Consider the following 144,179-nt stretch of genomic DNA (forward strand, 5'->3'; position numbering starts at 1 on the left):
CTTACAAGTTTCAAATAATCTGCAAACTTTGAAATAGTCCTCTGTATATCAAGGTCTAGGTCCTCAATATATATCAGCAAAAGTATGAACATTGACTCCTGGGGAAGTCCTTTTTCCAGTTTGAAAAACAACCATTAACCTAATAACTGCTTGGCTTCCTATCACTTGGCCAATCTTGTATCCATGTTGTTATTGACCTTTTTATTTCAAGATTTTTAATGTTGCTCTCATGTCTTTGGTTTTGCACTGTATCAAGTGACTTTTGGATGTTCATGTACACCTTAACAGCCCTCTCAGTTAGCTCTTCAAAGAACTCCAGGAAGATAGCTAAACATGATTTTCCCTTAAGTAATCACGCTGGCTTTCCTTAATTAACCCACATTTGTCCAACTGACAATAAATTTTGTTCCAGATTATTGTTTCTGGATATTGCCCATCACCAAAGCTAAACTGACAGGCTCATGGTTGCCAGATTTATCCTTACACCTTTTCTTTTGAACAAGAGTGTAATGTTTGCAATTTTCCAGTCACCTGAGTATAAAGACTGAAAAATTGTGGTCATTGCTTCCTAGTTTCTACCCTCTCCCCTCAGTATCCTTGGACACATCTCATCGGTCCTAGTGCCTTATGAACTTGAAGACAGCAGATCATTCAGCTCTGCCTCTGTGAAGCAGCAACTTATTCATCACTGCTCCCCAGAAGATTGCACATTCTTCCTCTCAAACACCTCAGTAGAACCTGCCTCCATCACACTCTCAGGTAGTGCATTCCAGATCCCAACCCTTTTTTTCCTGTCTTCATTGTTTCTTTTGCCAATTACCTTAAACTGTGCCCCCTTCTTCTCAATCCTTCCACCAATGGGAACATTTTCATAGAATCCCTACAGTGCAGAATGTGGTCATTCAGTCAATCGAGTCTGCACCAACCACAATCCCACCCAGGTCCTGTAACGCACATATTTACCCTATTATTCCTTTGACATTAGGGTCAATTTAGCATGGCCAATTATCCTAACCTGCACATCTTTAGACTGAGAGGAACCCAGAGCAAACCCATGTAGACATTAGGAGAATGTGCAAACTCCACATAGACGGTAACCCAAAGCTGAAATTGAACCCGTGTCCCTGGCGCTGTGAGGCAGCAGCGCTAACCACTGTGCTACTGTACCGCCCCTGTTTGTTACGGCTTTGCGGAAAGTTTCTGTCCAACTCTTCAATATATGGTAGATCTCATTGTCAACCTCTCCTGAATAGGCATGAGTTTTGGTCAGTGGCTTAAATTGGGATGTGCCATTATTTTCTCACTCCCACATAGGAATATCCTCAATGTTGAGATGCACATGAATGCTTGAACAAGATCTTGGAAGGTACACAAGGAACAGCATCCTAACTCAGTCTTGACTTCTAAGTTTTTCACTACAATAGTTTCTGAAAAATATATATAGTACCTTTTAGTGTCGTAACACCTCCCAAAAGTATAAAACAGATTATGGCATTGAGCCACATGAGAAGAAATTAGGCCAGATAACCAAAAGAGGCAGTTTTATGGAGTGCCTTAAAGAAGGAAAGCAGAGACGCAAAAAGATAGTGGAGAAATTCTAGAACTTAAGACTGCGGCAACGGTGGAATGGCTTTTGATTTGATTTATTATTGCCATATGTATTAGTATACAGTGAAAAGTATTATTTCATGCACATCATAGGAAGTATTCTTTCTGGTGAAATTACAGCTCGGTATGGCTCCTGCTCTGCCAAGACCGCAAGGAACGACAAAAGATCATGAATGTAGCCCAATCCATCACGCAAACCAGCCTCCCATCCTCTGACTCTGTCTACACTGCCCACCTTGGCAAACAGCCAGTATAATTAAGGACTGCACACACCCCAGACATTCTCTCTTCAACCTTCTTCCTTTAGGGAAAAAGGTATGAAAGTCTGAGGTCACCTACTAACTGACTCAAGAACAGCTTCTTCCCTGCTGCTGTCAGACTTTTGAATGGATTTATCTTGCATTAAGTTGACTTTTCTTTACACCCCAGCTACGACTGTAACACTACAAGCTGCACTCTCAATTCCTTCTCTATGAATGCTATGTTTTGTGTGTATAGCGTGCAGGAAACAATACTTTTCACTAAGTTAATACATGACAATAAATCAAATCAAACACAAAGCATACTGCTCATAAAGGAAAGGAGGGACAGAACGTAGTGTTACAATCATAGTGTTAGGGTAAAGTTTTAAAAAGAATTAGAGAATATGCTGGGCACAGCGTGCAAGTAGTCCCCACGTTCCAGTGACAGCTTGATGAAAATTTCAGCACAGGAACAGGCCCTTCAGCCTCCAAGCCTGCACCAACTGTGCTGCCCAATAGAACTAAAATTATGGCATGAATATTTAGGTTGGAAGCTTATCTTCCATGCAATATATATGCTTTTTTCCACAGCTTTGGCTTTTAGCCATAAAATGCCTCAAATGTGGATCTAACTAAGTTATTTTAAATTTACAGAAAGCTTTATGTGAGAGTGAGAAGAGGAGGTTAGAAGAACAACAGCGGCACCATCCAGTCTGGGAGATGAGGAATAATCCACCAGCTGAATGGCATCTACCCTTAAGTGACGGAAAAGAGAAATAGTCAGAATTGATCATACCCTGTGGCACAAGCTGCTGGATGTTGGGATATGGTGCAATTGAGCCTGTGTAAACACTTCCCTGCTGTGCACCCAATAATATTTGGATTTAGAAGGACCCAAGTGGAAGCAGCTTTCTCAGATGCTGAGGACTATCAGTTAATCTGGATTCACTTTGAGAGGAACTATACACCTTCTGTCTTGCATCTGGTAATCAGAAAGTTGATACGTAACTGTGTCCATGGCACAGCCTGTTGCAGTAAAGTTCTGCGTTCAATAAATAAACTTAACATTTTACAAATGCTTATTTTACACCTGTGATTGTTGATGCACTTTAACAGCTGCCTGTTGGAAAGCTGGCCAACACTGAGTTGTAATGGAGATGGACCATCGAGATTATTAGACACTAGTTTGGTTGAGGAACTGGTGCAAAGAAAGACACAGGCAAAGATTTACACTTAAACCAGTTTGACAGAAAAGGTTAAATACATCAACCCTGAATTTCTGTAGGTATCCTCTCAATTTCATGCTGCAACTTTACAGATCAGCTGTGCTTAGGAGAAACTGTGAATAGGTATTAATGTAGAAATTCAGGGCACTTAAGCAGAGAAATGCTCTGTGTCAAAGCTGAAGAGGAACTTGGAACCACATTCTTTTTCCTTTAGAGAAGGATAGTGAGAAACAAGTTTGTGGAATTTTTGCAGGCTCATAAAAGATATTGCTAAATAAATTCTTAAAAGCATTTTAAGTGTAGCTACACCACAGACTGCAGAGGTGGCTGCTTCATCCCCACCTGTTTGATGGTAAAGCCAACATTTATTGCCCATGATGACACATCCCACAAATGAATAGCAACACAATAAATGGTGCAATACAAGGCACGATTACACCATCAACAGGAAACAGCTACAAGTGAGGGAGCTTACATCCTGATGAAAAGTTGAAAGTCTACTGCAGTGAGCCCTAGAAAGGGAGAAAAATTGTGTGCAAAGTAAATTTGCATAAAGTGACTAGTACAGCACAATGCAGGCCCTGGAAAACATGTTTCTGCCAGTGAATCCTACGCTACTTGTATAATCAATTTAATTATGGAGGAATTCACATTTTTGATGACTACTGAAGTCACCTGACAACATATTGGTGTTAAAACTATATCCAAAATGTAATATGGATAAAGGCACTTGGTCACAAGAAAGGATATTGCCACAATGCAACAAAGATGAACACTTAAGGAAAAATTAACAAAGCTAATTTAATAAAACCCAGCAACCTTTCTGGAAATCTGTATATGCACAATAATGCTGCAGCAGTGTGGTATATTTACATGTCAATATTCACTTTTTAGAAAAATTAAAAAAACTTAAGACAATCCAAAAGCAGCAAGGATGTCAGACATGTCACTGTGTATACACTTTTGTGATATCTCTGTATTTCCCATCAGGTGCTTCATAGTTAGGTACGGGAGGAGTAAAACTACATCCCTGTAACTCTAATGGAAACAGTTCTTTGTCCCGTTTAATGGCAGCCTGGTACAAGTCTTCCGATTCCAGCCGCAGTTCCTGCAGGGCCTGTTCCTGTGCCTTAATCATGGACTGGATCATTTCAGCTTCCTTTTCATGTTCTTTTTGCTTGTAACGTGACCATTCCTTCATCAGAAGTGCTCGCCTCTCGCTCTCTTCCACTGACAGCTGCGGAAGATCTCTGACTCTGTAGGCAAAACGTATAAAACTTTACTGCAGGCTGTGTGCTTTGTTATTTAACATGTCGTTCATGTTGCAGTCTGACCTGAACCAATACAATCTGTTAACATCTACCATTTATAAATACTGATCCAGATCTTCCAGTCAGTGTCCATGCCTGAGAATTCCTGAAAACTGACCTTTTTGCATTTTTCTTGATCCCAGCTAAAGCATCAATGGGTGAGCACAGACATCCAAATACGAGAAATGACGGACAAAGCCAGCACCTTCCCCCTGTTTACAATAGCTACCACATTCACGTTAATTTTTTTAAAATTTCAAGTCTTCCAGTAGGTGAATGGGATAATGAATGGATGAGGGTAGTAGAGTGGGGGGGCTGGGTGATGGGTTTGGGGAGGTAATTTTGGGGTTGGATGTGGCAGGGTCAGTTACAGCGCTCAGCTGTCCAATAATGGAGTCAGACCAGGCATTAACCAGTGTAACATTTTTAGGGCAAGTATGCAGCTAAGTCTTCGTCATCTGGCACTCAGCTCAGTGTCAGAGACTTTCAGAGGGTCGAGGGCAGCACAAATCAGCCCATTGAAAGTTTACACTTCCAGGTCAGTTTCAGTGCATGTCTGCATGTTGGGACTTCCTCAGGATCCTGACATGAACCTTCCAGCTTAGATCCAATCTCCCATCAACTGGACAGAGATATTTCTGAGAAATATTGGCCCAATTCTTTCACAGTGATACATACATTTAATTACTTGAAAGATTACAAACAAAAACAGCAAACATTTTGTGTACAAGATTCAATGAACAATAATGAGATGAATGACCTGCTAATCTGTCATTGGTGATGTTGATTAAGAGAGGTCAGCAAAACTCACCGTTCTTCTTCAACTAAAAGAAAATGGGATTTGGAAACTTTTGGACAGATAATGTCTCAGTTCAATGTCTTAACTCAGGAAAGAAATAAAGCCTTACATTTATATAATTCCATGAGCCCAGGCATCCCTAAGCATTTTACAGCCAACCAAGTACTTTTGAAGTGTAGTCACTATTCCAATGTAGGAAATGCAGTAGCCAATGTGTGCACAGCAAGCTTCCACAAACAGGAACATGACAATGATTGGAATCTTTGTGAAATTAATTGAAGATTAATGATATTAATTGGTCAGGGCAGCAGTAAGAGTCCCATTTGTATTAGATAGAGAACAGCAGCAAGTCCTTGGCCTTCTCTTAATAAGATAACAAAGAATAAATTGGCAGGCCATTCATCTAATTTATTGTTTGTGGAATCATGCTGTGTACAAAATGGGCATTGAGTTTGATTACAAGCATCACTACATTTTCAGCTAATTAATTGGTTGAGTGATAAATATTGGCTGGGGCACCAGAGAGAATTCCTATTTTTCAAAATTGATTTGATTTATTGTCACATGTACAATGAAAAGTATTGTTTCTTGTGCACTACACAGGCAAAGCATACCGTTCATAGAGAAGGAAGCACAAGAGTGCAGAATGTAGTCTTACAGTTATAGCTAGGGTGTAGAGAAAGATCAACTTAATGCGAGGAAGGTCCATTAAAAAGTCTGATGGCAGCAGGGAAGAAGCTGTTCTTAGGTCAGTTGATTCGTGGTCTGAGACTTTTGTATCTTTTTCTGAGGTCACGTACTTTTACGCCAAAGAAGAAGGTGGAAGAGAGAATGTCTGGGGTGCTTTGCCGAGGCAGCGGGAAGTGTAGACTGAGTCAATGGATGGGAGGTTGGGCTACATTCACGACCTTTTGTAGTTTCTTGCAATGTTGGGCAGAGCAGGAGCCATACCAAGTTATGATACAACCAGAAAGAATGCTTTCAATGGTATATCTGCAAAAGTTGGTGAGAATCATAGCTGACATGCCAAATTTCCTTAGTCTTGAGAAAATAGTGATGTTAATGGGCTTTCTTAACTATAGTGTTGGCATGAGGGGACCAGGAAAGATTTTTTAGATATCCTAATCACAAACACTTAAGCTTTCGACCATTTCCCTCCAACACTGGAAATGTAGAAAGGGGCATGTTCTCCACTACGCTTCCTGTCATGGGTATTTTGAAGCAGAGTTTCAAATTTAATAGATCATGTAAAGGACAATATCTGAACAGAGTGTTTTGAATTACGAGTTCAGAGGGTCATCAGTTGAGCTAAAGCTGGGATTTCAGATACACCTTTGACCGGTGGATGGCTGAATGATAAATTTCTTGCGCCAAATAAATTAGTCATCCTGGATTCACTGTTCTGTCTTCATTTGCGCTCACTCCCTCTGCCTCTCTCATCTAAATCTCATATCGCCATCCCCTCTTACTTCATATTTAGTTTTGTTCATTTATTCCTATGCCTCTCTCCCCTGCCCAGATGTGAGATCCACTGACATTTTCTTGCTGGGGCTATATATATGGCGATGACAACAATAATCTAATTAAACAAAATGAAAATCTAGGTCTGAAAATAAACTCTTACTAGCAATATTAAGAAAAAAATCACAATGAAATAACTGTTCAGATTGAGTGGTTGCAACTAATTACATTAAAAAAAAATCAAATCTCAACCCAGGCTTTAATAAATGGGCATCCTGCTCCCAGCACTGGAACTGGATTTAACCAAGTTTTGGATTAGTCCATTTCTGTGCAAATTGTATCAACAAGATCTCTGCACATACAATTCAACTTCTCATCCTTAATTATGACAAGTATAAACTTCAGTTACTAATATGGATTTCACAAGATATTCATAAGTATATTGGTAGGTTCCTGCATTTATCAGATATCCACTCACTGAAAAAGCCTCTTGAGAAGCAGCATTGTGAAGCCAAATGGCTGGATTAAACAGGTGTTTAAATGCACTGGTAATACTTAAACTTTGTTACATCACCAAGCTTAAACAACACCACAAAGGACTTCAGCAGTTCTACAAGGTGGCTCAACATCGTATTCTGAAGGGCAAGAATGAATGGGTAATATACTGCCCTGGAAAGTGATGCCCACATCCCATGAGTGAATAAAAGGAACTGTTGCCTTTGAGAGGCTATAATATGTCTTGAATATTGGCTCAAATTTGGGATATTTAAATCTGGGAAAATTGGATGCCTTACTGCCATTGCAATAATTTTTAAAACATGACAAACAGCAAAGAACACAACACAACCATGAAGGAACCTAACTCCCCACCAACTAGACAACAAGAATAGGTCATCTTTCTCTTTGTGAACAATGAATCTTTTGGATTTATGCCTTAGTTCACACAGACCTGGATTCATCGAGGAACTTGTTTGGAGTGATGAAATCTTCGATTGGGATCAGCTCTGGAGGAACACGTTCCAATTTTTTCAGTCTTTTTCTCAGACGGTCTCTTGCTGCCTGTTCTCTCTTGGGATCCACTTTCTTCTTTTTCTTTGGTTCAGCTCTGGAAAACAAATCCACACAAAATAGGGAGGAAATAGTTTTGGCTACACTTTTACCTCCCAGGCATCCCTCCCTGGCAATGGGATGGTGGAGGGACTTCTTTCCAGTATTTGCTGAGGCTATTTTAATCCAGCCCAAGAAGTACAGGGATGGGGCAGCAATACTTCTAACTTTCCTTCTGTTTTTCCCCAGTAAAAGCAATGAAAGCTGGGATTACATCAGGTGAAAATCACAGGCCCAAGCTCGTTCAGTACAACACAACAACCCATTTGATACAAGAATTTCAGGCAGAGGCATCATAGAATCCCTACAGTGCAGAAAGAGGTCATTTGGCCCATTGACTCTGCACCAACCATAATCCCACCCAAGCCCCATTCCTGTAACCCCACATATTTACCCCACCAATCCCCCTGATACTAGGGGCAATTTAGTATGGCTAAGCAACCGAATCTGTAGATCTTTGGACTCAGGGGAAACCTGAGTACCCAGAAGAAACCCACACAGACACGAGGCGAATGTGCAAACTCCACACCAACAGTCACTTGAGGCAGGAATTGAACCCAGGTCCCTGGCATTGTGAGGCAGCAGTGCTAACCACTGTGTCACCTTCCTGCCCCTTAAAAAGAAAGAACTTTCATGTCACATTTTCTTTTAAACACTTGTTACTTTGACATCTCCTGTTCCCTAAATGTGATGGATTAATTCAGAGCACCCATACTTTCTGCTTCCCGACCTTTGCCAGTAAATGAATTTGCCTCAAAGTGGTTGAGAGCAGCCTGGATGATATTCTCTAACCCATCCCTTGAAATGCATTTTGCTTCTGAAGGGCAAAATCAGAAATTGGTACTTAAAAGAAATCGATATGCACCACTAAGTACTGCAATTTCCCTTTTAGATTTTCAGCATCCACAGTATTTTGCTTTCCCTTTACTGCTGTATTACTTCCCAAAAGTATCATGAGACAATATTAATTCAACCATTCTTTGATCGGTGTACAAATCAAGTTTTTTTTTGCATGATTTATCTTTTCAAACACTAATGTATTCAAATGATGATTCAGGCAATTTAATGACTTCAAATTTAACATACAAAAACTGATACAGAAGTTGTTCCTCAAGAACACATTGAAAATTTCAGCTGCTGTAGGTTTTTATTCTATTTTGTTTCTATTACAAAGACATCCGAGATGGCTACACAAGAGGGTAGTCGGACAAAAATTGACATTGATCCAAAGAAGAAGTGAAAGGTGGGGAGGTGAAGAGACTTTTGGAAGGAATTCCAAATCTTAAGACTCAGATGGCTGAAGCCACAGCTTCAATGATGGCAAAGGAACTGGGGATGCACAAGAGACCAGATTTGGAGGAATGCAAGAGTTCTTAGAGTGGGCTGCAGAGCTTCAAGATGATATTGAGATATGGGAGGGCAAGCGTATAGAGGGAATTGAACAAGAGGATAAGATTTTTAAAACATGAAGTGTCTATATACAGCCATGCCATCTGCCAGTACCTCTCTCTAGTGGGCATTATACATGAGTCTTAATAATGAGTGTTGGCTGACAATTTAATTCTATGAGGAAGAATAACCTCACAAGGGTCTTGCCCTTTCAGCAAGGCTTTGATAAGCTTCTGTTAAACCACAAAATGCCAGAATAACATAATGGGTAGAGTACTGTTCCATATGAACCCAGGCAAGAAGAACTGCAGCCTGTCCTAACATAGACTGTACCTCATTGGTAAGGATTCTCTGAGTCCAAGCAGGGTCGTCCGCCAGTGACTATATCGAGCAGAAGCATTCCACACTGAACGAGGACTGGAAGAGAAGGAAAGACAATGTTCCAGATGAATTATGAGATCCATACATATGTCCCGGAGATTAACAGTTGCTGCTTTATTAAAGTTAATCCCTCCTCCTAGCAGCTGGTCTCACTCATAACAAAAGTGGAAGAAGTCAAAAGCTAACTTCTAAGAAATCAGGGATAAAAAGTCTGCTTTCCGTCCTATGCTGAGTCTGTCCTGAAGAACGCAATTCAAAAGCTTTGACAGCACATCTTTTTTGTCAATACTCAAGTCTGCTTTAAGCAACTGTATCTCCACAACTCTTGATCAACACATAGACACTGGGTTGTGCCCATTTTCTGCCAGCGTGAACTTCACATGCGCTAATACGTTGTTAAGACTGCTTGCCCGAATAAAGTAGAAAAATTCTCCAAATTAGCAGTGGAAAAAGTTATTCAGCCCCAGTCAGAAGCCTGTACCCTTGCCCCAAAGCCTTGTCTTGCTCTCTGGCTGAACAACGCAGTCTCCCAATTGGTCTGGAACTGAGATTTATTCCTTACCAACAACTACTTATTCTCCTCTGCAATATTGTCCAGCTCAGCCTTTGCCTCAGCCTCACTGATGATGAAATATTCGCTCATTCTCTACTGAACTCCGTGACTTGTTCATAGCCAGCCTCTTATGTTCCACTCTACATAAATTCATCACCTTCCTATCCTCCACAGATCATTTGTCAATTCACTGCAGCATTTTTGTTCTCGTTTACACAGCTTCCACTCCAGACTCTCTCCGAAATCTCTAAGTTACTTCCACTCAACTTCCCATCAGTGATGAGGCCCTGTCCTTAAATTCCCTCTCCTGTAACTTACTTTCCTCCCTTCAAAACATACCTAGAAGCTACCTTTAAGGCAATACATTCAGTCGACTCCAACAATCCTTCTACCAAACCTCACCAATGGCTCAATGGTAGGACTCTCACCTGAGTTGGCAGTTCAAACTCAGTTCAAGAGACACAAGACCACAATGTAGGCTGTCACTGTAGTAATGCAGTACTGAAGGAATGTCGTACTGCCGGCAGGAGATGTTGCTGTTCAGGTGAAACGTACAGCTCAGATGCAGCCCACTTTCTCAGAATGATACAGGAAATGGAAGTATTCCAAAAGCAGGGACTTTCTGCTGTACCATATTTATTCTCAACCAACATCGCTAAGGACAGAAAATACTGAAAAATCTCAGCAGCAACTGTGGAGAGAGAGTAGAGCCTTCAGTTTTCACAGATACTATCAGACCCTGTTGTTTTCTCCAGCTCTTTTTGCTTTGATTCAAATTTCAGCATTTGCAGTATTTTGCCTTTTGCTGAGAACAGATTAGGCTGGTTGCTGTTTGTGGGATCTTACTGTGCACCAATTGGGAGCCACACATGGTTAGCACTGCTGCGTCAAAGCACCAGGGACCCAAGTTTGATTCCCGGCTTGGATCAATGTGCAGAGTCTGCAGATTCTCCCCGTGTCTGCGTGGGTTTCCTCCCACAGTCCAAAGGACGTGCTGGTTAGCTGCACTGGCCATGCCAAATTCTCCCTCAGTGTACCCGAACAGGCACCAGAGTGTGGCGACTAGGGGATTTTCACAGTAACTTCATTGCAGTGTTAATGTAAGCCTAGTTGTGACTAATAAATAAACTTATTTCCTACGTTACAACAATGGGACAGCAGAAGTTGTGGAATATGCTACATAAATGCAAATTCTTTCATTTACTGTGGGGGTTTCTCGCCCCTACATGGGATTGACGCTTGTGACCGGTGAAACACACTCCCAACAGGGACAAGCACCGAATCCGAGGCCTCTCCCCTCCCAAACTCACATCAGGGCTGGCCGCATTATCCAGGACATGTCCACCTTGCAGAGTCGGCGCCTCCCCGTCCACACCTTTTCCGCTCTCTCCCTCCTCCTTTCGCCAATAGCTCTCCAAAACCGGTCCCCACGCTACCCGAGTCACCTTCAGCGGCGCACCAGTAGCAGCAACCCGTTGTCACAGAAAATACAGTCCGACTCGGGTGCAAAGTGCGCGATTGATGTTCCCACAGTCAAGCTCACTCACAACCAGTGGTTTGTTTCCAGGTCTTTCCTAAGTTTAGAAAATAAGATTTTGTTCTTATAAAATAAATGTACAGCAAGCACACCTATTTTTAACATCCAAAGTCTTCAAAAATGGGAATTAGTAGCTTAATTTATAATGTGAAACAATAACACGTCTGATAAAAAAAGCATAAATCATGGACTTAGGAAATGTGGAATTTTCTCAAGTGAACTTGCATTTTTATAGCGCCCTTCACAATGGAATGAATTGTGATATTTTTGTAATTTCAACACGATTTTGATCAAATTTCTCACTGGCAATTAACAACAAGGGCATAGAGTTACTGAATACGCTGTGATTGATTAAAATTGATAATCCATATAGCAAGAGGAAACTGATTGTTGCCTTTTAAATTTGAAAAGGGTTTTCAATTGGATTATCATAAGAGTTGGTCTTAGAAGCCTTGTTTCTTCAATAGATGGTCCTGACTTTGACAGTGGGAGGAACATTTTCAAAATGTAGAATATAAATATGCATGAAGACAAATAATGTGCTGCCATGTTTCTTACAACAGTGACTGATATCAGAAGTATTTAATTGGCTGTACCGTGCTTTGGTGATTGTGTAAGGTGATGTATAAATACAAGTCTTCCTTTTAATCAACTGGTTACCGGCAAACAGATACAGTGCTTGAATCTGGAGAATGAGACTGGGGCACTATTTGTTCTGGATTATTGTGTGCACATCTGTTCTTTTAATGATTTGAAGTAGATTAATGTCTGTGTGTGAACATTGGAATAATTAATAAAAATTAAGGAATACAAGAAATTGTTGGAATAGGGTATGGTTAATATTACCAACAAGTCCATTCTTTTTCTTATTGCCACCTTTCCTCTTGCCATATCTCTCAATTGCAACAATAATATGATTCCTAAGCCCATTTACTAATACAATCTACTAATAATCTGAATTCTTTGTCATATTGAATAACTGACCTGAGCCAGTTTATCAGTTTCCCCACACAAGAATCTAGAAAACTTCAAACTGTACTTGCTCCAAAATATATAAAATACAATTTCCTTAACAGTTTTTTCATAAGTTAGTTGAGCACTAAATCTAGGCTGGCGTTTGACTGTAGTGGTGAGAACAAATTTTTTAATGATGAGATGTGAATTACTATTAATGTCAAGACTCTGTTTGTCCTCCCAGGCGAGCATAAAGCATCTAAAGGGATAACTTGAAGAAAAGCAAGGGTGCCCTGGTACCCAATAGTTATCAAACAACATCACTAAAACAAAACCAAAAGAGAAAATGCTGGAAAATCTCAACAGGTCTGGTAGCATCTGTAAGGAGAGGAAAGAGATAACCCTTATCATCTGGATTCGAAACATCAATTATTTTCTCTCCTTACAATTGCTACTAGACCTGCTGAGGTTTTCCAGCATTATCTGTTGATTGCTGTTTGACGGATCTCACTGCACACCAATTGGTTTGACTTCTATATTGTATCGATTACAACTTTCCAAAATCAATTATTTGGCTGTAAATGCCCTGAGGTTATGAATCACAACATCATTGAATGGTTACAACACAGAAGAATGTAATTCAAGCTGTCAAGTCCAATGGTTCTGTGCAGGAGCAATTTAGCTAGTCCCATACCCCAGCACTTTGCCTGCAATATTTTCTCTTAATGTGTTTCTACACATTAGGGAGTAACTGGGTTTCACTTCCCTGCAGTAACTGGGATAACATTCTCTCCAGCAGGGAGGTGAAGGATGTGCCAGTTGCTGAACACACAAGTCTCAGCCAAATAGGCCGAGTGTTCGGTTTGCTGATGCTTGAGGTCATCACACAGACCCTTCACGATAAAAAACACATTAAGAAATTAGATTAATATGTGTTCCAGTGAATAACAACAGATGTATTTCAAAGTGAAAGCTCCTGGTCTCAGCACAGCTGCCCAATGGGTCATATCCTGGGGGCTTTGCACTGCACAGGAACGTTTGTCCTGACCTTGACTTTTCCTCGGAGCGCTGCGGCCGCGGCGCCTGGCTTTCCGGGGAGTGCTGAGCGTGTGGCTCCCTTCCGGCGGGAGCGGAGTGAGAGGCCGGGGGCAGCCCGGGACACTGACACCAGGAGCCAGTGAGGCGCAGCTCGAGTCCCAGGTCTCAGGGCCCAGCATGAAGCTGCTCAAACCTGCCTGGGTCCATCACAATGGTGAGCGGCGGCCGGGGCCGCGATCTGGGGCTGGGGGCTGGGGGGCGGGGAGCTGCTGGAGGCAGGAAGGTTTTGCGGGGCAGTTGCAGGAGGGTCGAGGTGACTGCATCTGTCAGAGAGGCTGAATGGGAATGGTGGCGCAGACCCCAGCCTGGGTTGGGATCGGGGTGAGTGGAGGGAGGGGAGCTGGAGATCGCGGAGACCCAAGAGCCTGACTGGGTGACAGATTCCTCAGGAGGAGTTGGTGGAGGTGGCGATGGGTCACAGAGGTCTCTACCTGGCGGTCCAGATGGACAACAGCGGGGTGGGCTGAGAGGGATTGGAGTCGGGTAACTGTGCACAGTACATGTACTGGTGGACCTCGAGGAATGGCTATGGAGTAGGATATGGTGACTGAACCAGTCACCACAGTGAACAGGTACTTGGGACAACTAACTATAAGACTACAGGAACCTTGAGATTTAAAAACAAAAGTAGGCCACACAGTTCCTGGAGCCTGCTCCACATTCAATGTTCATAACTGATCTTCAACCTCAGCTCCCTTTCTGCACAATCCCCATATCCCCTGATTTCTGCAGTGTCCAAAAATCTGTTGATCCTTGATTATAATCAACCCCTAAGCGACTACAGCATTTCAGGTAGAGAATCCCAAAGGCTCTCAACTTTCCTCATCTTTGTCTGAACTATCTATCCTCTCTTCCTGGGATTCCCACTTGTTCTAAAGACTCTCCACCCATCCTCTCAGCATCTATCCCGCAAAGCTTGCACAGAATCTTTTGCCTTTCAATGAGATCACCCCTCATCCTCCTAAATTCCAGAGTTCTACTCCGTCTTCCTTTATAGGACAACGCTTTTAACTCAGGAATCAACCTGTTGAACTTTGGAATTACTTTCTTTAAGGCAAGTATACCCTTCCTTAGATACAGAATCCTAAACTGTCTATAGCACTTGAGGAGTGATCTCATCAAAGCCTTGCACATTTGCAGTTCTTTCTCGTGAATTCCATTGTATTGTAACAAAGGCCTTTTTAATTGTTTGTTGTAGCTGCATGTTAGCCTTCTTGATTTCTCGTACAATGGCACCCAAATGCCCTGAACAAATATTTAATAGATTTTCATCATTTAAAAATAAATCTGTTTTTCTACTCAACGAATCAAAGTGAATAACTTCATGTTTCTCACTGTTATACCTCATCTGCCACCTTGCTGACTCACTTAACTTATACTACTTTTCTACTTTTTGCGTTGTCCTCACATTTTACTTCATTTAACTTTTTTCAATTTTTATTCATTCATGGTATCTGAGAATCTCTGGCAAGAACAGTGTTTGTTGCTGATCCCTAATTTGTCTTGAGAAGATGGTGGTGAGCCACGTTCTTGTATTGCTGCAGTTCATCTGGTGTATGTACACCCAGCGTGCTGTTAATATGGCAGCTCCAAGATTTTGACCTAGCAGTAGTAAAGCAACAGCAATATAGTTCCAAGCCAGGATGGTGTGTGGCTTGGAGGAGAACTTGCAGATGATGGTGTTCCCATGCACCTGCTGCCCTTGTCCTTTCAGACGGTAGAGGTGGCAGATTTGGAAGTGCTGTGGAAATAAACTTAGCTAGTTGTAGCAGTGTTGCTTATATATGATACACGTTGTTGCCAATATGTGCTGGTGGCAGAGGGAGAGAATGTCTAACGTGGTGGGTAGAGTGCTGAGTAGAGGGGTAGAGGGTTGGTTTGTAGGCCGAATAGTGTTGAGCTTTTTGAATGTTGTTGGAGCTGTACTTATCCAAGCAAGTGGACTGTATTCCATCACACTCTTAACTTTGCACTGTGCATAGGTTTGGGAAATCAGGAGAGCGGTCACTTGCCAGTTATCAGCCCAAACCTGAATATTGTGCAGATCTTGTGCATATGAGCATGGACTGCTTCAGTATTTGAGGAGTTGTGGTTGGTATTGAACTCTGCAATCATCAGGGAAATCCTCATTTCTGACATTATGATGGATGTAAGGTCATTGCCAAAGCAGTTGAACTTAGTTGTGCATAAGACTCTACCCTGAGGAAATCCTGCAGGGATTTTCTGGGGCTGGGATAATAATTGTCCAAGAACGACAATCACTTTTCTTTGTACAAGGTGTGACTGCAACCCAGTTTTCCCCAACTTTCATTGGCTTCAATTTTACTGCGACCCTTGATGCTATACTTTGTCAGATTTTGCCTTGGTGTCAAGGGCAGTTATTCTCACCTCATCTCTTGAATCCTGCTCTTTTGTCCGTATTTGGATCAATTCTGTACTGAGGTCTGGAGCTGAATAGCTTTGGCAGAGCCCAAAATGAACATCAGTGAGCAAGTTATTGCCATGTAAATGCTGTTTGACAGCACTGTTGACAACGTTTTTCATCACTTTGCTGATGATCAAGAGTAGATTGGACAGGTAATTGACTGGATTGGTCCTACTTTTTGTGGACAGGATGTACAGGCTGCCAGTGTTATATTGTATTGGGATAACTGGGCTGAGACTAGTTCTGGAGCACAGATCTTCAGTCCTGTTCCTGGAATGATGTTAGGGCCCATTGCCTTTGCTGTATCCAGAACTTCAACCATTTATTGGAGTGAATCAAATTGGATGAAGACTGGCATCTGTGGTGTTGGGAATTCAGGAGGAGGCTGAGTTGAATCATCCATCTGATGTGGTGGGCCCTCGCATCATCGAGGACGGGGATATTTGTGGAGGCTCCTTCATTGTTTAAAAGTCCACCACCATTCACACCTAGATGTGGCAGGAGTGCAGAACTTTGATCTGATCTGTTGGTTGTGGGATCGCTTGCTCTGAGCATCACATGTTGCTTGCAGCTGCAACATATATACATTGCATTTAGTCCCTTCATCTAAGTTATTAACGTAACTTATAAATAGCTGAGCCCTAGCACTGATTCTTTTGGCACCTCATTTGCTACAGCTCACAAACTGAAAATTACTTGTTTATTCCTGTTCTCTTTTCTGTTCTTTAGTCAATTCTCTACCCATGCTAATATATTACTTGCAACCCCTTACACCCTTACGTTGTACAAGAACTTTTTGTGTAATATTTTATTGAATGTCTTTCAAAAATTCAAATATACTATACTCACCTGGGGCCCATCAATTTACCCTGCCAGTTGCATCCTCAAAATCTCTAGATTTGTCAAGCAAGATTCCCCTTTCACAATGTACTTCAATTGAGTTGGTGAATATAAGCATCAAACGAAAGAAATGGATTGAGATGAGAGATTAGAAGAAATCCAGCAGATGACCAAGTGCTGGCAAGTGGGATTAGGTGGGCAGGTCAGGGCCTTTCATGCTTCGATGCAGACTCGATCGGCTGAAGGGCTTATTCTGCGCTGTTGTATTCTGTCATTCTGTGACCCGTGAATTTTGAAAATTTCTGTTACTGTTGTGACGTAGATTTTTGTTGTGTGACTTGCATGATTTCATTTGCTCCATGGAATCACTCTGGTCAGTTAGTAAGCCACTTAATTCTGCAAAGAGATACCTCCGCAATTGTAATACTTAGCAATGACACTATTTTTGGACCAGCACAGACAAGTAATCCATTAGTACTGAGACTTCAATACTCGGAGCATAATACCACAGAAATGTTAGAAGACACGTCCTTCAAATAGGACACTTTGACGGGCGTGTGTTACTTTCCTCCATAAATCTCTTCTTTCTTTCAACATGCTCCTGAAAACCTACATCTTTGGTCAAATATTTGGTCATCTTTGGCTCTGTGTCAGTTGCTGCAATGATCTTGTGAAATGTCTTGGGAAATTTCACTGTTAAAGGTGTTGTATGAATGCAATTCTATCCTGATATTCCTAAAATAGTCCAGTATTTACCACTAGTAAGTGCTTGCAATTGCTACATTGATATTTTTGCTGCTTATCTAATGGTGGATCTACAGGCATCTGAAACCATTTGACTTACATGAAGTAGTTTGTGTAGCTTTGATTTAATTTTAAATGTCATGAATACTGCTTGTAAATTTACTTAGTCTATTTCAATTTGCAGCTGTTCATTTTATTGACCTATTAATTTAATTTCAGCACAAGGAAAATAAGTACTGTTTCACTTAAGTTTTTGTGCAAATAAAAAATTGTGCCAAGAAAAAAAGACCAGAAGTGAACTTTAAAAAACAGAGGAAGACCAAGGAAGTTCTGGATAGACAAAGTCAATAGTCACTTATTGTCGAAAGGACTACAGATGACTGAAGCAGCTGTCAAGTTCAGACCACCAACAATGAGTGAATTCATGTTGTTGTTGAGCTGATGGATAGAAATCTATTGGACAGTTGTCTGCAGTGTTGGAATATTGTTGGAATAGTTTAAATCATAAAATCCCAATAGTACAGAAGTGGGTCTGCACCTACTCAGCATCTTACCCAGGACCGGCCCCCGCCCTATTCCCATAACCCCTAATCCATCTTGCCTACACAACGTGGGACACTAAGGGGCAATTTATCATGGCCAGTTCACCTAACCAGCAGGTCTTTTAGACTGTGGGAGTAAACCGGAGCACCCGGAGGAACCCCATGCAGACACGGTGAGAACGTACAGACTCCCGCAGACAGTCACCCAAGGCTGGAATTGAACTTGGGCCCCCGGCACTGTGAACCAGCAGCGCTAACCACTGTGCCACTGTGTCGCCCACTGTCGAGTAGTTTAATTTAAGCAGTTAGTGTAACTCAAGTATGTTATGAGAGAAAGTTAAGAGGATGTTTGATAGAGGTGACCAAGATCATGAGGGGCCTAAGTAGAGTAGTAGGGAAGAAACTGTTCTCACTGCCAAAGGTCAAGAGTCAGAGAGGACTGATTAAAGTGAATGGGAAAAGAACCAAAGACAGCAAGAGGAACCATTTCTACGCAGCAAGTGGTTAGGATCTGGAATGCACTGTACATTCCAGAATGTGGTGGAAGTAGATTTAATTTTGGCTTTAAAAAGAAATTCGACAATCATCAGAAGGGAAAATAATTTGCATGTTTATAGAGAGAAAGGCATTGGAGTGGAGCCAGGTGAGTTGTAGAGAGTCAGCACTGGCATGATGGCCAAATGGCCTTCTCCTGTGCTGTAATCATTCTATGCTGCAATAAAGGAAGGTGAGTTTCCATTTGTCTTATCACCTGAAAGAGCCTGGCAAATCCCCTGACATTTTGTATCAAAGCCTAACAATGCAAACAAAAATCCATGTAGAATTGCACTCAATGACTGGTAGAAGATAGCAGGGTTAATGAGCAAGCTTGCGTCTGTGATTTATGTTGAAGACCTTGATGAGATTGGTTCTTTACAATTTATTTACGCCCACGCTCTATTTATTTTACTCAGTCTGTTGGCTCTATATTGATGCATGGTTAGTCTCAGAGGTTACAGAAATTGATTCCATTGTATATATTTTCTTGGGACTTGCTGTTGTGCTGCAGATGTCAAACATCAATGGGAAGAAGGAAAGAGGCTTTAATATAACTCCAGTATGAAGTTTTGGTAGGATGAGTGAGGTTGGTAACTAGAGGACCCAGCTTTAAGGTGATTGATAAAAGAACCAATGCCAATATGAGAAAATAATTTTTTACAAAGTGAATTGCTTCAATGTGGTGTTCACTGCCTGAGTGGGTGGGAAAGTATATTCAGTAAAGGAATTTGATAAATATTTGAATTTAATTTATTATTGTCTCATGTGTTGGGATGCGGTGAAAAGTATTATTTCTTGCACGCTATCCAGACAAAATGTACTGTTCATAGAGGAGAAGGATAGGATAGAGTGCAGAATCTTGTGTTGCAGGTACAGGTGGGAAAGATCAGCTTAATATGTGATAGGACCATTCAAAAGTCTGATGACAGCAGGGAAGAAACTGTTCTTGAGTCAGTTGGTCTGCGTTTTCAGACATTTGTATCTTTTTCCTGACGGAAGAAGGGACAAGGTTTGCAGAATGGGGAAAGAGCAGGGTAAGTGGGACTAATTGGATAGAGTTGGGACAAGCCTGGTGGGCTGAATTACTTCCTCCTGTGTAGTGTCATGTGAAGTTACTTAAATGTCAAAGTTCTGGAATTAAACACAGAAAATGCTGGAATGATGCAGTAGATCTGTTGGCGTAGGTCAAGTGCAAAAGTCTCTTTTCCCAACATGTTATAACTTGTCTTTTCTCCTTGAAGTTGCTTGGCTACAGTGTGTTTTCAAGCTCATGTTGGAACTTCGAATCCACTTGTGGTGGTCCATTTGTATGATTTGGTGAAAGTACCATATTTTCTAGATTGGAAGGCAGTGTCCCCATTAACATCACCAGCCCTTACACATGTGGAGTTTTGTGTACAGCACTGGTCTTATCTAAGGAAAGATGTTAACATATTAGAAGTAGCTCAGAGAAGGTTTACTGGACTAATACCAGGAATGAGTGTGTTGTCTTTTCAGGAAAGGTTGGAGGGGTTAGGTTTATATCCATTAGCGTTTAGAAGAGTAAGAGGTTACCTGATCGAAACCTTTAAGATCCTGAGGGATTGTGACAATGTGGATGTGGAGTGGATGTTTCCTCTTGCCGGAGAATCCAAAAACTAGGAGTTCCTGTTAAAAGTAATGGGTCAGTCATTTAAGATGGAGATGAGGAGAATTTATTTCTCTTGAGAGGATGGTGGAACTCTCTTCCTCAAAAGACAGAGGAGGCAGAATCTTTGAAAATGTTTAAGGCAGAGATAAGTGGATTCTTGATTAACAAGGGGTGAAAGGTTATTGGGTGTAGGCAGGAATGTGGTTGACATTAGAATGCAATCAGTCATGATCTTATTGAATGCTGGAGCAGGCTCAAGGGGCTGAGTGGCCTACTTCTGCTCCTAAGTTGTATGTCCATATATAATGAATCTGTATGTACCTTTAATATTCTGAAGCTGTGGCTTTACATTGCAATTTAAATATTTCATAGCTGTTGGGGAGAACGTAGATGAGGCAGATGAAAGGTGTGCTAGAACAGTTTATTGCAAAGTGACTTGGTGAGTTGGGAGGAGCAGAGGATTCTACACTTCTTATTATCCCTTCTGTGAAAGAAAAGTTTCCTTTTTTTCCCCCACCTAAATGGCCTGGTTCTAATTTTAAGACCATTTCCCATTGGTATTGATCTTTCTGCCAGTGGAAATGGTTTTTCTATTGATTCCTTTTATTATTTCAAATACTTCAACCTGATCACCCCTGAGTCTTCTACAGAGATGGGAGTACAAGCTACATTTTCTGCCCTAATTTATCCCTCTAAGTCAGCGCACTATCCTGGTGAATCTGCTCAACCCTATCTAATCTGCAATGCAAGTATGAAAATAGTACTAAAGATGGGGTCTGTTCAAGGCCCTGTACAACTGAAATATTACTTCCATTCCTTTGTAACCTAGTCCCCTTGAGATAAAGGGCATCATTTCAGTGGGTCTTCTAACTGCTTTTCGTACATCTACTAGATTTTAATGATTTGTGCATTTGGACGCCCATTCTCTTTCCTGCTCTAAAGTTGCTAGTTTCTCAACATTTACAAATTACTTCTATTTATCTTTTTTAGATACAAAGCGTAAAACCTCACATTTACCCATTGCATCGAAGACCATCTCATGCAGTTTTGCCCATTCGTTTAATCCGTTTATGTCCCTTTGGGACTTCCTCATCCCCTCTACTCTATTTACTGTCCCTCTTGATTTGGTGTCATCTGCAAACTTGGGAAAACACTGTAACTAGCTATTCCTTCATTCAAGCCATTCATAACTTCTTTTAAAGTTTATTTATTAGAGTCATAATTAGGCTTACACTAATACTGCAATGAAGTTACTGTAAAACTCCCCTAGTCGCCACACTCCTGTGCCTGTTTGGGTACACTGAGGGAGAATTTAGCATGGCCAGTGCACCTAAACAGCACATCTTTGGGACTGTGGGAGGAAACCAAAGCACCCAGAGGAAACCCATAGAGATACAGAAGATAGAGAAGGTGCCTACGCCGTACTTATAGTCACACAAGCTGGGAATCGAACAGGGCCCCTGGTCCTGTGAGGCATCAGTGCTAACCACTGTGCCACCTGTGGTGACAAGTAGAGGCTGCAGAACAGATCCCTGGGGACCATCACTTGTCACATCTGAGTAAATACCCTTTATCCCCATTTTCTATCTCCCAATCAATTTTCAATCTATGTTAAAAGGTGACCTATTTTATGCACACACAATTGTTCAGCGATCCTTTGTGTGGAACCAAATAGAATGCCTGTGAGATGTGCACGTGGGTAATATCCATAGACACTCTTCTGACTATCTTTTATTAGTGATCACCTCAAAGAATTTAACTGACTTGGTCAAACGTGGTTACCCTTAATAAAATCATGCTAACATTTCCTGATCAGCTCATGTTTGTCCAATTGACGAATCAGTATATTTCTATAGTGCCGATTTAAGTAGCTTGCCATAACTAATGTTAAACCGACAGCCCTTTAATTATGATGTAGAGATGCCGGCGTTGGACTGGGGAAAACACAGTAAGTAGTCTCAAGAAACCTGGTGTTGTGAGACTTCTTACTGTGTTAACCCTTTAATTAACTAGTTTCTGTCTCCTATCTTCTTACATGGAGTGACATCAGCAATTTTCCAGTTTAATAGCACAATTCCCATGTCAAGAGAGCTTGAAGTTCCTTCAATCTCTTCATCTTTTAGTACTTGGGTGGAAACCACAAGGCCTTGGAGATGAATCAGTTCTATATCCATTATATTTCTTTGTTGGCGTTTTTAAAAACTAGTATTGAAATAAGTTCCTTCTTTGAATTTATTTTTAAGTTTCTTTCATTCATTGCTATTTCACCCTTTTCTTCTCCTGTGAAAACGGATCCAAAGTGCTTGTGTAATAAATCTGTATCGCCTTGTTCCTTGTTACCTAATACCTTATCATACAATTTATTCTTTCTTCTTCCAAACCTGGGTTGCAATTAAAGAGAACAGTTGGAATGGTTTAACACTCGGGTTAAATACTGACATTCAGGTCTGTTACTAGTGTAGTATTAATGAGAGTGACGAGATAATAAAGAATATGCCTCAGGAGCAAATTGAACATTAAGGTTTGTTGGCAAATATGTAATTTTTTAATAGATTTTTGACATGACTACACCAGAGGGATGATGTGGCTTGATCGTTCTTCTTCTTGGACTATATCCTTTAAAGTGCCCACATCTTCCTCAACCACTATTTTAATATATTATATATTTTACCTTTTACGTTGCATGCCAGTTTATTGGTTTCTTTTTAAAGCTCATCAGATCTTCTTTGCGTTTCCTTTGTGGTTTTCCACAATTCCCCCAAGGCCACTGCATTATCACTTTCCTTGACATTTGTGTTAGTAACTCCATTTAGCTTTATACTGCATCTTGCCTTACATATTGACTATGGTTACTTAACTGTACAAACAGAACTTTTAATTTTGTTGTAATAAGAACTCTTTGAATGCTTCCCATGGTTTTTCTGTAGATTTACTTGTTAACAAGTCAGTCCTATTTAATATGTTTACCACGCGCCTCATTTCTTCAAGAAAACTGTACTTAAGTTAAAACTTAGTGTGTGATCTTTCTTCGCAAATTGAATATTAAACTTGATTATGCTTTGCCCTGTTTGCAAGATGCACCCTTAATTTAAAACTTTAGTTTATTCTAACTTGTTACTAATTTTGCAAATAATGACTGTCATATAGTTTGACTCTAAGTTTGAAAAGGATAAAGATCAGGTTGTATCATTTATTTAATGTGTTAATACCAAAAAGCTACATCAAAAATGAGACTTGTGTTGATATATCTCAGTGCCCCAGTTTAAAACATCTTTTGAGGTGGGCCTTTTGTTACCTCAGTGCACTCATTAATGCCATCGGGAGGAACAGACTTGTAACTACCAACACTTCTCCCTTGTGCTAAATCATTCAAACTGTTCTCTAGTTCCAGGTTTAGAAGAAGAAAAAGTAGGATTGTACTGCAGAATGTTTTCACATTTTAGATCTACGCCATTTGGAAAGTTTGATATTCCCAAGATAAGACTTTACAGAAATCTTAGTAGTGGTGCATTGTAAGGTTTGAATACACTGTTCTCTGAAGTCTTGGGCCACTATCTTGAATTTATTTGAAGTGACAGGTTTTCATAGGAACAAAGAAAGTGCTGTCACTCACTAGTAAATGAAAAAAGAAAGCGAATTTAGCTGTTTGACCAGGACACTTTTTTTGTTTGGATGTAAGCTGTCCACCTGTCAGTAATCTGATCAGCTTACTGTGGATTTCTAGCCTTTTCTGTTTTTATTTTAGATCTCCTACATTCAGTTTTTCCTTGTGTGGTGTGGGTGAAGACTCCTGGCTAAATCTACTATGTAGGCAAGAGGGCTGAATTGATGCATGTATCATTTGAACAGAACAATAATATATTAGAGAAAGGCAAGGTGATCATGAATGAAAAATTTAATTTGCCCTAAATTCAGCCAGGATCTAGTGAATTATCTTCAGCTCCAATCTTTTGCAACACTGGTCCTTTACCTTGGATATTGACAGAGCTGGAAAGAGATGTCCTAACTTGGAATAACAAGTGACCTTGAGACTGAAATATAGACCATAATGTCACTAGTGTTGAGACTGGCTGGGACACAGTTCAGCAAAAGTCAACGGATTGAATGCACTGAACTGGTGAAAAGAATGGGTGGAAATCATGTTGAAATATATGTTAAGATCTCAGTAAGTTTTAGGAAATAAGTTTTAGGAATTTAGCTTCAATAGCTAAAAACAGAGCTATTGAAAATTATGTTAAATCCAAGAAGAAAAGCATGTTGAAATAATAAGGTAATATAAATAGTAAGACTGAAAATGATCTGGGGAATCGATAACTCTTCTTTGGGGCAAGTATCTTTGGAAGGTTTTACCTGTTACGTGGAAGCTGTCAGGACCTCTGTTGGACAAGATATAAACTATTGAGGACAGATACTGCCCTTCCCTTCATTGTGAAGCAGCACTGAGGTTTGTGTCTGAGTTGTAATGCTTCTGTTCAATACACTTAATTATTTTTCTCCAGGTAAGCCAATATTTTCTGTGGACATTCATCCTGATGGAACCAAGTTTGCAACAGGTGGACAAGGTAAGAGACTACTTTTTAATTTAGAGATGGCGTGATCCAGAAAGCCGCTGTCCCCTTTCATACTTTGCCTTGTGACCATTAGAAATATGCTGTAAAGATTCAACAAATGAATCTGTTGCTCTCAACGGCAGAATGATTTGTTTACTTGGCCCTTTATATCGGAGATTTCAAACTATGGACTCAGTGGTCCTCTCATTACCATGTGGCAGTTGGGTGCCACCCTGCTGTGGAAACAATAACCTTTGCTTTGCAATGGCCTATTCAAGTTCCCACTTGTTCTGATGCTATGAGTAATGTACCATAGTAATCCATAGTTCATTCCCATTATGGCACTTTCATCCTTCCTGGGGAGATTAATTTCTGCTGCGTTACTAATGCCAATTCGTAATAATTTAATTAATTGTGAACTTTCTGTTTTGGAGATGTACAGAGATTTCCTCCACCTACTTGTGTCCAAGCTATTCCCTAAATAGAAGAAATCTTCGAATTGTAAGGAGAGTTGCTTTCTAAAACAATCAATTTCTTTCAAAGCAAAGTTAAAATGGCTCAATATTTACTTTTCCCCTACAGGAGAGGATTCGGGGAAGGTTGTCATATGGAACATGCCACCAGTTGTTCGAGAGGAGGATGAGAAGAATGAGGCTATCCCCAAAATGCTTTGCCAAATGGATAACCACCTAGGTACATGTGATTATATATGCAGAAGTTACCTTTTATATGTCACTCAGGAACTTTGCCCAATGATTCAGTGATCTTTCATATAATTTGCTATTTACAAGCCTCAGAATCCTTATTCCATTTGGAGGTTACAATAATGTTCGAGTTTGCTTTTTCATGTACTGTGTCTATCTTTGTGACGTATTGGGTGGGATTCTACAGTCTCGCTTTTCCCAAAACCTTAAATCCCACCCGAGGTCAAAGGGCCTTTGTCTGCCCCTCCATCGCTCCAATTCCCATGGCAGCTGGGATGGTAAAATTCTGGCCATTGAGTTTAAAATGTTTCTTCTGTTAATCCTCGACGTCAGTGCCTTTTTAAAGGCAGCTTTAGTCAACCCATACAGTCAGAGTTATTAATTAGGCACATTTGAACAGAAAATCAAGATGTAGATTCAGTCTGGGTGGAACTAAAACAACAGGGGAGGAAAACATTGGTGAGCGTTGTCCATAGGCCTCCAAACAGTAGAGGACAGCATTAAAGAGGAAAAGAAGAGATGCATATAATGATGGAACATATAGACTATAATGATGGAACATATAGACTATAATGATGGAACATATAGACTATAATGATGGAACATATAGACTATAATGATGGAACATATAAGGTAGATAAACCAAATCAGCAATAATACTATGGTTGATGAATTTCTGGAGTATGCATGAGATGTTTTTTAGACCACTATGTCAAGGAATGAACTAGAGAACAGGCTATCAATTGGTTTTGTGTAATAAGAAGGGGTTAATTAATAATCTTGTTCTGTGGGGTACTTTAGGGAAGAGTGGTCATAACATGGTAAAATTCTTCATTAGAATGGAAAGCGAATAGTCCAGTCTGGAGTTAGGATCTTAAATCTGCAAAAGCATGAGAGATGAGTTGGCTATGATAGGTTGGAGGACTTCATGAAAAGACATGACAGAGGAAAGGCAATGGCTATTTAAGAAACAAATGCATGCATTGCAACAGTTATATATTCCTTTGTGACATAACAACAGGTAGAGCAGCCCCACTATGACTAACAAATGAAATTTAGGATAGTGTTAGACCCACAGAGGAATCATATAAAGTTGATTGAAAAAGTAGCAAGGTCAAGGGTTGGGAGCAGTTTAGAATTCAGCAAAGGAGGACCAAGAGATTGATTGAGAGAAAAAAATAGAGTGTGAAAGTAAAATTGTAAGTAACATAAAAGCAGAGTGTAAAAGCTTCCATTAGTATATAAAAAGAAAAAGATCAGTGAGAATAAATGTAGGTTCCTTACAGTCCGAAATGGGAAAATTTATAATGAAGTGTAAGGAAATGGCAGAGCAATTAAACAACTACTTTAGTTCTGTCTTTGCTGAAGGCACAAATAACTTCCCAGAAATGCTAGGGCAACAAAGTCTGGTGAGGAGAACAGGCTAATGGAAGTTATTAGTGAAAATATAGTGCTGAAGAAATGAATGAGCCTGATAATCTTTGTCTGTAACCTGTATCCTAGCAGATATAGGAGGTGGCCGTAAAAACGTTAGTTGTCATCTTCCAAATTCCTGCAAATGTTGGAACAGTCTGGGCAGATTGGACGCTGGTGAATGTAACTCCACTATTATAAAAAAAAGGTGGGAGAAAATGGGGCATTACAGACTTGTTAGCCTAACATCTAGTATGGAAAATGCTAGAGCCTATCGTAAAGGATGTAATTACCGGACACTTTGAAAGTATCAACAGGACTGGACGTAGTTAACATAGATTAATGAAAGAGAAATCATGTTTGACAAACCTCCTGGAGTTTCTGAGGATGTAACTGAGAAGCAGTGAATTTGATGTGTTAGGGCTTTCAGAACACCTTTGATAAAGTGGAGCGCCAAATTCTCCGTTCTCGCAGGCAGCGGTAGCGGGGTGTGCGAGACCAGAGAATTCTGGCCAAGAGTTGGATTAAATGGTCTTTTTGGTGTGGCAAGTGGTGACAAGCGGGGCACTGCAAGGGCCAGTGCTTAGGTGCCAGCTATTCACAATATACATCAATGGGAACCAAATGCAATTTTGCCAAAGTTTACTGACAACACAAAACTATGTGGGAATGTGAGTGGTGAGGAGGATCTAAGGAGATTTCAATTTGATCTGGAATAGTTGAGTGCATGGGCAAATACATGGCCGATGCACTGTAATGTGGATAAGTGTGAAGTTATCCACTTCAGTAAGAAAACAGTGTGGCAAAGTATTATTTATATAGTGATAAATTGGAAAATGTTGATGTCCTTGTACACCAGTCATTGAAAGCAAGAATGCAAGTGCAGGAGGCAGTTACGATAACAAATGGCATGTTGGCTTTCATTGCAAGAGGACTTGAGTACGGGAGCAAGGATGTCTTACTGCAGCTGTACAGGGCCATGGTGAGACCATACCTGTGTGCAGTTTGGTCTCCTATCCAAGAAAGGATATACTTGCCATCAAGAGTGCAGTAAAGGTTCTCTAGATTGATTTCTAGGATGGCAGGATTGTCGTAAGAAGAGAAATTGGGTTGACCAGCCCTGTATTCACTGGAGTTTAGAAGAATAAGAGGGCATCTAATTGAAACAAATCAAATTCTGACAGGGCTGGACAGCATGGAAGCAGGGAAGTTGTTTCCGCTGGTATGGGTGTCTAGAACAAGTGGTTGCGCTCTCAAGATATAGAGTAGGCCATTTAGGGATGAGATGAGGAAAAATTTATGAGTGGGAATTGTTTTCCTTACCTACTTTGTCCAGCCCACATGATTTTGAACACTTCTATCAACACCTGTTGGCTGCCTTCTTTTCAAGGGGAACATTTCCAATTTCTCCAATCTATCCTCATAAGTGAAGTTTTCCTGCTCCCATTTTCTGTGTCTATGTTTTCGTTTTTCTTCTTTAAGTATTGGTGTATTTTTCACACTGCAAAGATATTAGAAATTCCACTCCTTAAAATAAATGTTGAACTGGCTTACCTCCCAGACTGCTCTTTCCCACAACCAGTTATTTACATCTACCAAAACCACTGGGAGAAACGGAGACTGTGTTATCTCCTGTTTGTGATATCTAGTTTATCGATTAATTCCGATGAGCCAAGACGAAAGGTTTATTTTGATTTTATTTCACATTCTAATTTCTGCACCAATTTTCTATCACTTTCTGTTGAGAAAATTGAGTCAGTATTGGACTATAGTCCTCTTGAGTGCTGACCAGCCTCTGATACTTTGCTTGTTCACCATTATTTATGTGGCCATTGAAACCTATTTGACTGCTGGGAAGGTGGCCCCAACCACGCCTTCTGTTCCCACATGTTGCTTACAACAGCACACTTCCAGCTGATGTCCCCATATAGCAATTGGAAATGAATGACCTGGTCCAATTCTCTTTTCCTAATTTGGATGCAGAGGCTCAACTTCTACCACATATAATTCAGCACAGACTCGCGATCGAACTTTGGAGCTCTTGGTCTACTTGGCTGAGCCACTTGCTGGGTAAACCCACTGAACTCTCCTGGTTTTTGTATTTAATTCAAAGTTTATTTTGCTGCTTCTGCACTCTTGCAGATAAATGTGACGTTACTAATGTTTGCCTATGTTTCTTTGCAGCCTGTGTAAATTGTGTGCGCTGGTCTAATAATGGATTGTACCTAGCATCAGGTGGAGATGACAAGTTGATCATGTTGTGGAAGAGAGCTGCGTAAGTATCTGAAGACTGCAAGCTTTACAAGTGTGTATACTCAGTCACTGATTTTCTTGAGTTTAAAACATATAATTATATCCAGGAATGATGCAAAGACAACCACACAGATAACCAGTAGATCAATGTTACATTATAATGCTGTACCTAGAGTGGACTTGCATTGTGATTTAATACATTATAAATGGGTGTACCCAGTGCACCCCCATTGAATGGTAGTCGACAGCCACTTTCTGAATGAATGTTGGCAACATGTAAACCGTTCAAAGTTGCTAAGTATAGTGAGACATACTGGGCAGCTGTTAATCTGTAGAATATTGTTATGAATCTTGAAGTGACCAATTACATTTCAAAGGAGTTGATTTTCCCAAACAACGAACAGAAATAACTGAAGGACAAGATTTCATGTTTTACGATTTTTACTGTAACAAATTATCTAAAATCAGCATAAATCAAACATTCCTCAATAGATAATCGAACCAAAGAAATGGTATTTTTGCATTAACTAATGTAGTCAAGATGCCTTTTATAAGCCTTCTTGATGTGCATCATGCTTCTGGCTGACATGCAACATTACAAGAACGAAAGTAATGCCTGGATGTCCAGTAGACTCACTTTGCCCTGTCACAAGGTTATAGCTCCCACTGACCTCAGAAAATTGTCCTACTAAACGTGAGTCTTCCAGATCTAATTTCTACCAGTGAAGCTTACCTCAGCAACACTCTGTTCTTTAAATCTCCTAAAGTTTAATCTGCTCTGTTCCCTTCCTATTGAACAGAAAATGAACTTTTGCAAGTATTCTGCTACCCCACAGCAATAGCTGCTTTATTTCTCAACACAGCTGTAGTTGCTATATCTCTTTCTCTCTCTCCTGTGTCTCACAAGGTAGCTGTTTATTTACTGTGAATTACTATGGACTTGGTTTCTGCTTCATCTCCTTGGCAACCAGGCCACCTAGGCATATCTCCCAGTAAGGTGCTTACTGAATTCCCAACTTCTCCTCAAGTTAAATGAGACATTTTAAAACAGGACTGAGTGGTAAAGTTCAGTCCATGACAACACAATGAATGAATATATCCACGCTTGTTTGATACCTTGCAGCTACATTGTTGGTGTCTAGAATCTAAGTATGATATGATATGTGGTAATTGTGTGATTGCTTTTTAAAGGTATATCGGACCAAGCAATGTCTTTGGTTCCAGTAGCAAGCTAGCTAATGTGGAACAGTGGAGGTGCGTTTCTATCCTCAGAAGTCATACAGGAGGTATGAGTTGCAGATCATGTTCTATCATGTTCCCACGAAGTGGGCAATGAAAGACTTTTTTTTAACACAGCTTTGGATAATGAAATGAAATGTGACTGAGCGCACTGATCTTCAGTGAATTTATTTAGTGAGTACCTGCACTATGTAAACTGAAAAGATCTCCTGGGCATGTTTCCTAGTAAAGTGGCCATCGATCTGTGCCAAATTAGCTGATCTGTGTCAAAGCTGATCTGGTTAGTGTAACAGGCCACACATTTGGGATTTGGGCCACTGGCCTTTTAGTAGATATCCAAGTACTTATGGTGAGAGTTTCTGAATTTATCACCCTGGGTGGATAACTTGTTTCCTCATCTCTCCTCTAATCCTCTTCCAATTACGTGAAATCTATGATCTCTGGTTTTTGACCCTTCTGCAAACATAAATAGGTTGTTCCTATTTATCCTATCTAGGGCCAATATTTTATGCACCTCAATTAAGTTATCCCTCATCTCCCTCTGTTTCAAGAAAAGCAACCTCAGCATATCCAATCTTTCCTTGTAGTTCAAACTTTCCAGTCCAGGTCAAATAGTCATAAATCACCCCTGCATTCTCTTAGTGCAATCATATCTTCCTGTAATGTAGTGACCAGAACTGTATGCAGTACTCAAGTACTTATCTAGCTATTTTAAGAACATAAGAACATATTTTGTATCCAGTTCTAGCATAACCTTGCTAATCTTGTATATTATTTTCCACGGCTGATAAAGGAAAGCATGCCCAATGCCTTCTTGATATATCCTTGAAATAGATATCCACTGTTTCCATTTCTGACCCCAATCTAGAGACCTCCACTGGAGGTGAACATGCATGGATGTTAGCTGAGGCCAGGTTTGGCGTTGAAAGTGGCTGCTTCATATGATTGAGTGGTCCATCAATACTCATTGTTTAGGTGCTCAAATAGTGGCCACTTGGGAAAGGTACCAGGGTGTCCAGCTGTATCTCAGCAGTGTGTCAGTGAAGAGAGGAGAGGAATTTGGTGAATGAAGAATAAAATTAATTTGACAATGGAACGAGGTAAGAGTTTGTCCATGGCTATATCTGGTTTCACTGTGCGTTTCACTGTGCTATCAGGGAAGGTGTTGAGCAAAGGCAAGTGTTCCTTCACAGGAGGAAATTACCAGGTTAATGGCTAAACTTCCAAAACATTTTTGAAGCCAGCTGTTGTAGATCTTTATTGGCATCTTGCCTTGTGGGTAAAGGTCTGTAATCTGCCACTGTTGTTTCATGGCGTAACACTTACCCAGAGGCAATTGGCGAAGCATTGTTACATGAAAATAACCTAAATCGTGACTGGGAGCTAAAAGACTTTGAATTGTCTGTGATTCCTGGTGAACTCTGAATCCACTTAGATTTGGCTGGTGTAAGAAATAGAAAAATTCTGTTTGATTATTAACACTCGGGATGAAGGCACAAGGATGAAAAAAATTGGATCATTGGAATTACATTGATCAAAAGAAAATGCTTTGCCCATTACTTATCATGTGCTCACTCTTATACGGGGGTTATCTACTTCCAGACCTTGTCCTTTTCCTGTTTTTTAAAACGTATTTTCAAATATTTGTCTAATTCCATTTTAAATGTTGAAGTCTAGACCTAATTAGCCACTTGTGGCTAAATTATTCTGATTGGATTGTGCATGAAACAAATTCTGGTAACATCGTTCTTTTTATTGTGCTGATATATAATCCATGTCCTTTTGTTAATATTGTCGCTATTTACCAGTGAATTATGCACCCACTCATTCTGAACTTTGTATACTTTTATATTTCCAAAAATCTTGCTGTTATTCACGCTGGTGGGATCTTATGGTCCTGCTGATGGCACACCCCTGGGTGGATATCCTGGCGGGGAAGGATGCATTCAATGGAAAAATCAGCGAGGGGCGTGCCACCTCCCACTGCGAAACACATCACGGAGAAGGAGAAAAATCCTATCCATTGCCTTTGATCTCTCAAAAGGGCCTTATGACGTTTCTGCATATATGCCCCTACACACTCCTGATTAAGTCTCTTGATGTATACATCAAGAGACTTCCCAAATGAGCCTTCTCCATTTTGCTTGGTCATAAACCAAGTTTCCCATGAGTTGGTGTAAATGTTTGACCTCTTCAGAGATGCTTTGGGGACAAATGGGAGTATGTCCATACTGAAGACCCTTGAAAAATCTTTTTTATCTTCTTTGCTTCTTGCTAACCCCTCTTGCAATCTCTCACTACTTTTCTTCTCAATATTTGTCCATGAGTGTACCATTACTTCTCCCTCTCACACTCCACACACGCATTGTACCATTTTTGATTGCCCTGCCTCCTCACCATACTGACAGGAAATCAACATACTGGAACATCCTGTTAGATTTGCCCCAACGTTACCATATAGTATAAATTTCCTGTGTGAAGATATTGATACTGTTTCATTGAAACCCATCCTGCCATGTTTCCCCTGCTCCAGAGCTCCTCTCAATGGCCTAAATATCTGAAATGGTCCCTTTCTAACCATTTGTCATGACAAGCGTTGCCCTGCCCTAGTTTCTGACATTGAGAGTCATCCTGAGCTTAATACCCTGGGCAATGTTCCTCCTACAGTGGCTTCCATTTACATAGGAGCTTCAACATGATCAAATATCCTAAGGTGCATTGCAGAGGCACAATTACCAAAATATGACACCACACCACACAAGATATTAGGACAAATAATGAAAAGCTTGGGTAGAAAGATTTTAAGGAGCTTCTTAAAGAGGCAGAGAGGTTTTTTTGGGGATTGGAGAGGGAATAATTCTAGAGCCTAGAGCCTAAACAGCTGCAGGTGTGACCACCATTTGTGAAGCAATTAAAATAGGGTCGCTTGAATTAAGGTGCAAATATCCTGGAGGGATGTGAATTTAGAGGAGATTAAAAGTTAGCAAGTGGCCAGGCCATGCAAAGATTTGAAAACAAGGATCTGAATGTTAAAATCATGATGTTGTGTAGGTAGCAAACACCGGGATGGGTGATCGGCTTCAAGTTAGGACAGGAGTAGCAGAGTTTTGGATGTCCTCAGGTTTACAGAGGATGGAAAGTGGGAGACTGGCCAGTGCATTGGAATAGTCAATGCATATGTGATGAGAGATTGAACAGTTTTGGTTTATACTCTTCCCTCAATCTTCCCCAATAGGTGTAGAGAAAGGTCATGGGTAGAGGAGGGCACTCATAATGTTAAAATGGTGGCGCGGGCTCGTTGGGCCTAAGGGCCTGTTTCCCATGCTGTGTTGTTCTTTGTTCTTTGTATATTAGAACGATGAGAGGGGATCTGATCAAGTATTAAAAACAACTAAAGGAATTGATAGAGTGAACATAGACCAAATGTTTTCCCGTGTGGGACAATCTAGAACAAGAGGTCACAGATATAGGTTGAGCGGCAGTAGATGTGGAGGAACTACTTCTCGCAGAGGGTGGTGAATTTGTGGAACTCACTGTCCCATAGTGCGATAAGAGTCTGAGTCGTTGACTGATTTCAAGAAGGAGATAGATACGTTTCTGTTAAAAAAATGTGTTAAAGGGATATGGGGAACAAGTGAGGAAATGGACTTGAGACCAGGGAGAGATCAGCTATGATTTGATTGAATAGCAGAGTAGGCTCGAAGGCTGAATTGCCTACTTCTCCAAATTCCTATGTTTCTATTTCAAGATTAGAAGCGATGTGGGTGTGTAGCCAGGCAGCAAGCATAGTGCAGTGCAGCGAGTGGGCCTTGCACAAAAGACTTTGGGTGGAATTTTTTGGCCGTGCTTGCCCAGAAACCAGAAAATCCTGCCTGAGGTTAACGGACTTTTGCGTGGTCCACCCCGTGCCTGCTACGATTCCCGTGGCGGTCGGGCTGGAAAATTCAACTCTTTGCTTCCCAGCATTGGCATCCCTCAGCTGAAAAATTGCTAACTTACGCATTGTTTTAAAATAGTAGCAACATATATATTTTTTAATTTGTTCCTGCCCTTGAGAAGTTGGTGGTGAGCCACTGCCTTGAGCAATTGCACTCCGTGTGATGTAGGTGCACCCATAATGCTGTTAGGGAGGGAGTTTCAGGATTTTGACCCAGGGACAGTGAAAGAATGGTGATCAGGATGGAATGTGATTTGGCGGGGAACTTTCAGGTAGTGATGTTACCATGTGTCTGATGCACTTATTCTTTTGGATGCTAGAGATCCCGGGTTTGGAAGATGCAACCAGTTGGCAGGGTGTCCTGTAGAGTGCCGTGGTGGAAGAAGCGAATGCTTAAGGTGGTTGATGGTGTGCAAATCAAGTGGACTGCTTTGTGCTGGATGGTGTCAAAATTCTTTTGTGTTGTTGAAACTGCACTCATCCAGGCAATTAGAAGTATTCCATCACACATCTGACTTGTGCTTTGCAGATAGTGGACAGGCTTTGGGGAGCTAGATGTGTTACTTGTTGCAGCGTTCCCATCTTCTGATTTGGTTTTCATGGGGTAAGATCATAAGAAATAGGACCAGGAGTAGGCCATTCAGCTCACTGAGCCTGCTCTGCCATTCAATTAGATCATGATTATGTGCCTAACTGCACTTTCCTGCCAATCCTCCATAGCCATTAGCTCCCAGGTAGCTCGAAAGTCAAAAATGGAATTTATTCAATGGTCCAGCCTCCACTGTTCTGTGGGGAAGAGAATTCCAAAATGCACAATCCGCTGAGAGAAAAGAATTCCTCCTCATCTTAACCTTAAATACAAGGTTCCTTTTTTTGACACTGTGCCCCCTTATTGTAGGTTTTCCCACAAAGGGAAGTATTTTTGCAGTATCTATTGTCAGGTCCACTCAGACGCCGAATATTTCAATAAGGTCACCTCCCAGATAGTATAGCCCCAATGTGCTCAGCCTATCCTCAAAAGACAACCTCTTTGTAGCCACTGGCTGGTCTAGTTAAGTTTTTAGACAATGGTAACTGCAGGATGTTAATTGTTGGGGATTCAGTGATGGTAATGCCATTGAATGACACGAGGAGATAGTTAGACTCTTCCTTGAAAATGGTGGTTACCTGGCCCATGTGTGACTGAGGTTTCCTTTCTTGGCTTTACATTGTACAATGCACTACAATACACTTACTGAGGATTCTTGTCTATGTTCTAGATGTAATGGACCTGGCCTGGTCACCCCACGATGCTTGGCTCTCCTCCTGCAGTATAGATAACACCGTTGTTATTTGGAATGCTCTGAAGTTTCCAGGTGAGATTGGAAGTTAGTTTTAAATTGATCAATAAGTTCGATATGGACAGGACTGGATCCAGTATGAATTGGAATTCCTCATGAATCAGTGTTGAAAGTTAAATTTTAGCTTATACATTCTTCAGCATAGATACTCTGCCTCAAACCCATGCGGGAATTGTTTCTTTTGAATCCATTGCAATCGTAAGGTTTGAACACTGTGTAAAAAATAACTTGCTGTTAGTCACAAAGGGTCTCATTCATTAGAAAAAGTTGTAAGCTTCAAAGACCGTGAATACATTTCAACTCTCTTCCTTGTAGAGATCATTGCAACGTTACGGGGTCACTCGGGTCTGGTGAAGGGCCTCACCTGGGATCCTGTTGGGAAGTACATTGCATCCCAAGCTGACGACCGGAGCTTAAAAGTATGGAGGACCATGGATTGGCAGTTGGAGACGAATATCACTAAACCCTTTGACGAAGTATGTGTTTTACAGTAAATGTCTTGAGTTATCAATGTCTGAGTTATCACCCTAAGGTGATGCAGTTTCATGCTACCCTGTCTCATTTGTGGGAAGCCTGTTCATAAGATTTCTCATGTAGCAAACTAGAATGAGGGCCTTCCAGCAGTCATAATGCCAGCTTCTATTCTGTCCTTTTTTTTGTCTACTGTCGTCTTCATGACGAAGGTAGGGGCAATTTGAAGAATGCATTCTGTTTTTTTAAAAATCAATGTCTCGAAAGTCTAGTTTGAATTAAACCTAACAAATAAATGGCTGGTACCCCCAGCTGAAATCTTATTTCTGTATTACACCAAAATCTGTTGTCCATGGTTCTCCACGGCATTGAGTGGTCGAACGAGTGGAGCTTAATAAATATGTTTTTGGATTTTAAAGGTGACTCCTGTGGGTCAGGGAGGGATCAATTCTTCCGATAGCTCTCACAAATCAAACTTCTGCTGCGTTCTTGACTCCCAGATTCTATCCCCTTTCACGCTAGATGCTCAAAATATGCAAAAAGCGTGCAGCCGTTTGGAACTGACACCAAACCTTGGGCATTGTTGTGCCTTGGATCAATCATATTGGGTGGATGATGAGCTGAGACAACTTGGTGGAATTGACTACCTGAAAATTCTTCAGGTGAAACCATTTGAATGTATTGTGAGAAAAAGTTTCTTTGAGGTTACCCACCTGGTCAATTCAGTTTTAGAAATATGTTAATCAAATGTTAAACAAATTGATGCCATCTTGAAAACATTACAGAAATATAATCTGGTATGCAAGTCATTCATAGAATCATTAGAATCCTTAGAATCCTTACAGTGCAGAAGGAGGCCATTCTGCCCATTAAATCTGCTCCAAAACCTGTCCAGACTAACCACATAACACCACACATTTACCTTGCTAATCCCCCTAAACTATATATCATGGGACACTAATGGGCAATTTAGCATGGCCAATCCACCCAATCTGCACATCTTTGGTCTGCGGAAGGAAACCAGAGAACCTGGAGGAAGCGCATACATGGCGAGAACATCCAAACTCCACACAGCCAAGGCCAGAATTAAACCTGGATCTTTGGTGCTGTCAGGCAACAGTGCTAAGTACTGCGCCACCATGCCACCCAGTGGAGTTAGCAACATTTGTGTTGGTTCCGTTATTGCCATGCAAATTGTAAACATCTTATTAACATGGTTTGTGTAGTCATGAGGTGCTACGGTTATATAATTGCTTTATTTTGCTGCAGTGTGCAGGCACGACACATGTACTGAGGTTAAGCTGGTCCCCGGATGGTCATTACCTTGTATCTGCTCATGCAATGAACAACTCAGGTCCCACTGCACAGATCATTGAGCGGGATGGCTGGAAAACGAACATGGACTTTGTTGGCCACCGGAAGGCAGTGACTGTAGTGGTAAGTGTACTGATCTTTTGAATCTTGCAGAAAATCATTTAGAAGAATGTAATTTGTAAGCTTGTTTTGCATTGTACTTTGGGTAGAAGGAGAAAAGAATTGGAAATACGAGGGTGTTGGATCGGAATTTACTGTCAAAATTATGGAGAGGCTAGCCAGAGTTATCCTGTTGTTTCTGCACAAATTACGCAGCAACTTCAGCCAAGGGCAAAGTAGTGGTTAAAGGAAAAGTACAATTTACTTATGGTGTGCACTGCTTTGCTGTTTGCTTACTGACATTGGCATCTTTGCAGTTTAATTCACCATTACAATGCATTGAAAGGTGTGAAGCTCCTGTGCTTGGATATAAATGTGTATTAGTGAAATTCCCATGTCTAATAGTGAAGAAGACACACGGGTGAGAATGCTTTGGTGGAGATTGTTTTTGCTAGCCACAGTACTTCTGGCCTAACACTCATCATCAATGTTGGCTGACTCTTTATATATAGACCTGCGTATAATTAACTAATCTATACCCAACCCCTGTTCAGAATATTACTGTAAACTATTAGACATTTGTGACACAGTGGTAGCATCCCTATTGCTGGACCAGAAGCTCCGTGTTCGAGTCCATAAGAACATAAGAACATAAGAACATAAGAACATAAGAAATAGGAGCAGGAGTAGGCCATCTAGCCCTTCGAGCCTGCCCCGCCATTCAATAAGGTCATGGCTGATCTGTCGCTGCTCAGTTCCACTTTCCCGCCCTCTCCCCATAACCCTTAATCCCCTCTCTTATCAAAAACCCATCAACCCGCGTCTTAAAAATATTTAGCGAGGCAGCCTCCACCACTTCAACGGGCAGAGAATTCCAGAGATTCACCACCCTTTGAGTGAAGAAGTTCCTCCTCAACTCCGTTCCAAACCGCCCCCCTTTTATCTTGAGGCTGTGCCCCCTAGTCCTACTGTCTTTTTTGAGCGGGAAGAGCCTTTCCACCTCTATCCTATCCATCCCATTCATCATCTTATACGTCTCAATGAGATCTCCCCTCATTCTTCTAAACTCCAACGAGTACAAGCCCAGTTTATTCAGCCTCTCCTCATAGCTCAACCCCCTCAACTCCGGCATCAGCCTAGTAAACCTCCTCTGCACTCCCTCCAAGGCCAAAATATCTTTGCGCAGGTGCGGCGCCCAAAACTGCACACAGTACTCCAGCTGCGGCCTCACCAATGCCCTATACAGCTGCAGCAAGACCTCCCTACTTTTATATTCAATCCCCCTTGCTATGAAGGCCAGCATCCCATTCGCCTTCCTGACCACCTGCTGCACCTGCAAGCTGGGTTTTTGCGACTCATGCACAAGGACCCCGAGGTCTCTCTGCACCGTCGCCTGCTGCAGTTTTTCGCCCCGTAAGTAATAGTCCTTCCTACCATTCTTCCTACCAAAGTGGACCACCTCGCACTTGCCAACATTAAATTCCATTTGCCATTTCCTGGCCCATTCGCCCAGCCTATCTAGATCCTTCTGTAGACTCTCCACACCCTCCGCACAATTTGCCGTTCCCCCAATCTTGGTGTCATCAGCAAATTTCGACACCCTACACTCGGTTCCCTCCTCCAGATCATCTATATAAATGGTAAAAAGCTGAGGCCCCAGCACCGACCCCTGGGGCACTCCACTAGTCACCATCCGCCAATCCGAATAGCACCCGTTGACCCCCACTCTCTGCCTCCTATTTGACAACCAATCCTCTATCCACGCTAACACCCTACCCCCAACTCCATGTCCCTCGACCTTCTGCAATAACCTCTTGTGAGGTACTTTGTCAAACGCCTTCTGAAAATCTAGAAAGACCACATCCACCGGCTCTCCTCTATCCACCGCCCTAGACACATCCTCATAGAACTCCAGTAAATTTGTCAGACACGACTTCCCTTTAATGAAACCGTGCTGCGTCTGCTCTATCAAGCAATTCCCTTCAAGATGCCTCGCAATTTCCTCCTTAATGACAGATTCTAACATTTTACCTACCACAGACGTTAAACTAACCGGCCTATAATTCCCCGCCTTTTGCCTGGCACCCTTCTTAAACAACGGCGTAACATTAGCCATTTTCCAATCGTCCGGCACTTCCCCGGAATCCAGCGACGTCTGGAAAATAACCACCAAATAACCAACAGTAGGACTTGTTGTCTAAGAAGGAGAACTCAAAGCAGTTCACCTGGCTAATAGTCAGTACTGGAATCCTTCCCACACGATTCCCCAAAAGGGAGTGTGGGTGTGAAGCTATGCTAACAACATTCATTTCTTCAATGATAATACAAAATACACACATCAACTGAATCTGTTAGACACCAATAGATTCCCCTCTTTAAATTAAATTGATATGCAGTCAAAAAACTATTCATAAGGAAAGGTACAAAATGGTAATAAGATAATGTATATGATCTTTAACATACTTCATATTCCCTCCACCCATCTTGAAAATGAAAAAAAATTACAATAATGAAAATTTTCATGTTCTCATAATCCACTACAAATGCAAAGCGTCCCTCCTCAAGAATATTCAGTAATTTCTTTGGACAAGTACTTTTTTTTTTGGTGAAACAATTAGATATCTGGTGAATTGTGTCAACCTAATTTATTTCTGAAATTTCCTTCTGACCATTTATACTCATGAGATCTTCAATTTCCATCCTTTGTCCAGGTTCTGTCAATGTGGTAATCAGTGTCAGTAAGGCATTTGGAATGTACTCTAAGGTTTGGTTCCCATGTTGCAAGATTATTCCTGGGCCTCTCCTTTATAATATGCTCTGTCCCCAGCCTTAAATCTCATTTCTGACATCATGATTTGACACCTCAAAGCACTCCTGATTTTTCTCCTGGAATGTCCACTCCCATAAATGCTCCCCATCCTCTTTACATGGTATTCGAATGTTCTGCAAAAACTGAACTAGTGGTAGTCCCCTCTACAAGCAGTGGATGGTCCAATGTTATTCAAGGCAACTTTGGATCCCTGCGACAAACTAAGTGATAGAGGCTGTAGCCCCCAGCCATCCAAAGCGTCTTTTTTTTACATGTATTGCCCACGCTAAAGCAACTGTCTGTTTACAATTCAGTTGTAAAATCTTGAGTATTGCATCATTAACGGCATGATTTCTCTCATATCCCGTTGCTCAAAGGACTTTCTGCTGCTGTGTGCATTGCTACAATATTCAGATTTTTGCACCAAAATACCCCTGAATTCACCATTGACAAATTCTTCCCCACTATCCATTTAAAAATGGACTGGTGCTCTCAGTCCAGTTCTTATCCTTCTTTCCATTATTTTGATAATATTTTATCTTTACTAAAAATTACCATTGATGGAGTAAATCTAGCCGCTATGTCTACAGTAGAGGAAAAATATTATTTCCTATCCCATACTTTGAGGTCCATCACTGCTGCAGTTTCATTGAAGTCTTACCAATGGAGGACTTATAACTGGTTGCATGACATTCTCCTCGACTTATTACAAATATCATTTTTTTCACTAATGTATCAACAAATGTTGTATATTCCTCATCCAGTATTTTTGCATCCTTTAACAATCTTCAATCTACAGCCAAAGCGATGTGCAAATTGTCAATATAGATGGGTAATAATTTGGTTCCTCCCTTAAATCCCTATCCCCAGCAGTCATTAATGCTCCTGTAACATTCTGTCAGGAGATGTATGTCCTAAAGGTATACAAGAAATGACACGAGTCTGTTAATTGCAAATCTACATATTTACCAAAAACAAATAACTTATGCTCCATGTCCAACTTTATTTGTCCTATTTTCATTGAAGGTTTATTTAACAGTATTTTACTTGATACCATATCAGCACTGATAAGTGATTTATCCTTGCCATATTACACGGAATTACTATTCCTTGTAGTGATTTCAACATGTTACCATTGCCACACTTGAAGTAAGTAGAACTGTCACATTCTTTAATGTTACTTTGGTCTTCCATAAAGATGATGTTTTGACCAGTCTGCTTCATGTATCCTGGATGCACACCCACTATCTCAATCTGTGCAGTTGAGCAAATCTGTCACAAGGGTACTCAGAATCAAATTCATACAGTGCAAAAGAGGCCCTGTACTGACACGTGAGAACTACCTGACCTGTCTACCTAATCCCATTTACCAGCACTTGGCCCATGATCTTGAAAGTTATGATGGGCCCAATGCTCATCCAGATATTTTTTAAAGGATGTAATGTAACCTGCTTCCATTACCCTCACAGGCAGCGCATTCCAGATTGTCACCACCCTCTGGGTAAAAAGCTTTTTTGTCACGTCCCTCCTAAACTTCCTGCCCGTCATCTTGGACTTGTGTCCCTCTGTGACTGACCCTTCAACTAAGAGGAACACCTGCTCTTATCCACTCTGTCCATGCCCCTCATAATCTTGTACATCTCAATCAGATTGCCCCTCAGTCTTCTCCGCTCCAATGGAAACAACTCAAGTCTATTCAACCTCTCTTCATAAGTTAAATGTTCCATCCCAGGTAACATCCTGGTAAATCTCCTCTGCACCCCGTACAGTGCAATCACATCCTTCTGATAATATGGCGACCAGAACTGCACACAGTACTCTAGCTGTGGCCTCACTAAAATTCTATACAGCTCCAACATGACCTTCTTGCTTTTGTAATCTGTGCTTCGATTGCTAAAGGCAAGTGTCTCATGTGCCTTTTTCACCAACCTACTAACATGCCCTTTTGCCTTTACGGATCTAAGGAGAAACACGCCAAGGTCCCTTTGTTCCTCAGAACGTCTTGAATGATATAGCGTTCATTGAATATTTTCTTATCAAATTACTTCTTCCGAAGTGTAGCATCTCGCACTTTCCAGTGTTACATTCCATCTGCCACTTATCTGCCCATTTGATCATCCTGTCTATATCTTCCTATTGTCTGAGACATTCAACCTCACTATTAACCACCCGGCCAATCTTTGTGTCATCCGCAAACTTACTAATCCTACCCCGCCACATACTCATTTGTGTTGTTTATACAAATGACACATGATTTAGTGGCTTCCAGTCACTAAAGTGACTGTCATCACTCTTTGTCCCCTAAAAGTGAGCCAATCTTAAAGCCACCTCATCAAATTACCCTGTATCCCAGTGCATTTGCCGCCTTAATGTTTCCAGTCGCAGAAAGGGAAGTAACTGGAAGACACAGAATTAAAGTAATGGGCAAAAGGAAGAGCTGACATGAGAGAACACACTACTTGTGCAGTGAGTTTTGATGTGGAATGGCTCTGTCTGAAAAAGTCGTATGTCACAATCCCATCATGGCCTGTGTTAATGTTCAAAGAATAAATCTAAATACCCAGCAATTAACCAACAGAGCTATCTATACCACATGATTTCACATTCATAAATGTTATTGTATACCAAAAGAAATGAAACAAAGTAAGCAGAGTTAACACTATATTGTTACTGTCCAATTAGGCACCTTTAACATTTAAAAAGAAACCCAATGCCTTGTTTTAACCAATAGAACTACACTACAAGATTTCACTTTTTTGAAAAACATATTTTATTGCATGTAAAATACTGAAAGAAAACAAAGTCTGTTAACAATATGGTTTATAACTATATATGTGACACACTCAGATTTACTTCCTACTTCTCCCACAAATTCTCTCAACAAATGTCAATCTTAAAGTTATTTACTAATGTAGGGACTATCTATAAGTATCCACAGTCTCTCCTCCAGACCCCTGGCTCTATTAGAAGCTTAGAGGTGGATCATTCATTGTTCAAGTTTTTTCACTATCAACTCTTTCTTGCAAGATAAACACAGGCTACCTAAAGTGCAGTAAACCAGGCTTGTTTGAGTTGCATTTATTAGAGCGGTTTTAGAATAAAGAACAGTACAGTACAGGAGCAGGTTCTTCAACTTTCTAAGCCTGTGTCCATTATGATACCTGCCTAAACTAAAACCATATGCACTTAGAGTCCATGTCTTTCCATTCCCATCCTATTCAAGTATTCATCTAGATGCCCCTAAATTCTGCCAATGCACCTGCTCCCACCAACTCCACGGGCAGCGTCTTCCAGAGATTCACCACCCTCTTTGTAAAACACATGGCTCGCACATCTCCCCTAAACTTTCCCCACGCACCTTAAATTGATGTCCCATAGTACTTGACTTTTCTACCCGAGGAAAGCGCTTCTGACTATCCACTCTGTCCATGCCACTCATAATCTTGTAGCCCTCTATCAGGTCGCCTCCTCAACCTCCGTCAGTCCATTGAGAACAAACCAAACTTTTCCAACCTCCCCATATTGCTAATACCCTCCAGACCAGGCAGCATTCTGGTAAACCTCTTTGGTACCCTCTCCAAAGCATCCACATCCCTCTAGTAGTGTGGTGACCAGAATTGAACACATGGTATTCCAAATGAGGTCTAACAAAGGTTCTGTAGTTTTTTTTATTATTATTTTATTAATTATTAATTATTTAAATTATTAATTTATAAAAATACTATTTTACCAGTTTCTCAACCAGATGTCCACTTACCTTGTATTTAACACTTCAACCTCTGACCAAAAAATATATTTCTAATACTGAAAGTTATATTCCAAAACAGATAAACCATGAACTAGATTTTTACAATAGGTGTAATGCTCAAAAGGCAATTGAATAGAGAATTGAAGTATTCTTGGAAAAGAGCAAGGTAATTGGAGTAATTGGATAATTCTTTCAAAGAGTTGACAGGGACACAATGGGTTGAATGATCTCCTTTTTTATTATCATGCTATGATTAGCCAAGCAGATCACGTAGTAATTTAATAAATTCGCCTTGACCTTTAAAAAAGATTTGGAGCAGACTTGGATTGTTCGGATATCTTTCGTTTCAAAAAGCCTTCACTATCCTTCCCAGCTTCCACTTCATTCCAGGGAACATCTGCTCTGACTTTGCTTTCATGAATGCCAGCTGCATATAACAGCACTGAGATCAGCAGTAAGATGCCTACATTTGATTCGGGGTGTTTATAAATGATGCTGAAGTTAGACAGGAGGTTAGAGCACGGTGTTTGTGGAGACTGCAGAATTCTATATTTGAGCTTCTCCTTTGTCTGTCATTTCAATTTGCAGTATGATACACAATTGGATATTGATTAATTTTATTTGCCCACTTAGCCACTGGCCAAACAATCCGTCCTCAAAATGATTCTTTAATCATTCCATTTATACATTGTTTAACCATTTCATTGTTAGTTCCAAGAAAACCTGTTTCCCGAATGGTGCAATGAATCAGTTTCTCCACCAGCATGATTGAAATCTGTTTTACTAAACACTTTTGTGAAAGAAGGTCCCTCTGAACACTTTTTCTCGTTAATTAGATTGCCTTCCTTTGTGTGTGTCTTTTGCAATGAGATGTGGTTACATATTAGTAACCAATTTTACCAGCATCCCTAATATCAATTCAGTCATTAGAAATACCCCCATTGTCATGCAAACATCAGATAACTGTGTTATTGGTGGTTAATTTAAACCACCAACTGATCAATCTGCAGTCAAAAAAAATGAAATGGGGATCGATTTTGCTAATGAATGCCACACAACTGAATTGTACAGAATTGTGACTGGCATTTGGGGATTGTTGTGGGTGTGGGATTGGTGATGGGAAGATAAGGTAAAGCTGTCTTGTGTCAAAGCAAAAGGAATCAATGATCTGGATGATAATGTGGTAAATTGGATCAGCAGATTTGCTGATGATACAAAGATTGGAGGACAGTGAGGAATGTTTTCAAAGTTTGCAGAGGGATTTGGACCAACTAGAAAAATGGGCTGAAAAATGGCAAATGGAATTTATTGCAGACAAATGTGAGGTATTGCACTTTGGAAGGACAAACCAAAGTAGAACATACAGGGTAAATGGTAGGACTCTGAAGAGTGCAGTTGAATAGAGGGATCTGGGAATACAGATACAAAATTCTCTAAAAGTGACGTCACAAGTGGATACGGTCGTAAAGAGTGCTTTTGGTACATTGGCCTTTATAAATCGGAGAATCGAGTATAAAAGTTGGAGTGTTATGGTAAGGTTATATAAGGCATTGCTGAGGCCGAATTTAGAGTATTGTGTACAGTTTTGATCACCTAGTTACAGGAAGGATGTAAATAAGGTTGAAAGAGTGCAGAGAAGGTTCACGAGGATGTTGCCGGGACTTGAGAAGCTGAGTTACAGAGAGAGATTGAATAGATTAGGACTTTATTCCCTGGAGCGTAGAAGAATGAGGGGAGATTTGATAGAGGTGTATAAGATTTTGATGGGTATAGATAGAGTGAATGCAAGCAGGCTTTTTCCACTGAGGCTAGAGGAGAAAAACCCAGAGGGCATGGGTTAAGGGTGAAAAGAGAAAAGTTTAAAGGGGATATAAGGGGGGGCTTCTTCGCGCAGAGAGTGATGGGAGTGTGGAATGAGCTGCTGGATAAAGTGGTAAATGCGGGGTCACTTTTAAGAAAAATTTGGACGGGTTCATGGCTGAGAGGGGTGTGGAGGGATATGGCCCAAGTGCAGGTCAGTGGGACTAGACTAAAAATGGTTCGGCACAGACAAGAAGAACCAAAAGGCCTGTTTCTGAGCTGTACTTTTCTATGGTTGTATGGAAAGCTTAGACTTATGTAACATCTTTCATAGCCACAGGAAGCTCCCAAAGCATTTTACAGTCAATTAAATACCTTTAAAGCACAGTCCTAAAGGCAGAAATATTGGGAACTGAATCTGCAGTGAGACGCTAAACAATAAACTTGAGCTTTGCTTTCTGTACCTTAATAAAATCAATGAAGTGAGAGGAATAGTTCTTGTTAACTGCAGACTGCCTGTAATCGCAAATAGGGAGAAGGTCATCTGGGAATAAATACAGCCTATCCAATTTTTATTTATTATATATGAATATAGGAATTAGGAATCGGTAACTTGGCTCCTGTAGCCTACTCCAGGAGCAGTTGTTAAAATTATGGCTGATTTGATTGTGGCCTCAACTCTACTTTTCTGTCCACCTCCAAAGCACTAAATTATTGAATGAGCTTGCTGCCACTACTTCCTGGGGAAGAGAATTCCACAACAAGCCTTGAGAAAAAAATTCTCCTCATCCCTATCTTATATGGGAGGCCCTTTATATATAAACAGGGTCCCCTAGTTTTAGTCGCTCCCACAAGAAGAAACAACTTCTCAGCATCCAGCTTACAATTTAGTTATTGCAGTTAATAGTGAAATTTCAATCAACATATATAGTCTGCTGTGGTTTGTTGTACTGTCAAACATAATACATAACTTGCTGATGGGAGGCCATTAAATTGCACACGCTCCCTTGTATGACCAAGGCTTCCTTCTTGTTTGTAGTGGGAGCACTGAATTAATTATGAAATATAAAGTCATCTTTTCATATTGGTACCACAATAGTGAAGTGTAATAGTTGCTGAGCTGTATCTGGGCTTTCTGCCAGTCAGAAGTCTTTACAGTTGACATCCAAAGATGATGTGAGAATTTAACAGCTTCATAATACTTTGAATGTGCAGTTGCCTGATGTTGATCTGACAATGATAGTTTTCCTCTTCTATTCCTATCTTCAGAAATTTAATCCCAAAATCTTTAAGAAGAAGCCACGGAATGGAAGCTCCAATAAGCCAAGTTGTCCTTATTGTTGTTGTGCAGTTGGGAGCAAGGATCGGTCGCTGTCTGTATGGGTAAGTTTTAAGCCCCTGATGCCTTATTACTTAAATAACATTTCAAGAAAAAGGAAGTGCATTTGTTTTACGTTGAAATTGTGTATACCTTTCCCCGTTGAGCTACTGATTTCATAGGTTGTGAAACTGGTGAAGTTGAAGGGTCAGCTCCATGGTCATCTGTTAGAATCATAGAGTCATAATAGTACACATTGCCCTGGAAGTCATTGAGTCTATGTCAGCTCTCTGTGGAGCAATTCAGCTATTTCTATCTATTCCTGTATATCTCCATAACTTCCAAGTTCCCTCACGTACCCATCCAATTTCCTCATGAAATTGTTTATTGTTCCTGCTTCCACCATCCTGTTGGGCAGTGAGTTCCAGGTCATTACCACTTGCCATGTAAGAAAAGTTCTTCCTGATGTACCCCTGCTTTTCCCACCTTGAATCTATGTCATCTCATGCTTATACCATCAGCTAATGAAACAACTTTTCTCTGTTTACCCATTGATACTATCCAACTTCTGTTTTCCATCACCTCTCATTCTTTTTCACCAGTTCTGTGTTCTCAGTCTGCTGGTCCACTTTTCAGTCCTGCAATAGCTGAAATTTTATCCAATTAAGCTTTAGTCTGCATCCCCATTGCAAATTCTGTACCCTAACTCTTGATTCCAACCCTTCAAGTTAAATCAGAGTGTTTGCAGCTTTGGTGCCCTATTTGATCTTGAGCTGAGCTTCCACGACTGCTTTCTCCCTATCACAAAAAATGCCTGTTTTCAACCACTGTAACATTTCCTGTAGCCACCCTTCCCTCAGCCCGTCTGCTGCTGAAAACCCTCAACTTGCCTTCACCTTCAAACTCCCCTCTTCTAATGTTGTCTTTCTCCACCCTCCATTATCTTCAACCCATCAAAAACGTTGCTGCTGATTTCTTAATCCCCACAAAGTCCTTCTCACCTTTATGCTCACTGACTTATATTGATTTAATGCCTAATTCCTAACATTCCCTAATACTCAATTTTCCAATCTTACCTGCCATCAATCTTCACTGTCTCTGTAACCTTCTCCAACCCTACGAACTTCCAAATTTGACCAACTCTCCAACTCAGTCCTCCCTAACTTCCTTCGCCCTATCTATTGGCCTATTACTTTCAGCCGTCTAGATCCTAAACTCTGGAATTTGGTCCTTACACCTCACTTCATTTCTTTCTTTTCCTTTAAGATCCTATTTAAAATCTTCCTCTTTGAGCAGGATTTCACTCAGCCTGCATCTATGCCTCTGTCAGTTTTGTGTCTGATTACAGTCCTGTACAGTGCCTTAACATTAATGTTACTGCGTAAATGCAAATTGTTGTCTGACGTTAATTAGTTTTCCTGATAGTTTCTATTCCTCTGAATTATGAAACCTTTTACAGTAAACCGAGTGGACAAGCAGCTGCTTTGATGAGCCAATATTAGTGGATTTAACTTAGTTCCTGAGAAAAGTAGCACAGAACACTTTTAAGTGATGTAGAGAGAAACTGTGCAGATCACTGAACTTGAGTTAACGTTTGTTTGGACAGAACCTCCAATGTATGGGAATCGCAGTACAATACCAACTTGTGTTATATACAGTTATAATTTGACAAAATGTCCCAAGCTATTTCACAGGAGCTTCATGAAGCAAGTTTTAGCTTATTTTTGCATGCTGCAAATCTAACTTTGAGTACCGTTCTGCCGTAGGCTATTTATAACACAAGCTTGTTCATTCATAACAATCCTGAAGAAAGTAAGAAGGGATTGACAGCCAACTCGTGTCAATTTCCACCAGTCCCTTTGCTCTGCAATAATCTGTCCCTTTTTTTAGCCCTTTTTGCAAATCACCTAATCCAATAAACCTGTTTGCCATTAGTTGATCATAAAAGTTTTATTAAATGTTTTGTGAAAAATCCAAGTAAATCCCATCCATTAAATAGTAATAATCTAATTAATTATCTCTTCAAAGAATTCCAGTCAGTGACTTGTCACACATATGTATGATCCTCCTAGTTAACCTTTGTTGCCACAGTGCTCAATTATTGAAACCTTTCAGACCCTCCCAAATTTTGCTGATTTTAATTAATTTTGCCTAATTGCACCCAGTTTAATTTCCTTTTAAGTTTATTATCTGCCAACTGATGGTGCATCTTTCATGAAGTTTCTCACAATGGGAATTTGTTGCTTTTACCACATAAAAGCGCAAGGATTTGTGGTTAGACAGCATCTTGATTGGCTTTGGTTTGGTGTGCTACGCCATAATTTTCAATGGTCTAATAATTCAAAAGAGCACCTCCTGGCAGTCAGCCATAAGCTTGTGGTTTTGCAGTGTTTGATTTAATGGTTATTTTGTATTTCCACAGCTGACCTGCCTGAAGCGCCCACTAGTGGTAATTCATGAATTATTTGACAAGTCAATTATGGACATTTCCTGGTAAGGGCTGTGTCATATTAGTCTATAATGTTGCTTCACTGCATAGTATTTACTGTACAGAGTGAAATGGATAGCATTGTATTTAAAGTGTTGGTTTTATCTAAGTGAATTGAAATAAGTCAACGTTTATGTGAAGAATTGTACTGCAATATTTCAAAGTTGTGTATTAGAATAGATTTTTCTTGTGCAAAATAAATTTAATTGCTGCTTCCCTTAATAGGATGTGTGAAGAGCACTGGTCATGATGTTCAGAATCGTTCTGACATAAACTAGAAAGTGGCTCTGTGCCTGTATCTTCTCAATGATAGCTTAGTTTTGGTGTAGGTGGTTTAATTTGATAGTTTGTGTATTATTTGTGACCTCCAATCTAAACTTGTTGCATAAGGCATGTTGTATGGAATGCAGTTTTAACTTAGCTACAGCATTAAGCTCCATTCAACTGCTTTAGTTATCATTATGGCAAAAAAACTTGCAGTTATATAGTGCCTTTTACAATCTTGGGATATCCCAATCCGTTTTACAGTTAATGAAGTACTTCCAAAGTGTGGTCACTGTTGTAATATAGGCAGCCAGTGTGTGCAAGCAAGCTCCCACAAAAAGCAATGTGATCAGAAGCAAGTGATCTGCTTGTGATGCTGGGGGGCCAGTACACTGAGGATAACTCCCATGCTCTTCCAAATTAATATTATGGGATCTTTTATGTCTACCTGAGGGTACAGGCAGGGCTCTGGTTTAAGGCTTCATCTGAAGGATGATGCCTCCAACAATGCAACACTCCTTCAGCCAGCACTTGATTGGAAACCTTGATTTTGAACTCAGGTCTCTTGGACATGACTTGAACACGAACACACACACACACACACACACACACACACACACACACACACACACACCCATCCATCCCCGTCCCCCCTTTCTTTTGACTTAGAGGTGAGAGTACTACTCACAGCAGGGTCCAAATGGAGAGCTGAGTGGAGAGATATGATAAAGGTATTAAAAATAATGAGTGGTTCAGATAGAGTAGATGGAGAGCTGCTGTTCCCTGGCCGAAAGAGGGACAGTAAGGCTGTGAAGGAAAATGGCATAATTTTCCAAAAATGAGGAGGGAAGAATACTTGTTGAGAGAATGAAGTGAGCAAGCCAGTTGCTTCATGTAGAGTAACACACCGGCAGCAGCATGGATACTGGAGTTGCTGGACTCTGATGTGAAGCATTCTGTCCCTGATTCTACTCCTTTTCCCCTTCTTTGCTGCTCCGAGTGCCTCCCCCAATTGAAACTGACCCCCATCTAATGATAGGATGTAATTTGCAGCATCATCAAATGAACATAGACAACTTAGTGGAATGGGTAGACAAGTGGCAGAGACGTTCAGTGCAGAGAAATGTGGAGTGATTCATTTTGGTTGGAAAAACTTAGAGAGACAATATAAAGAGTACAATTATAAAGGGGGTCCAGGAGTAGAGGGAACTGGATGTATATAAGCATAAGAAATTTATGGTGACAGGAGAGGTTGAGAGTGTGGTTAATAAAGCATGCAGTATCCCAGGCTTTATTAATTAAGGGCATAAAGTACACAAGCGACAAAGTTGTGTTGAACTTTATATAAGACAATAGATTATCCTCAACTGGAGTATTATGTCTGCTCTGGGCACCACATTTTAAGAAGAATGTGAAGGCACTGGAGAGAATGTGGGAAGATCCGTGATGATGTTTCCAGGGATGAGAAACTTCAGTTTGGAAGATAGATTGGAAAAGTTTGGAATGCTTTTCTTGGAGAAAAGATGCTGAGCGGAGAGATATGATAAAGGTATTAAAAATAATGAGTGGTTCAGATAGAGTAGATGGAGAGAAACTGTTCCCATTTGTGAAAGGATCGAGAATGAGAGGGCACCGATTTCACGTAATTGGCAAAAGAAGCAAAAGTGACATGATCATGCAGTGAGTGGATTCACTGCCTGAGGGTGTGATGGAGCCTGGCTCAATTGAGCCATTCAAAAGAGGACTAGACTATTATTTGAAAAGTAAGAGGGTGCAGGGTTATGGGGAGAAGACAGGAGAATGGCAAAAGGTGAATTGCTCCTTTGGAGAGCCAGTGCAGATGTGATGGGCCAAATGGCCTCCTTCTGCGCTGTGACAATTCTGTGAATCCGTGAAGATGTTAAATGTACATTTGTTTTTGTGATTTCTGTACCCAGGACTTTGACTGGATTAGGATTGCTTGTGTGCTCCATGGATGGGACAGTGGCATTTTTGGATTTCTCACAGGAAGAGCTGGGTGACCCACTAACCGAGGAGGAGAAGGTAATGCAGAGTTGTGCCTGGCTTATTGGTTCTTTGACTATGGTGAACGTATACCTTCCATGCACGTTCCCAGGTTGCTTGTAAATTTATCTGTTAATAACACACCCAAATAATTTTGTCCATCCAGTGGGTGGTGTGGCACCCGTATCCTAGAGCCTGAATCCCTTGGGCACAGGGACTTGTCATGAAGGAGGTGAAACAGACTTGAAGTATCAATCCCACCCTTTTGCCAGATTGTGCACAACTTGCAGTGAAATTAAACCCCTGATTTACCCTCCTTGAAAATATGCACAGGGAGAACGTCCAAGAAAAGATAGCTCTGAAATTCCTCTAAAAAAATAATGAATGCTAACTACCACGATGCATTGAATTGCCGGATGAAACATCATGTAATGGTGGCTCACTGAAAATCCGGAGGAAGTAGGTTATGTTGGGTGGTGGGCCTCCAGAGGTGCAGCGCACCATTTTAATGGAGCAATCTTTCCTCAGAGATCAAAAGAATATCATTTTCCATCACCCTACATAGTGTTTTTCTGAGTGACTCACAGCAGCCTGGAGATTCCACGGCCTTTGATGTCTTGCTCAATCGTGTTCCAAGGAGAGGAAGGCAGCAAGTGTGGATACACCCTGTATAGGAACACTGTTAATGTGTTCCGTGACATTATACAGATGAGAGATCTATGTCTTAATCACTAATCAATTCCATTTAAGTTTTTTTTAAGCATCAAAATATCTACTCTGTCTGTTCTGTACTTCATTGGGCATCAATCCAAGCTAGTCTCCTCTTCTATCTTTAACATTTCTATGGTTTATTTGGGCATAATAATTACCATAAATAATTGTTTTAAGATGCATATTAGATGACACTATCTCTAGAGATATGGATATTTTCATTGCTGAATTCAGGTAAAAAATTTCAATGTGTCGATTTCCTGCCTTCTGTACCGATGGCCTGAATTGCATTAGTAGATTTGTTAACCACAAGGATCTATTATTTTCAATATTATTCAGCAAATGTCTTGATATACTGCTGTTTCACCTCACTGCATCTGCATTTGACTTCAGCTTGGACAGAGAAAACTACTTGGTGGTTTTTAAGAGTTGTTTGGTTTTAGTTCATTTTAATCCAGGAGGAAGAGTCAATTAAACTGCTGTTTAGCTTCTAATTGGAAATTCTTGCTGCAAGAGTTGCCAAACATTGCATAAAATCTAAAAATTTCTTAACATGTGCAAACAGTGCACTATCATATGATGTGTTGTCGAGACAGCATTCTCACTGGGAGCAGAGGCAAATCTGATTATGAGCTGATGTTTAATGAGCTTCCCTTAAAGGCAATGTATGACTCTTCTCTTAGCTTTACCATGCAAAGTGTTAACTATTAGCTGGTGATACAAATTTCCCATTGTTTTACCTGTCTTGTAGAATATGATTCATCAGAAGACCTACGGCAAAAGCCTCGCCATTACAACAGAACAACAACTGTCTACCACCATTATTGAGAATCCAGAGATGCTGAAGTACCAACAGCAACAGAAAGAATTGCAGGAACAGAAGAATGCTTTAGGTTCCAGGGAGCTGATGGCTCCCAAGGTTGCAAATATGTTGAATGGAGAGAGCCTCGAGGACATTCGAAAGGTAACAAATTTTAACCACAACATTAACGTTAAGATTAAGCTAAGCAAAATACTGTGGATAGTAGAATCTGAAACAAGAACAGGGAATGCTGGAAAAACTCCTTAGGTCAGGCAGCACCTGTGGAGAGGGAAACAGAGTTAATGTTTCGAACACTTATGTCCCTTCTTCAGAGCTAAAGAGGAGTAGAAATGTGATGGATTGTATAGTTGGAGCAGAAAGTGGGGCAGACTGGAAAGTGAGAGATAGGTGGCAGCTCAGGAAAGATTGGCAAAGATATCAAGAACACAAGACAAAGGGAATGTTATTCAGAATGTTAAAGACTAAAAACAGTGCTGTTAATAACTGAACAAGGGTCAGCACTGGAGTATTTTACTTGTACTCTTTTATAAATATTGTTCAAGGCTTGTAAATCCTAGTGCATTCATAGTGTCCAGGCGGGATTTTCCTCCCCCTCTGTGGTGTGTTTCACGGTGGCAGGAGGTGGCGTGCCACTCACTAGCAGAGGGATTTTATGATCCCACTGTTATCAATGAGGTTTCCTGTCAACTATACCCCTCACCACCAGGAAACTGTCTGTGGGACCATAAGATGCTGCCAGTATAAACGGTCGTAAGATTTTGATGTGGACTTGAAGATCTTGCCATTATCTCTTACCTAATGTGTAGCCACTGCAGTAGTCTTTCTTGGAAATGTGTAACTCCACACACATACACACACACACCAGTCCTTCTCCCCCACTTGGTAAGGATCCGTACAATAGGCCGATAGGAGCAGAAACACAGCAAAGTTTTCATCAATGATCTTCCCAATTTGGCCGGATGATCATTGTTTCTTGAACTCCGCGTGCATCACTGAGTGACACTTGCTGGTGATTTGTTGTGGCGCTTGCGAGTGGTGAGCCTATGAATTACAGGGCTGGCTGAAAACATTCCGGACATCTGGTGTTTCCAGATTTTGGAGCGCTGGACTTGTGGTTACAGTTGTATGTGTTTTATTAACCACTATTTAATGGGATTCATTGCAATACTCAACTATTTCATGGTTCAACTGGTACTCCCTTGGACCCCTTTGAGTGCATGATGATGGGCTTAGAAATAGTTTTTATCTTTTTTCTAAGAATCTTTTGGTTATGCTCAGTTCCATGCTTCCCTGATACTCAAATGTTCAAACTCGGCCGAGTGAGAGATACTTTGTGCCTTTACTATAATACTTCCACAACAATTAACTTAATTAGCTAGGGTCATCTGGCTACCTCAATACAACATTTGCTTTGAATATATTGGGAAAATTAAATCCAAGCAACTTGTACCTCTTTTCCGAGGTGTCAAGGGGTATGAGAAGAGCACGGACATATAGTGTTGAGGTAGAAGATCAGCCATGATCATATTAAATGTTGGAGCAGCTTCGAAGTGCCTTATGGCCCACTCTTGCTTCTACTTGCTATATTTCTATTCCCCTTGCAGCAAGCTGCAGCGTTCCATTTTCCTTCCTAATCTCTTATTGCACCTTCTTGTGATTCATGTACCACGACATTCAGATCTCTTTGTATCACCGAGTTCTGCAGTCTCTCTTCATTGAAGTAGTATACTGCTTTCCTATTCTTATTGCCAAAGTGAACAATTTCACATGTTCCTACATTACGCTCCATCTGTCAAATTTTTGTTTCCCTATTTTTGATTTCACTTATTTGTATCTCTTTGTAGGTTCCTTATGTCCTCTTCACAAATCTCCTACTTACCTTTGTAAGCAACAAATGTAGCAACCATATGTTTTGTCCTTTCATCCACATCATTAATATAGATTGTAAATAGTTGAGGCGGCAGCACTGATCCCTGTGGCACTCCACCCAGTTACAGCTTGCCAACCTGAAAAAAACTGATTTATCCCTTCTGTCTCGACAGCACAAGCACATTGTTCAAAGTAAAAACCATGATCCATGAAGTCCCACACTATATAATCAACATAGCTGCATACTTCCTGTACTACCCGCCATGGGAACATGAACTATGCAAGGGTCCGTTGACCCTTGTTTTGTAACCTGCACTTTTCAAAATACAAGTAAGGGATGTGAGTGTCGCTGGCTAGGCCAGCATTTATTGCCCTTCCCTAATTACCCTTGAGAAGGTGGTTGTGAGCTGCCTTATTAAACCGCTGCAGTCCATGTGATGTAGGTGCACCATAGTGTTGTTAAGGAGTTTAGTTTAAAGTTTATTTATTAGTGTCACAAGTAGGCTTACATTAACACTGCAATGAAGTTACTGTGAAAATCCCCTAGTCGCCGTACTCTGGTGTCTGTTCAGGTACACTGAGGGAGAATTTAGCATGGCCAATGCACCAAACCAACACGTTTCTTGGACTGTGGGAGGAAACCAGAGCACCTGGAGGAAATCCACGCAGATATGGGGGGGCACATGCAGACTCTGCAAAGACAGTGACCCAAGCCAGGAATTGAACTTGGGTCCCTGGCACTGTGAGGCAACTCTGCTAACCATTGTGCCACAGTACCACACGGTACCACAGTGATTAGCACTGAAATTCCAGGTTTTTGACACAGCGATGGTGAAGGAATGGCAGTATGTTTCAAAGTTGGTATGGTGAATGGCTTGGAGAGGAGCATTCAGCTGATTGTGTTCCCATGCGTCAGCAGTCCTTGTCCTTCTAGATGGTATTGGCCATAGTTTGGAAGGTGCTGTCTTGGAGGCTTGACCTGAAAGAGACCCGGTTTGGATGTACAATAGCATAAAGACAGATAATGCTTGTTTTCTTTGGGACATACAGATTTGATGGCCAGGAAAAAAAATCAGCTGTCCATCGAGTCTGCACCACAATCATGATAACTGGAACATCATGACCAGACCACCCCCATAGGCAACCACCACCCTGACCCCAGCATCCATAACATCCACTGGAGAATACAAACAAAATAAATTCTGGAAAATTTATTTCCAGCTTCTTCAAACAATTGAATCCAATCCAGGTGATCCCTGAGTCTGAATACTTTATCTTTTAATCTTCTCAGCTGTATATGACGGAAACTCCTGTCTGAGCCAAGAACTAGGGTCTTGGTTTCTTCTTGAAGACATGATCCTCTTTGTCTTTCTTGCCCTGTAATTGATGAATAGGATGATCAGAACATAGGCTTTGCCAACAATTATTGTGCTTCACTGATACAATTCATTGGTTGTCAAGTGTTTTGGACTATCTTGAGATGTGATTAAGCGTTTATCAAGTTCTAATTTTCTTTCTCTGTTCGGTTGCTGAATCTGTAACTGTTTTCACTTCATAGTTCAGATAGTACCTGGGTCTCAAACACAAAGATGAGTTAGACATCATCGACCTTTACCTTGGGCAGACTGGTCTTAGTTTGTCATGCAGTTCAGTTGCCCTAGTTGGCCATATTTCAAATTTGTTCTCTTCCGGGTTACAATTTATTATTGGTTGTATTAGTCACTAGAGTAATTTGTAACTGGCTGACTCTAAAGTGACATTAATAGCAGTTGTTATGATTTGACATTTTTTGCGATCATTGCATCCGGTGAGTGCCCCTCAGCCCTGCCCTCTTGATCCACCTCCACCACAGTTGTCAAATTCATAGGCTGTTGGAGCCCCATAAACCATCCTGCCAGATGGTACAATAGACAGTTACAGCCCATGGTCACCTATCAGGCTGCTAATCAACTTGCAAATCCTTAATCTCCATGACACAAAAGACAAAAGTAACTGTTGGCTCCTATCTCCTCTATTTAGCAATACATACTTATTCTCCAGAAGGGGGAAGTGGGTGGGGTTAACTTTGCTTGAACTGTCAAGTAGTGGTGTGTTTACTGTCCCTAAAAAAAAAGGCCCCTGCTTCATCTTGCATGGGGTTGCATCCAAAATGGAATATCTGTTCTCATTGTTGACTACTATGAATTATCAAAATTTGTAGTGATTATAAAATGATCCTTTGTTTTAAGCTGTATTGTACATGGCTAGAGTACCTCGTTCAATTCTACAACACAATGGATCAGAGTATTATGTGAAGCACAATCATTAACAGGTTGTAAAGTTGAGTAAAAATTTGCCTAATGTTGCTTATTATTAGATGGATGAGTTACCACCCTGCAACGAAAGGTTGTGTTGTCCAGGTTGCTGTTATAAAGCTGGCTGGTGTAACATGATGCAGCTTGTTTCCAGGGGGAGTTGTGTTTCAAGGATCTTGTGAAAGGTGGCAGGATTGCCCATCATCAGAATATGCATGACAATCGTCGGTGCAATGTTCTGAAAGATATTTTGCTCCCATCACATTTAATGTTTAGTTTTGAAGGATTTGTTTCACTTTTGAATGGAGGATTCTCTATAGTACTGTGTTTTCTGTGGTCTGAGAGATTAAAAGAGCAGTTTGAATAAACTGAGCAGCTTAAGAAAACTAATTAAGAGCCTTGGCCACATTACTGGGAGCTTCAGTCGAAGCAAATGGTGCGCTGGATAATAGCGTCTGAATTTTCTTTCTTTCTCTTCTCCCCTTTATAGAATTTATTAAAGAAGCAGATTGAAACTAGGACAGCTGACGGACGGAGAAGAATCACTCCCTTTTGCATTGCTCAGTTAGACACGGGGTAAGAGGTCTTTTCAATCCCCTTTTGAAAAGTTTTGAAATGTTGTTGCACAGTTAAGAATCCATCAAGAAACCCATCAAGAAAATATTATTCTCAGATGCATGTGTGTTTCATGCTAAATGCAGAACTCGGAGTGAGTAAAGGGCAGTAACTTATGTCTGTTTTGTTCAGTTGGTTTTCAGAGAACCGCATGTTAAGGGCTTGATGTCATTCAATCTCCACCAATTAATTAGAGATTTGTAACTTTCCCAGCCAATGACTTTGGTTTCCCTTTTAATATGTGTTATGGCCAGCCCTCAGTTTTATAAACCACCTCTTGCTTGTGCTACTAGGAAGGCTCGAACTCAGCAGGCCATTGTGCTGAGATTACTGCGATAACAGAGGGAAACTCACTTAGCACCAGCTTTGTTACACTGAATGTATAAGTACTGATATTTTATCTCCTGGTTGGTGGAAGCAGAGCATTTGACAATTGTTCTGTCTGGATGATTCAGAGCTGTGGCTTAGTGTCACTGAACACGGGCAGAACGAAGCGTTCCACCTATGATTCTAATTAAACTGATTTGATTTTCCACTAATTGCACAACCCTTGGGAGTGTAAGATGGAAGTTTCAGTAAGGTTCAAGGCCACTAAGTGTTGCAAGGCTGCACAGGGAGACCGGTTATGGCTGACTGGGTTCTTTTGATTACTGGAGAAGCTGCTTCTGGTTAAACAAAGAAGGGGAACATGAAATATTTGCCCCTGGCAGTAACCTGGTTATATTTACAGTGAGCATGCAATGTTCTGAACTTTATTGGTGAGTGTTCTCCTGAGAAAATGAGAAATAGAAGCAAAGTAAACTATATGTTCTGCCATTCAGTGTGATCATTGATAACCAATGATGCAGAGCCCAGTGGGGAATATTTAAAACTGTGTGCAAAAGAGCCCAGGAAAAATGTATGCTGCTAAAAACAAGAACAACTATACACTAATGAGTTTTCAAAGATGAATGAAGAAATAATGTAAAAAAAAATGAAGGGAAGGGACTTTTACTGGATTCTGGATTCATGGATGTGAGAGAAAAGCTAGGATGAGGTAGTATATGTAAAGACTAGGAGAGCAATCAAAATATTAGGAAAGCAAAGAAGAATTATGAAATTAAATTGAATAAAAATATTCTGCAGGCTCATAAACTTTAAAAACTAAAGTCGGGATGGAAATGCTCAGGATAAAACCACAGCAAGCAACAGAGAGAGAATGAATATTAAATAATTTAAATAATTATTTCTAATTAATTATGATCCAAGATCGTGCCACTGACCCCAGCTATATCTGACCATCAGTATTAACAATGTTCTCAGCACTTACAGCTATCACAGCTTCGAGTGTGACACTGACCACTGGTGTGTGGCAAGGTCAGGTTTCAGCCAAGAATCTTATACAGTCCAAGTAGAAAGATCATCCTCAAATCAATACTTGTCATAGTTTTGACCCAGAAAGGATCCAGGCACTCCTCGATTAGGCTCTTCAGGACAATAATGCCTTAGGCTAAAGTGCAGTATTGAAGTGGGATCATCTCTGCACTCATTGCATATGGGCAAAGAGATCAGAGGAATTCTAACTGACTTGAGGTTTATTGGACTGACTAGGAGTCAGTTAATGCAACCAAGAGGAGAGCCCCCATGAGCTACAAGCTTGTCCCCAGCAAACAAAATCCAGGTGCTTTCAGAGCTGCCAGAATTAAGTCTCAGCAGACTGCTTGGCACTACACTAATCAAAATTGGAAAACTCTGCAACAGCGCACAGTGTGATGCTGATACAGGGATGCTACAAGGATGTATGAAAGAATGGAGAAAGCAACAAACCCAGAAGGAACCAAATCAATTCCCTTGAAGACATTGACAGATGGAAAGGTGAGTCAAGCATTACCCTGAACTCTATGCAGTGGAGATCACTGTTACCAGAGAAGCTCTCGCAGCCGTTCCAGACTTTACTGTACGAAGGAGCTGGATAACGAACCCAGAGAGTAGAGCTCAACAAGGCATCTTGGTGGGGTGTTGACAGCTTCATGTACCTTGGATCAACAATTACCAGCTATCCTTTGATGCCGAAATCTCTGGCAGGATTGTTAAGGCCACAGCTTCCACTTCAAAGCTGAGTGTGAACCAACGTTAAGTTAACCGAAAAGAAAAGCTCCACGCGTAGCAGGTTTGTACTCTCAGTATCTTCCTTTGCTGACTCGAAGCACGGCCAAAATACACAAGAAGTGTGGCTGAACAACTTCCATTTTTGCTGCCTCAGACAAATATTGGGCATACCCTGGCAGAACAGAGTGCCAGATCTGGATTGCACCACTGTGCAATGGATGTCCAGCATGTTTGCCTTATTGGATGAGCATTGACTCCATTGGCTGGGTGATGTGAACCAGCAGCGGATGTTGGCTGCATTGCCAAAGGCATTCTCTATGATAAACTTGCGAATGGCACAAGTCAAACACATCACTCAAATCTGCAAAACAAAGATATCTGCAAGTGACATCTGCAGTTGACTGGAGTTGGAGTTAATGCATGGCAAACCCTTGCTGTTGACTGTAGTGCCTAAGGATATGTAATCAGGAAGGGTGTGGAAAAAGCAGAGGACAAAAGAAATGACCAGAGATGGAAACAAGAGTCAGGTGGTCAGAGAACATAGAAAAACACCTGAAAACCAAAAATATACTAATGAATGGTCAATGTGAATTTGAAAATGAAAAGTTTTGTTTGACCAACCTCACTGAGTTCTTAAAAGAGATGGAGAGAACTGCTAAGGGCAATGTTTTAGATGCAATATATCTATATTTTCAAAAGGCCTTAGATAAGATACTACATAACAGACTAATTAATAGAGGCAGAGCATGCAGAGTTAGAAGTAGCAGAATGGTGAAAGACAGAAAGTATAGAGTAGAGTTTAATTGATAGCTGTGCAAAGTGGCAGAAGATGGGTTGAGGATCCCACGGTGATTAGTGCTGGGACTGCTGTTGTTCATAATTTATATTAACAAGTTAGACTTTGGAATCAAAGACACAATTTCAAAGTTTGTGGATGATGCCAAATTGGGAGGGAAAGCAATACTGAGGAGGTCCAGGAAAAATTCTCATAAGCTTGGCTGTATGTACATCTGGCAATTGAATTGAAACCCAGTTAAGTCGATTACATTTCTGTAAGAAAAATAAGGAAAGAATGCTTTACTTAGAAAATAATGTCGAGCAGCCTAGGAAGCTGGGAGTACAAATACATGAATCACTAAAAGTCGTGAGAGGTGTATGAGGCCATAAGAAAAGCAAACCAAGCATTAGGGTTTGTTTCCAGAGGGATAGAATGAGAAATACAGATGTTATGGTAAACTGTATTAAATCTTGTTTAGGACACAATCAGTAAAATGCTGGAAAATCTCAGCTGGTCTGATAGCATCGGTGGAGAGAACAGAGTTAACATCTCAAGACTCATCCAGACTCGAAACATTAACTTGGTTCTCTCTCCACTGATGCTGTCAGACTTGCTGAGATTTTCTGTTTTAGTTTCACATTCCAGCATCCGCAGTAATTTGCTTTTATCTTGGTGTAATGCCTTCAATCAGGCCATTGAGGTTGGCCTACTGAAATCTGAACTCTCTGATTAAGGAGTCAATTGATGGGCCAATCAGAGAGTCTTTTCCTTGTATTTAACTGGGAGTGTCAATTCCTGTGGCACTCCCAAAGGTAGACTGCTGACTGATAGCACGCTGTGTGCTGCTGATGGAATTGTAAATAAAGGGATTTTGGTGAAGGGACTTCTGCCTCCAGAGACTTATCACACTTGGTTAGAGCACACTTGGAGTGCTGAGTACGGCACAGATTGCCATCTTATGAAAGGGATATGGAAGTTCTGGAGATGGTCCAAAAAGACTTACAAGGACATACCAGACATGCGAGATTATAGCTATGTGGAAAAAGTTAAAAGATTGAGTCTCTTTTCACTTCAGAAATCTTGGCTGAGTCATGATCGAATAGAGTTTTGTGAAATTATGAAGTGTCTTGACATAGGCACAGAGCATCCATCTCCACTTGTGGGGAAGTGCAAAACTAGGGTTCTTTAAGAAATCAGATTGGAAATTCAGAAGACATTTCTTTGTCCAGTGCGGAGTGAAAATGTGCAACTTGCTGTCACGCAGTAATTGAGACAAACAGTATAAATGCATATTCGAGGAAGTCTGATAAGAATACGAAGGTGATAGAATCAAAGAATGGTTACAGAACAGAAGGTGATCATTTGGTCCATTGAGTCTGTGCTGGCCCTCTGCAAATCATGTTTTAGCTAGTTTCAATCCCCTGCCTTTCATCTGTAGCCTTGCATAATTTTTCCCTGCAGATTCAGTTCCCTTTTGAAAGCCACGATTGAACTTTCCCCTACCCCCTCACTCAGGCCATATGTTCCAGATCCTAACCACTTGTTGTGTAAAAGCATTCTTCCTCAGGTTGCTCTTGGTTCTATTGCCAACCATTTTAAGTCAGTGCCCTCTGGTTCTTGACCTTCCTGCTAATGAGAACACTTTCTCTCTATCTATTCTGTATAGACCCCTCAAGATTTTGAGTCCTTCTATTGAATCTCCTCTCAACCTTCTTTACGGAGAACAACGTCACTGAAGTCTCTCATCCCTGGAACTATTCTCGTAAACCTTTTCTGCAACTTCTCTCTCGCCTTCACATCCTTCTTAAAGTACGTGCCCAGAATTGGTCGCAGTTCTCCAGTTTAGGCTAACTTGCATTTGGCTCTCGTGTGCATTTTTAACCATTTGATCAATCTGCCCTGCCAGACTTCAGTGATTTGTACACATATGCACCCAAGTCTCTCAGTTCCTGCAACCTCCTTCTAGAATGGCCCCCTTTAGTTTATACCCATAAACATCCATAAAACATGAGCAATCATATTAGAATTCTGAACAAGTTCCATGAGCTGACTCAGTACTCACTCCCCATGCCATCTTATTCTTCCCATGCCACCTGCTGTTATAACCTCTCACTCTTTCATATGATTTCATCCTTCCCATGCCACCTTTCCAATGCAGTTCCCTCGCTCCTGTGCTACACCCTTCCTCTCCTGCTTTCCCTCTCTCCTATGCCATCCCCATCTCTAGACATTTCCATTTTGACCTCAGTCAGCAAGAAGTTGGGCAAACACTATTTGCCTTTAGCAAATCCATGTTGTCTTTCCCTAATTAATTCACACTTGTTTAAGTGACTATTAATTTTGTCAACGATTAATGTTTCTAAAAGCTTTGTCATCATTGAGATTAACCTGTGGCGCCATCCCATATCTAAGGACATTTGGAATATTATGTGCAGTAACTCTGCAATTTCCACCCTTGTTTCCCTCAGTATTCTTGGATGCATCTGATTGGTTCTGGTGACTTAGCTTTGAGTACGCTCATCTCTTCTGACGCCTCCTTTTTGATCAGCTTTAGCGCATCCGTTATCTTGGTTCTTTCATTGTGACTTTAGTAGTAACTTCTGCCTTGGTAAAGGTAGACATTTAAAACCTCAGCCATGCCCTCATGCATTATTCACTAGTTTAATCCAGAATGCAACACTCCTTTTACCATTTTACTATGTATATGTTTACAGAAGACATTTGAATTGCCTTTTATATTTGCTGTTTGTTTCTTCTCATACTCCCTCTTTGCATCTTTGATTTCCTTTTCACTTTCTATATTCCGTTGAGTTCTTGCTTGTATTGCTTGACCCATCCATCTCTTTCTCAATTTCAACATACAGTCTATTTCCCTCATCATCATGGGAATTCTGGCTTTGGTTCCCCTACCTTTTCCCCTTTCCCCTCCATGGGGGTGTACCTCTACAGTGCTCATATCATCTCCTTTTTAAAGGCCGTCTCTTGTTCCAATATAGTTTTGCATGTCAATGTTTGATTGCAACTTGGACAGGCCGAATCTCAACCCTTTCAAATGGACCGTGCAATAATCAAGTGTTTTTTTTCACTTTGGATTCCTCCTTTTCCTTTTGCATAACTAATATGAATCTATACTATGATCATTGTTCCATAAATGGAAACTAGGAGCGGGAGTTGGCCATTGAAAGTGCAAGCCTGCACTGCAACTCAGTATGATCATGGCAGATGCTCGATCTCAATGCCATACTCTCGCAGTCTCCCCATACCTGTTGACATCATTAAAATCTAAAGAATTATCCATTTTTTTCTTGAATACTTAAAATGTCTTGGCCTCCACCGTCTTCTGTGGTGGAGAATTCCACATATTCATTACTCTTTGCGTGAAGAATTTTTTCCCCATCTCAGTCTTAAATGGTCTACATATATTCAGAGACTGTGTCACCTGGTCCCAGATTCCCCAAACAGGGAAGACATCCTCTCTTTATCTAATCTGTCCAGTCCCGTTAGAATTTTATAGGTTTCAATCAGATCTCCTCTCACCTTTCTAAACTGCAATGAATATAGGCTCGGTTGAACCAATCTCTCCTCATAGAACAGTCATGCCGACCCTGATACCAACCTAATGAACCTCCACTGAACTCCCTCTATGGCAAGTATATCCTTAAGTAGGGAAACCAAAACTGCATTCAGTACTGCAGGTGAGGCCTCACCAGAGCAATGTATAACTGCAGTAAAACATTGATTTGCCTTGCTCATTGCTTGCTATACCTGTCTTTCCACTTTCATTGACACCCAGATCTCTTTGTATATCCACACTTCCCAATATCTCACTATTTAAATAGTACTCTTTCTGTTTTTCACACCAAAATGTATAACTTCACTTTTAGCCGTGTTGTACTGCATCTGCCAAGTGTTTGCCCATTCACTCAACTTTTCTAAATGAGTTTGAAGCCTCCTTACATCCTTCTCACTCACAATTCCATCCGTTTTCTATTGAGAGCTAACTAGAAAATGTTGCCTTGGGTCCCTATTCCAGATCATTTTTATATAATGTGAACAGCTGGGGCCCAAGCACTGATCCCTGTGGTGCCCATTGGTCACTGCCTGTCACTGGGAAAAAGACCATTTATTCCCTCTTTGTTTCCTGACTGTCAAACAATTCTCAGTCCATACCAATACATTACCCTCTATCCTGTGTGCTTTAATTTTACCCACTAACCTTTTATAAGGTACCTTATCAGAAGTCCAAATGCACCACATCCACTGTTTCTCCCTTTACTAGTTAGAACCTCAGAAAACTCCAGTTGATTTGTTAAGCATGATTTTCTTTTCATAAACCCATGCTGGCTTGTCCAATCCTGTTAATGCTTTCTAAATTTTCTATTATCATATCTTAAGACTCTCGCATCTTCTCCATTACTGAAATCAGGTTAACTGATCTATAATTCTTGCTACTTCCTCTCCCTCCATTTTTATATAGTGAGGTTAGATTTGCCACCCTCCAATCCTTAAGAACTGCTCCAGAGACTATAAAATTTTGGAAGATGACCACAAATGCACCCAATATTTCCAGGGCCACTTCCTTTAATACTCTGGGATGTCCTCCTAGTGATACCTAATCCACTTGTTTCACCTCATTCCCCAGAAATAACAATGGGTCCTCCTCCATTGAACCATAAACGTACTGGCCAAGAAAATTCACACCTGTGCTTGACACTTTTACTCGCTGTCTAGTTGTGGATAATTCAAATCACCTCTTATCACCACTCCACTGTTTTTGCACCACTCTATAGTTCCCTGCAAATTTACTCTTTTTTTCCTTCCCATTTGTTGCTGACCAGTAGAATGACCCAGTATTATAATGGTACATCTATTGCTTCTTAATTCTTAGCAAATGGATTCAGCACTTGTACCCTTGAGGGAATCCTCAATCACATTAATGTCCTTAATAAGTGCTGCCATTTCTTTTCCTTTCTCTTTTTCACTATTTTTCATGAGCACTTCGTACCCAGAAATATTTAGAATGCACTTCTGTCCTTTTTTTGGGCCATGTCTCCGTTATTGCAATGACAAGAACAGTTTCTTCCCTGCTGCCATCGGATTTTTGAATGGACCTGTCTTGCACTAAGTTGACCTTTCTCTACACCCTAACTACGACTATAACACTACATTCTGCACTCTCTTCTTTCCTTCTCTGAGTGGTAAGCGTTGTCTGCATTGCATACAAGAAACTCTACTTTTCACTGTCTCCCAATACATGCGACAATCATAAATCAAATCAAAAATTATATTTATTTGCATCTTGCTTCCTGTATTTTTGTACGTGCACTGTAAACCCAAATTACATTAAATTTAATTAAATTAATTAATTGATTATTGAATCAAAAAAAGTAATAATCAATAATTCTCAGATTCCATACATCTTGCTGTATTCTGGCTCCATCTAATCCCTTTCTATTTCTTACTCTGATGCTATCTGTCTCTCCCAGTCCTCTGTGCACCTTTCCAGTACCATACCGTGGTTTCCATTCCCCAGCCAAATTAATTTACATCCTCTCCCGCAGCACTAGCAACTACCCCATGAGGCCATTAGCCCCAGCCTATTAAGGTGCAGCCCATTTGATCAGTACAGGTCTTACCACCCCGAGAACCAGTCGCAATGTCTATGCATTTAAAGCCCTCGCTCCAGCGTCACTTCTCCAACTATGCATACGTCTGCACCAACCTTCTCTTTATATTCACGAGTGCTTGGCACCTGAAATAATATGGAGATTATGACGTTAGAGATACTTCTTAATGTCTTTCCTGACTCCCTAAAATCTGCCTATAGGACCTCATCCCTTTTTCTACCAATGTGATTGGTACTGATGTTGGTCATATGTCCATTATCTAGCCATGAACCCTTCCCCTACCCCCGTGTGTTCTTCAGTGACATCCTGGACCTTGACACCAGGGGCGTTACGCTGATAGAGCTGGATGGTGGAGGATGGGATAGGTTTAAATGGGGCATAAGTGACTGCATGCATTGGTTTGGCCAAAGGGCCTGTTGTTGTGATAGTAAAGCACATTCTGCTCATGAGTTAAAAAGAGATTTTGCTCTAGTTCTGCTGAAGAAGTATTCTGATTAACTTTGACATTTTCTAATTAGTCTGTTGTTGCTTCTTCAAAAATATGAATAGCTGTTGTTTGCATCAAAGAGGAAATGAGTGAGAGATTGAGAAAGTAATTATATTAAAAATATCAGCAGCACTAATCAGATTATTGGCCATCTGAATTGGTGCTCATTGATTTCCTTTGTGGTGCATAATAAAGTTTATTTATTAGTGTCGCAAGAAGGCTTACATTAACACTGCAATGAAGTTGCTGTGAAAATAATTCCTCCTAACTGGAACCTCCTGTTAACGACCATGTCTCTACTGATAACCCTTGCACAATCAGGTTCTGTAACTGTGCTTTTTATTACTGATGGTATTTGCTACTACTTGCACTTTCCAGATTTGTTTTGATTTGATTTATTACTGTTATGTGTATTAGTTAACAACGGAAAGTACTGTTTCTTGCACGCTATACAGACAAAGCATACCGTTCATAGTGAAGGAAAGGAGAGTGTCGAATGTAGTGTTACATTCATAGCTAGGGTGTAGAGAAAGATCAGCTTAGTGCGAGGTAGGTCCATTCAAAAGTCTGACGGCGGCAGGGAAGAAGCTGTTTTTGAGTCAATTGGTATGTATTCTCAAACTTTTGTATCTTTTTCCAATGGAAGAAGGTGGAAGAGAGAATGTACGAGGTGCATGGGGTCCTTAATTATGCTGGCTACTTTTCCAAAGCAGCGGGAAGTGTAGACAGTGTCAATGGGTGGGAGGCTAGGTTGAGTGATGGACTGGACTTCATGGCCCTTTGTAGTTTCATGGTTCATGACCCTTTGTAGTTTCTTGCTGTCTTGGGCAGAGCAGGAGCCGTACCAAACTGTGATACAACCAGAAAGAATGCTTTCTACAGTGCATCTGTAAAAGTTGTTGAGAGTCATTGCAGACATGCCAAATTTCGTTAATCTTCTGAGAAACTAGAAGTATTGGTGGGCATTCTCAACTATAGTATCGGCATGGGGAACCAGGATAGGTTGTTGGTGATCTAGACACCTAGAAATTTGAAGCTCTCAACTTTTCCTACTTTGTCCCCATTGATGTAGACAGGGGCACGCTCTCCTTTACATTTCCTGAATTCGATGACTATCTCCTTCGTTTTGCTGACATTGAGGGAGAGATTATTGTTGTTGCATCAGTCCACCAGATTCTGTATCTCATTCCTGTACTCTGTCTCATCATGGTTTGAGATCCATCCCATTACAGTGGTGTCATCAGCAAACTTGAAAATTGAGTTGGAGGGGAATTTGGCTGTACAGTCATAGGTGTATAGGGAGCACACTGAGAAATCAGCCATGTGGGGCACTGCAGTTGAGAGGATGGAGGAGGTGTTGTTGCCTGATTGCGGTCCATGGGCTAGGAAGTCTAGGATCCAGTCACAGAGGGAGGAGCTGAGTCTGAGGCCACGAAGTTTGGAGATGAGTTTCGTAGGAATAATGGTACTGAAGGCTGAGCTGTAGTCAATAAGTAGGAATCTGAAATAAGTGTCTTTGATTTAGGTGCTCCAGTGTTGATGCAATGTACCGTGTAATTCTTCCTAGCCAGCTCTGCTAATGATGTAATCAGCACTCACTATGTAAAATCCTTGACCCTGAAATCTCCTGGAAACTCCAAAGAAACCTCGGTTTTCAACTCTTCCCACCCTGGTCACGCTGATCGTTGCCACAGTGACAGTCAGACACTGATATCGCCCTTACTACCCCGCCAACTTTCAGACACTTCACAATGAATCTGAATTGGAATTTAAAGTGACGCTCAAACTTTTCCTTTTAAAAAAAAGTCAATTTATAAAACAAGTTTTGAGTTTTCTATTGTGGAAATGTATGTTCACAACATGGAAACCTGGGCTTGGTCGGTGCTGCTTCTCATGCCAGAGGGCTTGTGATAAGGTGATATTCTTCTATCTGCTTGCTGCTGCTTCCTGGATGTGTGATTCCCACCAGGACCACCCGTTTTGCGAACGGTAATTTACCACTTGAAGTTTTCTAAATCTTTCAACCTTATGCTTCTTGCAAGGATCAAGTGATTTGAAGCAGCAAAAGTTAGCAAAAAATAATTTGTCAGCCACCAGGGAAATGAGTCACGTTATAAATAGTTTGAGGGGATGCTTTTGAATCCGGTTCTTCCCTTGCTGTCTTTCTCAATGGCGAGTTTTGAATTGTCAGCGTTCAATGAGGGGTAAAACTGAAGGGCATAGTTACAAATTGCAAGACTCAACCATCTGGCTGAAGGCAGCAATCTGTTTGTCAGGTTTGTAAGAGTGAGGGTAGCCTGTAAAAAAAAACTGCTCTCTTTTACCCCCTGTGATTGGTAACTTAAAAGAATGAAGACTGTAGCTGTCCCTCTCTAGAACAGGAGTTTGATTTGATTTTATTATTGTCACATTTATTAGTATACAGAGAAAAGATTGTTTATTGCGTGCTATACAGACTAAGCATATCATTCATAGAGAAAGAGTTGTAGTCCATGTAGACTCAATGGGCCGAATGGCTGCCTTCTGCACTGTAGAATTCTGTGATAATTTCTATGATAAGAAAAAGAGAAAGTGCAGAATGTAGTTTTACTGTCATAGCTGGGGTGTAGAGAAAGAACAACTTAGTTTGAGGTAGATCCATTCAAAAATCTGATGGCAGCAGGGAAGAAGCTGTTCTTGAGTCGGCTGGTATGTGACTTTGAACTTCTGTATCTTTTTCCTGATGGAAGTAAGTGGAAGAGAGAATGTCCGGATTGCGTGGGGCCCTTAATAATGCTGGATTTAGAGCTGCAGTAGAACCTGCCATTTTCATTGCTACCAATGGATATTTAAAAGGAGGGTCTTGTTACAATGAAGAGGTGCTGGTATAAATTGCTGGCATAAGATTGGCAAATGGACCGATGCATTCATTGTTTTCCATTTTGGGACATAGAAACTGGAATTGGCCCTTCAGCCCCTTGAGCCTGTTCCACCATTCACTTCAATCGTTTTCAATTATCCACTAATTTCAACAACTTTGTGGAGTAAGAGGTTCCAGCTTTCCCTTGTATTTCCTGACGCCAGCCCTGAATCACTTCGCTTCAATTTAAGATCTAGAACGTAAATTAAAATTTTTTTGAATGGTTCGTTGATGAAAAGCTTCTGAATTTTCCAAAATGGTTTGGGAAACTGTTCTCTGTTAATTGGACTTACAATGCGTTCTGTGTTTCCAACTCAGTCGAACTCTATTTAATAGTCGACAGGTGAGATGTCTATGGGAATGGATGATGCATAGATGGTTACAGCAGAGAACAAAGCTATTTGTGTAGAGCAGCAGCGAGTGTTTGAATAGGAAGTCCTGTCTGCTTTGGCATATGTAAGGCCTGTGACCATATTGTGGGGCAGGTTACTCAGTAGTTGCTGTTCTCCATTGGACTCCCCCACAATTTTGCCCCAGCTTTCTCTGGCTTCTGAAGTTCACCTCGTGAGATGAGACACCAGTCTAAAAGTCCCAGATGACCATAGGCTGCTCTCTTTGAGAGGGAGAGTTGACTGTTGGTGATTTTAACCCAAGGTCACCACAGCCCAGGTGAGGGCAATGTTGAGAAGGTGGGGCTTTCGTGAATAACCTCAGCTGGTACGGGAACTGAAGCTGTGCTGTTGGTGTTGCTCTGCATCACCAACCAGCCATCCAACCAACTGAGCTAAATTGACTCCGAGTTGGTAATACTCACCTTTGGATCAGAAAGTCATGGGTTCAAGCCAACACTAAGACTTTAGCATAGCAATGCTGAGGAAGTGCTGCACTGTCAGAGGGAACTCCTCTGCGTGAGACATTAAAAAGGGGCCATTTGTCTCCTTCCAGGCACACCTCAAAGAAGATCAGGGGTTCCTAAAGACTTGTCCAACATTCCTTTCAGACAATATTGCTGAAAAATGGATCACCCATTCTGTCTAATTGCTATTTGTGGGCTGCTGCTAGCCAGAAAAATGATCACAGATTGATTTATGCTTTAAGATGCTGATATGTTCAGCAAGTGAAAGTATTTAAGTGACGTGTATTAATTGTTCATGTTGATGGCAGTTGGAATACTGTTCATGTTCCACTAATAGTCACTTTAAAATGCATGCTGTGAAGTTTTGTACTAATCTGCATCCTAAAGGAAGTAAGATTGGGAGGCGTTTGAAGTAGGAGGATAAAGCAGAGCAGTTTGGGGAGGGATTGCAAAGTGGCTGAAGGTCTCAGATACAAATGTTCTCGGGGCAGGTGAAAGATTCAAATTTCAAAAAGCTTCCAGGTGAAAGAAACAGAAGTCTTTGATCTTGGCCTCATCATAGTCTTCAATTCAGTCTCCTTACAGGAATATAATTGGTTGTTTCTTGATTCCACTTGCCCCTGTAGCTTGTTCGATGTGTTTCTTCCTCAGTTAATTCACTTATTACTCCAATCTTCCCAGCTGTGTCTTTTGCTATCAATGGTTCATTGATCAGAGATAATATTAGCCTGGATCAATTTGCTGAGTTTTTATTCCAGAACTTTTAAAATCTCTTTATAGGAGTGGGAATGAGAACTTATTGTACACCTTCAGCGTCTTCTCAGCCTTCTGTATCCTCATTGGAGTTCCCTTTGTCCCATTCCATCCCTGCCCTCATAATATAAATCTGTGCTGATTCTCTTTGCTCTCAGCTCTGATGAAGGGTCATTCAGACTCAAAATGTTGGTTCTATTCTCTCCCCACAGATGCTGTCAGAGCTGGTGCGATTTTGCAGCATTATCTGTTTTTGTTGTTGAAGCAGGACTCAGTGAACTTGTCCCTCTGTGTGTTTGTTCAGTAGTAGCAATGTCTGGACTTGGTCCACTCATCCCAAGGGTTCTCATGATGCTTAACTGATTAACCTCTTTGTTGAGCTGCAGAAGAAGGATGACTTTGATTTGGAACCTTCCCAATTGGTTCCTCATGATGCTAATTAAGTGGTGTGGCTGCTCTACTTGCTGGAGGTATTAGTGGGATACTCTTCCTTGTGCATTTGTAGGGGGATTGTCAGGGGAAGTGCAGAGTGGCAATAGGGGACCCAGATGATGGTTTTGTCAGGTTCCAAGTGCCAAAGGTGACGAGCTTCTCAGAAAATTGAAGGACTTTCTGAGAAACAGGAGCAGCAGCAGCTTGCTTGTCTGGTGTCTGCTTTTAGATAATATCTTTTTATGCAGCAAATAAATAAATATCATTATGGAATTTTCCACTCTGCCATCTTGCACACTGCATGTCATCCTTTTGATTCCACCCCTGTCTGTGAGGGCTGTGTGCTGCAGGTGTCCTTAAAAGCTCCATGAACATGCACTATCTAGCTAGCTTTATAGATCCGCATTGTAGCAAAGGATAGACCAGATCCCTAGAAAGGCTGAGTTCAAGGTAAAGCAATTGGAGATATCTGTATTTGGAATCTGTAAATGAAGCATGACTCTGAGCTATGATACAAGTAATAGTTTTGAATTATTGAACTCCGTAGGATTATTGTTATCATTTGACTCATTCTAATACAGTATTTAATTACTCAAAAATCACCATGTCGTCTCATAAACTGCCTTTTGTTTTGTTCTGTTATTAGGGATTTTTCAACCGCTTTTTTTAATAGTGTACCCATCGCAGGGGCACTTCCAGGGTCAGTGCTGCCTTCACAGATCAGCCAGCCTCAGCCTTCCTCAGACTCTAATGCTGCCAAGTCCGTCTCCACTAAACTAACTCAGGATCCTGCACCAGCCACTGCAAAGTCAGCTGAGGATACCCCCAACAAAGACGGGTAAGATGCACAAGATTGAGCACGACTGCATTTGAACAGTAGTACACAGATACACGGGCATACAAACCCAACTCGCATTAGCCACCGAGCACAATGCTCCATTTAATTTGTCAATCTGGTCAGTTAGAGAGTGAGGAAGTCTAGTTTATCCCAACCTGGATATTTCATTTAGTGCTTAACAAAAGCAAAAAACATTTGTTGCCTGGGGTTGTTTGCAATGGACCGCAGAAAGCCTAGCGAAGCAGAACACTGCTGTTCCCCTCCCCCATCGAAAGGAAGGAGCATGACCCAAAAACAGGTGCAACTGGGCAGTGGAAGCTAGAATAGAGCAACATTACCATCTAGGGGCAAGAAATTAGTACTGCAGCAACTGAACAAATGCAAGATAATTCTTACTGCGGATGCTGAAATGAAAATGTTGGAAATACTCAGCAAGCCTGGCAGCATCTGTAGAGTTAGAAACAGTTAAGATTTCAGATCATGGCCTTTGATCAGAAAGATAATTAATCCCATTTAAAGGCGAGCCAGAAGTGTATCTGGTGCCATTGCTTGGGTTTGAATCCAGTTCAGACAGATGGAATGGAAAACTTCTCTGCTGACTTTCAGGATTCTTTGCAGCTTTTGGGTTAATATCAAACGTTGTCGGATCAAGCCCACGATAAGATGCAGTGCCTCATCTTGTCAGCTTGGATCTTGTATGTCTCTCTTGTCTCTCTCTTGTATGTCTCTCTTATAGGGATTGTGAATTGGATTCAATTACATCTTGAATTTGGAGCATGTAGGGAATAGATTTGTGTTTGCCAAATCCACTCTGAGCATTGGCTTTCTAATTTTAAGGATGAAATTTTAAAAAAAAATTAAAATAAAGAATCGACTTTAAGGATTCAGGTGCCATGATAAGCAGATCGTAGTGCAGGATCGACCTCTCATTTGTTGCTAACATTAGTGGCCTCAGTTGGATCTTGAAGTAACAACGAGATGTTTCACATTGGTGCAATCGAGAGGTGCATTTCTGAAACTGGAACAGTTTCAGAACGATGTTTACTCTTTGTGGTTATGATCTGGGAGTGCCTGAGGCTGTCACAAAACCACTGAAGATCCATTAATAACCTAAGTACACACAGATGGAAAAGCAGATGTGTGTTGAATTAGAGTTGACCAACTTTGGTTCACTTTGTTGCTGCTGTACTAATCTTCAGCCTAAAAACTACAGGGTTCCATACAAAGTAGCAAATTAATTTTGGTGCCTTTTTTTCCTGAAATGTAACCTTATTCTGATCCAGATCTTCAGGTAAAATTTTATTTTAATCCTTTGCCTCATTCCTTAAATGACAAAATGTTTTCCTGTGTCTTTGCAGTGCTTTTAACCAGCTGCAGCACACAGTTGAATTCCTGCATTTCACACAGCCTGGGGTCTTTTGTAATTTGAGTTCTTGGTATTTTCTTTGACACATTAATGGGATAAATGGATACTGTGAATGAACAAATTAAGCAGCCAGCCTATAAGCTGTACTATGTACACCAATACAGGTTTTCTGATAGTTAATAGAATGCTCACTAATGATCAGTGAGTTTCCGAACATCAAGAATTCTCAGTTTCGCTGAGATAACTAATCTCTTTATTCCCCTCCCCCACTCAAGAGGAAGGAACCTGCTGAACAGTGTTGGTTGTAATAGAGCAACAGTGGCATCTACTGGCAAGCAATTAGTACTGCAGCAGAACAAAAATAAGATAATTAATTCAACCAGAAAATACTGCAGAAAAACATCCTGGGGGCTGCCATTGACCAGAAACTGAGCTAGATCAACCAGGCGGCACGGTAGCACAGAGCTTAGCACTGCTGCTTCACAGCGCTAGGGACCTGAGTTCGATTCCCGGCTTGGGCCACTGTCTGCGTGTTTGCACATTCTCGTCGTGTCTGCGAGGGTTTCCTCCAGGTGCTCCGGTTTCCTCCCCCATTCTGAAAAATGCACGGGTTAGTTGATTGGCCATGCTAAATTGCCTCTTAAGATGTATAAGTTAAAGGGGTTAACGGGTAAATGTGAAGGGATATTGGGGTAGGGCCTGGGTGGGATTGTGGTCGGTGCAGACTCAATGGGCCAAGTGGCTTTTTTCTGCATTGCAGGGTTTCCGTGATTTTATGAGTCTATATAAATACTGCGGCTACCTGGGAACAGCATCACCTTGAGATTTCCCTCCAAGCCATCCTGGCTTGGAAATCTCGCACTGTTTTTGCACTGTCGCTGCGTCAGAATCCTAAAATTCCCTGTGGAACAGCACTGTGGGTGTAACTGTACCACATGCAGTGGTTCAAGAAGTGTCTAGAAATTCTGCAGCGAGTCACTTGCTTCCTGACTCCCCAAAGCCTGTCAGCCATCTACAGGGCACAACGAGTGTGATAAAATGCTCTCCACTTGCCTGGATGAATGCAGCTTCATCAACACCCGAGAAACTCAATACCATCCAGGACGAAGCAGCCTACTTGGTTAGTACCCTATCCACAAACACCCATCTTCACCGCTGACTTACGGTGGCAGCAATGTATACCACCTACAAGATGCACTGCAGGAACTTAACAAGGCTCCTCAGACTGAACCTTCCAAACCCATAACTTCTGTCACCTAAAAGGACAAAGGCAGTAGATACCTGGAAACAAATTCACCTTGAAGTTTCACCCCAAGCCACTCATAATCCTGGCTTGGAAATCCCTCACTGTTCCTGCATAGTCACTGCATCAGAATCTTGAAACTCCCTCTGTAACGGCACTGTGGGTGGTTCAAGAAGGCAGCTTGCCACCACCTTCTCAAGGGCAATTAGGGATGGACAATGAATGCTGGCCTTGCCAAGGATGCTCACACTTCTTGAATGATTTTCTGAAAAATGAACATGTGAGATGGGAGTAAGCCATTCGCCCCTTGAGCCTGCTCCATCATGTAATGAGTTCATGGCTGACCTGCTTGTTGCTATAATAATAACAGAAATCGGAAAATGCTGAAAGTGCTCGGCAGCTCCTGAGCATCTGAAGAGAGAAAAACTGTTAATGTTTCTGGTTGATTTAGATTTCATCCAAAAGATAATTATTTCCCCTTGAAAGGAAGCCAAAAGTATATCTGGTGTTTGAGGCCGAGGTGTCAATCCAGGTCAGGTGGATGGAGTGGAAAACTTCTCTGTTGACTGTAAAGGGTCAGGTCCTATCATAAGGACAAGACCAACCTCTAATTTCTTACTAATCTTAGTGGTCTCTGCTGGACCTCAAAAATGACAACTAGATGTGTCACAATGTAGTTGAGGGCTGATTTTCTGCGATTGCAACATGCAGAAAGATCTTTACTCTTTGCTTATTGACCTGGGAGCCCTTGAGACTGTTACTAGGTCTCTTGAAATGGTGGAAAAAAACAGAAGTAAAGACAGCTGTATATTGAAGTTGTGAAATTGAGGCTTACAAAGTCTGCTCCACTTTGCTGTTGCTGTGAAGAGTGTCATGCATGGCTCAGTGAATAGCACTGCGGCCTCGAGTAACAAGATGCTGGGTGCAAGGTCCACTCAGGGCTTGACTCCAAAAATCAAAGCTGAGCATCCAGTACAGAAGTGATGATGCGCTGCATTGTCAGAGGTGCAGTCTTTCAGATGAGATGTCAAACCGAGGCCCCATGTACTTGCCCTGGTGAATGTAAAATACCCCATGGCACTATTTTGAAGAAAAGCAAAGGAAATTATTCATTGAGACATTCGTGAAATAATAAGAGGAAATGATTAGCAGAACATACTAATACAGCAATAATGGGTGACTTCAATTCACATTCGCATGAAGGGTAAACGTTAATTACACTAATGTCCTTTGGAGGGTGTACGAGTTGGGTTTCTGGAGTGATATGTTGAAGAACTAACAAGGGTTGGGCTATTTTAGATTTAACATTATGTAGTTTAAGAGGGCTGATTAATCACCTTGATGTAAAGGAGCCTTTTGGAAATAGTGACCATAATCTGATAGAATTTTACATTAAGATTGAAAGTAATATAGTTCATTCTGAAACTAGAGTATTAAATCTCAACAAAGAAAGCTATGAAGTTATGAGGAGCAGTTGGCTCTGGTGGATTGGGAAAATGCACTAAATGATTGTCGGCAGGCAATAGTTAGTATTTAAACAAGCATTACAAAGTCTGTAACAAATATATATTCCTCTAAGACGCAAAAACCCAACAGGCAAGGTGAATCAACCTTGGCTTACAAAATAAGTTAAAGATTGCATTCTATGAAATGAAATGGCTGGTAAGGTTTCCAGAAAAAGTAGTAAGCCTTTGGGTTGGAGCAGTTTAGAATCCAGCAAAGGTGGACCATGAAACTGATAAAGAAAGGGAAAAGAGAATATAAATGCAAGCTAGCGAGAAACACAAAGGTGGACTTTAAAGCCTCTTTAGATACATGAAAAGGAAAAGATCAGAAGGACCAAATAAGAGTCCATTAGAGGCGCAGACAGGAAAATCTGGAATGGAAAATAGGGAAATAGTGGAGAACTAAATAATTACTTTGTGTCTGTTTTCATGAAGGGGGCATATGAAAATGAGGAACTGAAAAAAATTAGTATTATCAAAGAGGTAATACTCAAAATTAATTGGATTGTAGGTTGATAAATCCCTGAACTTGTTGGGCTACATCTCAGAGAGTTGAAGGAGATGGTTATAGAGGTAGCAAAAGTGCCAGGGAAAGGGCAGGAAGTGGACCTGAGGAATGTTGGATCAGCCATGATCTTAATGAATGGCCGAGCAGGTTCGAGGGGCCGAAAGGCCTGTTCCTATTTGTTAAGGTCATATTTCTGATTATCTTTCAAAATAACTTTGCTCAGACTAAGTGAATGGGCAGGATCTTGGCAGATGGAATATAAGGTGAATAAATATAAAGCTATCCACTTTGCTAGAGAAAACAGAAAGGCAGAGTATTTCTTAAATGGCGAGAGGATGAGAAGTGCTGATGTCCAAAGGGACCAACATGTATCTTGTTCATGAGTCAGTAACTGGGGATAGCGCAGGAAAGTAGCAAACAGGTAGATGATCAACCATGATCTAATTGGTGGAACAGTCTCAAGGAGCCCAATGGCTACTTTCCTGTGCTATCCTCAAATCATGGAATCCCTACAGTGCAGACGGAGGCCATTCAGCCCATTGTGTCTGCACCGACTCTCTGACAGAGCATCTTACCCAGGCTCACCTCTTGCCCTATCCCCATCATTAATCTGTTTGGTTAAGCTCAGTGACTGAGCTTCCACAGTTGTCTGGGGCTGACATTTTGCTGTGCTTGTTTGGTGTGGAATTGATGTCCCAGATCCAATGCGAGAGATTCTGTCTGTTTTTCTAACCCAAAACCAGTTCTGCTGAATAAAATGCACTTGTGAATATCTTTTAACTGAATTGATCTGAGTTACACTAGATGGCAGTCTCATCCATTATTACTGATCCAAGCATAAAAGCATGTTCAAGTTCACCTTGTGATTCCTTTGCCATGCTATTCTATTTTTTAAAAATTATGCAATATTTTACTGCTTCCATATTATTTCTTTACTTATTTGTTTGAATAACATATTTGGATCTATCCCTCTGTTAAATAACAGAGACTGATAGCCAAATTCCGCACACATGAGGACAGCCTCAACCGGGATCTTGGGTTCATGTCACACTATCTGTAACCCCCACAACTTGCCTGGACTTGCAAAATCTCACGAACTTTCCTGTCTGGAAACAATACACTTCTTTTTAACCTGTGCTTAATGCTCTTTCCACTCACATTGTCTGTACCTTTAAACTTCATTAGCTGTAAAGTCTCACATTCCAATCATTATTCATGTAAATTGAGCTTGTGTCTTTATATGCCCTGTTTTTGTGATCAGAATTCTCACCCACCTGACGAAGGAACAACCAGTTCCGAAAGCTAGTGGCGTTTGCTACAAATAAACCTGTTGGACTTTAACCTGATGTTGTGAGACTTCTTACTGTGAAATAATTGTCAGCCATGGCTCTGTTGGTAATAAAAACTAAAGGTATTTTGTTAGTACAGGAGTCTTTTTGATTTGATTTATTATTGTCATACTGAAAAGTGTTGTTTCTTGTGCGCTATACAGATAAAGCATACTGTTCAGAGAGAAGGAAAGGAGAGGGTGCAGAATGTAATGCTACAATCATAGCTAGGGTTTGGAGAAAGATCAACTTATTGTGAGGTAGGTCCATTCAAAAGTCTGATGGCAGCAGGGAAGAAGCTGTTCTTGAATCAATTGGCACATGATCTCAGACTTTTGTATCTTTTTCCCGACCGATGAAGGTGCAAGAGAGAATGTTGGGGTGCGTGGGGTCCTAAATTATGCTGGCTGCTTTTCCGAGGCACTGGGAAGTGTAGACAGAGTCAATGGATGGGAGGCTGGTAAAAGGTCAGAGTACAATAGTTAATAAAAAGAACTCATTAAATTACAGCACTAATATCCACTCTAAATCTATCATCATAATCTTGGCTTTAAGTTCTTATGTATCTCCGCTTTGGGGCATTGAGAAACAGTGGTGAAGACATGATTGATAAAACCTTTTCAAAATATAAATGATTTCCAAAGTGCCTTTGAAACCTCTGTCCCAATGTGCTTCATCACCACAGAAATACTCACGACATGAAGTTACTGATGTAATGTAGGAAATCTGGCAACCAACTGTACACAGTACACTCCCACTAACAGCAATGCATATGACCAGATCATCTGCTTTTAGTGATGATAGTTGAGGGGTATGCATTGGCCAGGGTGCTGGAAGAACTCGCCTGCTTTTCTTTGAAATAGTGCCGTGAATTCTTTCACATCCGCCTCAGGGGGAAGATGGTTTACCATCTCATCCACAAGATGACAGGCCTGATATTGCCGCACAGTCTCTGTGCTGTAGCTTGGATTACATGCTCAAGCCTGCCAGGCCTCTAACTCAGGCTAGAATGATGCTGTGGACACTAAGCATGTCCTTTGTCTCATTTTGTACTGAGTCATGCACAGCCATGGGACAGAAGGGAATGATATTTTCTAGTGTCGGAAGGAGCACCAGAGAAGTATGGGTATTTCACTACTGCAGGTCACTCACTAGCTTTGTAGTGTGATATATGACATTAAATGATAAATTTAAAATACTATTTCAATTAAGCAACAAGAGTTCAAACTAGGGAAAGACAAATTTAGGCCAAAGGCCAAAAATTCTTTGCACAAGGAGGGTGATTGAAACGATGGGTTCTGCATACTAGGTGCAGTTGTGATCCATGCCACCATGCCCACATACTAACATGAATGGACAACTTAACATGAGGGACTATCAGGAATAAAGTCCTGATAATGATACTTAAATGATGCAGATGGAAATCCCAACTTTTAAAGTCAGGATTCCTGTTACATCATTGCCAGGGGAGCGGGGGGGGGGCAATTGACTGGGGAAATAAAAGCCTGTATAGTACGGTCTTGCCTTTGTCTTTCAGGTCTGCAATTACTAGTACGTCCACTGCCATACCCACAAATACTCAACTATTGACCTCACCTTCACGGATTGAGCCAATGAAAGCTCTAGATTCCAGGTTCACTGAAAGATCAAAATCAACTCCAGGAACTGCTCCAATCTCTGCTGCTGCCAGACAGAGCGACTTGGACAGGTACGGCCAAGACAACATAACGGGTCCAATTTGATTGATCAAAAGAGGAATGACGGCAGTGTGTCTATTGGTGAAAAATGGGTACAGTTGGGCTCTGTTGTATTGACATCACATTTTTATTACATAGGAAGCTATATTTACATGCATTGTTTCTCAAGAAATGCCAGCTAGAAGTTCCTAGAAGACATTATTCTAGATTGAATTTCTCCATTGTGACATTGAGAGGTCATTTGTGGGTGATTTTCTCCGTTCATATTAATTCACACAGGGAGATCCAGATTATGTGTGTTTTTATTTGAAGTTATGTTTCAATGGATATTTGAGGCTGAATATGTGGTAGTACAAAGTAATTGAATCATACTGCTAAATGTGTCAAATCTGTACTTCTTTTTCTTTATAGTTAAGCTGAATTTGCAATGGAGGCCACACCTGGTTATTTTCAGGTTTTGTTTTGGTGTGGAGAGAAGCTATTGGCTAGGGTTTAGATCATTTCTAGATTCATAGAATCATACAGCACAGAAGAGGCCCTTTGGCCCATGGATCTGCACTGACACATTAGAAATACCTGAACTCCCATCTACCAGTGCTTGGCCCATAGCCCTGAATGTTATGATGTGCCAAACAGCTGACAATTTCCCCCTTTGCTCTGCAAAAGCGCATTGTTTGTTCAGAAAGGGCACAATCAGTGCTTCTGCAACTGGATAGGACAAATATCCCAAAGATCTCTCACTTTTTCTTAATCAGAAGCTGACATGTTCTTGGGTCCTAGGCCCTCACAATGGGTATAGCCTACATTCTAATACTCTGAGGAATCTGAGAATAGGGACAAGAAAAGGTAAGAGGTTAAACAAGCCAAAAAAGAAGTTTGAGCTGTTTCATGGAGTTCCTTGCCATAATTCTAACATGGTGCAGCTGAAGCAGCCCTGAAAATGGCGTTGGGTTGGCAGTCAGAACCAAGACCTTTTGTTCCCTTGGGATGAATTCCCTTATTCAGGAGAGGGGAAATGTGAGTGAGCAGGTTGTTTTAGAGCAAGGATCATAAATATTAGTGTTGCAGGAAATAGGTGCTGGATACTTTATTTGAGATAAACTATTTGATTTAGGACAATAATATAAAGGTTGGGGTCCACTATGGTCAGGATATTGCATGGTTGCGTAGTGGTTAGCACTGCTGCTTCACAGCTCCAGGAACCTGGGTTCGATTCCCGGCTTGGGTAACCGTGTGGAGTTTGCACATTCCCCTCATGTCTGCGTGGGTTTCCTCTGGGTGCTCCGGTTTCCTCCCACAGTCCAAAGATGTGCGGGTTAGTTTGATTAGCTATGCTAAAAAAAAATGCCCTTAGTGTCCTGAAATGCATAGGTTAGAGGGATTAGTGGGTAAATATGTAGGAATATGGGGTAGGGCCTGGGTGGGATTGTGGTCGGTGCAGATTCGACGGGCTGAGTGGCCTCTTTCTGTACTGTAGGGTTTCTATTTGCTCAGATGTAAATTTGAGATTGTTTACTGTTTGGGAACCATTGTGACTCTCTTTTAGGAGTAAAGAGCAGGGACTTTCCAAAGATTTGAAACCGAGAGAGATTCAGGAGAGCAGCAGTGACAGTGAGGAGAAAATTCCAGCTTCGAAAATCTCATCGCTGTCAAAACGTAAGAACGACACTGAGGGCGAAGTTGTGGAAAAGAAAAAGAAAGGCCGACCGCGGAAAGAGACAAAACAAACAACTGTAGCCATAGCAACTCAGGTATGGATCTTATAATCTCTTGCACAAAACTCAGAAGCTTCCTCCTGTGGCTAAATGCTTCCCACCTCTGACTCGCCACCTCCCCCCGTCTCCACCCTACCTCCTCCCAGCCTACATGTGTAACGTACAGAGTGTGGTATCATACTTCATCTCATTCAATCTCTGATCTTTGTTGAGTTAATTGATAAGTGTCATTGGCTTCATTCTTCCTTGACTAGTGAATGGAAAATCTGGTTATAATCTGTCCTGAATAGTGTCTGTGTGGTACAGATGGGTGAAGGGATCGAAGGGTATTGCGGGGGGAGGGTTGACCTTAGTTGTGATACCCCAAGGCCAAATACTTTGCTCATGATTACTGTCTGGGTTTACACCTAAAGAATGGTTACTTAAGTATAGACTTTGTTGGTACTGAGAGATTGTCTCAGTGTAAGCTTCAGTCTTCAGGAGAAATAAGGTAACTAGTGGAAAATAAAATTGCAAGCAAGTTAGAATGTTGGTCTGTTGTGGGAAATTCTTTTAGGTGGCCTGATTAATTTAAAGACTAAATCTTTTCATTAAACATTTCACTTCACAAAGACAAAAGAAGTTTATTCAGTTGAAATTCATAAACTAGTTTTATTAAAACATTCACATGTTAGAATCAAAAACATTACAAATTAACAATATTCAGACAAACATACAATTAAGACAAGACAAATCTCATTTTAACCAAAATGACTGGTCAATGGTTCCACCTACACAACCAATGAGCTAGCAGGCTTTCACAAAAGAGCTTAGATTTCATTCCAAAAGAGTGGAATTGTTGTACTTTTTTAAATCAGATTAATCTGCCCAGCACTTAATTAACAGCAACTTTATTCATTCACTGATCTGTCAATCTACTGATGGCATGTCTTTCAATCAATAATTCTTTGACACGTTCAAATATAACTCTGTTATTCGGCTGTTTTATGGAAGTTCTCTCCCAAGAAATGGCTTCTTATGATTCAGCACTTTTTCTAACCGATTTAAACCGGTTCTATTGAAGGCACCTTTATCTATTGAATTTATTTTCCCCGGCTTAGATATGCATTAGTAATTTACTTTGTGCCTGACTTGTGCTAATATCTTTCATGAATACATCTTTCATTTGACTGGCATGTTAAAAACATTTCTTAGAGACATTAAAGTGTTACTTGCATATTTTGTATTATTCTCAAACCACATATTAAAACATTAGCTGCTAATTTTCCTCATGTTGGGTATTTGGAATTAATCAGAATTCTCAATTACATGGTCTTAAAGACCATGCAAATTAATGCTGATTGTACACTCAGATCAGAATTGCTTTCTCACTGACTTTGTGATGTCCTTCAAATCTCATAACTTTGTCTATATCATTTGCCCTTTAAATCATAGAATCCTACAGTGCGAAGCAGGCCATTTAGCCCATCGAATCTGCAGCAACCATAATCCCATCAGGCCCTATCCTTGTGCATTTACCCTAGCTAGTCGTCCTGACACGAAGGGACACCAGCATGGCTAATCCATCTAACCTGCACATCTTTGGACTGTGGGAGGAAACCAGAGCACCTGGAGGAAACCCACACAGACACAAGGAGAATGTGCGGACTCCACACACACAGCAACCCAAGCCGGGATTTGAACACGAGTCCTTGGAGCTGTGAGGCAGCAGTGCTAACCGCTATGCAGCCCATTAAACTCGAGATTAAAATGAGCAACTTCAAAACTTTAACTCCTGGCATTTCTTGTACTGTTTAATTTTTTACCCTCTTATCTTTGTGAACTGCCCTATGTCCTGCACCTTCGCTGGCAAGTTGCCAGTCCGTTAACAGCTGAGAGGGCTGTGAATGACTTAAAATCTTGGTCTTTTGACTTTTTGCTTGTTTTGTTTTGACAAATTTTCTGTACCACATTTGTCATGAAATAATTATAGAACAGATTCATAGAATTTCTACAGTGCAGAAAGAGGCCACTGGGCCCATCAAGCCTGCACCAACAACAATCCCACCCAGGCCTTATCCCTGTAACTCTATGCATTTACCTGCTAATCCCCCTGACTCTAAAGGGTAATTTAACATGGACCAATCCACCTAACCTGCACGTTTTTGGACAGTCACAGGGAGAATGTGCAAACTCCACACAGATAGTCACCCAAAGGTCATTGGCGCTGTGAGGCAGCAGTGCTAACCATTGTGCTAATGTGCCACCCTGAAAAATCAGAGCTTATACTGGCTCTGCACTTCAGTGGTGCACTTTGCTGATGGATCTGTTGCTTTTTTGATCTTTTCATACATGAACATTCCCCATGTTGATGAACATCTAGATGCTCTGGCAAAATTGTATCTCAGTCATTGATGCAATGGTGAGCAGTCTGTTGGACTTTGGATGGTCTTTTTTTCATTCGGAGTTTTCTTGCTCAGGTCTCTCTGGTTACTAGTGAGTGTGGATTGCATGGCTTCAATGACCGGTTCCATCACAGTGATGTCAGCGTTGACCAGTCAGCATATTTCCATTCTTTTTCCCATATGTTGAGAGTGCAGTATTGTAAATGGCGTCTTTATGTGCTTTCCATTTCACTTCTGCACTCTGTGGGAATACTAGAGAAGACCTGTTCAATTGAATCTAGACAAAAATTAATTTATGTTCCTGGTATTTACTGGGACATGGAGACTAATTGATTACACAGTTGACACTTTGCTTCCCTTTCAGGCTGCTCCATCAATAGAAAAGGAGGTGTCGCGTGTCTCTGCTCCCCTCATTGTATTTAAACTCCCAACACCGGCACCAAAGAAAGCATTCAACATACAGGTAAGAAATAATGCTGGCTTGGAGTAGTGTTTCTTAATCAGCCTTCAGAGCAACTCGGTGAAGTGTCAGGGAAGATCTTTGATTGATATTGTACAGTTGGGGTTGAATCCTAGGCAGTGTTGTGATGCTGTCACGGCTTTGGAGCTAACATTACCAAACTCACCTTACTTGGAAACTCTGCTGTCAGCAGGGAGACTTTGTTTGAGATGAACTGTTTGGTTTAGGACAATAATATAAAGGTTGGGGTCCACTAAGGTCAGGATATTGCATGGTAGCACAGTGGTTAGCGCTGCTGCTGCTTCACAGCTCCAGGGATCTGGGTTCAATTCCCGGCTTGGGTAACTGTCTGTGTGGAGTTTTCACATTCTTCTTGTGTCTGCATGGGTTTTCTCCGGGTGCTCCGGTTTCCTCCCACAGGCCAAAAATGTGCAGGTTAGTCTGGACTGGATTAAAGCCCATGTAGGTAGTAGGGTGATGTCTATTAGTTAGTAGATTGCTTATTTATTGACAACGATACTCTGAAGCTTGAAGTGATAAAAGTTGCCTTACATTGAGTGAACAATGTAAAACTCTACTTGTAACTTACAACTCCATCTGTATGTCTCAAATGTGTTCTGTAATTACAAAAGTCAAATTGGTGACAAGCTTATAAGTTGAAATCATGGCTAAAGATATATAAATAAATGATCTGATGTAGAGTCTGACTCATTGACCCGGCTTGATTTCAGGTAAGCACTGAGCCAGCCATGTACATAGAAGTGGAAAATGAAGTTCCTACAGTCACAGGGTGGAAACTGAGCCGGTTAAAGTGCATGAGAGAAGGAAAACAGTGGGACACACTACTAACCAGTCGAATCCTCACTGCTGCAGGGAGCTGGTGAGTAAAGGTTTCAAAAAAGGACAGATGGTTATTGTGGAAGTTGAATTATGGAACTGGTTCTGGGAAATACTGATGGTGTATAATTAGTCCTGTCATTCATCTAGTTTATTCACCATCAAACTTCCTGATAGTGGTTCGGGCATGAGGCTGTTGTGTATTAATGGTCCTGCTTAAAATAGTTAAGTATTATGTACTTAGTTTTGTTTTAGATTCTTATCCAATCTGTATGAATGTTATTAAGACTTGGAATGTAATAGCCTCCCTGTGAATGTCTGCTTGAAGTTTGTGTACATTAATGTCTTAATCCTTATTTATTCAATTCAAAGGTCTAACAATGTATGAAGATCACTCTTTTCTCTCTCTGTCAGTCTAGGTTACTTTCATTTGAACTGCCAGTATTATAGAATTAATGAAATAATATGGCATTTACAATTTTAAGACTGTGGGTGACTAACATGGTAATGGCACTGGAAGCTTGTTCCAAATTTAGTATTATAAAGGTATTTAAACGATTGCTGTGTCTGTGACTGGTAAGGACCTCCTTAGGCCTAATAGAGGGGAAAGAGTGGTGGGTTCACTTGATGATCATAAACGTTGCGAGTCAGAGAGTTGAAGCCAAGATATAGACATTGCTAATGAGTACTTTGCAGCCTTGCAGCGATGGTTTGTCACAAGACATATTTCCAGTATCCTAAAGTTGAGGCAACCATTCTCGTAGAGGTGTGTATGATTTCCATCCATTTTCCTGCAATGATCTTGTGACACAGAGCTCTGGGGAAGAGATAAAATTTTAAAATCAATCACGTCACCAAAATCCACTTAATTTAAACAGCTAATTTGTTGCGCACAGATGGTTTTCTTTTTCAGTTACTGCCTACTATATATCAGCATGAGTTTCAGTTTGAAACACATCATTTGAATAGGGCTGAATGTCAGATCAGGAACTGGAGGGTAGAGGAATTGACTTTCTGAGTTTTTGGACCGCAACTCAAGTCGAGAGCTCTACCCAGAAATTATTACCGTGCCAGCTATTTAAATGATTAAAGATACTTGCATGAGCTGAAAACAGCAAATTCAAGAAATAAAAATTGGCCTTTTCTTTGGATCAGTGACCACTTAACATTCCTGAAGTGACTCCTTTGCTGGACACAATGTCCCAGGCACGATGGACTGAATGCGCATGTTCCCTGCTTTTCACTTATGATTCTATGAAACCTGACTAAAATGATGCAATCTAAATGTATTTGTGCACAAGTTGGTTACGTGCCATTATCTACTGTCTGAAGCTGCACAATTTTAGGGAGAAAACCTGATTTACTGAATGGAGTTTCTTGAAGGTCCAGATTAATTATAAGAAAATGTACTCAGCCGTTGAACTATTCCAGAAACAATTTGCGTAAATATTTTTGTAATGGAATGCTGTGCAGTGTATTGAAATCAACATTTTAATGGGTGGCACAGTGGTTAGCACTGCTGCCTCACAGTGCCAGGAGCCCGGGTTCAATTCCTGGCTTGGTTCACTGTCTGTGTGGAGTTTGTGCATTCTCCCTATATCTGCGTCGGTTTCCTCCGTGTGCTCCAGTTTCTTCCCACAATCCAAAAGACATGCTGGTTAGGTGCATTTTCCTTCTGTGTATCCAAACAGACACTGGAGTGTGGTGACTAAGGGATTTTAACAATAACTTCACTAATGTAAGCCTACTTGTGACATTAATAAATAAACTTTAATCTTAAGAATGTGTTTCCTCTTGACCATTCCTGTCACAGTCCACCTATACAGCTAGTGTACTGTCTCTAAGATTGGAATTTCCTACTCACTATCTTCTGTCTTTTTTCAACGTTGATGTTCTGCATCATGAGCTAGGAAGCATGCCAGTTACTTTCTAAAATGCAGATCTAAATGATAGATATAAACAGATATATGATGGTAAACGCAGTTTTGCAAATCAAAATAAAGTAAACACACACTTTACAGGAGGTAAGATAGGACGTTAGTGTGAATCTCACTTCTGGTGCACGCCTGCACAATAAGAGCCTGAGCCATGAATAAGGCACTTCACTGAAGCTGATCACAAGGCAATTAATTTGTTGATTGCTTCTGGCGACTACACCAAATAAGTATGACGATTACCTGAGTCATTATTCTACATGAGAAATCTTGGAGCCTGTGAAAATGCCTCTGACAATAAGCCACTTGGTTTACAGATACCAATATGGTTCAGTGTACGTGACCTCCAGTATTCACAACTCCAGACATACCTGAATTTGAAGTCATTTAATCTAATTTCTCTTTAAAAAGATTTGAGTTTTTTTTTAAATGATTGAATTGTTAGATTGGATACCCTTTTCAGTTCCCTAATTGTCATCTTAATTTGCTGTTTTGATTGGTAAGCATGTCTCTTCCTCAAAACACTACCATTTAGATTAAGCTGCCTCTCCGCTTATTCTTTTTTGAATTACATCACTTCACACTCAATCCACATTAAATTGCATCTCCCATGTTTCTATCTATTTCACCAGTCTGCCTACATCCTGTTGAAACAATGTTATCATGATGCTCAGTGCTTACTACATTGCCATGTTCTGTATAATTCTCAAACATACAAATTTTACTCCAGATTATAAATCCAGGTTATTTATATATGACAAGAATAGCAATGCTCCCAATAACAATCAAGGCTGAGTGGTGGGGGAGAGGAGGTTGGGTGGCGCGAGGATGGTGGGGAGTTAAGGATCCCATAGCATATTTTTCTGTTCACCACTACTTTCTGCCTCCTATCTCACAACTGCTTACGTACCGAATTCTCACTATGCTATGTTCTGTTTTCTAAATGAACCCACTACGTGTCTTTTGAAAGTGCAGTCATTGTGTATATGGATCATCTTACATAAGAACATAAGAAATAGGAGCAGGAGTAGGCCATCTAGCCCTTCGAGCCTGCCCCACCATTCAATAAGATCATGGCTGATCTGAAGTGGATCAGTTCCACTTTCCTGTTTTCTCCCCATAACCCTTAATTCCCTTGTCTATCAAAAACCTATCTACCCGTGACTTAAATATATTTAGCGAGGTAGCCTCCACCACTTCACCGGGCAGAGAATTCCAGAGATTCACCACCCTTTGAGTGAAGAAGTTCCTCCTCAACTCCGATCTAAACTGCACCCCCCTTATCTTGAGGCTGTGCCTCAAGTCCTGCTATCCTTTCTAAGCGGGAAGAATCTCTCTACCTCTACCCTATCCATCCCTTTCATTATCTTATATGTCTCTATAAGATACCCCCTCATCCTTCTAAATTCCAACGAGTACAGACCCAGTCTATTTAGTCTCTCTTCATAGTCCAACCCCCTCATCTCTGGTATCAGCCTAGTGAACCTCCTCTGCACTCCCTCCAAGGCCAATATATCCTTGCGCAAGTGCGGCGACCAAAACTGCGCACAGTACTCCAGCTGCGGCCTCACCAGTACCCTGTACAGTTGCAGCAAGACCTCCCTACTTTTATATTCTATCCCCCTCACTATAAAGGCCAACACTCCATTTGCCTTCTTGATCACCTGCTGCACCTGCAGACTGGGTTTTTGCGACTCATGCACAAGGACCCCCAGGTCCTTCTGCACCTTCTTCACCAACCCTTTTGGGCAGCTCATCAAAAATTCAGCAGGTGAAATACAATTTGTCTTTAACAAATTTATGCTGGCTGTATCTTCGAATGGATGCTTCTAAACCCTCAAGCTCGTCTCAACTGCCCACGTTTGGCCCACATCCCTCCATATCCATCTTACCCATGTAATTGTCTAAACTGTTCTTCGAAGACAAAATTGTACCCACCTTTACTACCACCTCTGGCAGCTTGTTCCAGACACTCGCCACCCTCTGTGTAAAACAATTGCCCATCCGGAACTTTTTTTATCTTTCCCCTTTCACCTTAATATTCCTTCATGGGATATGGGCTTCACTGGCTAGGCCAGTATTTATCGCCCATCCCTTATTGCCCTTGAGAAGATGGTAGTGAGCTGCCTTCTTGAACCGTGTACAAATTGATATTTCCAACTCTCCATCTGTCTCCAGTTTCAGAATTGAGCTCTTTGTTCTTGCTCACTACTGCCCCTTCATGGCAGACAGGGGAGAGTGCCCTTTATTGCGTCACTCCCCACAACTTCCACTGCTATCTTTATGTCTGGAGTTAGGAATTATTGCTGGGCAATAGATATGAGGCAACTTTGGAAATGGATAGAGATTTTAAAACACTAATTTTTACTTAAAACACAGAAAATGGAGGCTTATTTCCTGTCTAATTTGACTTGAAGCTGTAATTCAGAGATGAAGGGATAGTGCTCTGATTCAGTTCCTTCCAGTTAAATGTTATTTTGCATCATTACTAACAGCACCATGTAATGCTGTGGTATAGGTGTTTAATTGTTTTACATTCGGGAATTCTACGGATCCCCGCTAAAGAATTTTTGTCGACTTACTGCAGCTTATTCTGCTCACCCCAAGTATACAGCCAAGAAATAATGGTAAATTGGCAGAGGTGTCTAACCCTGACTAAAATCTGTGTTATTCTTGTGGACTGTTGATTGACATGCTGGTCCCTACTTTTCTGTAGTGGATTAGCACAGTCTCCTGCAGGTTGCAGCAAAGGCAAATTGGTGTGTTCCCTTGATGTTGCGTTGCGATTTCTCTGTTTCATTTCCCAACCTGGATGCAGGGCTGTGGTTTCTCCTGCTCTCCCCAGCACCCAGTGAAGCAAAGTTTAACAGGGCTCATCCTGATCCATTGTGCCTTTTTTTTTGCAGCGACCTTGTCAGCGTGGCTTGTGAGGAACGAACAGTCTCTGTGTTTTCAGCAAGCGGGCGACGGCTGCTACCTGCCATCCTCCTACAGTCGCCCATCTCTACACTGCATTGTGCGAGTCATTTTGTGATGGCTTTGTTGGCTACTGCTACACTCTCTGTCTGGTAAGTGCTTACAACTCCAAAAAATAACAGCAAACCTGGCCATCCAAATAGATTATGGATAGAATAAAGGAGTGTGAGGGTGCATGTTGTGTAGAGAAATATTGAGGAGCAACTGACCCAAATAATTCAGGCATGCATATTGTTCTCATGGACATAAATCATTGTCACTTGTGTGTGTGTGTGTCACTCTCAAGCCCCTCAGTTTGCTGTTCTAGTACAGAAAGATAACTGGTAAGGGGAGAGGCAAGAAACATAAACATAAGAAATAGGAGCAGGAGTAGGCCACCTGGCCCCTCGAGCCTGCCCCGCCATTCAACAAGATCATGGCTGATCTGTTGTGGCTCAGTTCCACATTCCCGCCCTCTCCCCATAACCCTTAATCCCCTCTCTTATCAAAAACCCATCAACCCGCTTCTTAAAAATATTTAGCGAGGTAGCCTCCACCACTTCAACGGGCAGAGAATTCCAGAGATTCACCACCCTTTGAGTGAAGAAGTTCTTCCTCAACTCCGTTCTAAACCGCCCCCCCTTTATCTTGAGGCTGTGCCCCCTCGTCCTACTGTCCTTTCTGAGCAGGAAGAGTCTCTCCACCTCTATCCTATCCATCCCATTCATCATCTTATACGTCTCAATGAGATCTCCCCTCATTCTTCTAAACTCTAACGCGTACAAGCCTAATTTATTCAGCCTCTCCTCATAGCTCAACCCCCTCAACTCCGGCATCAGCCTAGTAAACCTCCTCTGCACTCCCTCCAAGGCCAAAATATCCTTGCGTAAGTACGGCGCCCAAAACTGCACACAGTACTCCAGCTGTGGCCTCACCAATGCCCTATATAGCCGCAGCAAGACCTCCCTACTTTTATATTCAATCCCCCTCGCTATGAAGGCCAGCATCCCATTCGCCTTCCTGACCACCTGCTGCACCTGCAAGCTGGGTTGGAGATGATTCAGATGTCAGAGGGATGTTTTTTACACAGAGGGTGGTGGGGGCCTGGAATGCACTGCCAAGTAGGGTAGTGGAGGCAGACACACTGGCATAGTTTAAGACTTACCTGGATAATCACATGAGCAGACTGGGAATGGAGGGATACAAACGAATAGTCTAGTTGGACCAATGAGCGGCACAGGCTTGGAGGGCTGAAGGGCCTGTTTCCTGTGCTGTATTGTTCTTTGTTCTTTGATACAGTGAAGAGCAAACAAATAATTTGAAGTGTATTGTAATAAGTTCTAAGGAAAGGTTCAAAGAGCAACTCAATTTTAGGCAACAATAGTTGAGTGAAAGATTTTGTTGAAATTATGCATCCTGATGATTTACTTTAAAATTAGACAGGGTAATGGGACAAGAGTCATGAATAAAAAGTGACAAAATAAATTTGACTCTACTGCCATGTAAATTTAACATACGGTGTATGATAGATATCTGGAGCAATGCACCAGGCAAAGGATTGTAAAAAGAAAATCAGTTATTCCACACTGAGGCTAGCAATAGCCCTTCAATTATTATTCTGACTAGGACCAGTTAACTTAGCGTAGTATAGGGGCTGGGGCCTTCTGGCCTGTTCATCTTAGAACTGCAATAGGTGGTAACTTCTCCCTTCAGGAATTAACAGCACTTCATGATGTGCAAACCTTATCTTCAACATGAAACTTTATGGACCTCATTTGAAGATTATTTGGGATTGAAGCCTGTATGTATTGAATTATTATGCTGTGTGATCTATGTATGTGGGAAGTTAATTGCGGGAGGTAAGAATCTGATCATATGTAAGCTAATTTGGCTTTCCAATCCCATTACGCTGATGAAGAAACAATATCACATGGTATCAGCCTACATCTTGGTGATAGGAGTTGCTGACACTTATTGGAGCTGCAACTATATTATTCAGGCCACAATGCTCATCCTCAAATGAGAGACTTCAATTGTATTTCATGTTTTATTGTTCTTCCAGGGATGCAAAGAAGCAGACTGTATTGGTCAAAGATGAATCTCTAATCACTATATTATCAGGTACTTGGCTTTGATTTTTATTTATTCATGTACAATTCTTGCTCTAACTATAAACTCAGGTGTGCGAAAATTCAAAACACTTTCAGATTCCTCCCAGTTTTCTTCCCCAACCACCACCTGTTCCTTTTCAATGACCAAATATTCTGAAGTTTTAATTCTAATCTGGCACATCCAGCACATATTTTCCCAATTCTTTTGTCCATTTTAATATTCTGCTTCAGTATTGAGTGTTGTGGAGAATTCAGGTGTGTGAACTCAGGAATTTCAGCGTGTATCCTGTTTAGGACAGAGCTCAGGAAAAGGATCCCAACCCTCAGCACAAACACTATGTGCTCTGTCACTCTATCCGTAACCCCCACAACTTGCCTGGACTTGCAAAATCTCACTAACTTTCCTGTCTGGAAACAATACACATCTTTTTAACCTGTGCTTAATGCTCTCTCCACTCACATTGTCTATACCTTTAAGACTTGATTAGCTGTAAAGATTCACATTCCGATCGTTATTCATGTAAATTGAGTTGTGATCAGAACTTCCACCCACCTGACGAAGGAACAGCCAGTTCCGAAAGCCAGTGGTGTTTGCTACAAATACTATTGTTTGTTCGCCATAGCTGGTGTTCATCTTTTTAAAACCCACTTCCTTGTCCATTTCTTCATATCTTTTAGTACCTTTGCATCTTAAGTAAAATACCGTTTGGGCTCTTTACAATACTTGCTTTTGTTTTTATGACAGGCTGGCAGTTTCCACAAGTTGACCCAGTTATCAAAATTACATACAACAATGTGAATTTACTTATATAGCGCCTTTAACATAGAGTTTCCCAAATGGACACTGATTCAGGAAGGGACCAATTAGGAGTAACCAAAACCTTGGTTGAAGGGATGCGTGTTGAAGGAGATGAAGATTCTGAGAATTTTAGGGTAAGGAATATTCTAGACAGTAGAATTCAGTAGAATGAAAGGCAGTGGGGCAAGGAAGGTCTGCGAGAAAAGGCCAGAGTCAGATATACATTTGATATGGAACAAAGGACTGACTCAAGCTCCGGAGATGATGTTAGCAAAGACCAAGACAAAAAAATTAAACTTAAATGTGGTGGGAGAGGTCAAGGAACTAATGGTAGGTTACAGGGCAAAGGTGATGGAGAAGTAGGACTCGATGTGGAAAAGGATATATGTGCCAGAGTTCTGAGCAAGTTAGAATTTATTGAGCGGATCATTGAAGTAGCCAAGTCTGCAGATGATAGAAATGTACGTTTAATATAGGAAGGTATAAAAGGCTGCAGTAAATCACGTGGATAGAATTGCAGAAATGAAAATGAATTGCTTTGGGTTGAGGGAATATATAGAATCTGAACAGTTGTGTCTAATAGTCTTGTATAGAATAAAACTTCTTTATTCATAATGTGCAAAGGTCAGCATTTTGATTTTTGCTTTAATCGGCCTCTTTTTCTGAATATCTTCTTTGGGTTAGTCTTCATGCTAGCTGAAAAGGTTGAAATTTTCATATTGGCATATGGAAGTATTGTTTACCCTTTACAAACATCTGAGTTGATTCTATGTCTATGGCCTGCGTTCCACATGCCAATAACCTTTTGTGTTTTTCCTGGATTCATTTGAGAACTTGTCCTAGGGAGCTGCGACCAATTTCCTCATGGATCTGAAATAATCCTTGAACAAGCATATCTGTCCCGTCCAAATCAATGACAGTCAGTATAGTCCAGCCTTATGAAGCATGCAGACATTCGCAACCACACAAGGAATCTGCAGACCCATTTATCATCTCTGTAGCTATACCCAGCTTATCTACAGGATTATTCAGCAGCAAAACAGTTTGTTCTATTTAAATAACTTACCTCCTACAGTGCAAACAAGAACCTCTGCCAGTGACACTTCATGTGTATAGGAGTTTTTGTCAGGAGATTGCTACTGCATAGCACCAGTAGAGAACACAATGCTCCTTTTGCCCTGGTGCAACTGTACAAAAAATAATAATGAGACACAGATGAGCTATACCACACTAGATAGGAGTGCATTGTTCCCTTTTTCTCCTGCACTTTGCTCCTATGGGAACTGATACAGATGAATATGAGCAGAAAGAAACAAGTTGCTATTTCAGTGGACTGCATACAGACTAGCACTAGTTATCTGAGACTGGACTCTATCTGCTTGTCATACTGTTGTTAGCAGTCCACAGCTTTGAACTGTCCAAAGCATAATAATTGCTTTCTGTACCATCTTGTGCCTTCGGGTGATCTGTTTAGATTAGCAAAATGATGTGAAGTTAAAGTGCTGGACAATTGGGATTAATTGGATGTACGTAATTCATTTAATTTCTTGTCCATTAACTACAGATAACTTAAAAAAAGCTTTTACCATAAATCTGCTTTTGTAATGTTCTTAAATTGGTTGAATTCTTGTAAATTTCTAATGCACAATTACAAAATACAAACATTAGACTATTGAACCTTCACTGGGTTGTTTGTCAGTTGCACCTGGTTGTACTGAAACCTAGCCGGGAGCTTTGACAACTTAAAATAAAACGATTGTGCCTTTTTCTGTCAGTGCAGTCTCAGTTCCTTTTTGTCTGTTCCTGTGCATCTGTTTCCGAGCAATCAAATTAAGCTTGAGAAAAGAAAATGTTTTTTTCCCCCCACGTCACATTTAATGAGCAGGCATGTGAATTATAAATATTTTCACCAATTTTTCAGCCCGAACCCTCTGTTCCATTTTCACTCCATATGGTTTATTAGTGTTCCCAAAGTTTTGTTAGCATTTCTACTAGTTTGATCTAACTGGAGCATCCCAACAACCCAATCCCTATATAAGGAGAGCAAAAACACTTCAAAGAAACATCCCATTTTGTCAGATAGTCTTGGGTCAAGAATTTCTTCAGGTACTTCAGAAATGATTTTCTTTTGAAAGCAATAAATGACATGCCCTTCATTTGATACTTTGTGTGAAAAGATATCTTATTGCAAAACCGGGTACAGTATTTATTCCTCAAACACTGACAGTAAACATAAAAAATAAAGACAGTTATGTCTTTATTGCTGCTTGAGGGTTGTAACTGTGTGAAAATTGGCTGTCATGTTCCTACATTGCAACTGCAACTACAACTTATCAAAGTGAATGCTCATTTTGGAGCAGTTAGTAACTCTTTACAGAGAAATAGAAGGACTAGGTATTGGGGGCAGCAGTTCCAGTAATGCTTCCCCAGAACACTTAAGTTCCATGCACAATTCTGCAGGAATATACTTGAAGACCCTTGATCACTCATCCTAACACTTAGCATTTGTGGTAGTTTTGAAAGTAAACCCTGGACTCAAACTCAAATGTGTGTTTTCATGTTTAATTGATATCTTGGGACAGGAATTACTTCACTTACTTCAGAAATGATTTTCTTTTGAAAGTGATAAATGACGTGCTCATCATTTGACATTTTGTGTGAAAAGACCAGATCTTCTTCGGGTACAGATTACTCATTGTCACTGTAAATTAATATACGGGGGAGGCTACAGAAACTGTTTTTATGCTCCTTACGAGCTCCTTGGTTGGCTGCAGCTCAGTTGTTTTTTTTGATGTGGAGATGCCGGTGTTGGACTGGAGTGGGCACAGTAAGATGTCTCACAGCACCAGGTTAAAGTCTTAACAGGTTTATTTGGAATCACGAGCTTTCGGAACGCTGCTGCTTCATCAGGTGAGTGGAGGTTAGTTCACAAACAGGGCAAATAGAGGCACAGACACAACTGCAAGATAATTACAGACTGGTTGGAATGCGTGTTTTTACAGGTAATTAACTCTTTACAGGTGCAAACAGCGTGTGGGGAGAGAAGGATAATCACAGATTAAAGAGGTGTGAATTGTCTCAAGCTTCGACATATCATAAGATTTTGCAAACCCAGGCAATATTGTGGGATTACAAGTAGTGTGATATGAACCCAAAATCCTGGCTGAGGCCATCCTCATGCGTGCGAAACCTGGCTATCAGTTTTTGCACGGTCACACTGCAGGAAAGTATGTCCCGAGGCGTGGTATGTTGGCGAGATTATGCAGACGCTACAACAACGGATGAACGAACACTGTGCAACAATCGCCAGGCAGGAGAATTACAGAAGGGCCATGGGCCCTTCCAGTCGGGGAGCACTTCAGCAGTCAAGGGCATTCAGCCTCCGATCCTAGGGTAAGCATTCTCCAAGATGGCCTTCAAGACACACAACAATGCAGAATCTCTGAGTAGAAACTGATAGCCAAGTTCTCCATGCATGAGGATGGCCTCAACCGGGACCTTGGGTTCATGTCACACTACATGTAATGCCACCATACTGCCTGGGTTTGCAAAATCCTACAAACTGTGCTGGCTTGAAACAATTCTTTAACCTGTGATTATCCCTCTCTCCGCACACACACTGTTTGTATCTGTTAAGACTTGATTACCTGTAAAGACTCGCATTCTAACCATTCTTCACATTTCAATCTGTAATTATCTTGCAGTTGTGTCTTTGCCTATATATGCTGTGGTTGTGAACTAACCTCCACTCACCTATGGAAGAGCAGCACTCTGAAAGCTCGTGATTCCAAATAAACCTGTTGGACTTAAACCTGGTGTTGTGCGACATCTTACTTGATTTTTTGATTTTATTTATTATTGCTACATGTATAAATACGCAGTGAAAAGTATTGTCTCTTATGCACTATTCAACCAAAGCATACTGTACATAAAGAACGCAGAAGATGCAGAATGTAGTGTTACGGTCATAGCTAAGGTGTAGAGAATTATCAAATTAATATGAGATAGGTCCATTCAGGAGTCTGATGGCAGCAGGGAAGAAAATTTTCTTATGCCGGTTAGTATGTAACCTCAGACTTTTGTATCTTTTTCCCGATGGAAGAAGCTGGAAGAGAGAATGTCTGGGGTGTGTTGGGGTCCTTGATTATGCTGGCTGTTTTCCCAAGGCAGCAGGAAGTGTAGACAGAGTCAACGAATGGGAGGCCAGTTTGCATGATGGACTGGGTTTCATTCACGGCCCTTTGTAGTTTCTTGCGATTTTGAACAGAGCAGGAGCCATAACCAGCTGTGATATAACCAGAAAGGATGCTTTCTATGGTAATCTGTAAAAGTTGGTGAGTGTCACAGTGGAAATGCTGAATTTCCTCCGCCTTTGAAGCATTGGTGGGCTTTCAAAACTATAGCGCCAGTGTGTAGGGAGCAGGGGAGGTTGTTAGTGATCTGGACACCTTGAAACTTGAAGCTCTTGACCATTTCCACTTCACCCCCATTGATGTAGACAGGGTCACGTCCTCCACTATGCTTTCTGAAGTCCATAACTATCCCCTTTGGTAACAATCTCACCTCTGAGTTAGACATTTGTGTGTTCTGCTCTCCCTCCAGGACCTGAGCATAAAAATCTAGGCTGACACTCCAGTGCAAAACTGAGGGAGAGTTGACTATTGGAGGTGCCATGATTTGGATGAGATGTTAATGAGATCCACTGCTCTCTCAGCTGGGCATAAAGGATCCCGTGACACTATTTCAAAAAAGAGCAGGAAGCTTATCTCAGCTGTCGTAGCCAATATTTATCCTTCAATCAATATCACAAGAAGACATTATATAAATATTATAATGTTGCTGTTTGTCGGACCTGGCAAATTGAATACTGTCTTTCGCGAATTATAACAGTGACTACATGTCGAAAGTACTTTGTTGGCTGTGAAATGCTTTGAGCTATCCTGAGATCATAAAAGACGCTATAAAAATGCAACTCTTTCTTTCTGAAGCCGAAATGGTGAAGGGAAATTTAGTATGACTACAATATGACCTAATTTTTAAGGCCCTAAACCAGCCAAAGAAGGGTTAAGAACACACAAATGAAATCAAACCACCTAGATGGCTTTGCTTTGTAAAGGAGATATTAACAGTTTACAAAAATTAATTGTCTTTGCAACAATTTGAGGTTGGCCACTGGTCATTGCGATAGAGGGTTGCAGCAGAATTACAAAGGGTGTTCATAGAGGAGAATAAGGTGAAAGTGTTTCTATGGACAGAGGGTCAGCAACCAGATGGGTTAGATTTAATATAATTGCCAGAAGAGCCAGAGGGGAAGTTAGTTTTTTTTTAGCATAGCACAAGTTATGGTGATTTGTGATGCACTGTTTAAAAAGATGGAATCGATACCATATTAATGTTCAAAAGTGAATTGGATATATATTTGCGGAAAAAAACTCTAGGGCTATGGAAAAACAATATAGTTCTTGCAAAGACCTGACAGACAAGATGGGCTGAATGGTCAACCTTCTGTATTGCATATTTTCATGATAATGATTAGTAGCCAATTTCAGTGTTCGAGTGATGTACCAACTATTGATAGATGCACCTGCAACATTTTTTTAACTGCCACAATCTTCTCAATGAAACAAAACCATTTATTTGATTTAGTTTTGGTGATTTCTCTCCCTAACTGGAATGGGAATCGATTCCAGCACCAGTTGTAAAAGCAGGGCCATATTGTAGTCACTTGCTATATGCCGCAGTGGAGGACAGGTATATGGGAGTGCGATAATTTGAACCCTGTACACTAAAAGAAGCCCTGGCTAAATGTACCAAACATTATTTAGAATATATGTGATACCAATGCTGTCAGGATTTTATACTTGAAGATTATGTAATTCTTGAGGCAAGGTGATGTAGTATAAAGTGAGCTGAATTTACTATCAAAGTCTGCTGTATTGTAGGATGCAGGGTAAACCCAAACCATGAATATTGTTATTAAATAATCATAGAATCCTGCACTGCAGAAAGAGGCCATTTGGCCCATCGAGTCTGCACCGACCACAATCCCACCTAGCCCCTATCCCCATAACCCCATGTATTTATCCCAGCTAGTCCCCCTAACACTAAGGGGGCAATTTAGCAAGGCCTATCCACCTAACCTGCGCACCTTTGGAGTGGGAGGAGACTGGAGCACCCGGAGGAAACCCACACAGACAGGGGGCGAATGTGCAAACTCTACACAAAGGCCCAAGCCAGAAATCAAACCCAGGTCCCTGGTGCTGTGAGGCAGTAGTGCTAACCACTGTGCCACCGTGCTGCCCAAGACAGTGTAATCACAGACCAAAGGTATTATATTATAAAATGTACTGTAATCCCTAGCATAGGATGCTGTGTAGCAGAACTATTGACCAAGGTTGGTGTATTACGGAATGTCATCACCTGGGTATTAGGGGATGTGACCCAGTGGACTGTATGATGAATGCATTATAATCATCCTGCATGCTATGTGAACCCTGCTGTTTTTATTCCTTGGTTTGGAAGCTGTAAATTATGAAGCAGTTGGTGGCTGAGCTTTAATACCTTTTCATCACTTTTTGTTCATAGGTAACGATACCACTATAACACAATCGCTGCTCACACACCATGGTGTCCCAGTGGTCACTCTATCCAATGGCAAGTCATACTGTTTCAACACGTCCCTATGCACATGGTAAGGAATTATGGTCTAACAGGTCAGAAGGTGAACCTTGCTGGATACTCTGCTGATGGGCAATCTTTGCATTTTGTTTTAATCATGGATCAGATAAGCCCTCCTGGTTCAAGGGGGAATTGGGCCTTGTTGGGAGGTGTGTTGGTCAGTGATGGAAAGGAAAGAGAGGTTTCCCTACAGTTTTCTGATGTTGACGCTGTCACATGAATGTTATATTTTGTCGCCATAATCCTTAACTCCACTGTCATTATTTCACAGGTGATTTTTTAAAAAATCTGAAACTAAAATCAATTTGGCTCCCAGCAAATATTCTTCACCCTAAAACCCAATTCCCTAACTACTGTGAGTTTGACTGTATGCAGTGTCTTCAGTTTTTGCTTGATTTTGAGAACTGAATTTCAAAACCACATTCAGTTCACCATCCAGGTGACATATGTTTCATAATACTATATCGGCTGCCTTCATCAGTAACTTGCTCCTTTTGCGTCTGAAACTCTTGTTCACTGGGCTGAATTCTGTCCTTGCTGATTTCCTGACTTTTCTCCTTTGGAAACTGCAATCTGCTCAAAACCATGCAATCTGCACTGAGTCCTAGCCCCTTCTCACCCATCAGTTCTCCTTTACCTCAACGCATCAGATTAATAATCTTTGATATTATTTACAAATCCCTCCACATTTCCATCTTGCAAACTTCCCCATTACATTGTGTCAGCATGTGTTCACCGTTCTTCTGATACTCTGATCCTTTGTGTACACCCCTCTTGTCATGTTTTATGCCAGTCACTTCAACCTCCTTTGCTTCACAGCCTGGAACCTTCTCCCAGCACTCTTGCACTTTATTGTCTCTCACTGCTTAGAAAGCCTTTGACCATACCTTCAGTTACCTCATATCATTGCACAGTATCCACTATTTTTTTGAGGGTTTATTGCTTGGACTGGGTGCCTGTTGGCCATGATTTGGTTACCTTCTTGACACCATCGGTTTGTAGGTTTTTAGGTTGGAAACTTGCTTTAACAGGCGGAGCACACAAAGGTTGCTGTCTTCCTCGAAGAGTGAATCTCATTCAGAAACTGGCAGGCACCACCTGGTACAGCAAAGCCAACACTGCTCCACTTACCATGTTCTATTCAACAGCAGAGTATTGCTGCTCAGCTAGGCTCAGGAGCTGCCACACAAATGTGGTAGATATCCATCTTTGAGAAGCCATGAGGATGATTTCTGGAATATTGAGACCTACGCAGTCTGCGTGGCTTCCTGTTGTAGCAAGCATGACAGGCAAAACACTCCCTCAAAAATCACCACCGACTAAACAGCTATCAAAGCACTCCCATGAATAAAAGGCTTCCAAAAGCCCACGCACTCATCTGAAATCCCGTAACTTTGACTGGAATACCCTCTACACCAGCGTCCAAACTTTTCACGTGGAAGGGGCACATTTCAAACATTCCTCACTCGGGGGACCAATGATCAAATTTCAAGAGATAAAGTCTGCCCCCACACTCTCACCATCCCCTGCAGGCCCCCCACACACTCTCACATCCTATCAGCACCTTCTCACCACGTCATTCTCCCTCTCTCTCTCTCTCCCCTCTCTCCTCTCTCTCCCCCCTCTCTCTCCCCCCTCTCTCTCCCCCCTCTCTCTCCCCCCTCTCTCTCCCCCCTCTCTCTCCCCGTCTCTCTCTCTCTCTCTCCTCTCTTCTCTCTCTCTTCTCTCTCTCCTCTCTTCTCTCTCTCTTCTCTCTCTCCTCTCTCTTCTCTCTCTCCTCTCTCTTCTCTCTCTCCTCTCTCTCTCTCTCCTCTCTCCCCTCTCTCCTCTCTCCCCCCTCTCTCTCCTCTCTCTTTTCTCTCTCCCCTCTCTCTCTCCTCTCTCCCCTCTCTCTCTCTCTTCTCTCTCCCCTCTTTCTCTCTCCTCTCTCTTCTCTCTCTCTCTCTCTCTTTTCTCTCTCCCCTCTCTCTCCCCTCTCTCCCCTCTCTCTCCTCTCTCTCTCTCTCGCTCCTCTCTCTCTCTCTCTCTCTCTCTCTCTCTCTCCCCTCTCTCTCCCCACCCCTCCCCTGCCACCACACACACACACACACACACACACACAGCCCCACTGCAGACTGCAGTCTCCAGTCAGTCACTCAGAGGCCAGTGAACGTATACTGTGAAGGGGAGAGAAAACATTGTTAAACATACTGAAGCCAAACCAGTTCTGGTGTCGAATATATGATTTTGATAGAGTTAAAATGGAAAAAGATACGATGGATGGAGGGAAAAGGGCACGGTTTAGAGGTTATAGCTACCATGCTTTGTGGAGCCCTAACACTGATACAGGAATGAAATGCATGGCTGAATGGTCTCCTTGTTGTAATTTCAATGATCATGGGATTAATAATTAGGCAGGACAGCTTGAAAGGTACAGTACGGCAGCGTCAATCTGTTTTTGATAAACTAAATCCCATCATTCATCTTCTGTATAAAAAATAGTGCCCTGCGTATGCTTGGTGAGAACTATAACATTATAAAGTTGGATAGTGAATGTAGCAGCACCTTAATGAACAGAGAAGTTGGTATTATGACTTGAAGCTGTGTTGGGGTGGGTGAGTGAATAGTATGGTGTTAGGGCCATGAGTTTCTAATTTCCATCAGAGAATCTTTCAGAACTGAAGGAGGCCATTCAGCCTATCATACCTGTAACTGAGTCTTTGAAGAAGCTATCCAGTTGGTCCCACTTATTCTCCATGGGCCTGTAAATATTTCACCTTTCCAACTATATATCCAATTCTGTTTTGACCGTTCAATTCAGAGACCATGCAGATTGATGTAGTGTGGTACCTCTGAGCGCTCGTGGCACTTTGAATGATGGCCAGACCAGTGATCATACTCATGGTCATTTAATGAGGAAGAAAGTCCTCCTTCCTAGTGCCAGACTGCCTTCAACTTCTTGAGTCAAAGCTTTGTGATGAGACTCCATATCAACTGCTTTGAGAACACCACCCACTTTTACAATAGATGTCAAAGCAGTCAGAACAAGTCCTTTTATTTAAGCAGTTGCAGCTATTTTAGTTTTTTCTTTTATTTTATTTTCTTTTTAAGCTTTGTAATGTACTTAATCATTTTAAATTGCATTACGTGAATCTTGAGATGAATAAACCTATGAAAATATCTGACTGAGAGCAATGAACTGATTTGACTATCTGATGATGTGTAACCAAACTGTTCTTTCAAATAGATCAAGTGCGACCGTCAGACATCATAAATAGCACACTGGAGTACTTTTTTAAAATCAGATTTAGATCTCTAGTGAGTCTGGGAGTTCCCCTTACTATAAATAATCCATTTTGTGGGCAGCAGTATGGTGATGTTTGTAAAGATAACAAACTGGTCTTCCTGTGTAGTTTCACTACATCCAACACTTTCAGAGGATGGGCCAGTGTACTTTACGGTTGGGTACACGTCATAGTGTACAGACAAAATCTATGCCGCGGCCACCACCAAAGGTGCCTTTTGCTGAACATAATTGGATTATTGAGCAAATTAATTGCACTGTCTTTTTCTGTTCAGTATATGCTTGACATTAAGTAATATTTCATTCCGGATAGCTGAAAACAATTAATATTTAAAGTTTCAGTATTGACTTGGTTTCTTCCAGTGACCTGTGTCAACAATAAGAAATCCTGGTGGGACTTTTTAAGGATTTTACATTATTGTGCATAATGGGAGGTACCTGACAGTTTGTGTAAAAGGTTTGCCAGTTTGAACTTGCACGTCCTCCCAGTTGCAAGTAGTTTTCACCAACTTATCTGCTCAGTGTGGGCCAAGCAAGTTAGTTTTCTTGTCACTGGATGTTCATAATAGCCTGGTGCGTAGATGTGAGTGTGTGTGGTTCTTGGCCCCTTGAGAATTGCTCATGTTACTGGAGCAGGTCATGACCAAGCATGGAAAGAGTAAAGGATGGGTGTAGTGCTTTGGTCACAAATAATAATAATGCGAACCCCTGTGCTGCTGCCGCACTTAATTCCCAAGAGCCACACTGCACTCCAGGGCTGTTAGTAATCTGGACTAAATTGACAGTGCATGGAGGGCGAGGTCATACCAAATATGTATAGATGTAACCCAACATAGGATTCTGCTACAATCCTGAAAAATAACTGCTGAGATGACAAAACTAACATAATGACAGTTATTTGTTACTGGGAATAATATCAGTTCAGTATACAGATGGGAGAGCGTACTCGCTTATAATAATTTATTTGTGTGACGCAAACTTCTAATCGTGGTAGGCTACTTTCCACATCCTTTGTGAATTTACAATGATTTGACACCAAATGAGGGATGATTTAGGCAGTCCAGTAAACTCTACTTGTGTCATTTGTCTTCAAGCCTCTTGTCTCATTTGGATTGCTTTATCTTTAAGGAATTTGATCTCGGATAAACAGGACTCGCTGGTTCAGTGTGCAGATTACCGCAGTTGTTTAACTTCTCAAGAGGCCATGTTGTGCTCGGGGCCCCTGGCTACAGTGCAAGGTTGTGGGATAAAGTAAGTGGCCACAATGCTGATCTATCCATCAATGCAACAAAGGGGCAAATCCATGATTTTTAAAAATTCACTTGTTACCGTTTCCGAAGTTGTTGATTAGAAATATTATTTCTATTGATTTTCATCAAGATTGATCTTCTTTATTCTCCATTGAGATTGAATTGGTTTCCTTTACATTGTGAACATGCACTTGTCTAATTGCTGAAACTGTGATGTTAAAGGCAACTTCCTGAAGTGATCCTGCACCTCAGCAAGGTGTGCAATATAATGCAATATTTATGTTACTCACCTCTAGGTCGTATGATGCATCAAGAATTTCTGGTTTTCTCCTACTAGTTATAGTTGGAGTGCCAGGTGGATGTTCTCCCCTGAATATCACTCACCCCCGACTCAGTACTCCAATGTTGTGTAACTGTGACAGTCATAGTTTATATTAATAAGGCTGCCATTTAAGGCACTTACTCCCATTCCTATGGTGTATGAGGAAGTCAGCTACCAGATGGAGTAGTTGAAGCAAGTTGCATAGGTGCATTAAGAAGAAGCTAGAAAAGCTTCTTGTTGTGGAAGAATGGAATTAGACGGATATTCTGATGGGTTTAGATGATGTAGGGGGTGAAAGCAGAAAAGTCTTTGGGTAGAATGTAACAGGTCCAAGGAGTGTTTGTTAGCAGGAGGCTGCTGTGTAGTCCCAGTGCAACCTCGAGTGGGGAACACTGCTGGAACTATATCCTCTCCCAGCAAAGAGGAGCCAGGATTTGGATGGGAGGTAAGTAGGCAGGGAAGGGTGAGGAATCTTTTGATGGATCCAGAACAGGAGGTCTCAGGGGTGCTGGGGCTCTTGATGAAAATGCTGAGGGGTGGGCAGCAGGGAACCACTTGGAGGGTGAGCAGATCTTGGAGGGGGGACCTCAATCAGGAAACAAGGCTCAGGAGGGAAACATATCACTACTTGTCTGTCTGAGGCCTGGGCAGATCCCTTCACCTTATAAACCAGTGAAACGCTGAGTAATATATTTTTATGGAAATGGACTTCGTTCCTATGCCTGCAGCTTTCTTGGTGCCTCGGCTGTCCTTTCACTGCCTCAAGCTGTAAAGTCAATCTTTGAATTTTCTAGTGCTGGACGTCAGGCTGCTAGACTCTCCTCGATGCCTCATGTCTTACAGCGAGGGACGACGCTGGCTTATCTGGAGAATCAGGTTGCGGCCGCAATGACGCTAAAATCTAGCCAGGAATACCGTCACTGGCTTCTTATCTACACTCGCTATTTAGTAAACGAAGGTAGGATAGTCTCTCAAGTTCCACACCTTGATTCAGTGCTCAGATTTATGCTCAGCTATTCCATTGACTCTTGCTTCTGATTGCAGGATTTGAGCCTCGACTAAGGGAGTTGTGTAAAGATTTGCTGGGTCCTGTGCACAACTCTTCCAGTAGCCAGTGGGAGTCAACTGTCTTGGTAAGCATAGTGCAGTCAGCAACTTGGAGAAGGATAATTTAACACTTCAGGCAGAAATCTTTACTGTGTGACGACAGCATTAAAACACTGGAGAATGGCTGAAGTTATCTCCGTACGTAATCAGAATGTGACCAGTATTTTGCAAGCAGCATAGTTCTGTTTGATCTGCAGAATTTTAGAAATGCTGTATTTTTATTGCCTTTTGTGAGTTGGGTGTCAGTGGAACCAGGTTCCAGAACGTGTTGGTGTCATTGGTTGAGAGAGAAATAGAGAAAAATAGGAAAAATTAAAGTTTTAACTTTTTCGTCTCAAAGACTGGGTTTATTGACAAATTCCTTTTCTAGATACAGCCACCGTCGGTTGGTACATGCATTTCGTAACATATTAAAACTCACAATTCTACCTCAATCAAAGGGGAGAGACAGGTTCTGCTGCATTGTTTGAATTTGCTACAATGTGCACTGTTAATGTGAGTGAGAGATTGAATCCTGCAGTCTGCACTGTTAATGTCAGTGAGGGATTGCGTACTGCAGAGTGTACTGTCACCCTGAGGGACTTAGGTGCTGCAGTCTGTACCGTTACACTTAGGAGTTGAATCCTGTGGTCTGCAGACTTGATATGTATGCTTTGTCTTTTAGTCCTAAACTCCCCAACCAGCTATGCAAAAAAATCAGTGCTACTTCAGCCGTTATCTGAAAGATTTCTTCATTCTGTATGCAGGGACTACGGAAGAGAGAGCTGCTAAAGGAGATGCTTCCCGTGATTGGACAGAACCTTCGATTCCAGAGACTCTTCACAGAGTATCAGGACCAGCTGGATCTTCTGAGAGACAAGTAGCACTACCCAGTAATGTTTTGAAGATCTGACCGTGGTAGTTCTCTGGGAGATTTGCTGTGGTCAGCCGGTGACCCCGCTTGGGAGAGATGGACTTAGAGGATTTGGGGTTCAGCCTTAGAGATGGGTCCACGTTTTGTTACACCAAGCTGGCCCACGCCAGGTGGACCTTCTCACAGAAACAGCGCTGCTGGTCTGAATGCATCACTTCACAACTAGCGGCTGTGCTGTGCACACGAGAGATGATTTGCGGCTGTACTGCAGGACATCGGTGACCAGGGGGCTAATGCTCCACCCAGAGTTTGGTTGGAAGCGACCAAGATTAAAGACTCTATCCAACTTGTAATGTACACTGGCCCCCTTACTTACCAGATAGAGTGACTTCACAGCCCTTGCCCACTATAAGCTACCAAGTCCAATGCTGTATGACACTCAGCAATTTACTGGCTGTTCCTTTCCACAGAACGGGAAGGGCAACACAGATGTGAAAGCTGCCAGACCTTGAGCCTTCTCAGAGGAGGAACGGCTGAGTTCAGACTTTTCATGATGTAGTTTTCCGTTTGCCTGATGTACTAAGTTACACATTTGTTTACCGTCTGTCATTGTTTAAAAGTGTGAATGGGAAAAATGAAATTCTAATGAGTGACCATGGATATGGCAGAGATGTACATAAACCTAATCCGCCCTTTGGTACCTTTTAACTTTATACAGGCAAATTTTTTGTTCTTTTTTATAAAATAAAGATAGAATATTGCATCTCTGTTTTTCCCTGTTGGAATTACAGCATTCCATGTAAGGCACCAAGAAGGCACCTCCCGCATAGAAACAAGCCCAGTTATGTGTTACCGGGTTAGGCAAAAAGTGCAGATTGTACTTGGTGAATTGAGCAGTGATCAAGAATATGTAAATGTACCAACATTTAAGATATCTGAACTTTGCATGGAGTGCAAGTTGCTCAGGACTGAAATAAGTGGTCTACAGTCTAAGTTTGAAACCATTGAGGCCTCACTGTTTTACACTTGACTTTCCAATATCCTGAACATAGAATCGAGGCAGGAACTGTGAACTTGGTGATGTAGTGTAGCAATTGGATCCCCTTCCTTAATACTAGGAAGTCTAAATCAGAACCCGCGTGTTTCAAACCTGAACTGCAGACCACAAGCCCAAGATGGGGTGCAATGCATTATCTTGTTAGCTTGGACTTCTTTACCTTGTTTGAAGGGGCCATGAATTGGATTCAATTGGATTTTGAATTTGGTTTTGGAAGAAAGCAAGGAATGGATTTGGGTTTGCCTGGTCCATTATGAGCATTGGCCCTGTAACTTGAAGGAAGGAGTGAAAAATGTTTTTAAAAAGACTACTTGCTGCTGCATAAATGCAGTCTTAGGCTGCTAGGTCTCTATACCCATACGTTCAAACTTCTAGTTACAATCTGTTGATTAAACTTTACATTGAGGGAAGAATCATAGAGTCATTAGGGCACAGAACAAGGCCACTTGGCTCCTGAACACATGTTGGTTCTCCAGCAAACAACCCAGTCACTCCCAATTCCTTGTTCTATTCCTGTAGCAATCCAAGTTTATTTTCCTCAAGTTCTCATTCAATTTTCTTTTCAAATCATGGTTGCCACCACTTCCACCACTCTCATGGGCAGCAAGTTCCAAGTCACTGCACAAAAATGTCCCTCCTGACATCCCCTCTGCGTCTCTTGCCCAGAATCTTAAATCTGTGTTCCCTGATATTTGTCCCATTAGTTAGCGGGAACACATTTCTATGTTGACCTTTTAAAAACCTGTCATAATCCTACATACCTCGATCAGGTCGCCTCTCAATCTCCTTTGCACCATGGAGAACAACCCCAAGCTTTTTAATCCTTCATCCCTAGAACTAGTCAGGTAAATCTCCTCTGCACCCTCTCAAGGACACTTCCTAAACTGTGATATTCAGAACTGGACAAAATACTCTAGTTGGGCCTAACCAAATCTTTTATAAAGGTTCAGCATAACTTGCCTGTTTTTGTACTCAATAACCTTCACAGATCTAAACATATACTCCAACCTCCCCCTGCCCTCCCAAGCTTCCTCTGTCTCTGCACACTCTTTAGAATTATACTATTAGATTTATAAATACTCTCCCTAGCCCATCTGCCAAAATGTATCATCACACTTTTCTGTATTAAATTCCATCTATCCATCCTGCTAACCTATTTATGTCTTGTTGCAGTCAATTCTCACCACTGCCACACCTCAAGTTTGGCACCATTGGCAAGTTTTAAAATGTCATCCTGTATTCCAATATCATATATATATATATAAAAAATACACACACACATAAAAAAAAGAGTGGTCTAGCACTGACCCTTGGGCCACCACTGTCTGCAATGCACCAGTTTGAAAATATTCATATAATGCATCTCATGATTTTCTGTCCTTAAGCCAATTTTTCATCCAAATTGATACTGACTTTCCTATTCCATGAGCCTTAATATTGTTAACCAGTCTTTTGAATGATACCTTGTCTTATACTTCCTTGAAATTCAAAGGGACAATATTCACTGCATTTCCTTCATCAACCATCTCTCTTGGGCGTGGGGCAACATGGTGGCACAGTGGTTAGCACTGCTGCCTCACAGTGCCAAGGACCCGGGTTCGATTCCTAGCTTGGATCACTATCTGCACATTCTCCTCATGTCTGTGCGAGTTTCCTCCCACAGCCTGAAAGACGTACTGGTTAGGTGCATTGGCCATGCTATTTCTTCCTCAGTGTACCCAAACAGGTGCTGGAGTGTGACCACTGGAGGATTTTCACAGTAACTTCATTGCAGTGTTAACGTAAGCCTACCTTTGACACTAATAAATAAATTTTAAAACTTTTAATCAAAAGATTCACCTAGATTAGTCAAACAGGTTCTGCCTTTTAGCAAATCCAAATTGGCTCCTTTTAAATAACTCAGACTTCCTCTAGTGCCTATTGATTTTTTTTTCCTTTGATTGTTTTTAAAACCTTACCATCGCTGATGGGTAATCCTATTCTTCTTTCCTTCTTAGACATGCTAATGCCCAACCCCACCAACCTAATGTAAACTATCTCCAACCACACTAGTCAACCTCCTAAGAATCCAAAGCCCTCCATCCTGCAAGCCAGAAATTGATCCCATCTTCCTATTTCTACTTTGCTAAGGTGCAACACTGTAATTCAGAGAGTACTACCATTGACATCTGATACTTTCTCCCTAACTCCTGAAAATCTGACCATAGGACCTGAATACCTGTGTCCTCTATGTTGCTGGTACCGCTATGTACCACAACTTCACTCTTTCCCCCTGCAAACTATCCTGCACCCTTCCGTGATGTTGGCAGGAAGGGAACACATCCTGTTGGATTCACAATGATAGTTACAGAAATGCCTGCCTGTCGCTCAAACCGTGGGATGTACAATAATGACACTTGCCGATCTTTGCTCTTCCTTCCTATACAGTCCTTTGCCAATTGGTGCCTTTGTTTGGGCATTGCTTCAAGATGTTGTCACTCCCAGCAGTTTCCAATGCTGAGTACCTATTTGAAAGTGGCACACAAATCGAAGACTCTGGCACTTCCTGTCTTTCAGATATTCTTCCATCAACTAGCCTGAATTCTCACTCCTTGCTGGGTAACCACCTCCTGCAATATATGATCCTGAGAACATTCACCCTCCCCATAGCTGTGCAGTGACTGCAGTTGCCACTCGAACTCAGAAACCCTGAACTTAAGCTCAGGCAGCTGGAGACATTCCCAACACACGTGACAGCCCTACAGCACATGAAGTATCCTGAAGTTCCAATACAGTATAGTTATTGCAAAAAGTAGTGTCAGTTAGAAGCATAGAAAAGTTACAGCACAGAAGGACGCCATTTGGTCCATCTAGTCCATGCCAGCCCAAGGATCCCTAGGTACCCTTTCTAATCCCACCTTCCTGCACCCAGCCCATTGCCCTGTAGCTTATAGCACTTAAAGTGCAGATCCAGGTACTTTTGAAAAGAGTTCAGGGCCTCCTAACAGCCATCATACTTTGCGCAAAATTGTACTTCCTCATGTCTCTACACCTACTATCACTTACCTTGACTGTATGTTCCCTGGTTTTAGAACTCACCCAAGGGAAACATTTTATCCTGTCCACTCTATCTCTTCCCCTCATAATTCTGTACATCTCTATCAAGTCACCCTTGCCTTCTTTGTTTCGAGGAAAATCACCCCAATCTTTTCTCGTAGCTACACTTTCTTAGCCCTGGCAACATTCTTGTAAACCTAAAAAAAACTCTATTCCCTCTATTAGAATCTAATTAGTATCTTGTTTAAATTATTAATCTAAAAGAATGGCTCTGGACTGCTCTGCTCTGGTATTTAATATTAATCCACTTAGCCTGATTGAAATTTTTGATTTCTCACTTGCCAGTTTGAAGAAGTGCCCTAGTTTAGGGAGAGAAAAGAGAAATTCTTGCCGAAGTATTGAGGTATACAAGATGATGAAGGGTATGGATAAAGTAGATGTGGAACGGATGCTTCTGCTAGTGGGGCATTCTGGGCCGAGAGGTCATAGTCTTAGGATGATGGGTAGAACATAGAACATAGAACATTACAGCGCGGAACAGGCCCTTCGGCCCACAATGTTGCGCCGACCAGTCTTATTTTTAAAAAAAACATTGACCCACTAATCTAAACCAATACCTTTTCGTCCATAAACCTATCCACCAATCTCTTAAACGCCCCAAAACTAGGCGCATTTACAACTGCAGCAGGCAGGGCATTCCAGTCCCTCACCACCCTCTGGGTAAAGAACCTGCCCCTGACATCCGTCCTATAACTACCCCAAGTTAAAACAGAGTTGAGGAGAAACTACTTCTCACAAAGGGTTGTGAGTCTGGAATTCTGTACCCCAAAGCGCAGTGGATGCTGGGACAGTTGAGTAAATGTAAGGAGGAGTTAGATTTTCAATTGGTAATGGGGGGGGATGAAGGATTATGGGGAGAAGGCAGGAAAATGGGAATGAGGTGCATATCAGCAATGATTGAATGACACAGCAGACTGGATGGGCCAAATGGCCTAATTCTGCTCCTATATCTTGTGAACTGTTATAAATAATCAGAAACTTACGTTCCTCTTTGTCATATTTTAATTTTTTTTCCTGAACATTGCGAGTCTACTAGGAACTGCCTTGCTCTTTTTCAGAGCTCTCTCCTACCTCATCCCCGGTCTGACTCAGCCTTTGTTCCTGGACCTTGCTCTGCTGCTGCTGCTCTTTTATCCCTGTCCCGCCCCTGGCTTGCTCTGCCCCCATTGTTATTTCCCTCTCGACCTTGTTACTGCTGGTGTACATCACCTCAGTCAAATGGACTCGAGCTTTACTTGCTTTCTGTTTGTAGTGTTAGGTGCGCTCCAATAGATGCTTTGTGGCTTTGTCAGGATTCAGAGCTATGCTGCATCACACTGTAGGGCCGAATATGCTCCCTGTTGGCGTTGCTGGTACTTAATCAAGAGAACTATAAAGTAATAGATACACTGATGGTGGGGAAGTGGGATGGTGTTTGTGGTAATGGTGTTGCTGTCGACCATAAGAACTGATGGAAGGGTGATTAAAGCTCCCTCTGGTGGCTGATAGCCACAATGTATGTGTGTGTTTTCACAATGAGAAACACAAGCAAAAGAAGACTGCCAAATTCAGCCTGTCCTCGAAATGAGAGACAAGAGACAGTCAAAATAAGAGACAGTGCCTGAAAATATGGGGCACTTGGTTCTAATCCTCCTGAGATTTAAGTACTAAAGTCAGAAGGGAGTGAGAGAGAGTTACTGGATCACTATGTACTGGATTGAAGTGTGAAATAGGCTGGATAGAATTTTTCATTGAGTAAGCTATAAATTTTGATGTAAATAGTATTGATCCCTTGGAATTCTTATCAGGTCTTCTTTTACAACAATGAAATGAAATAACACCAGCCAGTACAAATTCTAGTTACAAAAGGGTTTGCTGGAGCAGGTTTGAGGGCCAGAATGGCCTACTTCTATCTCTTTGTCCTCCATTTCATTTGAACTCTGTGTGAATGGCCATTTTTTACAGTCCACATTTCCAACATTGCAGTGAGGTGCCATTGCTGATTGTTTTTAAATTTGCTCTCGGGATTTGAGTATCACTGTCAAGGCCAGCATTTCCTACCCATTCCTAACTGCTCTTCAAAAGATGGTGATGAGCTGCCACCTTAAACTGCTACAGCCACACTCTGTGCTGTTCCAGACATTTCAACCAGTGATAGTGATAATCAGCATTCACACAATCCCTACAGTGCAGAAGGAGGCCATTCAGCCCATCAAACCTGCACTGACAAAAATCCCACTCAGGTTCTATCCCATTAACATATTTACCCTGCTACTCCCCCTGACACTAAAGGGCAATTGAGCATGATCAATTAACCTAACCCACACAGTCTTGGAGTGTGGGAGGAAACTGGAGCACCCAGAGGAAACCCATGCAGACACAGGGAGAACGTGCAAACTCCACACAGCCATCTGAGGCCAGAATTGAACCCGAGTCCCTGGTGCTGTGAAGCAGCAGTGCTAACCACTGTACCACCTTGCTGCCAGGGGAAAACTTGCATGTCATGATGTTTCCTTGCATCCGTTGCCGTTGCCCCTCTAGGTGGTAGAAGTTGTGTGTTTGGAAGATGCTATCAAAGGTGTGTGTCACGCAGTGGCTGTCAGTCACCAGAGGGAGTTGTGACCTCCCCACAAACACCATCCCACTTCCCCACAGTCAGTGAGTGTATCTATTATTTTGTAGTCTCCTGGATTTGATACCAGTAGCACCAATAGGGAGCATATTCAGCCATACAGTGTGATGCAGCACAGCTCTGACACCTGCCTACTCAAAGCCACAAAGCAACTATTGGAATGCATCAAATAGTACAAACAAAAAGCCTAGGTGAAGCATTGAAGTGCATTTTGTAGCTGATGCACATTAAAGCCAGGATGCGCTGATGATATTCATGGTGAGTGCTCAAGGTTGTGGATGAGGTGCCAATCAAATGGGTTGTTTTGTCTTCAGATAGACTCAAGTGTCTTGAGTGTTGCAGGAGTTGCCCTCTTCCAGGCAAGTGGAGAGTTTTCCATCACACTCCTGAGTTGTGCTTTCTTGATGTTGGATAGGTTTCGGGGAGTCAAGATGTGCATTACCGGTAACATAATTCCCAGGCTCTGACAAGCTGTTGAAATCACAGTGTTTATATGGTAGTCCAGTTAAGTTCCTCATTGCTGTTAACCCCCTTGGATGTTAAAGTGGAGGATTCAGCAAGGTAATGCCGTTGAATGCCAAAGGGAGCTGGGTAGATTCTCTTTTATTCATTCACAGGATGAGGGCATTACTGGATAGGCCAGCAGTTATTGTTCATTACTCGAGGAGGTAATGATGTGCCATTTCATGAACCACTGCAGTCCATGTATGTTGTAAAGACACCCACAGTGTTAATAAGGGAATGCAAGGATTTTGATCCAGGGATAGCGAAGGAAGGGCAATATGATTTCAGATCAGGATGGTGTGTGACTTGGAGGGGAACTTGTAGGTTATGGTGTTGCCATACAGCTGCTGCTGTTGTCCTTCCAGGTGGTAGATGGCGTAAGTTTGGAAGATGCAGTCAATGGAGCTTTGGTGAGGTTAGGTAGATTGGCCATGATCAATGCACAGGGTTACAGGGATAGGACTGGGGAGTGGGCCTAGGTAGAGTGTTGGCACAGAGTCAATGGACTGAGTTTCCTCCTCCTGCACTGTAGGGATTCTATGGTTCTCCAGTGAGTTGCTGCAGTGCATCTTGTAGATGGTACGTAGTGCTGCCACTGTGAATCAGTGGTGGAAGGAGTGAATGTTTAAGGTGGTGGGTGGGGTACAAATCAATATGGCTGTTTTATCCTTGGGGGTGGGGAAATGTGTTGGGATAATTGCGTGGTGTTGGAGCTACACTCATCCAGAGAAGTGGAGAGGATTCCACTGCACTCCTGACTTGTGTGTTGTAGATTGTGAACAGGCTTTGAGGAAGTGAGTTACTCTCCTATTGGAATAAAGTTTTAAATTTTATCTACTAGTGTCACAAGTCGGCTTATATTAACACTGCAATGAAGTTACTGTGAAAATCCCCTAGTCACCACATTCCTGTCCTTGTTTGGGTATACTGAGGGAGAATTTAGCATAGTCAGTGCACCTAATCAGCATGTTTTTTGGACTTGTGGGAGGAAACTGGAGCACCCTGAGAAAACCCACACAGGCACACGGAGAACGTGCAGTGACCCAATCCAGAAATCGAACCCGGGTCTTTGGCGCTGTAAGGCAGCAGTGCTAATCACTGTGTCACCGTGCTGGAGTTGCTGTGTGGTATAAATGCAACTTGTCATTTTTCAACCTCAGCCTGAATGTTGTTCCTGACTCATTGCATGGAGTTCAGATTACTTCAGTATCTGAGGAGCTGTGAATGGTACTGAAGGCTGCAATTGTCAGCGAACATCCACACTTCTTAGCTTATTTATCTCCAGTTGGAAATATGAAGACAGGTAGTAAGAGTTTTTAAACAGATATTTAAAAAAGAAAAGAATTAACAATGTGAGTGGTGGTTTGAGAGAAAGTGAGTCTGGGAAATTACTCATAGAAAATGGGGAGATGGCAGAAGAATTGAAGAAGCATTTTCACCAGTCTTCACTAGAGGATACAGGCAACATCCTGGAAAATAAACCAGGAAGGTAGAACTCAAGAAAATTACAATACCGGGGAAGTGTTGCTGAACAAATGACTGGAGCTTAGGCTCCCTGGGTCTGATGGATTTGTCTCAAAAGAAGAGGCTAGTTAGATAATTGATCCAATAGTTTTAATTTTACAAAATTCCCTAGATTCGGGGAAGATTCTGTTAGATTGGAAAATAACAAATTCTTTTAACCAATAAGGGGGGGGGGGGGTGGCGCAGGGGAGATGGAAAGCTAGCCTATAGGCTAGTTAGCTTATCATCTGTCGGTGACTAGTGGAGTGCCCCAGGGGTCGGTGCTGGGGCCTCAGCTTTTTACCATTTATATAGATGATCTGGAGGAGGGAACCGAGTGTAGGGTGTCGAAATTTGCTGATGACACCAAGATTGGTGGAACGGCAAATTGTGCGGAGGGTGTGGAGAGTCTGCAGAAGGATCTAGATAGGCTGGGCGAATGGGCCAGGAAATGGCAAATGGAATTTAATGTTGGCAAGTGTGAGGTGGTCCACTTTGGTAGGAATAATGGTAGGAAGGATTATTACATACGTGGCGAAAAACTGCAGCAGGCGATGGTGCAGAGGGACCTCGGGGTCCTTGTGCATGAGTCACAAAAACCCAGCTTGCAGGTGCAGCAGGTGGTCAGGAAGGCGAATGGGATGCTGGCCTTCATAGCGAGGGGGATTGAATATAAAAGTAGGGAGGTCTTGCTGCAGCTGTATAGGGCATTGGTGAGGCCGCAGCTGGAGTACTGTGTGCAGTTTTGGGTGCCGTACTTACGCAAGGATATTTTGGCCTTGGAGGGAGTGCAGAGGAGGTTTACTAGGCTGATGCCGGAGTTGAGGGGGTTGAGCTATGAGGAGAGGCTGAATAAATTAGGCTTGTACTCATTAGAGTTTAGAAGAATGAGGGAGGGGAGATCTCATTGAGACGTATAAGATGATGAATGGGATGGATAGGATAGAGGTGGAGAGACACTTCCCGCTCAGAAAGGATAGTAGGACTAGGGGGCACAGCCTCAAGATAAAGGGGGGGCGGTTTAGAACGGAGTTGAGGAGGAACTTCTTCACTCAAAGGGTGGTGAATCTCTGGAATTCTCTGCCCGTTGAAGTGGTGGAGGCTACCTCGCTAAATATTTTTGAGAAGCGGGTTGATGGGTTTTTGATAAGAGAGGGGATTAAGGGTTATGGGGAGAGGGCGGGAATGTGGAACTGAGCCATGACAGATCAGCCATGATCTTATTGAATGGCGGGGCAGGCTCGAAGGGCTAGATGGCCTACTCCTGCTCCTATTTCTTACGTTCTTATGTCGTAAGGAAACCGCTGGAAGTTATTTTTAATCAGTGTTATAGCAAGACACTTGGAAAAATGAAGGTAATCAGGTAGAGTCAACACAGTTTTGTGAAAGGGAAATCATGTTTATTACAGCTCTTTGAAGAAGGAGCATGTGCTGTGGATGAAGGAGAACCACTGGAAGTACTGCATTTGGATTTGATTAGGTGCCACATTAAACATTATTGTGAAAAATAAAAGCTTATGGGCTGGGGTTAACATATTGACATGGATAGAAGATTGGATAGCTAACAGGAAGCAAGAGAGTAGGCAGAAATATATCATTTTCTGGGTCGGCAGGATGGAATGAATGGTGTGCCTCAGGGATCAGTGCTGGGGCCTTAACTTTCTAAAATTTGTGTAAGTAACTTGGATGAAGAGACCAAAGGTATGGTTGCTAAATTTGCTAATGTCACAAAGATGCATTAAAAGCTAAGTTGTGAAGAACACATAAGAAGGCTATAAAGGGATATAGATAGGACAAGTGAGTGGGCAAAGATCAGACAAATAGAGCATGGCGTGGGAAAATGTGAAACGGCCCAGTTTGGCAGGAAGAATTCAAAAGAAACATGGTCTAAATAGTGAGAAATGGGCAAGCTCAGATGCAAAGGGATCTGAATGTGTGAGTGTTTGAAGAGTAAAAGGTTAGTATGCAGATACAGCAGGTAGGTAGGAAAGCTTACAGAATTTTATTAGTTATTGAATACAAAATTAGGGAGGCTATGCTTCAGTTAACGAGGGTATTGATGAGACCACATCTGGAATACTCTGTGTATATTGGTCTTTTTACTTAAGGATGGTTGTAAATATGTTGGAAGCAATTAAGGGAAGGTTTATGAGACTAATATCTGGAATGGGCAGGTTGGCTTGTGAGGAAAGGCTGAACAGGCTTGGCTAGTACCTACTGGAGTTTAGCAGAGTAAGGGGTGACTTGATTGAAACATATAAGGCAGAATTTTCCCATCCTGCCTGCCACTGGAATCATGGGGGCAGTATGGACCATGCAAAGGTCTGTTGACTTTGGGTGGAATTTTTTGGTCTTAGAACAAACATGGCAGGAAAATCCCACCCGTAGGATCCTGAGGGATCTTGACAAGGTGGATGTGAAAAGGGTGGGAGCGTCTACAACTCGGGGGTCACTGTTTAAAAATAAATTGGCACCCACTTAGGATTCAGATGAGTGTCTTTTTGCCTTTGGACAGTTGTGAGTCTTTGGAACTCCCTCCTCCAAAAGGTCTTGGTAGCAGTGAATAGTTTTAAGACAGAGGTAGATGGGTTCTTTATGATAAGCAAGGGAGTGAAATGTCATCAAGGTAAGCAGAAATGTGGAATTGAGATCACAGATCAGCCATGATCTTATTGAATGGTGAAATAGGTTCAAGGGCTAAGTGGCTACTAATTCGTATGTTGGAGCGAAGGTTATTGATGAAGCCTCTGAGGATGATTTGGCTTAAGACATTGTTGCGAGGAACTCTTATAGTGATGTATTGGAGCTGAAATAATCAGCGTTCAAATACCATTTTTCTGTGTGTTAGGTATGGATGGGGGCAGGGGTGGGGGAGGGGCAGTATGGCCAGGGGCAGGGGTGGGGGAGGGGCAGTATGGTGGCACAGCAGTTAGCGTGCTGCCTCACAACTCCAAGGACCTGGGTTCAATTCCAGCCTCGGGTCTGTATGGAGTCTGCATGTTCTCCCTGTGTCTGTGTTGGTTTCCTCTAGGTGCTCCAGTTTCCTCCCACAACCCAAAGGTATGTGAGTTAGGTGGGATTGGGCATGCTAAATTGATCCTATTGTCAGGAGATTAGCAGGGTAAATATGTAGGGAGTAGGGCCTGGGTGGGATTGTGGTGCAGACTCGATGGGCCGAATGGCCTCCTTCTGCTCTGTAGAGATTCTATGATTCTATTCCAACCAGTGGCGTGTATCTCCACCCCCACCTCCCCAAATTCCACTCCAAATCCCACCCTCTTTCCCTATTCTCTCATTGATTTCAATTTTGCTCAGACTCCTTGCCACCACGCTTAGTGTTAAATACTGAGTGTCGAGGGCAGTGACTCTCACATCGAATTCAGCTCTTCGTCCATGCTTGGATCAAATCTTTGATGAGATTTGGAGTTGAATGATCCTGATGGAACCAAAATTGAGAACCAGTGAGCAGGACGTTACTGAGTAAATGCCGCTTGAGAGCACCGTTTTATGACCTCGCTGGCATTAAACATTGATGTGGAGATGCCGGCGTTGGACTGGGGTAAACACAGTAAAAAGTCTGACAACACCAGGTTTCAGTCCAACCGATTTATTTGATAGTAAATTCACTAGCTTTCGGGTTAGCCCCTTCGTCAGGTGATTCAGGTGACATTCACCTGACGAAGGGGCTAACCCGAAAGCTAGTGAATTTACTATCAAATAGATCGGTTGGACTGAAACCTGGTGTTGTCAGACTTTTTACTGTGATTAAACATTGAATGATAGCAGCGGCAGATATTGGCACTTTATCCACCAGAGGGCAGCAACAGCCAAGTTATCACTGCTTGCCGTTTTGGTTGGTTAGCCCATGTGGTTTCTTTCACTTCCTAATTCTGTTACGAACAAACCAGTTTAAAATACTGGAAAACAAAACCTGCTGATAGATGCAAGGCATTTCCCAATTTACTACCTCAACATATGGTGCTAATTCTTTCTCAGGGAACTGTGTGTGTGTTTGTACACTTAAAAATCATTTCTGGAAAAGGAAAGGAATTCTGTTTTATGTATATAAAGAGGGAAGGAATTCCTCTCTGGTGCTCATCAGTTATAGTCATGATGTGGATATGCCAGCGTTGGACTGGGGTAAACGGGTTCTTTATGATAAGCAAGGGAGGGAAATGTTATCAAGGTGAGCGGAAATGTGGAATTGAGATCACAGTTAGATCAATTATCCCAGCCTTCCAACATCCCTATGCCTCCCCCCTATCATAGAACTCTACGGTGCAGGAAGAGGCCCTTCTAGTCTGCACCGACCACAATCCCACCCAGGCCCTACCCCCATATCCCTACATATTATTACCCGCTAATCCCTCTAACCTAAGCATCTTAGGACACTAAGGAGCAATTTTAGCATGGCTAATCAACCTAACCCACACATCTTTGGACTGTGGGGGGAAACCCACACAGACACGAGGAGAATGTGCAAACTACACACAGACAGTGACCCAAGCCGGGAATCGAACCCAGGTCCCTGGAGCTGTGAAGTGGCAGTGCTAACCACTGTGCTACCGAGCTGCCACCCTCTTGATGAGCAATTTTCCAAAACTTTTCCTCAACTCTAGTCATGTTTCCCTCACCTTGTCCATGAATCCACTACCTCCTGTCTTAGAATTTCTGCTGAGCAGAAGAATGCCATTAGGTCCATTGATTCTGCACCAATTCAACATGTTACCCAGCCCCAGTCACCCACCCCCTCAACTCAACATGTTACCCAGCCCCAGTCACCCACCCCCTCAACTCAACATGTTACCCAGCCCCAGTCACCCACCCCCTCAACTCAACATGTTACCCAGCCCCAGCCACCCACCCTGCCCCTCCCAGTCCTAACCCCATTTCACCATGCTCTTGCCATGGCTAATCCATCTAATCTACACATCTTGGGACACTAAAGGGCAATTGATCATGATGAATCCACCTAACTTCACATCTTCGGATTGTGGGAGGAAACCAGAGCATCTGGAGGAAATGCACACAGACACCAGGAGAATGTGTAAACACCACACAAACAGTCATCCAGATTGGAATTGAACCCGGGTTCCTGATGTTGTGAGGCAGCAGTGCTAACCATTGTGTCACTGTGCTGCTGTCTTGAACCTTTGGGGTCAACTTCAACTTTACCTTGCCATAAAAAACATCTTGATGATAAGCAGCTAGAAAAGGGGCCTTGTTAAGAGGTCCACTAAGATAGTTTCATTGATAGGTGGCAAGTTCATTGAAATGTTACACCTATTTATTTGAATAAGCCTCTAGTTACAAGTTCTAATCTCACCATACATGGCACAATGTCAATTTTTAGATGATAGTGCTCCTATAAAATACCTTGGCATATTTTACTACCTCATTAAACTGCAAATTTTGTTGAAATGTTAAATGTTTGCATTAAGTTGTACTTCCTAGTCATCGTCAATAGTCAAAAACATTGTCACATAACCCAGAAGATACACCTGCCCCACTTCTACTGATGTTTAGATAGTAAGTAGTCTCACAACACCAGGTGACTCACCTGATGATGGAACAATACTCCGAAAGCTCATGCTACAAAATTAGCCTGGTGTTGTGAGACTACTCACTGTGCCTACCCCAGTCCAATGTCAGCAACTCCACATCATGGATGTTTAGAAATGTTATCCATTTGCCTGACAACTGATCACTTAATTATTGATACTTCAGGGGAGATCTTACCAAAAAAAATCTTAGTGTTGAATGAGCATGGAAACAGGGGAGAATCAGTGAGCATTTTTCAGCGAGCTTTAAGACACAATTTTATGCCACATAGTGCAAAGAAGAGGCAAAGTGTCATTCACACCAGTAAGGGGAGTGGACAGAGTCTATTCTCACAGTAAAGCCGCTGCTAACAGCTAGAGGGTGCCATTGCATATCCACCAACCTCTCAGTGTTCTCTGCAAAGTGTATATAGAACACTGAGATCTGTTAGTCCCCTACCCCCATGGTCATTTTCCACCCTCCCCTTTCGCTGGTGACCCCAGCCCATCGCTAACCTCCTTGGCCAATTGCAGCCCCAATATCCCACTCTGGCTAATTGCCACGCTGGACAATCCCTGACTGCAGAGTGCACAGCTCCTGCCTCCCCCTTCCCCTCACCCCTTTAAACCTGCATCCTCCCCTTGGGCAGTGCTCCTTGGCACTGCCCAGAGGGTGGGCCGGTGTTCCAGGCTGGCACTGCACCCTGCCCCCAGCCACATGGGGGAGCTCTCAATGGCGTCCAACCCAATTGGTGAGGCCATCATAACAGGTCCACATTGGTGGGTCCATAAGAGATTCTCACCAGTGAGGACCTTCAGTTGTGAGGCCATTGAGGGAAGTGAGACTGGACGATTGAGTCCCAGGCTCACCAATCATATTTAAAAATAGATATTAAAAATTTTAGTGCAAGTTGATTTGCTGGCAATCTGGGGCTGGTGAGATCGCAAGAGGCAAGAAACCAGGCGTGAACCTGATTTTTTGCTTCTTTCGGAATCTTACCAGCTTACCACAATGATCGGCATGACAAGCCGGAACATCACCCCCTTCATTTTTACCCAGCTTTTCCCAGGGTCTTCAATTCTCTCTTATTGCTAGCACATACCAGTAGGAATTCTACAAGGATTAATTTCTCATGTATCCAGATTGCATTTTCATGAGCTTCTTGAGAAAAGTGCAAGGGGTTTGCCTTTTTGAACAGGCCATTTAGTGTATTGTGCTGCATTACTATCTCACTCCACTATTTCTGCTTATTATTTCTAAAAATGACGTGTCAATCAATTGTAAAGTTTTTAAGGCTGTTTTCAAATTCTATTTTTAATAAAAGTTCAGAAAAATTAAGATAATTGTATTCCCAAAAAAGACCCATCTGAATTCAAAGGAAACAGTTTTCTATGAGAGATTCATTTGCAAAGTTGATAAAATCGAACTCTTTGCATTATTTTTTAGCATTATTTTTGTTATTTTAATTAAGTCCACAGTTCCTACCTTATTTGTGGTGGCACAATGGTTAGCACTGCTGCCTTAGAGACCCGGGTTCGATTCTGACCTCGGGTCACTGACAGTGCATGTTCTCCCCGTGTCTGCATGGGTTTCCTCCAGGTGCTCTGGTTTCCTTCCACGGTCCAAACGTGTACGAGTTAGATAAATTAGGGATTAGCAGGGTAAATATGACGGGTTATGCAAATAGAACCTGGGTGGGATTGTGGTCAGTGCAAATTCGATGGGACAAATGATCTCCTTCTGTCCTGTAGGGATTTTATGATTCACTTTTTTTAAAACATTGCATAGCAAAACATGGAGAGTAAAAGAATCAGGTGAGTGTAAGACCATAAGAAATAGGAAAGTAGGAACAAGACTAGGCCTTTGAGCCTGCTCCACAACTCAGTAAGATCATGGCTGATATGACACTCACTGTGAGCACTTTCCAGCCTTATCTCCGTAATCCTTAATTCCCGCCAGTCTTGAAAATGTTCAAGGACTTAGCCTCCAGAGCTTCCTGGGGTAAAGAATTCCAAAGATCCACCATTCTTTGAGAGAAGAAATTCTTCCTCAATTCTATCTTAAATGAGTAACCCCTTATCTTGTGAATATGCCCTCTGATCCGACACTCTCCCATGAGTGGAAACATCCTCCTAAATTTACCCTGTCTAACCCCTGAGAATCTTACATGTCTCAAACTTAACACTTCTCATTCCTTTGAACTCCAAGTAACACAAACCCAATCTGTTTAACCTTTCCTCATATAGCAGGGATCATCCATGTAAACCTCCTCTATACTGCCTCCAATGATAATATACCTTTTCTTAAATAAGGGCATCAAAATTGAACACAATATTAAGTGTGGCCTCAATGGTATCTTGTACAGTTACAGCAACACCTTCATACTCCAGCCCGCTGGAAATGAAGGCCAGCATTCTATTTGCCTTCCCTTTCTGCACCTTTATGCTGGGTTTCATAAACAAGGATCCCCAAGTCTTTTTGTACTACAGCTTTGTGTAATCTCTCTCCATTTAAATAATAATCCACCTTCTCATTCCTTTTCCCCAAAATGAACAATCTCACATTTTCCCCTCATTGAATTCCATTTGCCAATTTTCCACCCACTCACTTAACCTGGGTATGGGCTTGATTTATAGTTTAAATGTTAAGGATGGTTTTGTGGAATTTAAGGAAATGGACAGAAGCTAACTTTACACACATTTTCTCCCGCATGGAAAGGCTTGGTTTTGCCAATCCCAACATAATACTTTATATGAACTTCTTTTTCACCAATAGTAATTTCTGGACACTTCATCATTTTACATTGTTAGTTACCAGAAAAGTCAACTTATAAATAAGTTGGAGCGGCATGGTGGCACAGTGGTTAGCACTGCTGCCTCACAGCTCCATGGACCTGGGTTCAATTCCTAGCTTGGGTCACTGTCTATGTGGTGTTTACATGTCCTCCCCTGTCTGTGTGGATTTCCTCTGGATGCTCTGGTTTTCCCCCACAGCCCAAAGATGTGTGGGTTGGCTGCATTCGCCTTGCTAAATTACCACTTAATGTCCCAGGAAGCATAGGTTAGAAGGATTAGTGGAGTAAATATATGGGGTTATGGGGATAGGGCCTAGGTGGGATTGTTATTGGTGCAGACTCAAAGGGGCAAATGGCTTCCTTCTGCACTGTAGGGATACTATGATTCTGAATGCAGTGATACTGGCTGTATTAACCTATAGTCTACTGTCACTGAACTTATTGTAAGTTTTCAGTCTCTGGAAATTCTCTTAAATAACTTATTAAAAATTGGGTTCTGAGATGCATCTGCATTGTATTAGCTATGTTACTATGCATATTGCATATAAATCAAGTGGCATGCTTGATAGTGCCACAGATGTGATATAAGAACATAAGAACATAAGAAATAGGAGCAGGAGTAGGCCATCCAGCCCTTCGAGCCTGCCCCGCCATTCAATAAGATCATGGCTGATCTGTCGTGGCTCAGTTCCACTTTCCCGCCCTCTCCCCATAACCCTTAATCCCCTCTCCTATCAAAAACCCATCAACCCGCGTCTTAAAAATATTTAGCGAGGCAGCCTCCACCACTTCAACGGGCAGAGAATTCCAGAGATTCACCACCCTTTGAGTGAAGAAGTTCCTCCTCAACTCCGTTCTAAACTGCCCCCCTTTTATCTTGAGGCTGTGCCCCCTAGTCCTACTGTCTTTTTTGAGCGGGAAGAGTCTTTCCACCTCTATCCTATCCATCCCATTCATCATCTTATACGTCTCAATGAGATCTCCTCTCATTCTTCTAAACTCTAACGAGTACAAGCCCAGTTTATTCAGCCTCTCCTCATAGCTCAACCCCCTCAACTCCGGCATCAGCCTAGTAAACCTCCTCTGCACTCCCTCCAAGGCCAAAATATCTTAGTGCAGGTGCGGCGCCCAAAAATGCACACAGTACTCCAGTTGCGGCCTCACCAATGCCCTATACAGCTGCAGCAAGACCTCCCTACTTTTATATTCAATCCCCCTCGCTATGAAGGCCAGCATCCCATTCGCCTTCCTGACCACCTGCTGCACCTGCAAGCTGGGTTTTTGCGACTCATGCACAAGGACCCCGAGGTCCCTCTGCACCGTCGCCTGCTGCAGTTTTTCGCCTCGTACGTAATAGTCCTTCCTACCATTTTTCCTACCAAAGTGGACCACTTCACACTTGCCAACATTAAATTCCATTTGCCATTTCCTGGCCCATTCGCCCAGCCTATCTAGATCCTTCTGCAGACTCTCCACACCCTCCGCACAATTTGCCGTTCCCCCAATCTTGGTGTCATCAGCAAATTTCGACACCCTACACTCGGTTCCCTCCTCCAGATCATCTATATAAATGGTAAAAAGCTGAGGCCCCAGCACCGACCCCTGGGGCACTCCACTAGTCACCATCCGCCAATCCGAATAGCACCCGTTGACCCCCACTCTCTGCCTCCTATTTGACAACCAATCCTCTATCCACGCTAACACCCTACCCCCAACTCCATGATATTCTCTTATCTCCCTACCCAGTTTTCAAAGTAGGACTGGGGATAATTTTTAAAGACAAGATTGAGAAGAAAACCATTTTCAACACAGAACTAAAAACAACTGAATGTTTTTGATAGAAATTGTTTTTTTTTTAGAAAATCTGACTTGATCCCTAACCATGTTACGTACAAAAAAAATGACCAAATACGTTCAGCCAGTATATATTGGTCCAGCTTATTGATTTATGATATTTTTCACCTGATGTTACAGAGAACACAATTTACTTATTGTATTTACTGCTTTAAGAATTGTGAGGGAGCGATTATCAGGCAGTTGTGGCCCATCAGCTTTAAATCAGCGCCAAGTTTAAAAGGAGGCCTGGTGTAGATAGCGGGCAGCGTCGGAGCGGGCAGCGGAGTGAGAGGGAAGCAGAGTGAGCTATTACGGCTTAATATCAAAAAGGGCTTGAGGGAAAAAAGGCCAGGTTGAAAGAACAAGGAAAAAAAAAAAATTTTTTTTTCAAAACTACTACAGCAAGAAACAAGCAAAAAATTTTTTCCCACAACAAATTATATTGAATAATGGAGGGGCATGTGATGTGCGGTTCCTGTATGATGTGGGAACTGGTGGACCCCAGGGTCCTTCCCAGAGACCATGCCTGCAGTAAGTGCAGGTTGCTGGAGGAGCTCCAGCTCAAGGTGGATGAGCTGGCCTCTGAGCTACAGACACTGAGGCTCATCAGGGGGAGAGAGGGTGTCATTGTCAATGGGGTGCAAGTGACATCCACCCCCTCTAGACTGGCTAAATCTAAGGGTCAGGAACAAAAGGGGGCTGCTGGGAGGAGGAAGGGGGGTGAGGAGCGGAGGCCTCAGCCTCTTAATCTGCATAACAGGTTTGAGGTTCTTGCTTCCACTCTGGAAGAGGACGAGGCAGGTGAGGTTGGTGAGCAAACTGCACACGGTACAGTGATGCAGCAGGACATAGGCAAAGAGAAGGGGAAAAGGAACGTAGTAGTGATTGGGGATAGTGGGGTGAAGGGTATTGACACTGTCCTTTGTCACAATGACAAAGTGCACAGAAGGGTGTGTTGTCTGCCTGGTGCTCGGGTACAGGATGTCGCAGCTGGGCTGCAGAGGAATCTGGAGTGGGAGGGTGAGAATCCGGTCGTTGTGGTACATGTGGGTGCCGGCGACGTAGGCAAAGTGCGGACTGAGGATCTGGGGAGGGAGTATGAGAAGCTGGGAATGGAATTAAAAAGTAGAACCGACAAGGTGGTCTTCTCTGGGCTACTGCCTGAACCGAGTGCAGACGGGCGTAGGGTTGACAGGATAAAGGAAGTGAATGGGTGGCTCAGAGATTGGTGTGGGAGGAATGGGATCGAATTTATGGGGCATTGGCACCAGTATTGGGGTAGGTGGGACTTGTTCGGGCGGGATGGGGTTGGTCTGAATCGTGCTGGGACCAGAGTGCTGGCGAATCGAGTAAAGAGGACTGTAGACAGGGCTTTAAACTAATTAGGGGGGGGGAGGGTGCGAGGGTAGGTGATGTTAGGAGGTCTACAGTTAAGGATAGGGTACAGGTAAGGGAAGAGGCTGAGGATGTCCCAAGTGGTGGCGTTACGGCAAATAGGGTCCAGAAGAAGGCTGGGATGAAAGCGCTTTATCTGAATGCACGAAGCATTCGGAATAAAGTGGATGAGCTGGTGGCGCAGATTGACACAAATGGATACGATCTGGTGGCCATTACAGAGACGTGGCTGCAAGGTGACAGGGACTGGGAGATGAATGTACAGGGCTATCAAGTGTTTAGGAAGGATAGGCAGGAGGAAAGAGGGGGTGGCGTAGCTCTGCTGATTAAGGACAGCATCAAGGTGGTAGCAAGGGATGATATCGGAGCCAAAGAGCAGAAAGTGGAATCGTTGTGGGTGGAGATTAGGAACAGCAAAGGGAGGAAGACGCTGGTGGGTGTCGTCTATAGGCCCCCGAATAATGATCTGGAGGTGGGGCGGGCTGTTAACGCGCAAATAAGTGCGGCGTGCAGGAATGGGACGGCAGTAGTTATGGGGGATTTCAATCTGCATATTGATTGGTCGACCCATGTTGGACGAGGTGGGCTCGAGGAGGAGTTCTTGGAATGCTGCCGGGATAGTTTCCTGGAACAGTGTGTGTTGGAGCCGACGAGGGAGCGAGCTATCTTGGATCTGGTGCTATGTAATGAGGCGGGTAGAATTAGGGACCTTGAGGTGAAGGATCCTCTTGGAGAGAGTGATCATTGTATGGTGGAGTTTCTGTTGCAGATGGAGGAGGAGAAAGTGGGTTCCCGGACACGCGTCCTTTGTTTGAATAGAGGGGAGTATGGTAGGATGAGAGAAGAATTGGCGAATGTGGACTGGGGGAATGTGTTGGAAGGTAGGTCTGCTGAGGAGCAGTGGAGGATCTTTAAGGAGATCTTTCTTGGTGCTCAGCAGAAATTTATTCCGATGGTTAAAAAGGACAGTAGGAAGAGAGGTAATAAGCCGTGGATAACGAAGGAGGTGAAGGAAAGTGTTAAATTAAAAGCGGAGGAATTTAGAGTAGCTAAGAGCAGTGGGCGAGAAGAGGATTGGGAAAGGTTTAAATGTCAACAAAGATTGACAAAAAAGTTGATAAAGGAGGGTAGAAGAAGCTATGAAGCTGGGCTAGCACTTAATATAAAAAAGGATAGCAAGAGTTTTTATAAATATATAAAAAGGAAGAGGCTGGCTAGGGTGAACGTTGGTCCCTTAGAGGATGAGAAAGGGGACCTAGTGGTAGGGGATGGGGATATGGCTGAGGTCTTGAATAACTTTTTTGTTTCTGTCTTCACGGAGGAGGACATGAATAATTTGCCGGGTGTTAGCGATGGAAAGGTGGTAGGACTGGAGGGTCTTAATGACATTACTGTTACTAGAGAGGTGGTGCACGACAGACTGGAGGGGCTGATTGTGGACAAGTCCCCAGGACCGGATGGAATGCATCCGAGGGTTCTGAACGAAATGGCGGAGGTTATAGTGGATGCCTTGGTGGTTATTTTTCAGACGTCGCTGGATTCCGGGGAAGTGCCGGAAGATTGGAAAACGGCTAATGTTACACCGTTGTTTAAGAAGGGTGCCAGGCAAAAGGCGGGGAATTACAGGCCGGTTAGTTTAACGTCTGTGGTAGGTAAAATGTTAGAATCCGTCATTAAGGAGGAAATTGCGAGGCATCTTGAAGGGAATTGCTTGATAGGGCAGACGCAACACGGTTTCATTAAAGGGAAGTCATGTCTGACAAATTTACTGGAGTTCTATGAGGATGTGTCTAGGGCGGTGAATAGAGGAGAGCCGGTGGATGTGGTCTTTCTGGATTTTCAGAAGGCGTTTGATAAGGTACCTCACAAGAGGTTACTGCAGAAGGTCAGAGGACATGGAGTTGGGGGTAGGGTGTTAGCGTGGATAGAGGATTGGTTGTCAAATAGGAGGCAGAGAGTGGGGGTCAATGGGTGCTATTCGGATTGGCGGTTGGTGACTAGTGGGGTGCCCCAGGGGTCGGTGCTGGGGCCTCAGCTATTTACCATTTATATAGATGATCTGGAGGAGGGAACCGAGTGTAGGGTGTCGAAATTTGCTGATGACACCAAGATTGGGGGAAAGGCAAATTGTGCGGAGGGTGTGGAGAGTCTGCAGAAGGATCTAGATAGGCTGGGCGAATGGGCCAGGAAATGGCAAATGGAATTTAATGTTGGCAAGTGTGAGGTGGTCCACTTTGGTAGGAAGAATGGTAGGAAGGACTATTACTTAAGTGGCGAAAAACTGCAGCAGGCGACGGTGCAGAGGCACCTCGGGGTCCTTGTGCATGAGTCGCAAAAACCCAGCCTGCAGGTGCAGCAGGTGGTCAGGAAGGCGAATGGGATGCTGGCCTTCATAGCGAGGGGGATTGAATATAAAAGTAGGGAGGTCTTGCTGCAGCTGTATAGGGCATTGGTGAGGCCGCAGCTGGAGTACTGTGTGCAGTTTGGGCGCCGCACCTGCGCAAGGATATTTTGGCCTTGGAGGGAGTGCAGAGGAGGTTTACTAGGCTGATACCGGAGTTGAGGGGGTTGAGCTATGAGGAGAGGCTGAATAAACTAGGCTTGTACTCGTTAGAGTTTAGAAGAATGAGGGGAGATCTCATTGAGACGTATAAGATGATGAATGGGATGGATAGGATAGAGGTGGAGAGACTCTTCCCGCTCAAAAAAGACAGTAGGACTAGGGGGCACAGCCTCAAGATAAAGGGGGGGCGGTTTAGAACAGAGTTGAGGAGGAACTTCTTCACTCAAAGGGTGGTGAATCTCTGGAATTCTCTGTCCGTTGAAGTGGTGGAGGCTGCCTCGCTAAATATTTTTAAGAAGCGGGTTGATGGGTTTTTGATAAGAGAGGGGATTAAGGGTTATGGGGAGAGGGCGGGAAAGTGGAACTGAGCCACGACAGATCAGCCATGATCTTATTGAATGGCGGGGCAGGCTCGAGGGGCCAGATGGCCTGCTCCTGCTCCTATTTCTTATGTTCTTATGTTCTTATGACATTCAGACATATTCTCCAGGAAATTACAAAATGTTTCAGGGTTGATGGTTAAGATTAAATACACAAATGATGATGAATAATAAAACATTGACCTCATGAGAAATGTCATCTGTTTGTGGACTAGTTGGACCAAAAGCTTGAGGGGAAATGTATCAAGAAAGAGGCTGAACTCAACGCTCATCTTTGACTCATCAATATCATCAACCTGTTTTCAGTCCCTGCCATTGCTCCCACATTGTAAACTTTAACGAGAGAAACGCCTCCATTCTCTTGAACTATCATTCCATCTTCCATCATCTCTCTCAGATCCTCTCTCGCTACGCTCTTTTGTTTAGCTAAGCTGTGTGCATGGAACTGGGACAACTGAACAAAGTGAACAGCATTGATTAGAATTTGGTAAAAGTGAAAACTTGACATTGAAGGGGAAAATGGAGCTAAGCACTAAGTAACTTAAACCGAAAGAAGAGAGTAAATATAAATAGTAGTAACTGGGCTGAAGTTTGCTCCTTCCCTGCAAGTCCCTGTGCCAGTGCTGAAAGTGGACATGACTTTGCTGTTGTAGATGTGGGACCTGGGGCAGCTTAAGAGGTTACCACTGAGGCTGCATTCAATTGAGGACAATTGCCTACTGCAAGAGTGGCTGTCCCAATTAGAGAGCTGCAGCTCTTCAGCACCATTACTAGCAGTGGGCATTGTTGAGGCAGCAACTTCAGGATGTGGGCATCTCAATGGCGAGGGGCTATCAAAGAGATCATTGATTTCTGTGGGGAGGTTGGGGCCTGGTAGTCAAATGCTGGTGTTTGGGGTGAGTGAGAGTTTTGCTTAGCATCAACAATACTGTTGCCACAAGGGTGGCCGTTCCTGCCAGGGAGCTCCCCGCCCCCCTACCCCATAGATCATGGAGTATGCATTTAGAGTGGTCTCCCCAAGGATCTAATGTGAGGCCTCCCAGGTTTACCTGCAAATCTCTCCAGGAAGCATCTAACTCTTAATTGACCATGTGACTGAACCAAATTGTTAACAGTTTCTTGCCTTTGGCTTTATGGCATGGTAAGGCAAAGATGTTGGCATTCCTTCCCTATGACTCCCTCAGATATTTTCCAGTCCTCCCAGTCCCATCCTGTCACCAGTTGGGTAAGGAAAATTCAGCATTTCATCTAGTGTCAAAAGCAAAATTAATCAGTGGATTCCAGCATGAAAGGGATCCTAATGGGGGAAACAATATTTAAGTTCGTTACTTAAATAACAACAGGGGAGTGGAAGTTAAAATAAACACCTTGATAAATAAAAGCAAGACTACCTTTTTACAGATTCACCAGAAATCAATCTAAAATCATCTACTTAATATAACCGAGATATAAAATTACTAAGCAATAACTAAATGCAAGAAGTGGTGGTGGAGAGAATGTATTGGGACTATGATATGTGGGAGTTTGTAAAGCTGCCTCAGATCTTCAGCTTATGCTTCTGCCTTGAGACACTCCAGATCAGTGTTCTTGCACTATGTTTGCAGGACCACTCAAATACAGACCTCAATACAATCATGAGTCAAAATGTACAAATCAGCTGAATTTCCAGAGCAATGTTGAGAGTGATTGCCATTGATGTCAACATAGAATTGATGGACTCTAGTTTCAAGGAATACTAGTAGAATCAAAGTCCGTGGGAGGTAGGGGAAATTCTTCATAAGTGGGTATTGTACCTAGCACAAAGGAAGATAGTTATGCTCGTTGGAGATTCATCATCCCAGCCTCAAGGTATCAGAAACTAATGTTCCCCATGGCCAGGTCCTATGCTAATCATCTTCATCTGCTTTATCAATTACTTTTACTCTATCATAATATCAGATGTCCCAATCAACATTATCAAATTCACCCACAATCCTGGATTCACCATTAACTGGACAGAACTTTTGCAGCTCTGTAACTACTGTTGCTCAAAACAATACAGGTTATAGACTGTATTCTGCACTGTGTGACTCACCTCCTGATTACTAGAGGATTTCTACCATCCAGAGGACACAATTTAGGAGCATAATGGACACTCTTCATTTTCCCAGATGAGTGTAGCTTGATGCCATTGAAGACAAAACAGCCTGCTTTTTAGACATGCTATCCACATCTATAACGTTAAACATTATCTCCCTCTAACACTGATGCAATCTACAAGGTGCATTTTAGCAATTCCAAAGGCTTCTTTGATAGTACCTCTGAAATTCATGACCCATACCACCTAAAATAGCAAGAACAAAAGAAAAGAGCTGGAGAAGACCATATAGTCTGTCAAGCTTTCTGTGCCATTCAACATGATCATACCTGATCTTATGCTCCAACTCCACATGATTCGCGGAGTCTTTGCAAGATTTTCCTCTTTCAACTCCTTTTCCTGTATCATCCAGCTGACTGTCCTTCACCTAGCTCCATTTATATCTCTCCAGTGTTTGCCAGAGAATCACCTGCATGGCTTCCCTTCATAGTTACTTCTGGCAGTCACCAAAAGTCCATCCCTGTCTCCTTTCCATTTCTTAACTAAATGTTTCCACTTGGTGACATTATCAGAAAATATCATTCCAAGTTTCAGATACATGCTGATGACACCCAGTCTGATCCCTTTTGACCTACTCACTACTTTTGATTAATCAGAATGTTTATCTGACACCCTATACTGTCTGAGCAGAGGCTGTGGTGTAGTGGTATTGTCACTGGACTAGTAGTGCAGAGAATAAAAGTAATGCTCTGAGGACCCTTGTTCAAATCTCATCGTGGCAGATAGTGAAATTTGTATTCAATAAAAGCCTTGAATTAGAAGTCTAATGATGACCATATAACTATTGTTGGAAAAGACCATCTGATTCACCAGTGCCCTTTAGGGGAAAATCTGCCACCTGTTCTGACCTACATGTGACTCTGAACCCACAGCAATGTGGTTGATGCTTAACTGCCCTCAGGATGGGTGATAAATGCTGGCTTAGCCAGCAATGCCCACATCCCATAAACAAATTAAAAAATCCTCTAAATATTGGAAAGATCATATGATTATCTTTGGCCTCTAATACAATCCTTATTTCCTAGTTACTGACTCCATCCCTCTGGCAATTGTCTGAGGTTGATATAAATGAGTCACAAGAATGGAATCATATTTGACCTGGGGTGAACTTTGTGACCCATAGCCATGCCCTTGACAAGATTGCCCACTTAGACATTTATGGCATCACCTATCTCTGCCCTGTCTCAGCTCATTCAATGCGAAGATTTTCACCCTCTAGCCTTGACAATCCCAATGCTATTCTGACTAGCCACCTATCTTGCAATCTAAAGTTAAGACTTTTCAGTCTAAAATACTTATGAGTTGTTTTTCCCTCTGAATAATTTTCCTCCTCTTCTGTTCCTTTCTATGGGGCAAAAGATCATCTGCTGACAGATAAATAAGCACATTCCTCCTTTACCTGCTGTTCATATGCACAAGGGCACACACAACAAAAAGTGATATTCAGTTTATATCTTTTCTTTCATGGGATGTGGATGCTACTGGTAGGGCCAGCATTTGTTGCCCATTCTAATTGGCATAAACTAGATGGTTTGTTAGGCCATTTCAGAGGGCAGCTAAGTGTTATACCTGGAGTCCCATGTAGACAAAATTAGGTAAGGATGGCAGATTATCTTCTATAATCTGTGAGTAGATAGCCTGTTACAACAGTCACTGATTGTTTCATGGTTACCATAACTGAGACTAGCTAATTGAATTTCAATTCCACAAGCCGCTATAGTGGGATTTGAATCCATATTCCCGTGGCATCAGTCTTGTTGAGTGGATTATTAGTGCAGCAGAATTACCACTGGTTTACCATTTCCCCTTCTGAGCTTGTCCTTGCTGCAGAGTTTACTGACAATCTATAACAATGTGATGGTATTCAATCCATTTAATCTCCTGAATAAAAGCTCTTAGAAATTTCTTCTTAACACATTCCAGTAAATCACGTAAATCTACAAAATAACAACTTCCTGTCGTTGCATTATTATTGAGTAGTTTCTGTGACATAAATATTACTTGATTGAATGTGCTGGTATACCTACGATTATAAAAGATGTTATGCATCGACAAGTTTATTTTCTTGCTTCCTTCAATTCCAGTGGCCTCTGCAACTAAGAAATCCAAGTTTCCCATAGACCATTTCACCACTGTGATCTTTACTTTTTCTTTATGTTCTAACCCCACATTCAACCGAATCTTTTCGTAAAAGTTAACGTCTTTTGAATTTAATCAATGGTGCATTTTACTCTTTACCCGGCTTTATTTCTTAAATCAGGGCGAGTCTAACTTTGCCGCTGTGGACCAGCCGTGCATTATACATACCGGGCAATTTCCATTTCATTTCAAATCCAGGCTAGTTTCATGCCAGGAGGACAAGTTGAACATCGGCCCCATCCACTGCTCTCCGACTGACAAATATGCCTAATTTCAATACTTGCTGAGATTTTGTAATTTATCCTCGAGTGTCCGCTGAGCCCTCGCTGCGTTAAAGATAGTTGCGGTCGCTAAGTCATTCTTGATAAATGGGAGCTTTCCGCTTGGACATCATCTATTCTGCTTTTTACTGAATTCTCTACAATATATCAAAGGCCGTTTGATGCAGGGTGTCCAAACCTGCACACAATATTCCATGAATGACATTAGCAATAATCTAAATAATTGTAGCGATATAGGGTGTTGCTGGTTTTGAGAAATTCAGGAAATTCGCTAACATTTTACCTTGTGGTGATCACATTGTTGTTTTGTAAGTTGGAAGTTGTAGGTATGATTTGAATTTTAATTCTAATCGTATTCATTTTGAGATTTTAACCACGTAGGCAACATGAGACAGTTTGGTGAAGTAACTCAGGAAATCTTTAATAAATTTAAGATGTCCAAAGATGTGTGGGTTAGGTTGATTGGCTATGCTAAAACTGCCCCTTGGTGTCCTGGGATGTGTAGGTTCGAGGGATTAGCGGGTAAATGTGTAGGGATATGGGAGTAGGGCCTGGGTGGGATTGTGGTCGGTGCAGACTCGATAGGCCGAAGGGCCTGTTTCTGCACTGTACTGTTCTATGTTCTATGTTAAATTGTGAATTAATACCTATTAAAGACAGGCGGACTTGACAAACTTACTACAGCTTCTACTTGCCGGTTCAGCCTTGGGCTCGGGATGATACTCGCTCTCTGTTCTCTCTCCCTAACTCCTGTTTCCCGCTGGACAGCAGTCACTTTCTACACAACTTACTCAGTGAAAGCTTCTGCTAATTAACTCATTTCAAACCACAGCCCACAGCGTGATCAATGATATTGTTGCATTTTGATTGGCCTAAATGAGGCATCTAATTGGTTTAAAGATCCATCTACTTGAACATGATCAGTTTCTAATTGGTTTCTCCAGGGTGATATTAATGTCATTTCCCGTAGACGCCTGATTGGCCCGGTAAGATTGTGAGACCATCCCTCCCATTAAAGTCTGTTACATTACTTAATTTTTGTAAAGATATTTTTTAAATGGTGTTTTCCTTGCCCATTTGTCCACGAGGGGGGAAATAGGCTGTAATTCCCCCATAAGTAATGTTGCGAGCTCATCGTCTCAAAATCTCTTTTAAATCAGACCCTTTCAGAGACTCTCAGTTTGGGATAGGTTATTCGAAAGCTGTTGTTACTTCTCTCTTGGTTACTTGGAATGAGTTGTTTTACTTTTAAAATAAAGGATAGGGTGGTAAAGTTGCTTATAACCTTAAAACTAAGGGAGAAGTTTATAACATACTAATATAGTATATATAGCACTATGTATAGAATATAGATGGGAATAGTTTTCATGTTTACTTTTACTTGAGATAAGACAGTATGCGATATCTGGGAATATGAATTCATTGCATGTCTAATTAGGCAGTACAGTGGTTAGCACTACTGCCTCACAGCATCAGGGATCTGGATTTGATTCCCGGCTTGGGTCACTGTCAGTACGGAGTCCACACGTTCTCCCCGTGTCTGTGTGGGTTTCCTCCAGATGCTCTGGTTTCCTCCCATTGTCCAAATGTGTGAAGGTTAGGACGCATTGGTTATGCTGAATTTCCCCTTGGTGTCCCGGGATGCGTAGGTTAGAGGAATTAGGAGGGTAAAAGTGCGGGGTTACCGGGATAGGGCTTGGGTGGGATTGTTACTGGTGCAGACCGGATGGGCTGAATGGCCTCCTTCTGCAATGGAGAGATTCTATGATTCTATGATCTATAGGACTTCATCAAAACGGACGCTTATTAACATGTGTTTGTGAGACAACTAGCTGTCAGTACTTGGTATAAGTCAATTACACTTGCAGGATGGTTTTCTAAAACTTAAAAATTACAGCAACTTCACAAAATCGATATGAAATACATATGGATACTTGAAATTAATTGGTGTGCTAAATATAACACGATGCATTCAACCAACAGACACTAAAATTAAAACCCTACAGAGTTACAAAAGCTAATTACAGAATGTAATACCAAATTTACAAAACAGAACATGACTATAATGGAAAATAAAATGACTTCCCTTAAACATCACAAGCGAAACTGCACTAACTTAACATACAAGGCTAGATGTTTCAATATTTATTTCGCATTGCACAATAGGACTTGGAATTTTAGAGAACTGAACTGTTAATTTTAATTTGGAGAGAGGTGAATGGTTCCATGCCAGTAATTGTTCAAACTTGATCTTTTCCATCAGTAACTTCAAGAGTTAAACCTTCTTCCTACCTTTGAGTGTGATGCTAAGACCAAGTCATGTGATGAACTTGTGTCCCAGAACCCATCAGAAAACCAAATTGGGTTGACATACTTCGATTGTCATAAGAACATAAGAAATAGGAGCAGGAGTAGGCCATCTAGCCCTTCGAGCCTGCCCCGCCATTCAATAAGATCACAGCTGATCGAAAGTGGATCAGTTCCACTTTCCCGCTTTCTCCCCATAACCCTTAATTCCATTATTGACCAGATTGTCCGTAAACTAAACTGAAACTATTCATTAAACATCAATTTCCCTACATATTCACGCTGCTGTTTGCTGGCAGGTTAGTATGTGTGATGTTTCCCACATTTACAACATTATCGCAGGTTCAAATTTCCAAGAACTAGCTTCCTAACCGAGCTGAAGGTGTGTCAATATGAAGTGTGGCGCCTGAAGACGGCAGCTCATCACTACCATCTCAGGAGTAATTAGGGATGGTCTAATCATGATCACACCCCATGAACGAAAGAAACATTCAGCACTGGGAAGGACACCAGGAGAACGCTCCTGTTATTTCAATAGCACCTTCGGATCCATTCCACTTACCGGAAAAGGCAGAATTGTTCAACATCTTATTTGGAAGTAAACATCCCCGTCAGCTCTCCTTCAGTACCGCATTAATGGGTCGGCCTGACTTCTACATTCAATCCCTGGAGCCAAACTTGAACTCATGACCTTTTTATTTAAGGGCATATTTGCCTCATGCGTCTATGTGTGTGCTGGAGTAAAGTTTAGACGTTTATTTGTTAGTGTCACAAGTAGTCTTACATTAATGCTGCAAAGTGACTGAAAATCCCCTCGTCGCCGCACTCCGGCACCTGTTCACGTACAGGGAGGGAAAATTTAGCATGGCTAATGCACCTAACCAGCACGTCTTTCCGACTTTGGGAGGAAACCCACGCAGACACGAAGAGAATGTGCAGACACCGCACAGACCCAAGCCGGGAATCAAACCCGGGTCCCTGGCGCTGTGAGGCGTCAGTGATAACCACTGTGCCATCAAGCCACCCCAATCAGGTTGCCTTCCAGGCCGGCCTCTTTCCCCATTTCCAGCAGCTAAGTCCATTTTCTAATACTTGATCCCACCCATTACTTCTCATTCTCTTTCGGCTCCATTTTCTGGAGGAGATCACTGTATATCTTTCACATGTCACACCGGTATGAGAAAGGTTAAGGAATGAACTGAGCTGTTTCTGCCGATCTCTTGCCCACAATAAACAAATCGCTCTAAGCACCAGTCTAACAGATTTCCTCTGACCAAGCCTGTGAGCCGAGGACTTGGGGAGGTTGCATGTCCGTGACAACGCGCTGGTAGACCAACAGCGGCCAAACCAGGGAGAAGCCCTTGCGCCACTTCAGACCGCCTTCCACCGATCTTCCGCCCAGGTTGAGGCGGGAGATGGGCAAAATCGATTCCTAAAAGATGCCTGTATCAATATGTTTTCAATAAAAATATTCATTTAAGTATATATCTAGACCATGCTACCGCCTCTAACTAAACACGAATCTTAGAATTGCGAACAGTCTTCTGCAATTGTAAGAATTTAGTGGTGGTTTAGTTTAAAAAAAGATTGACGCATTGACTTTGCTGATGAAATGTGACTTTATTTAATATTTTAACTCGATTACACGAAATCCGTTTGTGATGCATTTATCAGTTCTAAGATTACAAAGAAAACTGTATTGAAATCTTGTTCGTTGCCAAATCCCCAGATTTTAATTGTCTCTATCACCGGCAGACTGCTCTGTTGATGCTTTTCTGAAGTTCAGACCCCAGAGACTCATGTGTGACCCCGCAGGTGTACACTTCGTGTGAATTCCACTCGGCGGCGCTCAGGGTCAGGTAGCTGCTCACACTGTACGTATTGTTGGCGTCCGCCACGGCCTGAGTTGTCTGGACGCCGGTTTTCGTTGCTTTGTCGTCGACGCTCCAGGAAACTTGCACAGAACTGGGAAAGAAGTTAGTCACCAAGCACACTAGGGTCGCCGTCTTTGCTGCAGAGATCTGATCGGGATCCGGAGGGAGAAGAGACACCGAGGGGCGCGACATCGCCTGGGCTGTAAAAGGGGAACAATTGAAAAGTGGAGAAGCAAATCAATCAGACGTGACAGCAATTCTCGACTAAAGAAGCGGCTGGCGATTTCCGCTGGATTTCTCGCCCTTTTCTCCGCCGTAACCTCGGCTGAAACCCTGAAATACCAAATGTTATTTTACCTCGCGTTCTGAAAATGATCATTTCTATAAATGCGATAGTTAATGTTGCTAAATGCTTCAAATATTGATTCTTATCGGCTGAAGCTCTTTGAATCGGGTGGTCATATGTTTTACACGAGCGGCATTGAAGTCTTATCTGGATAGACACATCAACAAGAAATACAAGCGGTTGTTCTAGATAGGACAGCGTGATCGGCATGGGCTTGGAGGGCCGAAGGGCCTGTTCTTTGTTCTAAATCAAATATCGAACTACAGTTGTGCTGCACATACACATTTCATGACCTAGCCTCTATCAAACTCACTTTTATCCGCCTCATTGCCCGGGGTAGTTGTTATGTTTGCAGTATTTCATTTACAAACTCAATGGTATTATAAGGAAATTAAATTTGCCCCAGGGCAAATCCCCGCTCTGTTCTCATAGGATTTGATTTGTTCCTGTTATATGTTTCTAACAAACTGATCCCAGGGCAAAACAAGGGGAAACGCATTGTCCATGAAACATTATACAATTTTGGAGCTACGTTACTCTGTGACATTTATTCAAGTTTTCCCACAATTCCGGCCATTGTTTTCACCCCCAGTATCACATTCAGTCACGGGCATCCCAATATATTGCTTATTGCAGATTCCAGCATCAGCAGTATTTTGCCTTTACTTATTGCAAGTCATCTCTCTCATCCTCTTCACAATAATGAAATTATCTCGCCTCGTATTCTTGTGCTAACCCATTACTTCACGGGTGGCACAGTGGTTAGCGCTGCTGCCTCTCAGCGCCAGGGACCAATTCTGCCCTTGGGTCACTGTCTGTGCGGAGACTGCATGTTCTCCTCGTGTCTGCTTCGGTTTCCTCCCACAGAGCAAAGATGAGCAGGTTAGATTGATAGACCCTGCTCCTTGGTGTCAGGGAAATTACCAAAGTAAATCCATGGGGTTACAGGGATGGGGCCTGGTGGGATTGGTGTTGATTGGCTAAACGATCTCTTTCTGCACTGTAGGGATTGTATGATTTTAGGAACTAAATATATCCGTGAACTCAAAACACAGGGTAGATTTTGAATTTGACTTATACAACTAACAGATCGATTTCAACGAACATCAAAATCATGGCGGATGTAAACTGGGCTGTTGATTCACTTGTTGTTTGAGGACATCCAGATCCCTCTGGATTGAAGAACTCTGCAGTCCGAGTGGCCTATCAGTTCCTCCAGCTGCTCCGCCATTCAATACGATCATTGCTGGTCTCATCTAGGTCTCACTCCAATTTCCTGCCCGTTTTCCATAGCTCTTCAACTCATTACTAATTAAAAATCTGTCCATCTCCAAATCTGTCAATTTCCACCACAAATTTACTCAATGTTCCGTATCCAGCCCATTCTGGTGTAGACAATTTCAGATCCACACTTTCAGAGTAGTTTCTCCTCATCTCTGTTTTAAATCTGCTACCGCTTATCATAAAACTACCACCTCCCCTTCTAGATCGCCCCAAAAGAGGAATCATTCTCTCTACATCCACCCTGTCACGCCCCCTTTATCATATTATATACCTCAATTAGATCTTCTCTCATTCTTCCAAACCCTAGAGAATATAGGCCTAAACTGCTCAATCTCCCTTCGCAAGACAAAACCCCTCATCTCTGGAATCAATCTAGTGAACCTCCTCTGAATTGTCTCCAGTACAACTACAATCCTCCTCAAATATTGCTGTTCCCTCTTCAACTAAGAAGTCTGACAACACCAGGTTTAAGTCCAACCGATTTATTTGATAGTATTATGGTATTACCTGGTGTTGTCAGACTTCTTACTGTGTTTACCCCAGTCCAACGCCGGCATCTCCACATCATGCCCTCTTCAAGTAAGCAGATTGAAAGTGTGCACGGAGTTACTCCAGGTGCGGTCTCACTTGTACAGTTGCAGCAACACTTCCCTACTCTATTTCTTCAGCAATAAATGACAGCATTCCATTTGTCTTCCCTATTAGGTGCTGTATCTGCACACTAGTTTTCTCTGAATCATATTTGAGCACACTCAAATCCCTCTGCCAAGGGCTCTGTATTTCTCGTCGTTTAGATACTAATTTGCCTTTCTGTTTTTCGGACAAAATGGATAACCTCACTTGATGATCTGCTCAGTCATCACATTGCTGTTTATTGCATCCGCTGTGCTCGAAATGCCTGTCTCATTTCCCTGCATTACAACAGTGACTACACTTTGAAAGTAAATACAATACATGAAGACTTATTGAAGGTTTTGAGGTCATGAAATGCACCAAATGAACGCAAGTTGCTTTCTGATGCGTGTTATCGTTAGCTGTCTACTCCCTCTTACAAAAGGCAAATTTGACTGTAGGATGAAAAAGCTACAAACAACGCGTCCCTTTCGACCGAACAATTAAATCATTTCAATCCAGGGGTGGGTGGGGGAGGGGGAATGGTGGTGCGAAAAGAAAAGAAATTATTAAAACTGGTTCGGCCTTTGAATATTACGTGGAGGGTAGAGGGGAACGGTGTAAATATTACTGTCATAAGAACATAAGAACATAAGAACTAGGAGCAGGAGTAGGCCATCTAGCCCTTCGAGCCTGCCCCGCCATTCAATAAGATCATGGCTGATCTGTCGTGGCTCAGTTCCACATTCCCACCCTCTCCCCATAACCCTTAATCCCCTCTCTTATCAAAAACCCATCAACCCGCGTCTTAAAAATATTTAGCGAGGTAGCCTCCACCACTTCAACGGGCAGAGAATTCCAGAGATTCACCACCCTTTGAGTGAAGAAGTTCCTCCTCAACTCTGTTCTAAACCGCCCCCCCTTTATCTTGAGGCTGTGCCCCCTAGTCCTACTATCCTTTCTGAGCAGGAAGAGTCTCTCCACCTCTATCCTATCCATCCCATTAACCAAATATTAAGAAAGGCTTAAAAATACTCAACTGAATACGTTCAGTCCTTCAATCATAACAATGAGGTTACCCTGCACGTAGTACTTTGTAAGTTTATGCTAAAGTATTATTGGACATGAGCTATCTAAATCCGTGTCGCCTGATTTTCAATGTTTAGCACCATATTGTTTTGAGAAGGACATTGTAGACTTGTACCATTCCTATAGTGTCACGAAGTGGAATAACTTACTCTGAGTCGACAGCTTGGTCCCACTCCCGAACAAATAGAATCCAGCAGAGCTAAGCCATACTGCGCAGTAGTAATCGGCCTCATCCTCCGTTTGTACCTGGCTGATCGTTAAGTATCTCGTGTTGGCGGACGAGTCACTCCTTCCGGAGAATCGATCTGGAGTACCGGAGCCCCTGTTTACAGTGTCGGTATTATGGCGCAGCAAATAACGAGGAGCATTATTCGGTTTTTGCTGGTACCAGCTTACATATGCGTTTCCCAAATTGACCCCGGTCAATGTACAACTTATCTCGGCGTTTCCTCCCTGGGCGATGGTAAGAGACAGTGGTTGGTTTAATGTAGATTCCGCGTTTGAGCCTAGAAGGGAGTAAGGGCGAAAGCTTCAAACACCTCAGTCACTATGGAAAATGGCAGTAAAATGTTATTCAGAACAAACACACCTTGGAACGAAATTTCGTCAAATTATTTACCTGGCGTAAAAAATAACAGCATGGCGGCAACTTTGAGCCACTCAAACATCGTGGTGACTGACAAGAGGGCAGGAATACAGGTATCTAGATGAAACGAATGAATTTTCTTCCTCCTGATATCTTTTTATTAACAGTGTGAAGGAGGCGTTACCTGCCTGTAGTGTATGTATGCAAATCCTTCCTGTAATGTCAAAATCTAATTGGACAATCCCAACTAAATAATATTCAGCCGGTTTTACCAGGAAAGTGGTTTGTCTTCCAGAAACCAAGGAAAGGAACTTTCAGGAGTTGATGATACAGATTATTCATCATTATAGCTTCCATTATTACACATTTTATCTACCGTGAAGTGAATGGATGCATCATTGATAAAATTGTCATAAAACAGTATTGAATGTATTACAATTACTATTAACTAAGGACCGTTAGTTTTGTGATTTAGTGAACTGTGCAAAATATAATCGCTTCGGTTACTATTGAGGATATTAAGGTGAAGGGCGGAGACCCATTGTGCTGAACTAGTTGAAGGGCTGTGACGCACAAAGCCAGCTCTGTAATGGTGGAAAGTAAAATGTATTTGATTTGCGGCTTTTATTGCGGGAGAGAATTGAATCCACATTTACAGATGTTGTAGGTAAAATAATACCTCTGAGACAGTGAGTCAAAATACAG

General features: G+C 41.9%; 3 protein-coding genes and 1 pseudogene across 4 annotated transcripts in view; 2 read left to right on the forward strand and 2 right to left on the reverse strand.

Annotated features, from left to right (window-relative positions):
- Positions 1-3,755, forward strand: part of c20h22orf39 (chromosome 20 C22orf39 homolog) — a 7,624-nt gene extending 3,869 nt beyond the window's left edge. Inside the window, exon 3 of the mRNA XM_080208510.1 lies at positions 2,505-3,755. Within this exon, the coding sequence (XP_080064636.1) occupies positions 2,505-2,630 (126 nt within the window). The 3' untranslated portion in view covers positions 2,631-3,755. The remainder of the gene's footprint in view (positions 1-2,504) is intronic.
- Positions 3,756-3,857: 102 nt separating this feature from the next.
- mrpl40 (mitochondrial ribosomal protein L40) lies at positions 3,858-11,545 on the reverse strand. Its single transcript, XM_080208509.1, has 4 exons — positions 11,387-11,545; positions 9,476-9,559; positions 7,596-7,751; positions 3,858-4,332 (listed from the first exon to the last, which is right to left on the reverse strand). The coding sequence occupies exons 1-4, from the start codon at positions 11,413-11,415 to the stop codon at positions 4,023-4,025; spliced, it is 579 nt and encodes a 192-aa protein (XP_080064635.1). The 5' UTR covers positions 11,416-11,545; the 3' UTR covers positions 3,858-4,022.
- A 1,900-nt stretch (positions 11,546-13,445) lies between these two features.
- On the forward strand, positions 13,446-108,300 carry hira (histone cell cycle regulator a). Of its 2 annotated transcripts, XM_080208511.1 has the most exons (25): positions 13,446-13,819; positions 24,883-24,945; positions 25,516-25,626; positions 29,235-29,325; positions 30,495-30,589; positions 35,739-35,834; positions 36,135-36,295; positions 37,560-37,727; positions 47,330-47,443; positions 49,801-49,871; positions 52,068-52,173; positions 53,597-53,809; positions 58,322-58,407; positions 73,013-73,204; positions 80,692-80,862; positions 82,398-82,602; positions 85,315-85,413; positions 86,142-86,290; positions 91,088-91,249; positions 93,199-93,257; positions 100,632-100,737; positions 105,136-105,258; positions 106,374-106,537; positions 106,624-106,712; positions 107,433-108,300. In XM_080208511.1, the coding sequence occupies exons 1-25, from the start codon at positions 13,783-13,785 to the stop codon at positions 107,547-107,549; spliced, it is 3,048 nt and encodes a 1,015-aa protein (XP_080064637.1). In that variant the 5' UTR covers positions 13,446-13,782; the 3' UTR covers positions 107,550-108,300. The 2 variants fall into 2 exon arrangements, with proteins under 2 accessions (XP_080064637.1, XP_080064638.1); XM_080208512.1 differs by lacking the exons at positions 13,446-13,819; positions 24,883-24,945 and adding an exon at positions 25,365-25,434.
- Positions 108,301-139,415: 31,115 nt separating this feature from the next.
- On the reverse strand, positions 139,416-143,556 carry LOC145356195 (immunoglobulin lambda-1 light chain pseudogene; annotated as a pseudogene).
- Between the last annotated feature and the right edge of the window lie 623 nt (positions 143,557-144,179).

Source organism: Carcharhinus amblyrhynchos, chromosome 20, assembly GCF_965287045.1.
Source record: "Carcharhinus amblyrhynchos chromosome 20, sCarAmb.v2.hapA, whole genome shotgun sequence".
Lineage (NCBI taxonomy): Eukaryota > Metazoa > Chordata > Chondrichthyes > Carcharhiniformes > Carcharhinidae > Carcharhinus > Carcharhinus amblyrhynchos.

Coding starts and splice junctions, on each gene's coding strand:
- mrpl40 (XM_080208509.1), bottom strand. CDS start 11,415: ATGTCCTGGATAATGCGGCCAGCCCTGAT. Junction 9,560..11,386: donor ATAATGCGGCCAGCCCTGAT/GTGAGTTTGGGA, acceptor CTTCTCTTCCAG/TCCTCGTTCAGTGTGGAATG. Junction 7,752..9,475: donor AGAGAATCCTTACCAATGAG/GTACAGTCTATG, acceptor TTTGTTTTCCAG/AGCTGAACCAAAGAAAAAGA.
- hira (XM_080208511.1), top strand. CDS start 13,783: ATGAAGCTGCTCAAACCTGCCTGGGTCCATCACAATG. Junction 25,627..29,234: donor CCAAATGGATAACCACCTAG/GTACATGTGATT, acceptor GTTTCTTTGCAG/CCTGTGTAAATTGTGTGCGC. Junction 106,713..107,432: donor AGTGGGAGTCAACTGTCTTG/GTAAGCATAGTG, acceptor TTCTGTATGCAG/GGACTACGGAAGAGAGAGCT.